The sequence below is a fragment of the Pelecanus crispus genome, chromosome 9 (genome assembly GCF_030463565.1).
Source record: "Pelecanus crispus isolate bPelCri1 chromosome 9, bPelCri1.pri, whole genome shotgun sequence".
NCBI lineage: Eukaryota > Metazoa > Chordata > Aves > Pelecaniformes > Pelecanidae > Pelecanus > Pelecanus crispus.
The window spans coordinates 41,160,907-41,302,404 of NC_134651.1; the positions used below are offsets into that span (position 1 = coordinate 41,160,907).

At 48.9% G+C, this 141,498-nt stretch overlaps 4 protein-coding genes across 11 annotated transcripts; 3 read left to right on the top strand and 1 right to left on the bottom strand.

Moving 5' to 3' along the window:
* The first annotated feature begins 1,449 nt into the window (after positions 1-1,449).
* Positions 1,450-21,378, top strand: SNAPC4 (small nuclear RNA activating complex polypeptide 4). 3 transcript variants are annotated; one of them, XM_075716982.1, is made up of 23 exons: positions 1,450-1,608; positions 3,275-3,315; positions 4,375-4,533; positions 5,136-5,261; positions 6,080-6,158; positions 6,702-6,783; positions 7,654-7,758; positions 8,354-8,426; positions 8,735-8,899; positions 9,104-9,251; positions 10,007-10,113; positions 10,400-10,494; positions 11,227-11,321; positions 11,951-12,036; positions 12,753-13,145; positions 14,185-14,274; positions 14,519-14,762; positions 14,868-14,938; positions 15,267-15,365; positions 15,605-15,632; positions 16,288-18,398; positions 19,766-19,899; positions 20,868-20,901. In XM_075716982.1, exons 2-22 carry the CDS (start codon positions 3,313-3,315, stop codon positions 19,886-19,888), a joined length of 4,482 nt encoding a protein of 1,493 aa, XP_075573097.1. In that variant the 5' UTR covers positions 1,450-1,608; positions 3,275-3,312; the 3' UTR covers positions 19,889-19,899; positions 20,868-20,901. The 3 variants fall into 3 exon arrangements, with proteins under 3 accessions (XP_075573097.1, XP_075573098.1, XP_075573096.1); XM_075716983.1 differs by lacking the exon at positions 20,868-20,901 and adding an exon at positions 18,930-19,024 and having other exon boundaries at positions 19,766-19,801; XM_075716981.1 differs by lacking the exon at positions 1,450-1,608 and adding an exon at positions 2,103-2,298 and having other exon boundaries at positions 19,766-19,884; positions 20,871-21,378.
* A 3,601-nt stretch (positions 21,379-24,979) lies between these two features.
* On the top strand, positions 24,980-35,067 carry CARD9 (caspase recruitment domain family member 9). 6 transcript variants are annotated; one of them, XM_075716984.1, is made up of 13 exons: positions 24,980-25,050; positions 25,253-25,479; positions 26,623-26,760; positions 27,208-27,533; positions 27,955-28,134; positions 28,288-28,440; positions 28,925-29,050; positions 29,172-29,363; positions 30,504-30,545; positions 31,169-31,214; positions 32,637-32,704; positions 33,860-33,942; positions 34,831-35,067. In XM_075716984.1, the coding sequence occupies exons 2-13, from the start codon at positions 25,296-25,298 to the stop codon at positions 34,919-34,921; spliced, it is 1,629 nt and encodes a 542-aa protein (XP_075573099.1). In that variant the 5' UTR covers positions 24,980-25,050; positions 25,253-25,295; the 3' UTR covers positions 34,922-35,067. The 6 variants fall into 6 exon arrangements, with proteins under 6 accessions (XP_075573099.1, XP_075573100.1, XP_075573102.1 ...); XM_075716985.1 differs by having other exon boundaries at positions 28,291-28,440; XM_075716987.1 differs by lacking the exon at positions 26,623-26,760.
* A 324-nt stretch (positions 35,068-35,391) lies between these two features.
* DNLZ (DNL-type zinc finger) lies at positions 35,392-37,010 on the top strand. Its single transcript, XM_075716991.1, is given in 4 exon segments — positions 35,392-35,448; positions 35,451-35,630; positions 35,939-36,078; positions 36,729-37,010. Coding segments are annotated over 4 exon segments (549 nt in total). The 3' UTR covers positions 36,901-37,010.
* Positions 37,011-44,309: 7,299 nt separating this feature from the next.
* GPSM1 (G protein signaling modulator 1) lies at positions 44,310-99,475 on the bottom strand. The gene is made up of 13 exons (XM_075716549.1): positions 99,255-99,475; positions 98,573-98,708; positions 98,133-98,275; positions 96,447-96,570; positions 95,114-95,229; positions 94,679-94,834; positions 92,813-92,921; positions 89,650-89,776; positions 74,406-74,476; positions 70,609-70,788; positions 48,352-48,511; positions 44,945-45,153; positions 44,310-44,498 (listed from the first exon to the last, which is right to left on the bottom strand). The coding sequence occupies exons 1-13, from the start codon at positions 99,473-99,475 to the stop codon at positions 44,310-44,312; spliced, it is 1,941 nt and encodes a 646-aa protein (XP_075572664.1).
* Between the last annotated feature and the right edge of the window lie 42,023 nt (positions 99,476-141,498).

Genomic DNA, 141,498 nt, shown 5'->3' on the forward strand with positions numbered 1-141,498 from the left:
AACAGTGCTGCAAAACTGAAACAGGAAAATGTGTTACTTCAGGTACGAAGCAGTATTCTTAAGGCCTTGCTGAATGTAGTGGGGCTGAAAACATACAGCCTGAAATTGAGCCTATAAAAAGGATATCGAAAATTTTTAACTACGCCTCACTTTTCCTAGCAAACGCTACAGAAGACATTCTAGAGTAGAACACTTCAGCTCTACGCAGCCTGTTAACTTCGTCTCTGCAACGTGTGGTACTTCACTTACAATTATGCTGAAGTTCCACAGGATGTTCAAATGCTGTTTGGTATTTGGGACCTATGAATGCCGTAATGCGACAGGGCAAAAGGGAAGGTGCCTGACAGAGAAGGGAAAGAACCTCGAGAGATATTACAGATTGCTCAGCAGAGCCCGGTCGTAGTAGATGGTAACATCGGTGTCAGGTAGCAGCTTCCACCCCGCCGTCGGAGTTGGAATGCAACCGCTCTGTAACACTGCATTGGTTCAGTGAAACAAGCAGACTTGAGGGCTGCTGGCTGGCAGGCTGTCATGAAAATGCTGTGCATATTTTCAGTTTTAATTAAGGCTCCTACGTTGTAGTTTTCTGTCAGAGACTGCCCTCCAGAGCTGGGAGGACATTCTCTGTAGGCAGTCTAGTTATAGGGTCTGTTCATTAGTTGTTGTACCTAATGAACTGCTGTATGAATGTATTTACTAGTTGCTTTATACTGGAGTTTTGTGGTTATTTTCATAGAAAGTTTCTGTTCATTTCCTCCCTAGGTTCAGCTGAAGAATTACAAGACAGAGAACGAAGCCTTGAGGTTGGGCCAGTCGGCGAGTCTGGCCGTGGTGAAACAAAACGCGGACATTGCCTTACAAAACCTTCTCACAGTCATAACAAACTCCCGGTCTTCAATAAAGTGAGTTTGCTTTAGGAAGACTCTCCTAGCACTGTCCCAGATGCTTGTGTAAATCCTGAGGTCACAACTAAATGTCCTCAGTGTTTTGGGTTGGTTTTTTTAGGATTGAAACTCAGGTTCTTGTATTCTGTATGCCAGATCAGCTAGTCTATGTTCTTACTTACCTGCCATGTACTTTTTTCCAAGTTTAGGTCATAAAAATAACTAGGATGTGTAAGTCTTACTTTTTTACTTAATGTAAAACCGTTTGACTCTTTTAAGTCTCTCATCCTTCACTTCTCTAAGACTCTTTACTTCAAGAAGTGAAGTCTTCAGATAAACTGCTTCTTGAAAAATCACATTGCATGGGTAAACACCACCAAAACGCTGCCTGGCCTGGCTGCTCTCTCCTCTCCTCCTCCTCCTCGGTCTAACGCTGTCTCTCTCCCACGTTCCAGGCAGCTGGTCTCTGGAGCGGAATCACTGCAGCTCGTTGCCGATCTCCTCAAATCAATAGACAGAATTTCTGAAATGTCAGAAGATGGACACTAAAACTGCAAAACGGACTCAAACGGAGAACTTTGCTTTCCTGCAGAAATCATTACTTAAAAGTTAATTTCTGATACCCAGCCTCGTTACGACGTGCAAAGCCATTAGTGCTCCTGCAGACCCGGCTTTTCCATCTGCAGCCGCGGCCGCCGGGTCGCTCAAACCCGACTGGACAAGAGTACGTCCCTTTTCCTGCTAGGCTGGGACCACGGGGCCCCTCCTGCCCTCGCACTCCCCCCGCGAGCACCCCGGGATTTGGCCGGGGCCCCCCGAGCACCCCAGGTTTTGGCCGGGACCCCCATTGCCTTTTGCTCCCTGTCAGGGTGTTCCTTGCCGCGGAGGGAAAGGGGCTTGTGGGGATTCGCGCAGCGCGGCGAGTCCCCGCGGCTGCGGCAGGGCTCGGCCTGCGGAGGGGGTTTGTAACCCTCGCCCCGGCCGCCGTGTAACCGGTTTTGCGGCGCGATTTAGGGCGGCGGAGGTGGCGGGGAGCAGGGACCCGGGGGCGCCCTCGGGCCGGCCACGTGCGCTAGCCCCGCCCCCGATTGGCTGTGCAGCGTCACGTGTAGGGGAGCTCAGCTGACCGAGGCGGCCAGCAGTGATTGGGCGCAGGGCGAGGGGGCGGGCCCCGCGGCGAGGCGCTGCGGCCCAGGCCCGGGAGCCTGCGGCGCCGCCATGTCCCGCTGGCCGGGCCCGGCCGGGGCCCGCCGCCCCCCCGGCGCTGAGGCCGCGCTGTCCTCCGCGGCCCTCGACCTGAACGCGGAGCGGGAGAAGATCCGGCGGGAGATCGAGGAGTTGGAGCGGAGCCTGGAGCCCGGCGGGGCCGGCATTGAGGTGGCCGTGTCCGACTCCAGCCTCAGCTCTGGCACGGGTACGGCGGGAGGCGGGCTCGCCCCTCTCCAGCCTCCGCCGGTGCTTCTGCTCCTACATTAAGTTACTGCTCTGGCTCTTGAGATGCGCGGCTGACGTGACGGGAGAGAGGCTCGCGTTGTTTTTGTGTTAACCCCACCATTTCTGCCGGGGACGCGTTCTGGAGGACTTGAGGCGAGGCGTCTCCTCAAGGCCATCCTTAGCAAGCGTCCTTGCGGGAGAAGCCTCTCGCACACCGGTTTTTCGCGTATTTTCCCATGGCAAGCTGGCGGGGAAGGTTTAGAGAGCCATCACGCCTCCTGATGGAGGTTTCTAGTCAGGGCAGGTGGTAACGAGCTGACTCATGAAACGCAACAGCCCGCCAAATACTGTCAGTAGTTAAATCGCAGCCGTTTCCACGCCGTCTGAATGGACAACAGAAACTCTATTGTGTGAGCCACTCCATTTCGCAGCCTGCTTGTGCCTCCTAAAATTAATTTTTCAAAGAAAATTGGGGGTGGTAATAGTTCAGGTATCTGTACCTCTGGTAGCTGTCACAGTCGCTTCATCCACCTGTGTTTTGATTGTGCAAGCCTGAATAACCTATGTCAGAAGTCTGTAGTCACACTGAATGCAAAAACAAATATTGCTGAAGAGTGTGGAAGGGCTGTTAGGTGCTTTCAAAGTTTATGGGTGCTGTTGGGTTGGAATGTTTGCTTGGCTGCACGCTCTGGAGCCTGTATTTGCCATGATGTGTAGGACCAAGATGCAGCTTGATTGTTGCTGGAGTTATCAGGAGCTGCGCTTTTTTCCTACTCTAGAACAGAATATTATTTTTACTTGACAATATTGGCAGTTTCCAAAAACTCTAGTGGTGGTGTCTGAGATACTATGTGGTGCTTTATTCTGTATGCTTTAATTGAAAAGTCTTTGTTGTTGAAGCTTTTCTTTTTTAATCCCACTGTAGTTAGCATTTTTGTATTTTTGTTGTCTAACAGATGATGGTGAAGATGATGACTCAGATTCTCATGCTGAAATGGTAAACATTTTCTCTTTAAACATATCTTTCCATCTGTCTATTGAAGGGAGCAGGAGGAAGGGGAATTTCACTCTGTTCTGGGGAAATCTAGGCAGCTGGCTTGACTCCGTAGCTTGGGAAGATTAATAATAGCCCTGGAGGTTTAGTTACTGCTTCCCAGGACTTTGTTACTCATGTGTAATAGAGGGACTTCTTCATGTGGAAACAAATGAGAGGGATCAGAGACCTCACTGCTCTAGTGCTTGCTGATTTCTGTCACTGGAAACACACCAGCTTCTGGGGAGGTCGCAGAGCAGTTGCATATGAGATCATCAGCTTGTGATCAAGAAATCCTTTACTACTTTGTACCTGAAGAATACTGGGTTTGTACATGAGGGGAAAATTACTTCTAAGACTTTTTACAAATCTGTTTACCTTTGGTGATGTTCTAAACATAGTATTTTCTCAGACTTCATATAAAAACATTTAGCAGAGAAATATCTTAAAACCTGTACAGCACAGGAAAGGAGAAGCTAGTTTGTGAAGACAAAGCTGCTGGTACAGATTGGACCCAGGTGCAGAGCGCTATCATGAAACAGTCAGCCCTGCTTTGTGTCCAAAGCTTGTGGTAATAAGTCATGTAAGGGAGGAGTTGCTTCAGTAGAAGCACAAATGAGGTGGAAATTTGAAGGGGTGGTTCTGAAGTACAGATTTAGCAGGTAAGAGAGCTCCAGTGTAAGGTACTACTATTTTGCGGTTTACTCGCAGTTTTGCAGTTGATGGTGCAAGATCAGGTGTTGGCAAGGTTTGGAGTCAGGCACTGGTTCGAATAGCAGCAGGCTCAACCAATGAACAGAGTGAAGGGGAGCTAGGCGAGGCTGGTAACTGCCTCTGGGAGCATTCAAAACAACTGCCAGGGAGAGAAAAACAGTTATGTGCCTCCAATTCTTTGGAAAATCAGTTTTGTAAGCTAATAGAAGTATTGAGTTACAAAAATAATTACGTTACATGCCTGCTTTGAAAGCAAGCATTTTTCTTCCTATTCCTCTTCCTCCCCCCATATCTTTTATTTGTTTCAAGGAAATGGAAAGAGAAGATGACAGTAGTGATGATGATATTGAAAGTAGTCTGCCACAGGATCCAGAAACGTGTCTGCAGATGAACCATGTGTACCAGGAAGTTATCCAGGAAAAGATGGAGGAAGTCGAGCTTCTCATTGCACAAAACAGAGAACAGCAGGTGAGCAAAACAGGAGTAAAATGTTCATTCCTGTGCTTTTCTGGGATGCCATTTGCCATCTTCCCCTGCCCATCAAGCCCAGTAAAACTTTCCAGGACATTCCTAATCCATCTTCCCCTGCCCATCAAGCCCAGTAAAACTTTCCAGGACATTCCTAATCCATCACAGGTACCAGTGGAATCAGCTGCAGCAGTCATAGTCCCTTATGCATATACTGGTGCAGTGCTCAGCTTGCTTGGCCAGGAACCAGGTTCTTCTTTTCTTCATGGCAGTTCAAACCAATGTCACTTGACTGGCCTTTCGAATGGCATATTTGACTGATGTTTCTGATGCTTTCTTATCACAAAAATGCTATCATTAGGGTATTTTATATCTTATATTTTAGCTTGTTGTAGCAAGTTAGTATTTTTTTTAATCATCTGCAGTGTACTGTACAAACTTAGGAAGTTCCAGATACTGTCTTTAACACGTACACTGATTTACGGTCTGGTGCTGCCAATGTGAACCCTGCCTGGGATGTTTGTGATGGCTCAGCCAGTGCTCTCTGAAATTAGGAATTTGAAGGAGATACTGATACTGTTTAATTCATTCTTGTTTTGCAGAAGGAAATCATGTCCGAGCTTGGTGGTCCAAAAATAGCAAAGGCAGGAGATGGTAGAAATCTACCAGCAAATATATTTTTGGGTCATTTTATGAAGCCATACTTTAAGGATAAAACAACAGGAGTTGTAAGTAAATATAACTAGGTTATATACTGATATGTCTTTCAATGATAGATTTAAATTGTAACTGTGTTACGTTTCAGCTGTGTAACTGTGAATGCCACTCTTCAGCTCGAAACCTTTTTCCCCTCACTTGTTGCTTACCTTCTTTTGGAAATGTTTGTTCAACCCATGTCTGGCTGTGATGTCTGAAAGTGAGTTGAGGAGTAGCATTCCAGCCATGGGGCACTTGAATGTTCTTGTTTTCAACTTAACTTTGATTGTCTTCATCTACGCGATCCAATTCCATGCTGTTATTTAAAGTACTTGTTGAAATCTGTTTGTCTTTGAAACTGAGTTTTCTGAAGCAAATGTCACTACTTTTTTCATGTGTTTTTAAAGGGTCGCTAGCAAAAGGCGATTTTGACTTTTTGTTGCAGCTAAGATGTCAACTAATATAATATTCGAGCAATGACTGGTGATTTTTCTATTAAATCCTACCGAAGCTGGGAGTGCATCTTAATTAGGTACAAACATGTGTAATACGTGTCCCCCAACTGTCAGTTAATGCGAGCAGGCCTGGCTCTGAGCTGAGAATGTGCTGCATAACCATGGACAAACTTACTTGCTTCAAGTATCCGTTTGTATTTGTTTTCTTATGTCTTCTGATGTATCTGGGAGCTAGTGCTAATAAAGGTAACTTAGCAGCCTGAATGTGCCAGTTTGCACAAGTTTGAGTTACCAGTCTTTTTTGTGGCATTTTGTGCTAGAGCTCTAAGAAGAAAGGGCAATTTTTCTGTGTGTCTGACTCTTCCAATTTATCTAACCCTTCTAATCTTCATTAGGGCCCTCCTTCCAATGAAGATGCCAAGGAAAAGGCAGCTCAGGGCATAAAATCCTTTGAACAACTGCTTTCAACAAAATGTAAGTAACTCTATGTGCTGTTCAGTGTTCTATAAGAGCTATAACAAATGTATATATTCATATGGTTAATCCTCCCCGCCAATTTGCAGTTAAACGTCAACACTTCTGATATTTCATACTTGACTCCACAAAAGAAGTAGTTAAAAGTAAATGGGATGCTCTATAAATCGTTTCGGTGAGTGACTAATGACTCCCCTCTTTAATTTGCATTTTTTTTGATGCGTCAACTCCTGTGAGCACTCCAAAACCAAATGAGATCGTGCAAGGGTAGTGCTCAGATGAGAGAAGTTCAAGGGATACTTACAGCTCTAGATGGTTACAGACACGTGGGCGATGATCTTTACTGAGGTCTCTTTGGAACTAAAACTGAGCAAGAGGCTGCGACTTGCCCAAGTCAGACATGACATTAGTGATTTAGGTGGGGAACTTTTACTGAAGACCTGGGGGATACTTTAAAAGGGGTATTGAAATCAGTGGATCTCTCTTTTTCTTGGCAGTGGTTTTGCACTAAGTCTGAATGCTCGATTACCTTGTTTCATTTAGGGAAAAGCAGAGAGAAGACTTTATTGCAGAAATCCATAGTAAGTGACCGCTTGCAGCGCCTGCTTCAGCCAAAGTTACTGAAGTAAGTACTGTGCAAAAATCTTCTTTCTCCTGATGAGAACATTATATAGGAAGGAAGGAGAGGATATATGTGGAGATTCCGCCTTCCTTCAGCAAGTTCTCGTGTTAACTGTTTGCCATTCGTTAAGGTTACAAAACACAGCAGAGATACTTTCACTATCACTGTTGGGCCTGGGAGAGCCGCTCTGTGAATTACAGCAGTGATTCTCAAACTTCCCTGTCCTGTGGGCACCAGTGCAGAGGATGACACTGTTGTAGGTAGCGGCATTTTTTGTTCTTCGTTGACATCCATATTATCTGTGTGTGCACGTGGTACCGAAGGGTCTTGGACTGCAATGTTCTGACCATAAGCAAGAGGTTACAGCATTTGGGTTGGGTTGTAAATGCTTCATGATTTTTTTGTAGGTATCTGGCAGGTGGAGAGGTTTTGTTTTGTATAGTGGCATTTTATAGCCATCTATTTCTTCCCATTGACACAGTGATATAACTTAAAATAGTCTACAGGGCTTGAAGCTGAAATTGTGTGATGTAGTGAGTCATAATGCTGTGTCCAGCGAGAGATTTCTGTGCCTGGAGCTGGTACGGTCTTTCTTTGTTGCTGTTGCAGCAATCATTTGTTCTCTCTGTAAATACCAATATGATTAATCTGAGACCTGTTCTGGGTCAATGACGTGCATTGAAGGGGCAAAAGTAGGACAATGAGCGTGCCGTGTGGGGAAAACCTAGAACAACAGTTTTGTGTACTGTGGAAATAAACTTGAAGGAAAGAATGATACTGCTGGGGAAACCATCTTTGCCATACATCTTCTGATGCTGTTGACCTCATTCCCGTCTAGTCATATTAAGTAATGATAAAAATGTCTTTGAACAGGATGAGTTATTGGAATCAGAAACTGGAGAAAGTCAAGACTGAAACAGAGAAACAGATCTTGGAAAAGCAAATCAAAGAAGTGGAGCGAGAAATAGAGGCAATTAAGTAAGAAGCCTTCTTTTTATGTTCTTGATGAAAATGAAAGCCTGTTCTTGGAGTTTACCTCTTAAAGTTCCCTCCTTCCTTGAGCACTTCTAGATACAACATTTGGAGAAATCTTTATTTGTGTTGGCTTGCAAAAAATTAAGTGCTGTTCAAACTCTGCAGCGCTCTCATCTCCACAGTTCTTATACTAAGAATCGTGTTTTGGGTCTTGATACACAAATGTCATATCTATACCCGGTATGGAGGTGCTCTTTTAAATAGTTCTTGATTTAGCAACAAGGAAGCAGACAGCTTAGTAGTTCTGAGCTTTTGCTCACTAACACATCTGGAGCAATGTATTTTGATGTTGCATTTAATCATTTCTCCTGCTAAACCAACATCAACTTGTAGGGGACTGTTTTTCAAGAAGAAACATTGTTTTGGGCAAAGTTACTATGTTAAAGAGCTTGATGCTTTGAGGTAGTAAGTGTTCAGCTCTTGTGGAAGTCAATAACAGGTGGGAGGAATAAAACGAAGCAAGATGAGGAAGACAAAGCGACTGTTTCATTAACCATTTAATGTGGTTGGTTCTTTCTCTTTGTACCTTCTGCTTTAGCCAACTCCCAGAAAGTGACTTGTTAGGAAACAGATTCGATGAGCATGACTGGGAGAAAATTTCAAACATCCACGTAAGTTGGGAGACCAGCTGTTTTATTACTTCTGATATCTGTGTCCCTTCTTTTGAGAATCACCTGACCTGGTCTAGTTTGCATCCACTGTTCCCATTGTGCATTTCTAGAAGTTGACTGTTATGTGATCTCAACTTGGCAAGCACAGAAGCACTGAAAATTTCATGTTATTGGTTAAATTTGATGATTTAATTCTGGAAAACTTAGCAATAAGCATATCTTAAATACAAAATATATCGGTGTTCCTGTCTGTACAGTTGTTTCAGTCCCAGCTACAAGACCAAACATATTTTTGCTCTTTCTTTTAGTTTGATGGACAACGTAGTGCAGAAGAACTGAGGAAGTTTTGGCAAAATTGGGAGCATCCAAGCATCAACAAAAAGGAATGGACTGAGGACGAAATAGAGAGGCTAAAGAAGATAGCTGCTAAACACGGTTATCTGGACTGGCAGACTATAGCCCAGGAGCTGGGGGTAAGGTCTTCTGAGCTCAGAAATAAAGTGACAAGCCACTTAGTTCTGACTTAACTGCCCCTCATGTCAGTTTTCAGAAAATGTTTTTTCTGACAAGTGTTCAAGAACAGTACCAAAAAAGTTTGGTGCTTTAGCCTTTCCTTCTTGTTTTTTATCCTCATAAATATCCAGTTATCTGAGTAGCTCTGTTCTCATTGTATTAAGACAAACAGGACGCCTTTCCAGTGCTTGCAGAAGTATCAAGTCTATAACAAAGATTTGAAAAGGAAAGAATGGACCAAAAGTGAGGATCAGATGCTTTTAGAGCTTGTTCAAGAGATGAGAGTAGGAAGTCATATCCCGTACAAGAAAAGTAAGTGACCTGCAAGTGAAAATGTCTTCCCTTCACCCATAATGGTTGGGGTTTTGTCATTCTCCCAGGCTTATGTCTGTTAATGTTTCTGCATACTGAAGCACCCAGCCTGCTCTGATTCAAGGAATTAATGAAGTTTTATTTCCTATTAATGTTTCTATTTCCAAGATACTCACAGTTCTATGTTTTCACCTTACTTTTCTAGCCTGTGATCTAGACAAGGCACAACAGTGCTGTGGCTCATCTGAAACTACAGATGTACTGATTTCTAAACCCCGCCGTTGGTGAGCTGAATGAAAGAGGATGGTTGTGTTTTCCCTCTCTCTTTTTGTCCTGGTGGGAGCAGTGATATATGTTTTTCCTGTTCCTACCTGGAAGTTACATCGTATCAGCAAGAACTTAGTATCTCTTGGAACCTTTATCCATCTTTGAAATTTGGTTGAAACTGGCTGAGGGTTGTTAACGAGTCCTGATGGTTGGGTGAGCTTTGTTTTTTTTTTTGTAGCAAAATCATCAGAGTTCGTCCCTAGAAGGCCAGTATTTATTCATGGCCAGCTGTTTTGGCAGTTTTCAGTGTTGTGCTCAGAAGCCTTTTCTAGGGGGTCAGTACTGCTGCATCTGTTGTTTAAGTATTTAAGCTGAGGTTTAAATAAGCTTCTTATGGCGATCCACTGTTTGAAAATATCGCAGTTACAATGTAAGTAAAGGAAGAAACACAGTTTGCAACAGACTTTAAAACACCTTTGCATTTCTAGTTGCTTATTACATGGAAGGAAGAGATTCTGCTCAGCTGATTTACCGATGGACAAAGAGCGTGGACCCCAGTTTGAAGAAAGGTCCCTGGACACCAGAGGAAGATGCTGTAAGCTCCATTCTCTGATGCCTAGAATTGCAGGGTGCAAAAAGTGGGAAGGCTAGACTGTTGAGATGCTGCATGGCTAGACGCATCTGAGCTTTAATAGTGACACAAAGGAATGTAAAATGGACCAAGATGGGCAGTTTACAAGTCAAGAGTGCTTAGATGCTCCTGAGCACTTCTGTTCAGAGATTTACAATACACTGGAAACAAATACAACTGCTTCTGTGCTGGGCCTATTAGGATTGTTACTGATGAGAATTTCAACTCTTGCTTTGTCTGATTAACATAGATGCTGTTGGCTGCGGTTAAGAAGTATGGAGAACGCGACTGGTATAAAATTCGGACAGAAGTGCCAGGGAGGAGCGATGCTCAGTGCAGAGATCGGTAAGTATGCTAAATGTAGCAACTGTGCTTTCTAGTTTATTACACAGAGCCAAGATGCAACTTATTTTACAAATATTTTGTAAATATTTGCTTAAACCAGTGTCACCCTACCGACTGTTTTGTAAAAAGCAGTTACGGTCTAAATATAGTCTCTAACATTGTCTCCACATAACCATGCATTTGTAGTTATACGAAAGTCAAAAAGTTGAAATTGAGTTTAGCAGAGAGAACAGTGCATTGTTGCCCTCTGGTGTGCTATTCCCTCAGTATAGTTGCCTGTGGGTTAGCAGAAGTTGGGAAGGGCATTGTTCAAAATAAAGCAAAGGGGTCATTAAACTTGAATGAGTGCTTGTAGGGAGGGAATCCATGTTTTGTCTGTGTATCTGTGAAAATGATCTAGTCAGTGACTCCCTGTAACTGAAGACCAGTAATGAGGTGCTGAGCAATTTTCAGCCTTGGACCCAACTTCAGGAGACCCAGAGTACAGTATGTCCTAATTTCAGTGACCTGTTTTACATCTGCTTGTTGTAATTCTTAATCATGTGGCCTGATATTTTTGAGAACAAAGAGGCTGTAGCTGTGCTGTATTAAGGGAGTAGGGATGGGACCCCTTAGAAAAAGGAAAGATCTGGTAAGGAGTGCTGGTTTTATTCAGCCCCAGACTAAGCAGTGATGATCAGAACTGTACAAGCAGGATTGAAGGTGCCTTACTTTAATGTTTTCATTTTGAAGGTATTTAAAAGCATTGCACTGTGATGTAAAGAAAGGCAAGTGGAGTTTAGAGGAAGAGGAGCAGCTAATTGAACTGGTTCAAAAGCATGGCCTGGGTAAGTGTTTCTGTGGCTTAATCTTTAGAAGTTTAGAGAAGTAAGTATTATTAAGGAATTTATTCAAGTTTTCTCCTCTTTTATTTTAAGCCCTGCAGCTGATACTAGGAGGCTCTGCTTTGTAGTGATGACCGCAACCTTACTTATATTGTGTAGTCTGTTCCTGGAAATTCAGTTACTGAGAGATTGTGTAGTAAAGAGTTCTATACCTGTGTTAGCAAGGTTTCAGAGCTATGACAGTTTAGAGGGGTGAGTTTCCCTCTAAACAGCCCGTGAAAGAGTTCTCTTATTTTCCTCTAAGACAACTTTCCTTAACAAATAGAAGCTTTTCAGCATTCAGTTTAAGCTTTCTTCTAAGCGCTGTCTTACTGCTGCAAGGGAGTGTGTAGTTCTGCTACGGTTTTCATTAGTGGTTCATTTTCTAGTAGTTTCTAACTTCAGCTGAGTGTATAATCATGCAAAGTCTGATCGAAGAACACAAATGGGTATTCAGGTTTTGAGATCCATTCATATAGTAACTGTCTTTTATACAAGGAAATGTGTACTACGTGTGTAACGTTCCGCGCTGAAGAGGCCTGTCGCTCAGTTTGTTGCATTAATAGGTGTGCTCTGCTCTGCATCCTTTTTAGGTCACTGGAGTAAAATAGCTTCCGAATTGCCACACCGGACTGGCTCCCAATGTCTAAGCAAGTGGAAACTCATGATTGGGTCTAAGGTATTGTACAAAATTCTGCTATATCAGAGTCCCATCTCTTTAATTAAGATTGTCTAAGCTAAAAGTGAAATCCTGCAAAATCAATACAAAAATAGACATTGATTTCACATAATCAAGATTTTTGTCATGGATGTTCATGGTCTGATTTTTTTGATGTGTTAAAGCAGCCTTTGTTCTGAAGGTCTGAAGTCAATTTGCTATAAATTGTACATTATCCAGAATTCCTTTACTGCCTTGAAGTGCCTGTAAGGATGGGATGTACCTAGGTTTTCATGTATGTACCTCATGAGTTGCTAGTTTTGGTACCGGGCACTCCAGAAATTCTGGTTGCTTAAGACCATATTAAAGATAGTCTTGTTTCCATTGGCAAAGCACCTGTCCTAGGGAAGGGTTCATGGAAACCCAAATGTGTCGAGGTGGGGCACTTAGTTTGTACTTCCACGTGCACCAGTCCTTAACACAAACTTGTCTCTATCTGTAGCTTTTTCTTTGCATACAAGAATCTAAACCAATAAAAATCTGTGTCCAAAGGCAATTGTCAGTTGTACTGGATTTAGTTAATCTTAGCAGGAGTAAAGCAGAACTGTCCATTTGGAAGTCACACCTTACTGATAGGATACTGCCCCATAAAACTTTTTAACTTACTGATTTGAGAGATTTGCAAGTCAAGGGTGAACGCTGGCTAAAACTTGTCTGTGCTTTTTTTGACTGAGAAGAAAAGATCTAGGGCAACAAAACGCCGACATGTGCAAGAGAGTTCCAGCTCTTCAGAGAGCAGCAGTGAAGACATAGAACTGGACTTAGCAGACAGTTCAGAGGAGGAGACAACAAGCAAGGAGGAGTGTGTATTTCCCAGCATTGATTTGTGGATACCAACACGGACAAATACACAGGAGTCAAACAAAGGAAGATACCAAACTCCATCCCTTTTCTCTCCTGCGAGTGCTGATGCAAAGACCAGTAGTGGTGAAGTCCCAAGTGCAACGTGTGATGGAAATGAGGACAGAGCTGCCAATACATCGTCAGAGTTGAACACCCTCCTGAGGGGCATTGCACGTCCACATTCAACGGATGTCATTGTGAAGAATCCAGTAGAAGTAATGAACAAGGTGAATCCTGGGATTCTCAGTCTGTTCTTGGTGGGATTGGAGCTTAGATCAGAAACGACCAGGAAGTGCAGTTGCTGCAGTAGAGAGGGTATGTGATGAGTAGATGGCAAAATCTTTTTTGCGCCTCTGTTGGCTGCTTTCTCACTATGCCATCGGGGGGTGCTGTTGAAAACTGAGCTGTGGGATTAAACACATTTCCAGCACTACCTCCCCATGCATTATCGAGAAGATAGCTGTGTTCTTTCCTACCCGTAGTGTCACAGAAACAAAACTTCTTTTATATCTTCATAAAGCAGAATTGTGCAGTGAATCGTGGTGTCTCTCTGCCCTGGTGACTAGGGCATATAGGCTTAAAGTTTGGAAGAATTAAGTTACTTATACATCTGTATCTGATTCTGAGTTGGATTTTCACATCTAATCAGGCACTGAAGCAGTACAAACCCTCCTAGCAGATTTTTGCAGAAAGATACTCCTTAGCAAAATACTAAATGTAAAAATTGCTATTTAAGTTCATGTAAGCAAAAATGTTCTGACTTTGTTAAGAATTGCATGTGTGCCCTAGGCTGTGGGGCCAATTGCACTGATGACAAGTTTGTTTGTTAGAGAAGTGGTGCGTTCTGGGGCTTATGGTATGCAAGGGTTGCAAGTGGTTTAATTTTGGTTACAGGTACAGCATTATTTTACTAGTAGATGTCTAGGGAAGGGTCGGTGGCTTTTCCAAACCTCTTCCTGTTCCTTGTCTTGTACTATTAAGCCAAAAAATGCAAAGAGAATCATCCAATAATTTTGACCCTCAGTGCGGGTTTTTGTAGATACTTCACACAAAGGCTTTTACAAAGTAGATATTTGGTATTGTGATAATGCACAAGGACTATAAAGGTAAGGTAAGCATCTGCACTTCAGGGCTGATTTCATTTAAGAAGATACTTCTAACAGCAGGAATGTTGAAAACTTTTGTACCTTCTGTGTATAGTCAGTGCAAGTCATTTTCTGCGAGATACTTACCCTTTTATCTTTTCTTGTACACTTTTGTTTTAAGGCTTCCAGATGTGGAAAGCAAGTGCTACGGGTTACCCTGGAGAACGTGAGAAGAGTATTAAGAAATAACACATGCTTTCAGAGGAAACTTGTAAGTGCCTCTTCTGTCATGTGCTTGTGATGTGAGCACTGCCAGGCTGTACTTAGTGGGAAATGTTTTTTGATAGAATCAGAAATCTTCTTGCACTGTAGTCTCAAGAGGAAAAGCTCTTTTTTTCTTTTTTTCTTTTTTTTTTTTTTCTCTCCATAACTGCCCCATGAATAGTTTGTCCTGGGACTAATTGTGGTAGAACCTTCCTAATCAGAACTCTAATTAAGTATTTGTTCATGCACAGCAATCAAAGCTACTAAAACCTTCTGCCACCGTTCTATCAAAAATACCTGGAGTTAATACTTCTGTTGGCCAGAAGGTTCAGGGGCTGCAGAACATCACGGAGAAAACTTACCGTCAAGAGAGAGAGCGTTTGAGAAGAATGAACCTTGACCGAAAGCTTCTAATGGCAGTGACACCTTGGGTGGGCAATGTGCTCCTGCCTTGCACCTTGCAAACTGGGAAGATGGCTTTTCGTCAGACAAAAGGTAGTGGTGACCCAACAGGGAAAGTACTCTCCTACTTTTTGTCCCTACTTTCTGACATCTTGTAAGAGACTGCCCAGCTGATTTTGATGTTGGACTTTTTTCTAGCTGATTTTATTCAAGAGAAGATTAAGTCAGTCAGTCTCGTGAGCACTCCTCTATTCACGCTTTTCATTCAGGTAGGTTTTACTGTCTTAGTAGCATTATCTGCTTTCAAGCAGTGGTAATCTTTATTTCTGTATTTGATGCTTAAATAAATGGTTTGTCTTTTGTTCCTTAAACTAATAATCTAATTACTGGATTAATCTGACCTCACGGCTTACATATGATGTTTCTTAAATAAATCCTGCATCCAGAATTGTATACTGTGAGGATTTCTTTCTGTAAATGTAAAAATGTCCCCAGAATCTTGCATGCAAAGCCTCTCCCATCCATCTTGTATTGTCACTGGCTCTGCCAGAACGTTTTTGTTCTCAATCAAATTTTAATGAAATTCTCATCTTGCAGCTCTTTCAGATCGATACCAAGGGCTGCATGAAGATTATTCGTGAGAGAAGGCTAAAGCAGTCAGAGCTTCTTAGGGCTAATGCAAGAGGGCCTCAGCAGGTATTGCACGTGTTCTGTTTCTAAGCTTTTCCCACTGAAGTCTTGACTAAAGTAGAGATTTTTTTCTTTGTGCGTGGCCAGTGGTGCTGTTTGTGCGTGTGTGTTACCAGTTTGCTTTGGTTCAGAAGCATAATAAAATGTATAGGATGTTGGCAGATGTGGGTTTGATTCACATCTGTGCTTTTTTAATGATCTTTAGATATCTCAGAAGTATAATTTAATATAATTTTTTTTGGCAGGCTTCCCAAAATATGGAGACTTCTTCAGGTACCTACCAGAACATTTATTTTTATGATGTGCAAGAACTTTCACTTAATTCATCACGGTTACATTAATGACCAATTTAACTGAAGGAGAACTTCTGGAACAAAACTACATTGTCATGCTCATTTTTGCTAGCTCTTGGATTTTCAGTTATTGGCTAAATATGTTACCCTTTGGTAAGGACTTGAAAAAATACTGAAGGGCTGGGGGACCGGTGGCACTGGGCCACCAGTTCTGTAGACTATCGCTGTTACGCTTTTCTCCAGCAAGGTGCTGGCTGCAGGCTGTAGTGAACATGCTGGGACTGACCAAAACCCCAGTTTGTTGTTGTCATCCTGGCTGCTACGAAGTGCTGGTGTGGTGCTGACTGGTACAATTCCTCGTGTGCAGTGTTAAGGTGCATTCCTAGCCCATCTGTGATTTCTGGGCAAAATTACATCATTACTGAACAAGTGGTAAGCTTGCTGCATCACTTATCTGAAGGCTGTCAGGATGGGGCTTGATTAAATCAAGACTATAATGTTGTAGGAACTCTCACAAACAGGAATTTTGCTACTTCCTGTGCAGGGTACTTGATGCTAAGGAATGGCTTTTGAAAATACTGTTCAATCTTTTTAATTTTTATTTATTTATTTATTTGATTTCCCCTCCTCTATAGGCAATTCATCACAGTCTTGTACCCAGAGGAACTCCCGAAAGGGCATACCAAGGAATGCTGTCAGGAGACCTGTTGCCTTAAAAGCAAGGGAGACTTCTGCCGCTGTCTTTGAGAGCAGCGCTCCTGCCATGCAGGGAGCTCTTCCAGCCCAAGTGCAAAGGCAGAAGCCTAAAACTGTCTCAGAATTACTGAGAGAGAAGCGGCTAAGAGAATCCCGGGCTAAGAAAGCTATGCAGAGGACAGTATTTGTTGCCCCACAGATGCTGGTTTCGGGGCCCCTGATAATCCAGCACCCACCGCAGCAAATCATTCCTTCTGCACAAGCAGGGAGCAAACCTGCAGCAGCTGGTTGTACAAATAGCCAAGTACAGAGTGCACCAGCTCCTTTGCCAGTGTTTACTTCTGTTGCAGGTTCAACTTCTACTGCTGTGGTGCTTGAACACCATTCCTCATCGGTGTCAGAAACTGGGGAAAGCCCTGGTTCCTCACAAGGGGCAGAATTACAATCCAATAAGGAATTAAAAGAGCAAGGTTTGGAAAGTAGCTCTGAAGGAGGAGTTTTTCCAGGCGTGAATCCAGCTGCAGCAGAGAAGGCCCCACATCAGGGAGGGTGCAATGGTCAGGTCCTAGCTGGTAGCTCAGCTTCAGTAGTGTTGCAAAACCAAGCTTTTCTGCCACATCAGATTACAGTGGTGCCAGTTGGCATTGAGTCTGGCACCAACAAATTGTCTCTTTCCACACCAGTTACCTGTGAGCTGAATAGTAACGGGCCACAACAGAGGCCAGTCAGTCTATTGTCTGCTCTTGTAACTCCACAAACTGGTTCGCATTTGATTCCCAACAGCATACTGCCTTTCACGTGGGTCGTAACACCACAGGCTTTGCTCCGCCCCACTGTACAAACTGTGGTGGGTGTTCCCCAAGGACTGCCAGCTGCTGCTGTGAGAAGTCAATGTCAGACAACTGTGACTTCCAATGCCAATGTCTCTGGCTTAGGAGTGCCTCCTGTACCAGCTGGAGCAAATACACCTCACCCCAGCAGTGCAGAGACAAAAGCACCAAGTGCCCAGTTAGCAGAAGGAGTACCTTTGGGAAAGACAGCTAACCATTCCGCAATTCTCTTACCCGTGACCTCAGCGAGTCCTGGATGCACCTCATCCAGCATTTCTTCTGCAACGCCTCCATGTTCAGATGGCTTCTCCAAGGATTTCGGCTCCTCTGCAGCTCAGACTGCTCCTCCACCTGATGCACCCGCCCTGCATGCTGTGCTGCTGCCCCAAACGCAGCTGCCTGCAAGCACTCAAGGGTCTGATTCCCCATGTGTGTCGAGTCTCGCTAGCTTGGGAAAGAGCCATGACTCCATTACAACAAACAGATCATCTTCCAATCCGAGCATCAGCACAAAAGGGATTGTGCTCCAGCCAGGAGATCCAGTTCCCCATAACAACGTCCCGAGGAACTCTGCTTGCTTTGCTGCACAAGCATTGAGAAATAGACCTATTGCCTCCAAACCTCCGACTGTGCAGCCTGCTGACAGTCCACCCCAGCCAACCACTTCCAGTGCAGAAAAGAATCTACTTGACTTCAGCCTGATTTCCCTTGAAGATGAGGGGCTAGTAAAGGAGTGGCTGAATGGTAAACAAGGTGTCCAGGTACCATCACTGCAAACCAGGTTGCCTTATTTGCCACCTTTTCTGTGCAACTTAAAAACCCTCTCGGAGCTACTTCTGCAGAAAGCAGCTCTAGAAGAGCAAGCGGCATGTCTTCTGCCTTCTGATGCCAGTCAGAATGAGGGCACTGGGGCTGATTTGCACGCTATCAGAGAACTGGTGCAGCAGAAACTCGGCAATAACCCTGCTTACCTCCTACTGAAAGCCAGATTCCTAGCAGCCTTTACGCTCCCAGCTGTACTAGCAACTCTGCCTCCTCCAAAAGTGACAACAACTCTGTCAGCCAGCAGGAAGCAATATGAAGAGAGTGACGAAGAGGAGTGGCAGAGTGAGAAGGAAGTGTCTGAGGAAGAGAGTTGTGGGAATGAATTAACAGGTGTACGGCTGGATTGGGCAGTTGGTGATGAGCCTGGAGACAAAGATGCTGATTTACTAAATGAGGTAAAACACAGGTGCCAGGGACTAAAAACAGAAAGTCACTGCCAGCTAAATATTGCACTGGAATCCAGGGTGAAACCCCCGCTGTTCTTAAGTGTAGCAGAAATTTGATCCTTTTGAATAAGCATAGTTCTGCAGCTGATAAAAGGAAAAGCTCTCTAGCTCACCTGGGAGCCCCAAGTCCTCACAAGGGTAAAAGTCCATGGTTTATGTAGCATGTTAAACCTGACACAATAGTTCCCAAAAGTGGATGTCAAAGCTCCCTTCCTCTTACAGTTTATAATCCGCTGCACTGACTCTTGTATTTTTGAAATCAGGCCCTTGTTTTTCATTGTATGTGTCCTTTAAACCCCAATAATATTAGGGGAATTGTATGTGTTTGCCCCTATTGCCATTTCAGGTCTTTGTCCCAAATTGTTTTATATGACTAGAGACTATTAGAGTATATGGATCGATGTAAGGCATAATGTCAACCAAAAATCTGTCTCTGATTTTTAAGCTAAACCCATTACTGCCCAGCACTGTTTCTTACAGAACACACCAGGAAGTTGTGCAGCTCAAACTTGCATTTCAATTCATTGTGGCTCCAAAATAAACAAACAAAACACTAATGAAGATGGATAAACAAGGTCAATGGCTGCTTCTACAGAAAGATGGCAAAGCTGCCTGAAAATCAGAGCTTTCCCATAGTACAAGTCAGCAGTTACCTTTCTATTCTGGCTCTGACTTTCAGGTCTGGGCCAAGTTCAGTGTAGTTGGAACTGTGAGCAGTTAGTCCAAAAGTCACCAGCAATTCTTCACTGCCTGATAGCCTTACTGCCAACTTCTGTCCTGTGTCATCCTCCACCAGGCTCCCTCCCACTCCTTTTATTAACGCTACGGCCAGGTTGTTTTCCTTGGTGCTTTTCAATAAAAAGTTTGTGGTAGGGGTATGTTTTATGAGGAATCAAAAATTTGTGTTGACCTGCGTTGCCTGGGGCACTGTCTGGCTCCAGCAGTGAAAGCTAAAGCATCGTTTGTGGCAGGCGCGCGACCTCTCTAATGAGCGGTTGTGCCCGCAACCTCTGTAACGAACAGTTATGCCCAGACAGAAACTACAGCGGGAATTGCTCTAGTTTGGTAGTGATAGCAGGAGCAGGAAGAAACGCCAGTCTTGGCTGAAGGTTTTGCTCTCAAAACTTGGGGATGTTTTGCGCTTGCTGTGACGTTGGTAATAGAATGTTGTCATCCCATGCCTAATTTTGAAGGTAAATGGAAGATTGTTTTGGAAATCTTGCTGAGTTCCCTAAAATAAAAAGATGGCTGAAGAGGTTCTTTTGCAATTATGCTAGCTCTCATGGTGTTGATAGTCTCTTCTGCTTATGTTGCAGGGCATGGGAGCTGAAGACAATGCTGCACAATCTGTCTTGGACTCCTGCACTGATGTGGCTGATGCCAGTGCTCCTCAAATCAGGAGAAGTGCCCGCTTCAGAAAAAGGAGGAGGATGATGTGAGAAGGAAATGCGTTAGTAGCTACTTGGTGAATCTTGCATTTCTTGCCTGAGAAGAGAACTTGAAACGCATTTGTCTGTGGTACAGCTTAGACAATGACAACGTCTGTGGTACAGCTTAGACAATGATTCATTAATCATGACCCTAGGAAAGGACTGAAATTATCTTGACTTTTGTTCCCCATAGGACACAGAGTTCTACAGTCACCCATTAATCATAGACTAAGGCTAATACTTTGACTTTCAGGGGGAGGGAAAGTTGATGTCTGCCTGATAAAATTATATACAAAAGTCATGAAGTTCAAACATTTGGCAGCCTTTTAGTCCATGCTACTGCCTGCTAATATTATACCTAGGTGGTAGCACTCTACAGGCTTGGCTGCTAAAATGAGGCTAGCAGAGGGTCATAATTGGTGGGACAGGAAAGCCTGGGCAGCTAGTGCTGAAGAGAGGGTTTGTGTGTGTGAATGCTAAACACTTGCAGCAGAAGCCAAAGTAAATCCTTGCTGCAGGTTCCAGCAAGCTGGTGGTAAGATGTCCTTGCTCGGGGCTGTCAAGGCAATCCTCTAGGTCCTGGGCAGGTAGCAGCAGCTCTTCGGGTAGTTTGCCCTCTCTAGCCTGGCTCGTGAGTCTTGAAGTAAAGAACAGTATTGGAAGCTGGGGCTTAAGACCAGTGGGTACATCACTGGAGTTTGTCTGTCACACTTCATCTCTGAACAACTTTGTGGGTCCCCTGCCCCAGATGGCTTCATTTCTCTACATGTATAACAGGACAGCTTCTATAGGGTATAAGTGTGAGATGTCTTGATATCTGTTGAGGCTTTTGGGGAAATAGACCGAATGAACATGAGTGGCATTTGATTCGCGTGGTTGTCAGATGAGACTTGGGGTTTTTTCTTTTAAAAATGTTTTTAGAAACCAAAAGTGTAGCTTCCCTATAAAAATGCTGTGACTAATAGGAGTTGTTTGTGCTTTGTTACAGGAGTCACTTGAACGAGGTCTGCCTTCCTACATGGCAGTAGGGGATGCTCTTTGCACTATTCACTTTTAACACTTCCAACAAACTGACTAGATGGATCTGGGGAAGAGAGGAAAATGGCTGGACTGGTTTTCCCATCGCCTAACAAAGTCTGCATCTTCAGACAAGTTGCGAAAAATCAAACTAAATGGCTGGAGGAAAGTCTTTCAGGCATAGACCAATGCTGTTCTCTTTCAAACTAGCACCTGCCATAGATGCTGGGGGGAGGATTGCTGGAGATCTAGGAAAATGAGCAATGATGGTTATTTATTTCCTTTTTGTGTTAGCCCCTATTTATGTGAATGATTATCCATGTTCAGAATTTGTTGTTCATTGGGTGGTTTTTTTTAGTGCTGTGACAGTGGTTTTGCTTCATAGCTAACTGACTGAATACTGCTGAATAAGCAGCAGATTAATTTTGTATCAAAATGAGTCTTGAGTATTTGTTGAAATACAGATGTTTTATTTTTCTCACTTAAAAATTACTGATGTATTCTGTGTGGTTTTTTTTCTGGTAAATAGTGCTTTTAATAACGTGTGTATGAGTGTGATTGCTAATGGGAAAAATGAAGTTTGCAAGCTGCATGAAAACCAGGGAGAATATGGAAAATGAATATGCATGTGGCTGAAACTGCAGGATTGAATGAGGCTTGGATTCTTTCTTGATTCTTCCACAGCCTGCCCCATACAGACATAAGCAAATCACTTAAAAACTTGCTTCTTCATTCATAAAACATCAATTTCTGTCTTACAGTGAGGTGCAAAACTAGCTGAGTCAAAGCTGATAAAATCTAGTGGGAAAGTGCTGCAGAAAGCTTCATTCCACTGCGCTGGCTAAGCTTCCCGAGAGAGTAGTGGTGAGTTTAGAGCGCTGTGAGTTGCAACTCTTCTACGAGGGTCCCTTTAGGCAGAGCTGGGGTCAGGGGGACAGTGGGTACCAATGTTGCTGTAACTGGGTGTCAAGACATTATGGAGCAAAAGGAATGATTCTGAAATGGCTTTCCTCTTGCAGTGTACTCTATTTTCTATAAGCCAGTACAGATAACATTTTTCCAAGAAATTCAGATGTGGTAGAAGCTCTGCCATACAGTTCTGTGTGATATTCACCACAGGGTTGTTACTGTGAGGCACTGGTAGTAAATGTGATCTGTGCTCTAAATGACTGCTGTCCTTCGCAAATGCTGCTCAAGAGATGCCCTTGTAATCTTACTGCTTGTGGAAAAACTTCGTATAACTATAAGAGGAAGCTGTCTTTGTTCTTTTTCATGATTAAACTGATCTGTTACTATAGAACAAAAACTCCCGAGGCTCAATTGGTCAATTAGCAGACATTCTGATTACCTTCAGCAAGGGTACAGCTAATAGAGGTACTGTATCTTTTTTTAGTGTAAGGCTAATTTAATGCCTAACAAGAAGCACAAGCTTAAAGAATCTCTGAGCATCTCTGCCCCACTCCTAATGATAACATGGAGAAACTCTCCAAAAACGTAGAAAGCAGAACAAAGAGTAGAGTGGGAAGCTAATGGGAAAATGTGTCATGCTGCCATGGTATCAGAGCGTGTATGTTCTCAAGACTTTTTTAAAAGAGACCGTTAGTGAGTTCTTGTTGCAGCTACAGTTCTAGGACTGTGGGAAGGCAGGGAGGCAGTCAAAGGTATGATGTTGATGCTTAACATCATCACAATGCTGCTTGCTGTGCTGCTCCTTTAATTACTGTTAGAGTCACAGCCTGTAATTTGGGAATCGTGGGTTATCTCCCTTGCTTTGCCAAGACTTGACTCCCTTTCCCTCAAAATACTGAGTTGTCATAATTGTGCTTGAAGCTTAAGGACATCCAAAATTAGAGGCATCATTATAGAAATCATCCTTTTTAGCTGAACTCTAAACCAAGAGAGAGTTCTTGCTGCCACCTGCTTTCCTGTATAAAGATGTTAACAGCTGAAAGGCCATTTGAAGAGCTGCTTTCTTCTAACTCTGTGGCTTGTTTTGTCCCCTGAAATCACCTGGACAGACCTATGCCTGTGACCTTCACTCTTCTTAGTCTTACTGACCACTACACAAAGAAACTTTCCGGACCCTAGCTGGTACTTTAGTGGTACAGATTGGAAAATAAAGCCAGAATGAGTCTAAAATCACTGCATATGTAATGCTGCTGACTTGCGATGCGACTAGCGTTTTTATTATGCCCCATCACCCATTCTGGCTTCCCCCTTTTTTTTTTTTTTAATATCTTTTTTTGTTGTTTTTTCTTGTCCTTCCCCTTCCTGTCTCAGAGTACAGCTGAGTAGTTTCCCCTTTTCTCTTTTCTGAAACCAGTTTTGCTCCTGGAATGATCTTTGCTCTAGCCAGAATATAAAGAAAAGCTGCATCCAAGGCAAGTTTTCCCAGAGACAGGACACAGATGAGTGTTGCTAGATCAGGAGAGGAAACGAGGCTTTTGACTGCACAGACTCAGGTTGGTCCATGTAATGCAGAATGGTTTATATTAACAGGGAAAAATCTTTTCTTTTACAGCTCTGAGGTAAGGATGTGGTGTTTATCAACAAGGAAATGCATTTTTTGTAATCTTCTGGGGCTGGTTTGATGTCAGGCAGAGCGCGGAGTGTTTTCTCCATGATAAGTAATGACTAGTTAGTTCTATGTCAGTCCAGCTCATTAAAGTTAACTGACAATGTGATGTGTAACAAGTATGTGCTGAAGATGTTTGGAGTCTTTCTCTGTGCTGGAGCAGAAAAACAATGAAGGTTTGAGATGACCTTGGAGAGAGATGCAGTAAGATGTGTGTGAAATCCCAGCCCCTGTATAGCTGCTCATGGTCAGAACTCTGTTCCCACCCTCCCTGCTCCCTAACAAGATGACTAAAAATGTGAATACTGAGGTTTCTCACAGCCTTCCTGAGCCACTGGAAATGACAATAGCTACTGCAGTCAACTCATACATGTGATATTAACGTAGTAATTAAAGACTGGGATTTCAGAAGGTACTCATTATGGAACAGTCTGACTACAAAGGGGCAAAGAAATAAAAATAAGGCCAGTTCCTTATTTGAAAGGCAAAGCAGCCTGGGGGTAGAAGTGTTGGGGTTTCTGCATCTGTTTACCTGCACACTTCCAGACTGAGAAGTAGTTTTTCTGACCCTGTGGTTAATAGCAGGCTCTTGTCAGGAAGCAGGTAACTAGTAACCTCAGAGTACAGCTGCTGCAGGGGAGCACTGCAGCAAGCTCCCACTAAACACACACAGAGAAGCGCTCTTCATCAACATGAATGCTTCCGTGGCCTCTCGGTGTGTCTGTGTGTTAGTCACACAGGTGGTGTTTGTGAGCATAAATTGCTGAAGCAGCACAGGTGGAATCTGTGAGGTGGGTGTGAGAGGCAGCTGATCTCATGGTTTCCCTGGTGCATGATTTGCACCTCTGTGCTTACAGGGAAAATCGTATACAGCTGTGTGTTCCCCTTTGCACATGGATAACGCACAGCATGCAGAAACAACAGCTTTTGTATGATTACAGCTGAACGCAGTTAAGGCTATTGCCATTGGGGGTTTTCACAGAGGCTTTTGTTGGTGTTGGATTTAGTGACTGTGTGGTGAGACAGCATACAGGGATCTCTTGAATGCTGGGAGACTGAGAAGGAAGAGTGTGAACTGTTCATAAAGCAGAGGCAGCAGCTAATTAGGAGAGCTTTAAAGATGTTTTCACTTCTTCATCTGATGCTTACTTTCAAATTGGAAAGTTGCTGTTTGCCATCAGCTTATCCTGTGTTGTGTCCCACCCTTTTTGTATTGCTTATGGGGATTAATTAATACTAAGGATAGCTGAGCATCTGGAGAACCCCTGGTGAAGTCAGTGAGATTTGACAGCACTTTCTTGGGGTACGCTGTTGGGACTCTAGAGTTAGCTGGATTTTCCTCTATTCATGGGGCTCTCAATGATTTGCCTATTGCCAGTGGACCTGTTGCTAAATAGTTTCACTTTCCTCTTGCAGTGAGATCTGGGAGATGTTCAGCTGGTTGGAGGGAGATCATCAAGCTTTGGTGACTTCCATTTTCTTAGAATTTCACGCTAGAATTTCACGTATGTGCCAGCAGCATTGGTGCTAGCCTCGTGGCTGCTGATATCTCCAGTCTGGTACTGCACTGTTCTTTCAGGTATGACTGTAGTGCATCACCGTGTTCTGCAGGTGATTTTCAGGCGCTGAGTTAAAGACCACGTGGGAAAGGCGTTCCTGTATCTAAAAGACACTTTTCCTTTCTCAGTCTGTTAACATACCTGGTTTCACCACCACCACCCCGCAACTACTCTAGGAGGCTTACAGTCTGCTTGTTTGTTTTCTGTTTTTGTTTTTTCAAGACACGACAACACTGCTTACTAATACTTCTCACTCATCACCAACATGCTGGAAGAAGATAGCGATGAGACGTGTTGGAATAATCTGGAGAACTTCCGTGTGAAGCTGATCTCTGTGATAGATCCTTCCCGTATAACACCCTATCTTCGCCAGTGCAAAGTGATCAGCCATGATGATGAGGAACAAGTTCTTAATGACCCCAGCCTGGTCATGCGCAAACGGAAGGCAGGTGGGTGAAGTGCAGCCTTTGGCTCCGTGGATGCTCCCGTGCTCTGTCGACTCTTGGGAGCAGATTGGAACAGAGTGCTAACGGACTGGGCCTGCAGGAACGCATTGCTTCTAGGTCACTACCTGCCTGTGCTTAGACGCAAACATTGCAGGCACTGCTAAGCAGCCCCTTTCCCCTCCCCTTCTCCAGCACATCATTGTGGGGAGAGGAGGAATGGACATGGCTCTATCAATGCATTCCCGAGCTGTTGTAAGGGTAACGGGAACACAGAGGGTGTGCGGCCTTTCGGTGTTCTGGGTCTCTAGATTAGCATAAGGGAGGGAGTTGCTTTGGTTTGACCCACAAGGGTATTCTTGTGTAACAATTTTGCAGGGGGAGATTTCCAACATTAATGCAGCATGTATTGTCTCTCGTTCCTATCTTCCGGTGTTTGAGGGAACACTGGCAGCACATTAAATAAATTCTTTGTGACTGTTCTATACAGTCCTGGTCTTGTTCCAACCAGAGAGAATGACAGAATTCATTATGCTATTAGTACATCCTTTGGATTGGATTAACTCTTATTGATAAATTACTGAGGGTCATTGAAAAAAAATTATTTTCCCTGTTTTCCAGATTGGAAAACTGCAAAACACAGAAAAGAAGCCCCCTGGGCTGGATTTCATAGAGTATTTCTAGACAAAGCAGGGAACTGAGCTCAAAGTCTTTTTGGTCCAGGCCGTCTTGGGCTTGTCCCTGCTACCTCTCTAGTTACGCACAGCATTCTTACACTAGTGGCCATTTTTTCCATTATTTGCCTCTGGTATTTGGAAGTGGAGCTCTGAGCTGCAGAAACTGTTGTGGTGCTTTGTTTTAACTTAGCTTTTCTGTAATTATCAGCAGAATAACATAAAGGGCTCTTCTGAGATCTGCTTTTTGCACCCACTGTAGTAGGAGCTAGGTACAAGGGCTAAGTTTTAACTGTTCCTTCACAGTTAAAATCCTTCTGTGTAGTTACTGGGCAATTGGTTTAGGATTGGCTGGGGGATTTGATCCCAGGGACTTCAATCTGCATGTGGAGAAAGTGGAGCAATTTTTTTGTTACATTAGAAATAGGTAAAGAGATAAATAAACGAATAGAACATCCTGTTGCTATTATTTCAGGTGTTCTTCTTGATATTCTTCAGCGAACAGGACACAAGGGCTTTGAGGCGTTTATGGAGAGTCTTGAGCTTTATTACCCACAACTATATAAGAAAATAACTGGCAAGGAGCCCAGCAGGGTTTTCTCTATGATTATAGGTAAGGTTTGTGTTCTGAACAAACAGTTCTTCATTTGGTATTGCTGTGCAAGTGAAGGGAGGAATCACCTCTGCTTTTGCCTCTCCCCAGCTTCGGTGAGCAGAGTCGGGAGTGTTCCATGGCTTGCTCCCTGTGTGCTTCGGAAGGGTCCTGGCAAGAATGGCCCTGCTGTCTGGCGACACAGGCTGGACCTGGGAGGGTGGAGGAGGAAGCAGAAGGGTCAATTCTTCCTTCTGCCTGTTCTGTCAGTGACACTGTGGTGTAGAAAGGCACAGAGCAGGGGGGAAACAGCGGGGATAATTTGATCACACGTGTCTTCAGGGTTTGCATGCTTGTGCTGGCATGTGATGATCCTGAGCTGCAGTGATATGTGGGTAGGAACCTGTGCTGTATGTGTGTCCGGGGAGCAGACAGGACAGTGGTGGCTGATGCCTGTCCACCAAACAGACACCGCTGGGGAATCCGGCCTGAGCCAGCTCCTGATGAATGAGATCATGAAGCTGCAGAGCACCGTGCAGGAGGAGCGGCGGAAGGCCCAGGAGCTCACCATGTGGCTGCACACCAAAGAGGACACGATCAGAGAGATGTGGGTGAGAGACAGCCTGCTCCGCAAGCACCAAGAGCGGGCGCAGAAGATGAAGGAGGAGAGGGACAGCCTGAGCAAGGAGCTGCGGAAGTGCAAGGACGAGAACTACAACCTGGCAATGAGCTATGCCAAACAGAGCGAGGAGAAGAGCACTGCCCTCATGAAGAACCGGGACCTGATCCTAGAGGTCAGTCACCCTTTTCTAAAGCTTCCCCCTTCTTACCTGATCCCTGGAAGGCTGTGCTGTGCACCAGGATTGTTTTTGCCCAAGATAGTCTGGACCAGTCCAGCATGAGATTCTGTGCATCTTCTCTAGCAGGTGGCATGTCTTGGTTGTCCCTAGCTCAGCCCTGTAGGTCCATGTATTACAAGTTATGCTGTGAAGAACTAACAGTCTTCCCCTCATTCAAGACTGGGCCCTCTCACAAGAGCAACGTGGATCCATTTAGCACACAAGCAGGTCTCTGGTCCCCAGAGCACCAAGCGTCCTGAGGAAAACAAAGCTGGGGAGAAACTTGCCCCATGTTTGTCTGGAGAATGGAGTGAGAACTGTTTTTTCAGGCCAGAGTTTTCTCTTCGTAACTGATGAGCTCTGAATCTTCTTGTAGATCGATCACTTGAAGCACAGCCTCATGAAGGCTGAGGATGACTGCAAACTGGAGCGTAAGCACACGATGAAACTGAAGCACGCCATAGAGCAGCGTCCAAGCCATGAGGTGATGTGGGAGATCCAGCAGGAGAAGGAGTTGCTCTTGGCCAAGAATCAGGAGCTGGAGAACACTCTCCAGGTTGGTGGGGGTGGTTGGATACGGACTCCTGAGAAGTAATTATTTGCAGCAGCCAGGGCAGCGATGGGGCTGCACTGAAGATTGTGTGGGTCGGCGGTGGCCTTGTTCTCCCAAGTCAATAGGTGGTTGCTGTATCTCACTTTTTTTGTCCAGCAGGTTGCCAGGGAACAGAATTTGGAGAAGAGCCTCTCCAATGAGACGCTGGAGAATGATTGTAGCCAGATACTAGAAGAACGCCGGGAGCTGATGAACACCATTTACAGCCTTCGCAAGGAGCTGCGGCAAGCTGAGGTGCTCCAAGACAAAGTACGTGATGCATTGCAAATTCCTGCTGAGGGTCAGCGGCTAAGACAGGCAGATGAAGCACCTGCAATATCTTGCCTGTGGGGCAGAGGAGCTGCTCAGCAGCAATCTTTGCTGCTTCTACTCTAGTGTCTGTGTTATAGTTTGCTGAAAAAAGGCATGCTAATATTTTAGCATTCTGTGTCTCCGGCATTAACTGTTGCCTGTTAATGTCTGTGTTAATTAACAGTCCCTGCTTCAGCCTGGCAGGTAATGGGAGCTTTTGTCATGATTGACAGCTCAGGTACATGTAAGTCCATCATGTTAGCAGTCCTCCTAGTCATGCTGACCAACCTTCTGGTTGGCCTTGTTCCAACTAGACAGTCTGGCTGAACTTTGACGTTGCGTGGAGGTCTGGCCATAGCAATCTGTGGCACAGAGCAGAAGCGGTGAGAGTCTAGCTCAGGCTCTTCCCACAAGCAGGGTGCTTTTGACCTTGTCTCAACAGTACGCAGAGGAAAAAGAGATGCTTGAACTACAGTGCACGTCTCTGAGGAAGGACTCACAGATGTATAAAAAACGGATTGAAGCTGTCTTGCAGCAGATGGAGGAAGTGGCTTCAGAAAGAGACCAGGTGATAAAACATTCCTCTTGGACCTGCTACTAATCCCTGCTTCGCTGCTTGAAGTGGGCAGATACCGTAACTCTGAATGTACTGCTGTGTGACATGCCATGCGTGTTGTCCCTTATACCAGGCACTCCTGACGCGAGAACAGTTCTATATGCAGTACTCCAAGAACCTGGTTGAGAGGGATGCTTACCGCAAGCAGATTCGGGAACTGGGGGAGCGATGTGACGAAATGCAACTGCAGCTCTTCCAAAAGGAGAGTCAGTTACTGGCTACTGAAGCCAAGATGAAAAGGTTGCAACTGGAGCTACCCACACCGGTATGGCTGCAGGGTTGTCATCTGTGTGATGGGTTGGGAAGCTGAGTATAGGGCCAGAGTGTGGCTGTTCCAAGGCCTTCGCACCTAACCAGTTCGAATTCAGCAGGCAGTGGCCAGCTGCGTGGGTAACCATTTCCATGCACATGCTGAGTTTAGAAAAATGAAAGATGTGATGTTTCCTGTTACCTCACCCTGGTTCCAGGCATGGATAAGCTGGACTGATTCAAGCTGAGGCCTTCTGTGTTTGTGTTTGAAGCATGTCCAGAGATGACGAGGGGATCCTCAACTACCAAAGAGTGAACTCTATTTAGAGACCATGTGTGAGCCATTTGGATGAAATGGGAACAGCGTGTAAGGGCACTAAAGTTTCTGGAATTAAATTAGATATACAAGGGCTTTTAATTAATGTGGCATCTTGTGTACTTTCTCCAAGTGGTCAGACAGGAGTGTAGGAGGGAGGAAGTCCACACTTCCCTGTTTTCTGGAGCTTTCAGTCTCCAGACTTACGTAAGTACTTCACTTACGACCACTTCCTCACTTATAAGGTGTCGTGGTTTAGCCCCAGCCAGCAACTAAGCACCACGCAGCCGCTCGCTCACTCCCCATGCCCCGGTGGAATAGGGGAGAGAATCGGAGGAGTAAGAGTGAGAAACACTCCTGGGTTGAGATAAGAACAGTTTAATAGTTGAAATAAAGTAAAATAGTAATGATAATAATAACACTATAATAATAATAATATACAAAGCAAGTGATGCACAATGCAATTGCTCACCACCCGCTGACCGATACCCAGCCAGTTCCCGAGCAGCGATCGCCGCTCCCTGGCCACCCCCCCCCCCAGTTTCTATACTGAGCATGACGTCACATGGTATGGAATAGCCCTTTGGCCAGTTTGGATCAACTATTCTGGCTGTGCCCCCTCCCAGTTTCTTGTGCCCCTGGCAGAGCATGGGAAGCTGAAAAGTCCTTGACTAGCATAAGCAGTACTGAGCAACAACTAAAACATCAGTGTGTTATCAACATTCTTCTCCTACTAAATCCAAAACACAGCACTATGCCTGCTACTAGGAAGAAAACTAACTCTATTCCAGCTGAAACCAGGACATAAGGAATGATTAATTTATACTGGTTTTATTTCAGACCTCTGACCTGGACGATACCTCCTCCAGAGATTCCCAGGAAGTGAGTAGGGTGCCTTGTTTACCTTTTACTTTATCCTGGGATGGTTTCAAATTCCTCACTTGTGCTCAGTTCCCTAAGTAAAAGCAGTTTTCAGTCCATGGCTCAGGCTCATTTCAGTGATATCAAAAAGTACAGAGGCGGCAAAACAGACCAGTGACAGAATCTCCCTGTGTCCTGAGATTTCTAAGTGTAGGACACAGTTATGGCGTTAGTCAGGAAGATTTGTTGAGTCTAAGCACGTCAGGGGAATTGAATTATTTTGAGTTGCTTCTAATTGTGTCTCTTGTGGGAGAACAAGCAAAAATAAGTCTTACCCTGGGGACACCTGTAGTACAGAATTTTCACTTAGTTCATAACTTCAGTGTGGAAGTGACTGGCACATTGTCTGGAAGCTAGAGGTATAAATGAAGCCAAAGGAACCGGATCTATCTTTGGAGGATAAATCCATGAGTAGATCTGTAATTTCTGGCTCAGTCTCCCTGTTTTGCTGACAGCAAGATGCACTAAGGAAAGGTCGGTTCTATGCATGTCCTGTTTCTTACATACCTCCATCTCTTCCTAGCTACTGTGTGAGATAGAGTAAGGGGCAGTTCTCATGTTCTTGCTTTGTTTCTGTCCCATAGCTTACTCTTCACGGTCACCTAGATGAAGATACACAGCCGACTAAAAGTAAGGCTTTTCTTGGAAAAACGTGGAATAGAATTCTTGAGAGGATGGCCCAGTGTTTCAAAGGGACAGGAAAAGACATTCCTGGATTTTATTTTTAGTGAAGAACAGGTAGTCTGACTGGCGACTGTGAGAGATGCTTCTCTGTGGGGTGTGCTTGGCACTCTGAGTAAGACCTCCTTGACATGACTCAGAATAGGTACCCATAAATCAAGGCATTCTGCCATGCCACCATCTTTCTCACCTATAAAAAGGAGAACATGCCCACATGCTGGGAACAGTGAATGCTTGTAAAGGTTTTTCAAGAGAAAAAGCTCCACAGGCTGTCTCTGAAAGTGCCTTTCATATAGCTGAATGAGCTGGGAAAAGTGGTATCATTAGACCATCCTAGGACCTCGAGTCTTATTTTTTGAGGTAATCTGTCTACTGAATTTGTCCAGGAAAAATCACCTGGTGCCTTTGGGAAATAGCTCCTGGGTGCCTCCCCCGCCCCACTCCTCTTGCATTTGTGGCAGAGCTGAGAATGGAACATTCTTCTACTTCAGCTGGACCATGTGGCTTTCTCCAGGGATTTTTCCCTCCCCTCTTCCCTTTTATGTTGCAGGCTATTGTCACAAAAACAGAACCACGTAGTTAATGCTGTCACTGGTTCTCTTTCTGTGGCATCCCCAGTGGAAATGATTTAGCAGCATGGAAAGGAATTAACAGGCTCCTCTAAGAACCTGAAATTCTCTTTCAAAACATGTTGAGAAAGGACGGAAACTAGCACAGTAGAAGAAATGTTCTCGTTTGATCTCCTGGAAGGTCTAAATGAGCTTTTCATTCATTGAAATGAGCTTTTCATTCATTTCATTCATTGAGATGAATGAAATTTTTCACAAAAGCTAAACAACACTGATCCAAAAAGCCTTTTATTATTTTACCTCGCTCAGTTCAAAAACATGTATCACATTACCTGATCACTACATAAGGCATTTCACTAAAATATGCTCTGATATTAAGTGCCTTGATGGGCACAACTTAATTGTTGGGGACCAGGGACAAATTATGGTTAAAGCAACGATTAACATGATTTCTCATGGTGACCTCTAACATGATTTTTTTTTTTAATGATGCTAAGCAGGTTTGGTTTGCTCCTGCATAAGCAGAAACTAGAAAGCTGCTGTCTCTTTCTGAGCCTGATGGGGAACTCCATCATGCTAAGCAAGATTCAGGGGTCAAGTAAAATGAGAAGTGACTTGTATATTGATCACAGGACTGAATCCTGAACATTTTGAGGCTTGTTTTCAGTTCTGCTGTTGACTCTGTGTAGTGCTGGGCAGCTGTTCCTTTACAGCTATTGCTGTTTGATGAACTGGTGGAGGGAGAAGTTAACTTTGCAATGGCAACTATGACTAAAGCTGTGATTTCTCCTTCTCTTGGAAGATTGCCCCGAAGGACAAAATGAGCAATTTAGCACTCGAGAGAGCAGTCTGCCTCCAAAGTCACCCAGTGTAAGAGAATCTTTGTGGGCTCTTCTATACTATGACTGGGGTTTGTGATCTTTTAATATTCTTGTTAATGATGGATTTACCAGGTTTGAGAAGCATGTAAGCAGCTACTGCTTTTCCAAAATCTGAGCACTTTGTGCACATCACCCTCCAAAAAGGGTGAGCTCCAAACAGCAGAACACGTACGGTGGTTATTTCTCCATCTGTGCCTAGAAGCTTCTAATTACTTTCTGGCCTTCATCTCTGGGTATGGATGTTTTCCAGTTTAATTGTCTGCAGTATCACTATCGGTACAGGAAACAGAATCCCAAATTTACAAATGGGAGAGAATGAAGATGGTAAAATTATGTGAAACAGATGGATTACCATCCTGCACAGACAATAGTGGACAGCCCAGAAAGGAACATGAGGTACTTCATTCTGCCGGCCCAAGCAGATGCAGGAAGCTAGCTGTACACTGTAGACTGCTTTCCTGGATGAGGGTTTTGGCCTCAAGCTGCATCAGGGGAGGTTTAGATTGGATATTAGGAGAAATTTCTTCATGGAAAGAGTGGTCAAGCATTGGAACAGGCTGCCCAGAGAGGTGGTGGAGTCACCACCCTGGAGGTGTTCAAAAAACGGGCAGACATGGCACTCTGGGACATGGTTTAGTGGGCATGGCAGTGTTGGGTTGATGGTTGGACTGATGATCTTAGAGGTCCTTTCCAACCTTAATGATTCCTAGTTTTACTTTCATTAAAAAATAATCCAGCCACCAAGCCAGGAAACATGAAATTAATTATTACTCTACCTTTAATTGTTTTAGTGGTGGACATGGTGTAGTGTTAGGTTAACGATTGGAGTGGATGATCTTAAAGGCCTTTTCCAACCTAAACGATTCTATGATAGTGAACAGCTGTTTCTGGTCATCTAAAGGCATAGGTTCCCAGTTTTTTCTCCTTCATTTAAATGTAAAATGATTCATTGCACAAATAAGCCGGAGAGGAGAAATGACCAAGCTTCTTTGGGTGGTCTGCAGCCTTTCACCCTGCAGAGCCAGATGCAGTACATCGGCCTCAAAACCGGCCACCTTTGCAGAGCAGGTTTGCACTACCTGGTGCTAACATTGATCTGATCTTTGGAGGAACCCAGTTCGTATCTGTTTGTATTTTTTTGCAGTTCAAGGAGTGTGGCTTAGCCAACGAGGAACTGGCAGAAAAGGAGCGGAGGAGGATGAAGGACTGCTTTGAGCGTTACCGAAGGTTGGGACTTTCGTAAGCAGGACTAATTTAGACGTACCCATGTGACTTAACTGATTAGCTTGTTGTATGTATTTCCTCTTTTCTGGCCATCCCCTGTGCCCAAGCTTGATTCATGGAGAGGATATATTCATTACAGAACTTCAGAGGCGCATGCTTCTAGCTGAACTGGTTGAAACTCTTGTTTTAGTACCAGAGGCAGCCAAGATAGCAATGATTGCATTCGCTCTGGACCACGCAGCTGGTTCCACAGCAGGGTAGTGGGGGTGGCTCCAAAGAATTGCTAGTTCAATAAATTTGATAGATTTCTCCTGTGCGAGTGAAATCTGACATTCACTGTCCATCTGACATACTGATGACATTCAGGACCAAGCTCCTATGACCGCGAATGGGAGCAGATTTCCACCCTCTGTCCTCTTCGGATGCTCTTGTTCGAAGGCCTGTTCCCCAAATGCTTGCTGTCTTCACTGATCACTGCCTTTATGGAGCATGAGACCAATGAAAACCTTGTAAAACAGGGACCTTAGTTATAGCGTTAGATAGAAGTGCTCCTAATGGCACTGTAAACGACTCTTCTGACTGTTGACAATACTATTTTTATTGAAGGACTTTGGGTAGGATTTCTTGGCTTCTTCAACCGGGCATCAACAATACACCACACTTCAAGAAATCTAAGAATGTCTTCAACAATTTAGACCAATTCTCTTTACCCTATGCTTGCTACCAGTCACAGCTTTATGTTGGGTGTGCGAGCAAACCGTCACTTTTAAACAAACACTAAAGTGGATTGATACATACTGAACCTCCCCAGTAAACTCCCCAAAGCATTCAAATGCTGTTTGTTTGCAGAAAACCCCTTCTAAAAATGAAAACATCTAGTCTTGTTTTCAGAAAAAGAGCAATGCGAAGGGTACCGAAGAACCGACAGCACGAGGCTGACTGGGAGAACACCACTGGCAGCGACGACACCGAAGGCTCCTGAGAGTGGGAGCCAGCCTGCGAGGGAAACGCCGGCCTGGTCTGGGGGCTGCCGTGCCCTCTGTATTTCTCTCTCAGCGCCCTACTTAAAGCCATCTAAACAAACATTTATCAGAAGTTAATGTTTGTAATGGGACTGTATTTCTTAGCTCCGACGTCCCCTCATCCCCCTCTCTTAGAAACGCAGCAGTGCGAGAGGCGTGCGGTGCACAAACAGGGGTTCAGAGCTGAGGGCCCAAAGCCCCGAGGCTGCGTGTGCGGTGCTCGCTCCGCGCCTGACAACGCCCGGGCTGAGCTGCTCTTTAATTAAAAAGGCGCGACGCCCCAGGGAGCTGGAGCAGCCTCGGCCTGTGCAGGGAGGAGGCTGCCGGTTCTACCGACCGAAGGAGCCGAGGGTGCTGCTCGGTTCCCCGGTGGGGCGGCCTGGGCCGGCGGCTGTGCCCGCCCCCAACATGGCCGCCTCCCGCACCCGACATGGCCGCCGCCCGCACCCGACATGGCCGCCGCCGCCTCAGCGCCCTCCCCTTCCGTGCGCCTGCGCCAGCGCCATGCAGCGCGCGGCGCGGGCGTTGGCGGGGGCCCTGCTCCGCGCCCCGCCGCCATGGCGGCCCCGCCGCCCCCCGCCCGCCCCGCCGCTCCGCCGCCCGGCCTGCAGCTCCGCCGCCCCGGGGCAACCGCGGGCCACGCACTACCGCCTGGTGTACACCTGCAAGGTGGGCCGGGGCGGCGTGTGAGGGGCCGGGGCGGCGCCGGGCGCCGCGGGCTGAGGTAAACGGCGCTGCCCGGAGAGAAGTCCCCTGAGCGGGGGGGCGGCGGGTGGGCCTCCGCCGGGAGCCGGGCCCCGGAGCGCGTTAGTGCGAAGCTGCGCGGCATCGTAACGCGGTCAGGCCGGCTTGCGGTAGTTAGAGCTGAGGGAGGGGGGAGGAAGCCTTTCAGTCAGGTAAATAAAAAGTTTTTTCTCTTAAAAAGCCCGGAAGCTGCGGTTACCGTGGTCATAAAATCCATTTTGTTTGCTTTGTAGGTCTGCCAGACCCGATCAGCAAAAACAATTTCCAAGTTAGCCTACCATAACGGGGTGGTGATAGTGAAGTGTCCCGGCTGCGGGAATCACCACGTCATCGCGGATAACCTGGGATGGTTTTCGGATCTGGAAGGAAAGAGGTAGGTGTGCCAGCCACGCTCTTGTTTCGGAAGGGAAGAGACTGCCGAGCTGTAACTGCGTCCTCCTGAGCCTGATGCGTTATTTCTTTGATGCTTTTAAAATGCAGTTCAAAGAAAACCAGAGTTTTTGCTGGGTGTAATTCTGTTTCATCTGGTCTCTTAAAGCACACAAACCGAGTTTTATCATCTTCTGTAATTTGACCGTCGCTACCTAGGATCCAAATAAACGGTGTAAAGCTGCAGCAGGGGCTGTGTGGCTGGTGCCAGCGGGTGAAATACTACATGTGGGGCTCTGTTCTCCCTCAGGCTTTATCAAATGACTGCTAAGTTTCCCTGGCTAAGCGTTTCAAACGCGTAGGCCCATCTGCTGCTGAACTTCAATGAATTCTAACTCCCTGAGATACCTTTAACAATTTCTGTTTAGCCGTAATTGCTAAATTATGATCCTAATGGATGAAAATAGTCCCAGAAGGTTTGCATGCTTTTATCTGCTTATTTCTCTTTACGGAGAAATACCACGGTAATGCTCATGTGTGATTCACTGCGTGGTGTTAATCCTGAGAGCGAAGCGTGAGAGCGTGAGCCTGCGCTTGACTCTTAGGTCCGGCCTTTGCTGTGGTGTCACTGTTGGTTTTCAAATCGCTGTTAAGGAATATCGAGGAAATCCTGGCAGCTAAAGGGGAGAAGGTGAGACGTGTGGCTGGTGAGGGAGCCTTGGAACTGCTTCTGGAAAGCTCGGCAGATACCGGGTCTCAAGGTCAGCCCACGGAGGGAGAAAGCGGGGAAGCCCCCCCGGAGACGGGCGGCAAGGGACAGACCTGACGAACAGGATTTGTGTCATTCTGCTGATGGCGAGAGAGACTCTTAACGTTTATTCCCTGATTTCAGCGGGAAATTTCTGTGTTTAAAATAAACTCGGGCATTGGTCTTTCTCTATTGTGTGTCTTTATCTTGCGTGGCTTTGCCTTCGATCAAGCTAACGTTTTTAGAGATGGCACGTGGCTGTTTTGCCTGATACTTGTTTTGCTGACTTTTAGGCAAGTCTTGGTACTTCAGCAGTGTCAGGAGCCCTGCTTTGTTCTCTCCTGAGAAGGGAGCCAGTAATTCTTTGTCAGTGTGCTTTGGCCTAGGGAGGTGCAGCTGGGGCTGGAGGCTTTAGCGATGTCTCCTGGCCCGGCCCAGGTGTTGCACGGCAGCAGCTGAGCAGAAGAGGCAGCTGGTACCACCTGAGGAGGATGTGGCCTGACCCTCTGTGAGTTTGCAAAGCCAAAACGACCCTGCAGGAGGGTCGGATCGCTACCTCTTACTGCAGTCATGTGCTGCTTTTGTTCTTTCCCTTGCCGTCTTGCAGAGTTTCGCTTCTGCGCCCCTCGCATCAGGGCTGAAAGTCTGCTGTATTTGTGGGTTCCAGCCCCCGCGCTCAGGAATCCCGCTCGGGGCGATGAGTCGGCGAGCGGCTCCCCAGCGTTGGGGTTATGCAACTTCCTTGTTGGTGAAGGGGAGGATGGGCGTGAAGGCAAAATTAATATTTGTGAAGCATGTTGGAGATAAGCGGAGCACCTAGAAAGTTGTCTTAGAGTTACTTGACAGATATTGAGGTGTTTATTAACGCTACTGCTGTATGTTAAGATCAGTTAGAAGAAAAAATAATAATTAATAAATGAAAAATGTAGGTGTTTACCAGCATGTAACACTCAGGTAGCGATGAATCAGGCGGTGAGGTGATCGTATTGCACTTTGTTAGGGCTTACTTCCTCCGTCTGTGTGAAAGTTTAACTTCCCTTGAGCTGCATTAGCCTGAAGTACAGCGAAGCTTTCTTACGGTTTTACACTGGCAATCAAAGAATAATTCAGGTTGGAAGAGACCTCAGGAGGTTTCTAGTCCAAGCCCCTTGTTCAGAGGAGGATGCTCGGGGTCTTGTCTTGAATACCTCTGAGGATGGAGATCCCACAACCTCTTTGGACCCCTGTTCTGGTATTTGACCGATCCCACAGTGAAAAAAAGACCCAATACCTAACTGAAATTCCCCATGTTTCAGCTTGCGCTTATTACCTTCTTTCCAAACACCGTGCGCTTCTGCAGAGAGCCCGGCTCTCTGTTCTCGACGCCCTCACGGCCACGAGGTACAGAGAGCAGTAAAATCCCCCTCAGCCTTTGTGTCTGCGGGCTGAACAGACCCAGTTCTTTCAGCCGAGCATGTCCAGGCACTCGTGGTCCTTAATCAGCCAAGTATTCAGTGAGGGCATTGCGTGTATTAATGAGTTTACCTCATTTGAATTAAATTTTAGTGATTTTATACATGTTGCGTTATAAGCATGGATCGGAGCGACAGGAAAGTAGTCCTGTTTTGCTGTTGTAAGTTCAGGGTGATGAAACAGCGTTGAGGGGCAGGAAGTCCATCCGTCAGCCGGCTCGTGCGTGTTCAGATCCTGGTGAAATACAGCGTGCCCTGAGCCGACTAGATGCTGGAGTGATCCACGTATTAATTAAGACAGAGGAGTCTTGCATCTTGGAACGTTGCTGCGTGCTCACCCTGTTGTGAGTTGCTGGCGTGTATTAGCACGCTGCCGAAGAGCGGTTATTTTATTGCCTTTTACCTGAAAAATCCACATTCTGCTTCCATCGCACTAATGCCCTTGGGGTGGAACAGAGCAGCTGTTGCGGGATCCGCGTTGCCTCGGAAACAGTTCATTTACAACCTGACGGTTTTATACTGTTTTCCTTACCTTTCTTACCTGTGACTGTGCCCTGGCTACAGAAAGGTGGTGCTAGTTTTTGCTGCGTTACAGTAAAAACCATAGCAAAGTCTGTCCGTGTTGGCTCTTACTAGATTTTAGTGTTTCCTTGGCCCGGCGTCCTCTGGCACTGGGTGCTCGGGAGGCAGGACAGCACGCCCAGCTCTGCAGCACCCAGCTCTGAGGGTGGTGTGGGTTTGCTGCTGCTCCGAAGGTTCAGGCCAAGATCGTGGCCAGAACAGGAGGCAGCAGGTTACAGGGAGTGGGCAAATCTTCAGGGTGAGGCGCTGGCGTGGGGCGCAGAGAGCTCGCTGCTCGCCATTGCCTGTGAAAGGTCCGCAGCAGGCAAGGTGCGTGCGGCGTGCAGCTTTCTGCTGGGAGAGGGTCGCGGTTACGAGAGGGAATTTGCACATAATACAGAAGGTTTTGCTGCTAATGGCTTGCAGGTCAAAAAGGAGTTTTGTGCTCTCTTTTGAAGCGGGTTTTTCTGTAAAATGTTGTCTCACAGGGAAGCGGGGCTGCTCTTGAAAGAGGACAGAGGTGAGCACGCTTCGCCTAGGAGGGGCCCAGCAGACCTTGCGTTAGCCAGACGAGGGAGCGGGGAGAAGCAGCCTTTCCTCTGAGCTGGAGGTGTGTCAGGGTGGGAAAAGAGTGCCGTGAGGGCCTGGTGTGGCAGAGCAGAGAGCGACTGAAGGTGCAGCCGACCAGGGTGAGTCTTTGCGGCACAGAGGAGGCGATTTCAAGGGGGGGCAAAGCAGCATTCACAGGATGGGCAGCAAACACAAAGCTGTTTGCACATTCCTTGAAGCATTTCACTGTGGCTGTTAAGGGACGGATTCTTTTCCTGAATCCTGTCCCGTGAGAGCTTTTCGGCAAAATGACAAATACTTCGCTGCTTGTTTTCTGCCTCTTTGAGCAAAGCCTCCTTTTGTAGTGCAGTCAAATTCCAGAGTCAATCTGGCCAGTGTGGGACTCTGGACGGGTCGGGTCCGTTAGCTGCGGGGGTTCCTGGTGTCCTGGCCCACGCCCAGCAGAAGGGCAGTGGTGTTTGGTAAAGGTGGTTGCGACGGGGGCCCTGCGGGGCTGGGAGGCCAGGGGTGACGGGGCGTGCTGCGGGAGGGCCTTTGCGCAGGCCCAAACAGGAGGGAGCCTGGGGGTGCAGAGGCTCATTAGTTGGGGTGGGGGGGCTACCTGACATAACCCTCTGCTGCTTTTTGCTACCATCGTGCATAGATGCGTTGTGCGTGCTGCGCGGGACCGTGCCTCCCACTGCCTCCCGCCAAGATGGCAGAGCCAAATCCCGCTGCCACGCTTGGCCGTGCTGCGGAGGGCTCGGCTGTACCGAGGAGCCTCTCCGGCGGATTTGCCTGCCTTGCCGAAGCAGCGACCGGGCAGGTATGTTTCTTTTCCTGTAGCGTCAGTGCAGGCAGTGAGGACAGGCACTGGGGGCTGTGAAACGAATCGCCGCTTTGTGCTGCTTGCATAGGGTTTAACATCGGTGGGTTCTGGGCCTCCAGGTCCTGCTGTAGCGTAGGCGGAGGCACGCGGCGAGGGTAAGCGAGCCCTCCGCTCAAAACCCTGTGTGCGGGTGTCTACGCTGTGTCCCTGGGCTGGGATATTCAGTGTAGGGATGGCCCTGCTGTACCGCAAAGCCGTGCAGGAGTTAACAGCCCACAGCTGTGTCCTGGCCTAGCGGGGTCCCAGGAGATCCCTATGGAGAGCTGCCGAAAGCTGTCCGACTCCAGACTGAAATTTACAGTGCCTGGGTGCGCCGGGCCAGCGCATCCCTTCCTGCAGGCTGAGAGCCTTTCCAGCCAGATGAAGATTGATGCCGGCTGGAGCAGTAACAGCGTGAGGCGCTGGGGACGGGTTGAGGTAAGTGCGGACACTCAGCCCTGACGTGACTTGGCCGATGAGCAATACAAAAATCCCCACAGGCCTGACATTAGCCCTGTCTGGCAAGTGGCTCTCAGGGCATGTGTACAGCTGAGGAGGAGAGATCAGTATCTTGTGTTTCTGCTGGTTTTTGGTTTGTGTGTTTTTTTTTTTTTAAACTTCCTCTTCACCTCCAGACCTGCACCAGGGACAGCACCCTGCACTGTAGCAACTAACTCATGCTTTACAGCTGCTGCAGCAGTGCTCCGCAGTCCAAAGCCAAACAGCGTGTCGGTCCACCTGCACAGGCCCCAGCAATCCTGTGGCTATCCGGCGGGTGTCAGCATCGGAGAGCTCTTCCCTACGTGGGACAAAGCTCTGCTGGCCTGGGTGGCTTGGCAGCGTGGGAGAGGGCAGGGCTGGCACTGGACACTGGTGCGCTCTGCTGTGGCAGGGTACAGCAGGTTACCAAGCAGCGCTGCTCTGGCAGTTCAGTGACAGCCATTGCCTCCTGCTCACAGGGGCTCAATTTCTCTTTGGTAGGTGCTCTGAGAGAGAGAATATTTACTGGAGAGCAAGTGCTCCCTTCCCCAGTGGCCAAGGACAGAGAGAGAAACCGCAGGTGAGGCCCTGTTACTCACTCTCAGGGAGTTCACCTGTTCCTGGGAATCTAAGCCTCTGTCCTTTGCATATCTGGGGGCAGGGTTCTGTCCCCAAGTCACACACAGAGACTTCTAGCACAGAGCTTCTTATGTCCGGGCACTGAGAGGCATGAGAATGCCTGCTGAGAACGAGCTGGTGGCTCTTCATTAATCTTTGATCAGGACTGGCAGCGGCCAGCACAAGTTAGCCAGGCGTGGGAAGCCCAGCTGTGACTTGGCTTTATCCTCACAGGGCTCAGGATCCAAAATCTGCTGCTCTCAGGCCCGCTTTCTAGCGAAGTCTAATGGCCTGCTCGCGCCTGCTGCGTTGGAATGAGCTAGCACTGCTGCCCGCTGCTTTGTGAGTACCTTCACTAAGGGTTGATGCCAGGGCTTCGCGCAGCGCTCGCTGCCCTTTCCCTCTGGTAGCTGCTGCCGGGGAAACAAGACACGGCGTTCGGGCCAGGCGCCGACAAGGCACCGAGACAGGGCTGAGCCGGAGCCCCCAGGCAGGGCCTGAAAGGAAAGGCTCGGCCACGTCCCTAGAGGAGGGCTCAAGCTGCCTGAGAAAAGCCGGTCTTTTCTGGGCCACTGCAGGGCTGTTTGTCTGCCCTGGCGTCCTGGTAACTGCTGGGCTTGGGCCGTTGCTCCGGGCAGGGAATGCCGCTCCAGGCAGGGAACGCTGCAGGCTTTGTGTCTCCCTCTGCAGCCACGCAGTCAGATAGATGCTGTGCGTTTAAGGCAGGCAGACCCGGGGATGGGGGCTGCTGCGAGACCTGCGTGCTCTTCATGTACAGGGAGGCGTAGGTGGGCGCGTACGCCCTTTTCTCAACACTTACACGTGGTGGTGGCTGCCGCGAGAGACCACCACCCACTCCCAACCCCGTTCCAAAGGGCCAGGATTAGCGCTGCTGTCGGCAAAGCAAGCAGGCTGGCCAAGAAATAATGGAAATGAACTTTCGTCACTGAAGCTTAGACACAAATATTTATTAAGCACAACCCCCACCCCCTGCCCCCTCCCCCCCACCCCTTCCCCTTGAGCTGTAGTCATTTCTAATATATTAATTCATTTGGCAGATTATTTTTTTTAGAAAAAAAAGTACCTGTGGGTTGGAAATTCCCCATTAAAATGACATTAGCAAATGCACATGTAAAAAATAAATAAGCTCATACATTCAAGTATATGGCAAATAATTAACACCTCTGAAAGCTTAACGGTCAGGTTCCAGTTCACCACCTGGCTGAGAGCTGCACAAGCCCGAGCCTGCAGCTGGTCAAGTCATCATCAATTTTCCTCCTCTGTAGAAATGCAAGCTGGGGCCGTAGGTAGGTGGCTGGGCGGGCCCTCCTTGCCCTTCTCCAGAGCTCTGAGCAGCCCCGGGAAGGCGGCCGAGCCGCGGCCAAGCAGTCCGTGCAGCAGCGTAGCAGGTGAGTGCTCCCTGGTAGCAGGTAAAAATGCGGCTACCCCTCCACGTGGTCAGTGCAGGCAGGTGAGATGCCTGATGAGCAGCATCACTGGTCTAACTGCTGGTTGGAAATGTTTCCATCAAATGCATTTCAAAATAGAAAGTGCTGATTTGTTCTCTACAGGAACGTATCTGTTTTGGCAGAACTCATTATTGGAGTTTCCGAAGTCCCAAGATTGCCTATCTGGTCAAGGAAAGGAAAAAATACTCCACCTCCTGAAGTTAAGATCCCTGCTCCCTTCCTCCCTGGGCTTGCTCTGCCAATGGTTCCAAAAGGGGAAGGAACGAAAGTCAGTGTAGACCCCCGCGCTTGCGTTGGGGGTGGAAGTGACTTCCCAGCCAGCACCCCAGTCTGGAGCTCTCGTGAGGCTCCATTTCTTGGAGACAGAGTGGGAAAAACAGGAATTGCCTTGCCAAGAACAGCTCTGCTGGGGACAGGGAGAAGCTCAGCACTGGTTTGGGGAGAAACAAGGGGAGGGGAGGGCTATTAGCCCCAACTGCCATTGGACACAAAAGGGAGGAGGCGACGGTTCTGCTTGCTCTCCTGAGAAGCCGTGGCCAGAATGCTTTGCTGGCTCTTGAAGCAGGTCATGGCCGAATGCAGGCTTCTGCCTGGGGCATGCTCACCTGTGGCCAGGACAGTCCCGCACGAGACTTCTGCCTCAGCGGCACCCGAAGCAATGAGTTACCAGAGTTCGCCTTGCGCTGGGCAGATGGGCAGAGAGAACTTCCCTCCTCCCTCCCCAGGCACGGGCCCCTGTCTCGGGCCCACAGTTGGGGCTGCACAGCTCTTCCCCAGAGGTAACCAAACCCCACTAAAGCTCAGGGCGAGCAAGGCTTCGCCCCTGCTCAGGAGGTCCCGGTACAGCTCTGCGCAGGCCTGCGGCTGGGGAAGCAGAGGGGGTGTCGCAGGGCTCCCTGCAGAGTCCTCAGCAAACCTAAAATAAACTTGGAGGGGTGTGGGGGACCATGGTTGCAGCTGGGGCAGGGGTGAGGTTTAAAAGGACCGGTGCGGCCTCTGACTTGGGCTCATTTCCTCCTATAGAAAGAACAAAGCTGAGCAAGATGATCCAGGGAAGGATCCAGAGCAATTGGTGTCACCTCGTGATGCAGGCAAGACAGGAGGACTTCAAAATAGAAAAGGTGCTCTTCCCTTCCCCCATTAAATTAAGTGTTGTGGAAATAAAACATCAAGGCTGGAGTTAACTACCCACTCTGGGCTCCTCCTTTGGCTGACAGCACAAGTTCCTGGATTTTTAGGTGATAAGCAAAGGGGCTGCCAAAGTCGTCTTCCCTCAGGCTGTGCCCGGTGTTACAGTGGCCGTGCATCCTAAAAAAACCCCGTGTTTAAAAACCGTCCCCCGTCAGAGCAGCCAGGTGCAACGCAACGGAGGTGCAGCTCCCGGGAGAAGTCTGTGGTAGCGCAGGAGTGCTCAGGTTTGAAACCACCTACACTTTCTTTTTCAAAAACAAAATTAAACCAAAACAACCCCCCCAAGGCAAACCCCAGTTTTTAGCTGGAACTGGGCCTCTGCTGCTCCTCTCCTGCCTCCTCCTGGGCTGAGGCCAAATCTACCCGCTGCTCATCCATGCGCTTGGCCTGGACGCGCTGGATGAGGCTGAAGAAGTCTTCGTCCGGCATGGTGGGGCCGCGGGGGATGGAGTCTGGCGGTGCACAGCGCTGGTCGTCTATCCGGGAGGACTGTACGGGGAGGAGAACAGCCTTCAGGAGCGAGTACTGACAAGACAGTCCTGCTGTGGAAGTACAGGGGTGGGAGCAGCGCCCGAGAGGTGCCCAGAGCACGCGCTCCCCGTCCGGGGCGCGGGGCAGCGGGACCAGCAGCGCTGCACCCCGCTGCGTGGCAGGAGCAGCGAGGCAGCGCAGGGCTGCAGGCGCTGCGTGGAAGGTGGGTTCTCCAGCCACCCCCTCGCTTGCAGAGCGGTGACAAAGCACGGGCCTTAGTACAGGGTAAAAAGGACCTGGAGGCAAAGACAAGCGCCCGCCTGGGTGCCCAGGGCTGTGGGTGGGCAACTGCTGGCCACGGCCCCTCCCAGAGGGCAGGTGGGATCAGGGGATGGCGTTTGGGTGGGAGAAACCAGCATGTCCCCCGCCCCAGCTCGGCAGCGCACTCAGCCCCACACCGGTACCTGACACTTCATGAGCATGTTGAAGAACTCGTCGCCGGGCTCCTGGGCATCCCCCTCCACGCGCAGGTGCCCCAGGTTGTTGTGCGTTATCCGGAGGCCAGGCAGGTTGCCCACGTTGGCACGCTGGTCATCCAGCCGTCGGCTCTGGGAGCTGGCGATGAGATCGAAGAATTCTTCCGTCTGCGGAGACGCCATTAAGGAGGACTGGGCTGGGAGTGGGGAAGAGGAGCACACACCAGGGTCACGACTCTGCCTGCTCGTGCCTGAGCTGCAGCTCTGCTGGCTGCAGAAAGCCCAAATCCTTCTCATCACCAAAGTGCTGTTCAACCAGCCGAGCTGCAGCCCAGCCTTACACGCTCCCCCCCCCCGAGGGATGGGGGCTTGCTGGCTTCTTGTGTGACCATCAGCATCTCCTTCCACCCTGCGTGGGGGAGCAGGAACAATCCCAGTGCCGGCAACACAAGTGAGCAAAAACCCACCACCAACGCAGCGAGTGTTACAGGGACCAAAACCCACTGCGCCGTCTCTGCAACCGCTTGCTCCCTTTTCTGAAGGGCGATAGCACAGCCCTCGGCACTCGCCTCCCAGAAAAGGCCTCGGGCTGCATCCTCGCAGTTGCCCTGCCCAAAGGGCGAGCAGGACAAGGACCCTGCACGCAGCTCCCGGCCCAGCAGCCAGCCTTTAGCGGGACCCTCTGCCCTGCCTTCCCTATGGGAAGCAGAAACGCTCGGGTTCAGCAGAGCTGCAGTTCCCATTTCCAGCTGGAGCGCAGCTCCCCCAAGGGCTGTGCACGCCGCCTCCAGCGCACTCCCCAGCCAACAAACTTCTTAAACGAATGCATCCAATTTATGGGGCTGGGCTGTGAAAACAGTCCAGTACGCTCCAGAGTGCACCTCCCGCACACAAACCCATCAGGCAGCACGGGGGGGAAAGTCAGTGCCTTGGCAGGGGAGAGAGCAGAACCTCACGTACGCATCTCCCCTGGACCTCCCGCGAGGGGCTCCCAGCTCCTGGAGGACACCAGAGGTGCCACCTCAGCCCAGAAGAGCCAGTGCCCAGACATTAACCGCTGCCTGTGAGCCACCACTGTTGTTTCCAGCACAACTACAGGCAGCTTCCTCTGCTGCTTCCGCTCGGGTTTCCACCTCGAGCCAAGAAGCATCGCTGCGCCAGGGCCAACCCGCACCTCGCTCGGGGCACGGGGCTGGGCAGGCGCCAGCAGTTGCAGGTGAGCACGGAGCTCCTGAGCGCGTGCGCGGCTCGGTAACGGGCACCCTGCACGGTCCCGAGGGCCGGGTGTAATGACAGGCAGGTAATTGGCAAAGCCCAGGCCTGGCTCAGCCGCTCACCCGGCGGCACATCCTTCCCGGCCCCCCAGGAGCCCGGCTTTTTTGGGCCAGCTCAAGCAGAGGCGCTGCCGAGGTGAGCCCTGCAGATGCTCCGGCTGTCAGGAGCTGCAGGACCTGCGTCACAGCACGCGTGAGGAAACCACTCGTGGGGTCTGCTTCTTCTCAGTACGCGGAGCGGAGCGGAGCCAGCCTGGGCTCGGTCTGCTGGGAGGGGGCTGGCACGAGCTGGTGGCGGGGGGTCCTAGTCCAGAACCTATACAATCTATACGCTAAGCCCTTACAGGGACTATCCCAGCCAGACACCCAACACGCCTGGTGCTTTCTAGCCACAGCCATGGAGCGCTGGAGAAGCCGGCAGCCCCACGCTAGCACTGACCCCAGCCTTGGCACGCCTGCTCCAGGCGGCATCCATCGCGTTGGCACCACTGAGGGGCTCGCGCGGGGAAGAGCAAGACCGGGACAAAGGGAGGATTTTCAAACACAGCAGAGGAGCGATGCCGGGACCTCGGCAAAGTGAGCGAGTCAGCCCCCAGCCCTGGAAACGCCTCTCGGGCAGCGCTCAATGGGAAGAGCCCATTGGCAGCTGCTGGGCAGTGAAACGCTCCCGACCAACAGACACTGTGCTCGGGACGGGGACAAGCAAACAAAAATGGTAAGAAACCCGGCCCGACTGGTGTTACTGTCCCAGTGAGGACAAAGCACCTCAGGGTGCCCCGAGCCTCCCAACACAACGTGCTCTTTTTAGAGCCCCAGCTCGTGGAATTGCAGAAACGCATAAAAATCTTTGCATCAGCACTGAGATGAGTTTCTTCCCCTTCAGCTCACAAAGAAACCTTGAAAATAGCATGTCCAAAAGGCTCAGAGACCAAGCGAGAGCTGAATAGAACGTGTGCCTACTTGTACATTCTTTATAAAGCTTCGTATTTTAAACTCGGTCTCCTAAATTACACAGCTGTTACAGCCAAATGCACTTCTGTATCAGAAATGTGCATCTTGAAAAAGCGATGCTCGTTTCCACCCTATTTTTAGAAGATAAAAACCTGCCCACCTCACAGCCAACCTGCCTTTCTGCCGCAGCCTGACCTTCTCCGCGCTGCTCTGCTCTCGCTGCCGCTCCAGGCCCTGGCTCCTGGTACCTACTTCTCTGAGCAGCCTTGCGCTGTGGCACGTGCCGCACTCGGAAGGATGTCGGGGGTCTCCTCCTCTCCTGTTTGTACTTCACGTTCATTTGGAAACCGATAAACAAATCCATCAGCTCAAATGAAGTGTTTTGAGCCCTTCGTGACGGTGCTTAAGCGCGCAAGTGCAACCTGCACATTTTAGTGCTCTCCAGCTTGGTTTAAACAAAGGACCTCAACACCGTACGATAAAAAAAGACACGAAACCGAAGTGCAAACACAGAGCTGACCCGCCTTTCCTGTCCCATCTATTTGTCAGACAGCTTCCTCAATTTATCCCTGTTCTTCCTACGGGTGAGCTAGCTGTCTGCCTGCTGGAGCTTCCTACTGTTTATCCATCCTTCTGGCTTCTCTGTTCTTACACAGCGCCTATCACCACAGCATCCAAGAACTGTACAAAATCCAGAAGTTTTTCCTCCATGGCAACGCTATGAGAAAAACTGGCAATACTTTAACCTGCCTGTGACAGCCCGCCCCAGCCCTCTGCGTGCCCCGGCTCTCCAGGCTCTTACAAGGCTTCCTCAGTAATCACCATCAGCATCTTCCTCCCGGAGCTGCTGGCAGAGGCAGAAGCCCTCGTGCCAACCTCACTGTTCAGAAGGCCAGACCTTCAAAAGATCCGTACTGAAAAAATCCCAGTATATTTTGCATTTCTCTTGCTGGTTTAGTCTCCAAGCCTTAGTTCATATTCTCCAGCCTTTCCCTCAGCAACCATTAACATGAGAATGTTGCTTTCTTCCTGAAATAGTGACAGAGATTGCCAAAGAACTGCTAAGTTCAGAGAGCTGAGGCTTGGGGAAAACATCACAAGATTCACAGTAAAACCACGACAGCATCACCTCCTATAGCAATAGTGACTTATAAACGCATCTGTGCTTACATATCCGTTCTTCCAGGGCAGGGACCGGCGTGGCAGCTGCCTCCGCAGCCTCCGATGGGCATTCTTCCAACGGGCAGCGCTGATCATCCATCCGGTTGCTCTGGAACTTGCTCAGCAGGTCAAAGAAGCATTCCTCATCCGAAGGGGTCCGGTTGATTTTCTGGAAAGACGGTAAAATACAGAAGAGTGTCAGACCGCCCCCAACAACTGCCCGTGTCCGGTCGCTCCATTTGCCGCGGCCTCGGCCATGCGTTGCGCCCTCCCCTGCTCTGGTCAGAGGCCGGCTCCTGGCTCTGCCCCCGGCTTGCCAAGCGCCGCAGCCGGGAGCCTGCCGGGAGTCACTGCTCCTTGGTCCCTCTGTCCTCCTGGCTCTGAAATAACCTCTCCCTTTTTCTCCTGCCACCCTTCCGTGTGGACAATCTAACACCATCCTCCTAGAGGTCCCCTCTCCCGCAGGGACCCCCGAGCGGGACGGGGGCGAAGAGCTCTGCGACTCGTGCTCCGCGAGAGGGGCGTCCGTGGAGAGCTGCGGCCCCTCCAACAGGCCACTCGCGCTGTGGCCAGCCCCAGAGGCTCCGGGCACTTCTGCAGCCCAAACCGGAGCCGGGCTCTGACCAGCGAGCAGCTGAGCCTCGCACAGAGCAGCCTCCGCTGCTGCAGAGCATCCTGAGCGCTCAGACTGGAGGCTGAAAGAGGGGAGGAAAGGGGACAGCGTTCATCGTCGGGGAAGAGGAGCTTCTGGGCTAGCAAAGGGGTGGGTTCAGAGAGGGACCACGGTCGGGAGCGCGAGGAACGAGGGGGGACCATGCAGACGCCCTGGCTGAAGCGCTTTTGTGCGCCCAGCTGAGGCTCAGCTGGAGCTCAGGCACGCCAGCACTCAGCCCTCCTTTCTAACCAGCTAAATTTAACCTTTGCAGGCCGCTGCCCCCCGCACTCCCAGTGCTTCTTTTCGGTGCTCCTGTGTCGTCAGCGCACCACTTTTACTAGTCACTGAGCTGCAAATGACACAAAATTACAGTTTTTCAGGAAAACAGTTCTTGCACAAGAGCCCCAAATAAGCACCTTGCACTAGACGGTGATATATTTAAGTCGCGCTGCAGAAGGGTTCGTGCTCGAGGCGGCCTTTCAAAAGCGCTGTCTTGTGTCCGGTTCCAGCGCAGAGAGGGGCTGCGCGCCCCATGCTGGGACTGCGAATCCAGAGCCCTGCTCTGGAGTGGCCGGTGCAGTAGGAACAGTGGATCTTTCCGAGGAGCCACTCAGAACGGGATATAAAATTAGACAGTGATAAGAGGGGCATCTGCCAGGCTCAGGAAGAGTCCCTGCGTGCTAAGCTGGTCCCAGCAGACGCTGGAAAAAAAATTACCACAACAGAAACCAACTAAAAACTCCTACAACTGGGCGGTCTGCTTGCACTGAGCTATTTTCCAGCATGGGGTTGGGGAAGGCCAGTCTGGAAAAGGGCACCGGGTCCCTCCCGGGGAGCAGCACACTCCACCGGAGAGAACAGAGGGAGAGCCGGCCTGGAGCGCCAGGCCTTTCAGCAAGGAAAGGGATCTCCTTGGCTGTTCATGAAGCAAAGCTCCTCTCGCAGCTCTGCCGCTGGCCATCCCGGGCGGCCCGGGAGCCCTCCCTCTCCTACCACGTGCGCTGCCATTCCCAGCAGAGCGCTCTTCACCAGGACAGGCACGCGAAGCCCTTCAAGGGAGGTCTGGGCTGGGGAGAGCCTTGTGCTGACAGGGTTAAAGCCGCAAGTTGGATTCAGTAAATGAAGGGAAACAATTTTCCTGTATGCTAAGCGAAGCAGATGAGATGCACTCAGCTTCTATTTAGGGCAGCGTCAAAATTAGCAGCGGGCCAGAGAGGAACATTAGCAATGTAGGAGCTGATCGGGGAGGGGAAAAACCCCTCTCACCTCTTTCCCCATGCCGATCCGCTAATGAAACAGCGGCTCAGACGGACCCTCTGAACCATCAACAGTTGCACCTTGGAAATCAAAGCTTGCTTGGGCTTGAACCAAGGATGGAACTGCATCTCTCACAGCTCTGCTATGTTGGCTTGCGTGACCCAAATTTCAGGCTAGAGGAGGAAGCCGACTCATTCACACCAAACCTCCCTCTAGCTTCCCCGCAAACGCACAGAGTAAATCAGAGCAGTCGCAGGTCCACAGAAGTTCTGCCTTGCAGGGAGCAGCCGGGCAGCACGTTGGTCAGAGTCCCCAGCTCTGGGCTTCAGGCCGGCACAGACCAGATTCCCCCGGGACGCATCCTGCCAGGGACCCTGCAGTTTCCCGTGTCGGGACCTCTGTTCAGAACATCCCCGGGAGAGGAAAGGATGCTCTGAATCAGTGGGAAGAGCAGCCGGTGCATGCAAAGTGTGGGATGGGGCTGGCTGCGTGCCTGGGTACCTCCCGGTACGGTGGCACCCGGAGGGGCAGGAGGCCGGTGCCCGCGGGCCAGCGTTAGCGCTTGCACGTGCTGCACCAGCCCGGGACGTGGGGTGCCGCAGGGCCCGCAGCAGCACCCGCTGACGCCAGGCTTCCTCCAAGCACTGCCCCAGCCAAACCGTGCCCCAGGCCTGCACCTCTCTAATTAAAATGCCCAAATGCGACAAGGCGTGGAGCGCTTGGCTCCCTCCACTCACAGTCTGCTCCCGGCCCCGAGGAACGAGCTGCAAGGGCAGATGGATGTGCAATCACACCCCAGGGCCCACCGTCTGCTACCGAGCTGTGCTTGCCCAGGACTTGGCACATCCAGATGGTCAGGAGGCTTCCCAAGAGCCAGGGCATCCCCTAATGGGGCTGAACAAAAGTCCTGCAATAGCCCAGACACACAACAACCGGTCACCATGGGCCCAAGACCCAGAGCCCGAAATGGTTCCTGGGCAGCAACTTTGGTTTCCAGCCCCGAGATCACTTCTCACCCCGCGGCTGGTGTCCCTGCCTGGCCTCGTCACCCATCCTCCACTCTAGCACCACAACTGCCCAAATTCTGCCAACTTACTTTCCTCCTCTCTGTTCCTGCTCTGCGACCCTGGGCAGGACAGGGACAGCCACCGTCCCAGGCAGGCGGAGGCCCCGTTCCTGGGGGTCAGAGCTTTGCTCCTATTTTCTGCGAGTGGTATTTCCACCTGGATGCTGCCAGCTCATCGGAGAACTGAGCAACCTGGCTCAGGGCAGCCTGGGAGCAGGACTCGCTCACCTGAAACAGGCCTCCCTCACTGGAAGGCACCCAGGCTTTTGCATACATTTATTTGCTGGTGGATGAGCATGCTGTTTAACCTGCCAGGTTGGATCCAGGATGTGTAAAACACAGCTGAGGTGTTGGAAAGGCAGCGAACAGCAGCTGCGGGAAGCGATGGGGAGCCTGCTGCCGCTCCTCTCCCTGCAGCGATGCCGCCCCAGGGAGCCCCTCTGCTCGGCCAGGGCCGGTGGCTCTTCAGGAGGGGTCGGGGGAGCCCGGTGCTGGGGCTGCCCCAAGCCCCTGCCTCTCCCAGGCTGCAGGTCCCTACCCTACGGAGTACAAATGCACCCTCTTCCCTCTCCGATAAGCTCTCACTTATGCTAAATAAAACTTTCACAGTCTCCGGCGGTGAAGGTCCTGGGCTTCCCAGCTCTGCCCCCCAAGCACAGACCCCTTTTCTTTTTTTCTTTTTCCCCATTTTCTCATGGGGAAATCCCTCAGATTGGCTGCTCCCGATGCGCAGGCGAGGCCAAGGCTGAAGCGATCCCAGACAAAGCAAAACAAAGTTAGAATAGACTCCTGTGCCTAAACCCCCTTGGCCATTTTCACTCGGATTCAGGAAAGCTACTGAACAAACGCAGATGGCCTAATTGCAAGAGCTAAACCACTTTCCACCTCCCAACACCCGAAGCCACAACCTACAAGGGTTTCTGCCTTTGGACGCTGCTGCCCACGGGGGTCTCTGCAGAGAAAAGCCTTTCTCTGACGCATCCCTGAGCCCCATCCTGGGATCGGCAGAGGACACGTTAATTATTTCTGTGCTAGTTTCACATGGCGTTCCCATGCCTGAGGTCCCCAAGGGTCCTACGGAGCAGGACATGTCTGTCGCTCCCTGGCAGGCAGATGATGGGGGTCCTTGTGCCCGGCCCCGCACACACATCCCATGCCAGGAGCAGTACGTCCTTGCTCGGAGCAGGGCAATGCCACCAGCACCGTGGCTTGGGCTTTCTGCTCCATGATGCTGCTCCCAGGCAGCAACCTGTCCCCAATCTCGCTTCGGCATCCGAGCAAGCCCATACCCACCTCTGGCCCCGGCCGCGCTTCCCCACCGTGCACCGGCACCTGCTGTTAGAAGGACCCTCAACCGAGCGGCTCTGGCGATGGTGGCTTCTCCCACAGCTTCCTGCTGCCCCCCCAGGGCTTAAAGTCAGCTTGGGCAGAGCTGGAGGGCTCCCCGGGAAGCAGTGGCAGCCAGGGCAGGATACAGCTCTCCCCGCATTCGCTGCTGAGCCCCACCAAAAGCCTGTCCGATCACAGCCGCACGACAACGCACTCCCGGGTCGCTCTGGGATGGGGCTCCAGAGACCCCCAAGGACCACAGCAGATGATTTCTGCACTGGCAGAGCCACAGCCACGTGCTTTTTGCCACGTGCCAAAAGCACCTGCTGTACCATGCTCGGGTGAAATGTCCCCTTCCAAGGGAGCGTTGCCCAGCAGACCAAACTGCAGACACTCTCATGAGCTATCCAAAGGGCCAAACCTCTTTCCTCCATTAGATCAGCTTCTCTTGTCGCAGCCGGTGTCCCCACAGGGTGCTGGCCTGCCTTTGGTCCCCCTCCTCTCCTCCGGGCTCAACTTCATGCAGACCTGCCCTGATGCGGGAAGGACTCATCCATCACAGAATCATTTAGGTTGGAAAAGACCTTTAAGATCATCCAGTCCAACCATTGAAAAAACCCCATCAATCTCGAGGACTGCTCACTCCGGCTTCGCGCTGCCCTGCCTGCGGGCAGGACCCGCTGCCCAGTGGCAGATGGACCTCGGCAGCTCTGGCACAGCAGATCCAGCTCAGGTGAGGACAGATGCAGGTTCAGGGATAACGCAGCAGTTTTCACCGCTACTCCCACAGCAGCCCCTCAGAGAGCACAGCCTCGGCATTTAAACATGTCCACCAACGATTCCTCCTCCTTGCCTTACTTCAGTGAGGAGGCAACCTGGAGGTGATGTGACTTGACCATGTCCCGCAGTGACGTGGTGGCAGAGCTGGGACAGGACCCAGCTATCTGTCCCCAGAGCCAAGCTCTTGACTGCGGACAGTTCTTGGAAAAACTGTGCCCCTTGTTCTAGCAGGCAGTTATCTGCCCAAGGCCTGGCAGACATTCATCCCAACACATCTACGCCCGCGTGCCATGCCTTATCTGTCTCTCCTTCTATAGATGCCTCACAACTGCTTACCTCCTCTCTTTTCAAGGCAGCTGACCTCAAAATCACCAGACAGGAGCAGTGCTGGGGTGGTGGTGGTGACTGCCAGTGCTGGGAGCACTTTATCCTGGGCTGCTGCACTGCCTGCCAGTCCCCTGCACGCAGCTTTGCTTTATCCCCACATCACCCCAACACCTCGCCCCGGAGGAAACCGCTGCGGGGGCCAGCACCGCTGGCACGGTCACAACCCCAAACCCCCTCACCTTGCAGGTGCATCAGGCACTGAACTAACTTCCTCACTTCATCGCTTCACCTGGTGAAAGGCACTAGGGGAGGTTTGGAAAGAGCCTCCCAGAAGGTGAGGGGGGGCTGGAGGAGTGGAAGGAAACCCCCGGGCAAAAGCCTCAGCCTGTTTTACAGAGAGGTGGAACATCTGGAGCATCGTCTCTGGGCTCGGGAGCAGGGCTCTCCCAGTCCCCAGCCACCAACAGCTCGGTGCTGGCTGGAGTCTCCACTCCTTGATGATACCGTCATCAAGGAGGCAGAAAAGCTGTTAAACTTGTCCAGTCTTTGCTGAGGACAGCACTTCCCTTCCAATACCAATCCTTAAGCATTGCTGCCACGCTCCCGCCGAAAGGCAGGGCTGGCCGGCAGACACCCCGTCCTCCCCCCAGGCACAGAGAACCACCAACTGCACTCACCACGCTCTGCTGTAAGGCATCGGCAGACACCCGAGCAGTCTGTGCATTGCTTGCATCTGTTTCCCAGAAAGTTGCAAAAATATTAATAATAAAAAGTTCAAACTGAAGCTACCTGCAAACTTTAAAAAAACAAGCATACATAGGCAATATCCAAGCCCTGGCCTGAGTAAATCTCTCTTCTGTATGTCTGCATCTACCTCCTCCTCCTCTTACTCCCAATCTAGCCTCTCATTTCAGAGGACAGGAGGGAAACACAAACAAAAAACGAGTTTTACTTACTGACCTCAGCAGCCAGCTCTTCCCCAGGCTCCAGCTTTTACATGTCCACTGGTAAGAACGACCTCACCTCGCAGGGCAGAGGCTGGCGATGCGGGGCTGCCTCTTCGCTGCTCTTCAGCTACTGCTAGCAGCCGGAGAGAGCTCGCCCCAGCTCCGCTCCGGCTGCCGGAGCAGAGATTTATGCGGAGCGCGCAGCCTTGCGAAGAACGTCGCCAGCACCAGTGACCCGCGGGGTGCGAGATGCAGCTTAAAGCGACAGCCCTGCTCGCCACGCTCCTCCTGGAGTCACTCCTGTGCCCTTGTACGAGGGGGTGGACTCCAGCGAAGCGTTCCTCTCTCCCTCACCTCGCTGCCACGATCCCAGTGTTATTAGATGATGCTCTTAAACACACAGTGGAGCTATGTGAATATTTAGCTTTCCTTCCACCTCCTCACCTCCTACCCACCACACACACTTTACCTTAAAAATAGATTGGGATCAATTTTCCTAAACTACATCTGCAAACACACTCAGCTCTACAGGCACACGCACCACGACAGTAAATGCACTGTGCACGTACAGACACAATATGATCACCCAGATTTAAAGCACCAAAATATTGAAGGACCATTTTTAGCTCCTGATAGTCCTCCTGTTCCTCGTATTATCAGATACGTGGTTTTTTTTGTCCTACTGCAAGAGCCAAAGATGCTCAGCCATAAGCATCTCAATTTAAATGTACCACTGTTTAACAGAGGGAAATGTCTAATTGCAACAAGGTTTTAAACATGGAAAGATGGAAATGCTACGCAACAGCCAAAGAGCTGTTCTGACTTCTCGTTTGTAAAATGTGAATGTGAAATGTGGATTTCTGACAGTGAAATGGGTCACTGGAAAGAGAAGCAGCTTGCCAAAGGCCACCTGGCAGGGCAGTGGCAAAACAGGGACAGAGCCCCGCTGGCACTCTTGGCTCTCTGTCCACACTGCCGTCTTACACTTCATTCTCATTTTTCATCACAAAAGTAGGAAATTTCTTTATCTTGAACAAATGCAGCTTTTGGGGACTGCCCGTGCCTTTCCATACCAGTAAATTTATTTCCAGGAATCACACAGTAATTAGAAACATGGGAACTGTGTGGGGCCTGGGATCAGGACTCCTGGCTCGGTACCTGGCCCTGCCCGCTGCCAGGCTGCACGCAGGGCATGGGGGGTCTCAGCCCCCAGACCCCTCCTATCCCCAAGAGGGGCTGTGAAGCCTCACCGGGCTCCGCAACGATCCCGGACCCACAGGCAAGGCATCACGGATGCATAAAGCATCTCCAGAAGGCGAGCAGCAGGGCTGGGGCAGCCGCGATCGGGGACTGCGAATCCATCGGTGCCCACGAGGTTGATCTGGCTGACGGGGAGGGGGGTCAGGCTGGGCTCAGTGGCAGGCACAAGCAACAAGTGGTAAAACACCCTGTGCTGAGGAGACATGGGCAGAGCTGCCACGGTGGGGATGCTGCAGATGTGCAAGATGGACCCCCCTGGAGCACCCGTGATGCTGGCCAGGATCTGTCCTGTGGGGCAGCCCCATCTGTCGTGTGCCAGGAGAAAAGGCCAACTCTCCATCCCACAGGACCTTGCAAAATCCCAGTATCAGGACAGAGCGGGCAAAAGGCAATTACTCCGCACCTATTTTGTTCTGGTGCCACAGGCTATGGAAGGCAAGAGACAATTGGGAATCGGCCTCAAACTAAGCTGCTGCCTCGGGAGCTCACACACTAAACTTCAATTTAGTTTGTGATTTAATTTTTAAAAATGCTACAGCAACTGAGGAGGGAAAGAAGGAGCAAGGAAGGGCAAGGGGCAGGGCCCAGCTGACCCGGCTGCTGTCACGCTCTGCACGGGGGCACAAACGCTGCCGCAGCTCGGGTGAGCTGAACGTCTGCACTGCGGCCGCCATTTCCCTGCGGCTGTGCTGCTGGGGGGCTGAGTTGAGGGGATATTTTGGTGGAGAGGGGTAAGAGGGGCACGAACCAGAATTGAGACTCTGCCCCTTAGCTGAAGAGCTGAGTTGACTTGGGACAGCTACAAAAGGGGGTATCTGAAGCTGGTATTGAGGGTGACATGCAGAAGACAAGTATAACAGAGGAGCAGAGCCCACACACACGAGGCCAGCGCTTGGAACAGCAAGAGGAAATGACTTTTTGCATCTGGATTTAGGACGCAGCAAAGGAGAGCGAGTGAAACACCCGTGATCTGCAGAGACACCACCTGCAACTTCACGTTCCAGCTCTCATGCCGGGGAGCTGCGAGTGTGTGCCCGAGCGTGCCCTTGGCACACGCGTGCCCTTCAGCGTGCTTTGCAAACTGCACAGCCACAGCCCCTGGTGCAGACCATACACACACCGCTCAAACGCAGGACGTGCGCACCACGCTTCCCTTGTAGGATGAAATTATCACCCTTACTTGGACTGTTTTCAAAGATTTTTTTTTTTTTCCCTTTAAACAACTCGCCCACTCATCCCTATAAACGCCGGTGCTAAAAGCTGGTTCTGTTGTTAAGATTTCAAATAACTTGGGCTTTATTGTTTCAAACAAAATCAAAATAACTCACCCACGCTCCCTCCTTCCCTAATACAGTTACTGCTGACCTGCTGGGAGCGTGCTGTACTGCCACACGCAGCTTAAATCCATGTCTTTGGATCAATAACAGGTGACAGTATCGTTTTTTATTTTATTTTGAGACGGAGCGTGGCGTGCCTTCGTGGGTGTCTGGCTGAAGTGTTACTGACACCTCTGCTACTTGCAGTGCCGGCTGCCTGAAAGCTAGTGCCACCGTGCTCAGATTTGGCCACTTTGTGCAACAACCTTATTAATACCGGATTTACACTTTTTCCCCAGCAACACAGTAATCTACCCTGAAATCACAGGTCAGGTAGCCAGCCCTCACTGCTGAGACCACTGCATCCATGGCATGGAAGTTACTTCTGGCTTCTCTTTGGGAGGCAACGTATCAGCCAGTGTATTCAAACAGTCCTCAAAGAGCTACAGCAATACTCTGTAGTTAATGTAGCAACTTTTCGACATAGGTTTTGACAGCATTTACCATGCCAGGCTTGGTTTTGCTGTCATCATTTAATAGAAACACACAAGCCTAGATTTAGCACCTGAAGTTTAAATTACTAACCAAGGAGACAAGTTAGAAGCATTAGCATTGCAGGTCAGTCTCTCCAGTCTACGGAAGAAGATGGGCAGCTATAGAGGTCAGTTTGGCCCATCAAAAACCCGAAGGATCCCTTAAATACCAAAACTGGGAGTCAACCTGAACTACTTGCTCAAAACAATTCAGGTTATAGGCAGATGCCAGCAAGCAGTAAGTTGCTGGAGTGTAACCGATGCTCACCCTCACACGGCGCCGCGGTACCCGGCCGTGCACACCGTAACACACCCAAGCAGCAAAGCACAATGTTTGAGCTGAAAGTAGCTGCTCTAGTTGGTTTATTTTGCAGTTGGAGGGGGGTGGAACTAGGACCACGCTCAGCTGGGGAGTCTCAGCTGAGCAGCAGTAATTTGCTAAACCGAAATAACTCCGTTGCTTTAAAGGATATAACCCATATTCTTGATTAATTAGCACAGAAGCCAAGGTTAATATATAGTGCTCAACTCCCAGTCACCTACTCTACCCACTAGACCGCACCACCACCTCCCCACTTCCAGCCCTACTGAGGAGTAGGAGGTGATGGAGGAGACAGGTGCCTATAAGCCCGCTGCCAGTGAAGGACGCGCTCCTCTTCAGCGATGGAAATGATCCAACGCTCCCCCAGCAGCAGATATGCCCTCCTCCCCACAATATACTGCGCTCGGTGCATCTGAAATTGGAACCTACTGACAATTTGCTTTGAAAACGCTTTGCAAAAAAGCCTACTTGTCTCTGGATTGCCAAAATTGTGCTGCTTTCTTGAAACATACTTTTATTTAGACACCTACTTGCTCTTAGCACAGTGCTGTTTTAAAAAAGCAGCTGAACAGATGCAGCACCTTTACCAGGGGTGGTAACGATTGTGTGAAGTTAGTCGGTGGATCCGCACACACCCGTCTACGTTAGCACCCATAACGCACATCTAACCTTCATATAAACACCCTTCACTGCAGCAAACGCCCAAATCTTAATTATTATTTACTCATATTCCAGTAATGCCTGAAGGCCGCGCTCAAGATCAAGGCCTTGTTATGCAAGGCACCCCACAAAACATGAAATCCTGGCCCTGCTGCGGGCAGGGAGGATCCTGGGGCTGGTACCCATGGGTTTACCATTTCAGCCATGGTCAGACACAGCCCTTCTCAGAAGAGCTTGAACAGGTAAGACAAAAAATCACATGCAAACACAGGAACAGCTTCTCCTATCAGCAAAAATCAGCTCTTCCTCTGGTACACGCTGTTCAAAAGGGCAAGATGAAACTACACCCCGTTTGGGGAAGGCAAAGATGGGGAGGCTGATTTGCTCCACCTGACAGTGCCCAGAGAATACTAGGATGCAAATGGCTTTAGAGACAGGCAAAAAATCCTCCAGGGACTTTTCTGCTCATCCCAGGGGAGTTTCACCTCCTGCACCCAAGCATATTCCAGCAGTCTCACTCTTTGCTGGCTCTCAAAAGAGGGCTGCACTGATCTGCAGAAGCTGGTTCCCCCTCTCCTCCAGCACAACGAGCACTGCAGGGAACCACAACTCTCTCTGTGGCACAGATGCCACGATCTAGCATGGAAAAGTTGGATTCGTGGGATCGTTCGGGGCCCTTCTCTAATTGCACATCTCCCCAGGAAGCTTCCCCAGCAGTCCCTGCATGCGAAGCACTTAACTGGGCTCAGCTCTCTGCCAGGTTCAGGCTGCAGTCTTCTGGGGCTGTGTAGGGAATAGGAAGGAGCCAGGGGCTCTGAAAAACCATTATTTAGGCTTTTTTAGATTAATTGCTGTTAATTGCTTTGGGAGGCTCAAAAATAGCACTGCTAATGGGAAACGTGGACGCAGGCTGAAGGTGAGGTGTGAGCAGAGGCTCGTGATTGCCACATTAACCCCGGACGCAGGTTGTGCCCTGCCCAGCGGGCAGCCAGCAGCGGCTGCCGAAAGCAGGGAGACCTTCTCCTGTCCAGCTGGGATTTGCTTGCCTGCACCTCTAACCCTAACATCCCCCTGTGATGGCTGCATTCACACTCAAACGGGGCAGAGGAAGCCTTCCTGCTGCCACGAGAGTTTTTTTATTGTGAGAGCTCCAAGAAACAGCACTTGAACCTTCCTCATTTCAGGCTCCTTTGATTTACGGATTCACATCTATCTCCTTACTCCTGCAACCATGGAGGACCCTCAGCCAGCTCCCAGGGAGCCTCAGTTTCCTGCACCTAGTCCAAGCACAGACACAAGGACAGCCCAGAGAGACCCCAAAACCTCCACTCACCCCAAGGCTATCCTAAATCCAGAAGAGAGGACTGGCGTTGGGTGGGACCATGTCTATCCATAAGCAGTGGGTTAGAGAACAACCTGCTACCAGAGGAGGTTACTGCCCGTCACCTGGGTCTCTGAACTCTCCTGCCTGACTGCGAACGAACGCTGGAGACAGAGCTGTGCTAGTGATGAAGGCAGTGGGTGGCCCTTGGGCAGGACGCCCAAGTGACCACACGGGACAAGCTGCTCCAGGTTGAGATCTGGCCTCCCCAAAGCTGGGCAATAACAGACAAAAGCCAAACTTGCCCCAAGGTTGTGCTGCGTCTGGGTTTTCTGGGAGAGCCTTCAGCGCCATAGCCCTGTCCAGCAGCTGGTAACAGCCACGATCAAAGGTAAGGTACAGACAAAACTGGTCTGATTATACAGACTCCTGCACTGCTACAGGTCTGTCTTTAAATGAAACCCCCAAACCATTAGGGTGCATTTCCCTGCTTTTAAATATAGCTTACATAAAGAGAAACACAAGTTACTAGTACAGAAAAGATTATCTATGTAGACCCACCAACCAATGGAAGAGCACACAGCACGGCTCCAGCAAGCACAGCCAGACCACGCTCCCCTCCCAGCCTCAGTCCACGCACAGAGACCGGCTGGATGCATCAGGTGCTCCCCTACGTGCCAAGATCCCACCAGCCACGGCCGGGAGCTCAGCCCCCGGTGCTGGCACAGAGAGAGGTCACTGCTGGCACCCCAGCAAAACACAGGCACAGCCATGCTACCTCTTCCACTCGCATTTGCCTGAGCAAGAGATATTCATGCAAGAAAGCCCAACAAAATCCCCAGGCACTGGAGGCGCCTGTGTCATCTGGTGTCATCACAGCTCCAATGATTTAAGCAGAGTTATGCTGATTTATGTCCAAAGAGAACCTGGACTATGATTTTTTTTTTAAGCACTTCTGGCATGTGCAGTTTATTAAATACGAGAGGCCGGAACTGTGAACGTACAAAGTGCCCCAGGCACGGCAGAGACCCTAGAAATGAATGAAGAGTTCCAGATTTTGAGGGAAGTCAAACATTTGGAGTTTTATTGCTCTGGGTCTGGCTCCGATTCATCCCTCTTTTTAGTATTGTTCTCTTTAAAGTGACAGTTTCTAGGAAATGGTGAGTGTAACATCTCTTTTACTGTCTCATACCACTTGACGGCTGACAATTTGCCGGGAGAAAAGGCTGTGCAAGGAGGAAAGCAGACCTTAATTATGCCTTCAAAGTGCCAATAACTGAAAACTCAGTTACAATGAGTCAGGGGAAGAAGAATGTATTTTGGTAGCTTGGTTAGTCAGCTCCGGCCTGGACCACTGGACTAGCCGGTCTGCAGACCTGTTGTAACGTCCAGCAAAGGTCTGTTGGTGGACCTTGGACAACTGGTTCAGTTTTTACCTCCTTCCTAGAGCAGGTTCCTCTGGTAAGAGGCTCTTTCTTACAGTTTTCTAGCTCCAAAACCGGCCTCCACACTTAGCCAGTTATGGATGGAATACGGGGTCTCAGAAATGCTTTCATACATTCCCCTGATCCTCAGCCCAAGGGATCTGAGAAGCATCCAGACCTTGGGTCCTTGGTGTAACTTCTGCACAGGTGAGGGCTTGGACAGCCGTCCTGCACATGGGGCGGCCAGTACGTTCTTTTTTCTGCGTGTGGTTGATGCACAAGCATAGGCTTGTGTTAAATCCTGCCTCCTATCTCCTTTCGACAGCACAGCTTTGATTCACAACCTGACCTCAGTCCAAGACAAGGAAAAACAAGGTGGGGAAAAAGCAGAAAGAGGGTGTCCCAGCAACAAGAATATCTCGAAGATGGGAATATAAGGAATTCAGCTTTATCTCTGGGACCTTAAGCACTTGAAGCATCTCACCAAGGACAAGGCCTAGGGGCTGACACACAGGCACAGAGGCAGTGATACCCCTGCCTTGCTTCTGTTCAGAGCAAAGCGTGGGCAGGACACTGCAAGGGCAGCTCTGGGACCAGCCCTGAGCAAGCAGTCCTCAACCCGTTGCCACCCCAGATAAAGAATACTCATCACGCTGTGGCCCATGCAGATACCATCTGCCCTGCCAACATCACTCCCATCCCACAGAGCGCGTGGGAGTTATCTGCCCCTTTTGAATCGCGACAGGTTCTCTCTTCTACTTAGCTTTTGTCCTCCATATTGTCTGCAGGACAAAGGGGAGGGAATAGTTAACACTTGTCCTGTGCTGCCCAGTGCACCTTGTAGGGGTCATTTCTCCTGCTTCAGCACCCAAAAGGGTCAAATATTCGCAGGTCACTCAGAGGTCACAGTCTGGCCTTTTCCTGGCTTAAATTAAAAAATGTCAAAACCATTCCCTGCACCTTCAGGGGCTCCATAGCAGAGCACTCACTTTCCCAAAACGAAAACAGCATCAACTGAAAGTCTCCTCAGTGCTGCAAAGCCTATTGCTCTGAGCAGAGACACCCCTGGGACCTGGCTGCAAAGGGTGGTTAAAGCAGCCAGTGCCCGTAACCTTCTCACAAGCAAAAGCTGTGGGTAGAAGAGATGATCGCTGCTTCTCAAATCAAGCCAGGATGTCGTCTACGCTGTGCCCAAGGCATGTAAGACAGAGTCTCTAGGCTCCCATTTTTGGACTCCGCAGGGATGATTTTAAGGAAGCCTCCTCTGGCCACCCAGATAAGCAAGGCACAGGACGCACAGGAAAAGCCTTGGGCTGGCACTACACGGACTGTTACTCAGCAGCAGAGCTCAGGCAACCATGCACAGCTCTTTGAAGGCAGCTGGTCTCTCACAAAAACCAAACCTCAAGTCACAGAATTGTCCGATATGGAGGTGCCATCCCCAGTGAGGAGGGGGTTGCCCAAAGAGATGCAAGGGCAGCATTTGGCCCCAGCGCTCCAAAGAATCAGGACGGCTCCTGCCTCACCTCTCCCTGCCAGGGACGCTGCTCCCTCCCCATGTGCTCTCCCAACCACACCTCACCAGGATCAGCTTCTCCTCCGTGGGATGCCGAGGAGCCTGGCAGGTAATTCTGGCTTTTACTCCAACTGTGTATGCTAGCCTACCTCCCAAACCCGCTCCTCTGCATGAGAAAAAGTGAAGGAGCGTAAAACCATAAGCCTCACGTAACCGCTTGCGCAGCCCCAGCGCCGCACACCGGAGCTGCCCGTTGGGAAGGGTCGTGCCCGGGTTCGGTCCCCCAGGCACGACACTTGCCTGCAGCAGAGCCTGCAAGGCCCAGCTCTGCCATGCCTCCCTCACTCACACACTCTCATTGGATAATTACAGAGAAAACCAAGGCAAATCCCAATTTTAGTGCCATTATAAAACAGAGAGGGGGAATTCATTACCTGGCAGCTGTTAATATTTAAGGAAGAAACTGGTAATTTACCTCTGAGGCAATGAACGCAGCAGAGGCAGCGCAAGCCAGAAAATGCTATTGCCTCCCCCCACCATCTCTGCGCAGTTACTTTGCAGAAGTATTTGCAGAAGAATTTTCTATCTACCCGTTTATTTCCCTGCCCCCCATGCCAGCGCCGAAGTCCCAGCAAGGAACAGCGTGTGTCAGGGCTCTGCACTGCAAAACTCATGAGAGTCTTGGCTCTGGCTCTGCCGTCTCTGCTGCACCTCTAGATTTGGGAGAGAGTTTTTTAAATCTCTTCTGGCTCATGCAGCATGTGTGCAACCAGCCCACCTGAGTCAGACGAGAGGAGCTAAAGAAAAGAAGGGCCCTAGAGCTTAACGAAAAGACTCATACAGACATATGGAAAGAAAGGTCAGACAATTTCAGATCACTCTGGGGAGGCAACCAGATCACTGGCTGCTTCTCCGAACAGCCCAAATCCCTGGAAGAGTCTCCCGACACCTGTCAGGCTTGAGCCCTCCAGAAAGTTTTCCGGCGCATCCTGCCTCCAGCTAGGAAATATCTCAGCGTAGCCTCTCTCCCAGGTCTGCGTCTGCCTGAAGCACTACAGAAGGTCCCACAAACTGAACAGGAAGATAAAGCATTACAAGAACGAGCTGTGGCTCAGTGTTTACCTGCTCAGTTCCAGCAGGACTGACACCAGCACAGCAGCCTCCAGGTGTCATAGGAACAGTCTTAAATTTAGCAGCAGCCGCCTTTTCTCTCTCTGACTCTGGCTTCTCTCTTCCTCTCCATCCCCCTTGCTCTCGGATTCTCGGAGCACATTTACACCCGAAAGTCTGACCAACGATAATGGCATAATTATACCCGTGCAGTTAAACAAAACATAAAGGCTGTGGGATAAAGGAGGGCGTGCATTTGCACTGCCCTTGCATTGCGGTAGTTTACACATCAATGAGACAAAGAGGCTACCTCATCTTAAAAGAGAGGGAAGATGCACAGCCAGCCTCCACAGAGCAGCAGAGGCTGCCTGGTGCAACCCGCCATGTTCAAGCTCCTGAGGGACTGCAAGGAAGTATCCATTTAATCTTCTCTCAAACAGTACAAGACAACCAGGGGAAAGATGCTCTGGGGCCAGAGCGCAAGGGTCCGGGAGGGAGCCGCCGAGGCTGTATTTATCCTTGCACCCCAGCACCCATCTGGCCAATTTTGTGGTCCACAGTGAAGGCACAGGGGAGGGCTGGGGGCCCCTGACATCCTAGCGCTGCCTGGACAACGCACGATTCAGCAGCGACAGGCAGGACCTCCCTGCCCGGCTCTGCCACGCTGCCCTCCAGCTCTGCTCCCTGCCCAGCGACACCAGGAGCTGAACGCTCGTACTTGCAGGCCAGGCAGAGGGTCAACCACGAGCATCTGCTCTGTGCATCACTCCTGCAACCTGACAACGCCCTAGTAAATCATGAGAGAGAAAACCATCAAAAGAGCTCTGGCAACCTGCCTTTGGGGCAGGGGGGCATGGTCTACAAAATTTCCCCTTCTTTTATGGTTGCTTCTCACTGCAATCATAAAAAAGGTGCTATAAAAACATTTGTCCTAGGGAACGTTTGGCGACGCAGCATGCTTGCAAATTGTTCAGTGTCTAAATACAACAGCAACCCATCTCTGCAAGTCATCACTGCAATCAAACACGGCTCCTCTTTCTCTTGACTATAAATGGTCTTTGCCGAGGACAGGGTGGAGGACAAGTTCAGGTTTGGAAGCAAGGAAGCACTCCCTCAAGCTGAGGGACTCCCCTGGGAAGAGGAGAGTCCAGATGAACAGGACCATTTCTAGAGCACAGAGCCCCAAGGAGGGGAGAGGACTGGGTTTGATCCTTACCTCTCTCCATGGTTTTTGCTCCAGCTGTTGGACCTTGACCCAATAAAGTGCTTTCGCCCTTGAACTCTGGCACATGCACAGTCCTGTTGACCTCAGAGACTTTAGCTTGGTGCTGACCTTAAACACAAGGCCCAGAATTGGGGCAGGTCCCCAGCCCCTCCCCAGGCAGTCTTTTCAGGAATACACAGCCCCTTCCTTCCATGGACCCTCTCCTTTTTCCACAGTGGTTGCTCTCTCAGAGAGGGGAGTGAGGGACACACAACCTCTGATATTTTTGAACTGTTAGAAAAATCCCATCCTTCTAGTAACCCTCTAAAGTACAGCTGTTACCAAGTCAGTCAAGAGCTGGAACATTATGACCTTCTCCACAGCGGAGCAGAGGGGTTAAATTTATCAGCAATCCTTTGATGTCTGCAAGCTTCATGTGGAACAAAACCTTCTGCTTTGATGTTACTTTTAAAAGAGAGGAAACTCAGAAGGTGTGCGGTGCACGAGTCTCAGAGAGCGCTCGGATCTGGCCGCCCACAACTGCAGGCACAGGGAGCAAGCTCTAACGCGGCTACTTTTGCTCAGGGCTCTGCTGCAACAGAGAGAAAATGTGACCAAACACATCTCACCCTCACCAGCTTCTCCCAGACCAAACCCACCTTCGCTCTGCCTGTGGAGAACCAGGCACTTGCAGCCCTGAGTACTCCCACAGGAGCTCCAGACCTGACCTCAAAGGTGAAGAGGACCCTGCCCTCGTCTGTCCCCCAGACCCAGGCAGTGCCGGTCCCTCTCCTCCCAGCGCCCACCAGCCATGGCTGGGAAAGTCCCCAACTTCACGGGGCCACAGGAGGGGTAAGGAAGCCCGTCTCTCTGCCCCACCAGCGACATGACCCTCCTGCACGAGCTCCCCATCATGTGTAACACCAGCATCTTGCACAGCAACCGCAGGAAGGTCTAAGCCGCACAGAGGGACCTGCCACGAGCCCTGGCACGCTCTCCTACCTTACGCAGCACCTGGGCCATGGCTTCTCCTATCCATCCCAGCATCCCCACGGCTTTGCCAACAGGCTGAGCCCTTCTCCCAGGGCCTGACAGAGCTGCCAGCAAGGACAGGCTCTTCTCCATCCCCGAGCTCACTTCTCCTCCCTTCACTTTTCCCTGCCTCCCCTCCCCTCTCCCGCCTCCTCCCATGGGGAGTTTCCCAGCAGGTCGGTAATTAGCATCATCATCGCCAATGCTAATAACACCACCACAGCTCCTGCCATCCAAAGCTCAAAGAACTTTACAGCCATCATCACGCCTCTGTAACCTCCCCAGGGTAGGCAGGGAAGCAGCATTACCCCATCACACAGATGGGGAAGAGGGAGGTAAACAAGAGGCAGCCGGTGGCAGAGATGGGCAGCGAACCCGGGAGCTCTGACTCAGGCACCGCACCCACGGGACCTCCCTGTCCCAGGGAGCTGCCCGCTGCAGTAAGGCCCCTTTGGAAGGAGGTCAGTGGCTGTGTGGACAGCAGGACTTATCCAGAGATTATATCACTTGGCTTGGGGCCTGGGAGTCCTGGGATGAGTTTTTTTTTTTTCCTGGGCATCCCTGTGCAGAGCCTCGGTTCCTCTCTGCAAAACGACCGCAGGAGAGCAGCACACAGGACTGCATGCACAGTCTGAGTTCACGCCTTCTGACAGGACAGCGGGTGCTGTGGCATCCCATAAAAGCACCTTAAATCAACCATTAGAGCTCGCCTCTAATTAAGGACTTGATGTTTACTGATGGATTGGAGAAGATTTTTGCTTTGAGCATTCAGAAAATGAGGAATCTGGAGGGATTCTTGTCTGAACAGCCTTAGCAAGGAAAGCTGCTCTCCCATCTTGGGTGGGGTTTGCTACATTTGATTTAAAAAGTCTCACATGGATGGGAATTACAGTTTTTGAAAAAAGCCCACCCACGCTCCCACACAACAGACCGACGTGGCCCTGGCAGCCCTCTGACAGACAGGGACAAACACAGAACACAAGGCAATGGGTTGCTTTGCTTTTGGCAAGTACCTGCAAGACGACATTGACTTTAAACCTTCTGAGGTCTGGCCTATGCTACAGAGTCAGGCTGGCCTGTCAGCTGGGAGCACCAACACAACCCAAAATTCACCTGAAATGACCCAGCCTCGTCCACCAGAACATACTGCAGAGACGTTCTCCTGGCAAAAGAGCCCTTTCTGGAGGGTATTTCATGTGTGCCGGGGCACCGTCTGAAGGCAACCAGCCATGTGCTGGCAGGGCTCTGCTGCCTGCAACAGGGGGCATGGACCATTTACTCCTACACCTGGACAAACGGCATGCACACAGAACTGCAGGGATCAGGGCAGTATTTCAAACTCCTCCTGAGCCTCTCCAGCTCTGGCTTCTGGGGAGCTGCTGGATTTCTGAGGGTGTTTCAGAAAATTTTAAGGAAGGGGATATAAATACACCTGCCTTCAGTTTGTGGGTGCACAGGCAGGGGCAAAACCTAGTTGGGGGCTCTGGCCTCCTTGGCAGGGCAGGATGGCAGGGTGCCCACTGAGAGCAATGCTGGGAGGCTTTGCTGTCCCACCTGCGTTTCGCCAAGCAAACTTCCCTCTGTCAGTCAGAGCATCTGCCTACAAAGACCGCAACCCCAATCATGCTACGTAACTGTATATCTACTGGCCTGAAGAAAAACCCAGTAAAACACTTGTCACTGTCGTTTTTATGGGATATGGACTATGGTCCATTAGATACCAAATAAGGGGCATTCTTAAAACATAAGACAGGCAGCCACCCTTCTCCAGCCAAGGGCACTGTTGAGCTTTGATCTATTCTCTCTTGGGATAAAACAGGACATGTTTAGTGTCTGCAAGGAGGAAGATGTTATTTTTTTCCACACGCTGCTGCTCTGCATATCCTGTTGAATTCACTCTACGCTGTTTCACTATACCATGTGCACCAGGCATCCCTGGGAACTGAGCTAAAAATGGACTCTCAGGGCTCAGCTCCCAACTCCAGAGCAAGTGGGGAGCTAACGCACACACACTGCAAAGTCAGGGCACACGGGGAAGAGGCCTTGGGAGAACAGCTGGTGAAAGAATCAGACTGCAGCAGTCAGCTGGAGCCTGAGCCACCCCTCTTGCAAGAGCAAACCCTGGGCTTTGCATCCCTGCTGCGTGGTCCCCCATCCCCAGAAGGGTGGGAGGCGCAGCGTGTCCCTCGCCTGCTCACACACTTCCATCGGAGTCAGGAGCCAGCATGTACCCCAGGTGTCCGAAAGGCATCTCCTGTGACTGGAGCATGTATGTCTACACTTGCTCTTTCATGGACATCCACCAAAACCCCACGTGTACTGTCACGAGGTCACTGGTGGCTGGCCATGTCCCCTGGGGCCTTTTCTTAGACACAGCCTATGTACTCACAGCTATGCTCCTGAATAACACTTTTTGCCTTGCTCTTGGATGGAGCATGACTTTTGTTTGGTTTCTGGCTGAACGTCTGAGTTAAAAATACAAGGCTATTTCTGGCAGAAAGTGGTTTTTTTTTCTGCCTTTGTATTGCCTTGGATGCCCCCATGCTGCTGTCTCCTTTCTGGCTCAGATGAGCTTTGTTTTCCTTCTCGATGATCATGTTTGCACCGGTGAGCAGTAGGAAATGCTTTTCGTATTAGAACATTTCCACGAGCACTGTTGGGAATGAAGAATGAGCTCAGAGAAGTCTAAAAAAAACCCAGTTGGTGTAAAGATCCTGTCTCCAGTGGTCAGAGAACTGAAAATTAGGAATGTCTGTGGTCAAAAAGGGATGTGTGCATACGCACATGCACACAGGTACAGCAGGACATGTTCTCCCCGTGACCCACAGACCAGGAACAAAGGATGCTGTGCTAGAAACACTTTCAAGCATCCCCACTCTACAGACAGGCTTCATCCCAAGCTCTGCAGCTCAGACCCTTTCTTGTCCAGCATGAAAATATTTTATTTTGTTTTTCTTAAATGCCAAGAAAAAATAGGCCTATCTTTCCTGGCTTGGATTTATTCCATCTGGAATCACTGCATGATCACAGGACTGTGAAAGTGTGTTACAGCCTCAGTATAAAGCAAGAGCCCAAATACTTTCAAGAACCCATGCGATCATTAAATCTTTGCTGTTACATTCCACCTCCTGGCAACAACAAGCTGAGGACTTGGGGCTTCTCACCTGAGATCACCGAGTTCAAATATCTCCAAGCCCCTTCCCACGATCCAGAAACATGCCATCGTTTGTGGGTGTGATTCCTGTCTCCAGGACTGAGAACAAAACCAACACAGCTGCAGGAAACCTCCCCAGTGCATGGTATTTGCCACTTGCCATGTGTCACAACAAACATCAACACAACTGGAAGATAACAGCTTAACAAACAGCTCGATTGTTCAAGCTAAAGACATCAAAAAGGCACATGGAGAGCTTTCCAGGACACAAATCTCCACCACCTTTCTGGGAGCCAAGCACAGACCAGGTCAGCTCTTCAACACCCAACACAGGACTTACTGCATGCCGGTAACCCAGAATCACCAACATCAGGGCCAGCTCCTCTTTAGGAAGCATGCTCCACCTAACTTGCTTCCAAAGAGAAGCTCCTAGACAATGATTTTCTATCATCTCTGCCTAATGATTGATGAATTCAAAGAGACCACTCTGCACATTGCCACTCTGGAGACCATCGGTGCGATCAGGAGATGAGAGGGAACAACACCTAAGGTTCCAGATTTGGCAAAGGCAACCAGCATTTTTGGTTGCTCATCAGAAACCTGAAAAGGGCTCTGTTTCTTGAAGGCAACAAGCCCGCTCCTCATGAACCCCAGGAGGCTGATCAAGTCAGACTCCACACAGCAAAGGCTCCACATTGCTGTGTTCTGGAATTCAAGGCATCACATCCTGACAGTCCCAAACTCAGGGAAGTTCAGGTCTAAACTCTCATCCCTTAAGAGAAGGTTACCAATACCACCACTAAATACCAAGCTCTCATAAAACAGTTTGTAACGGAGGTTGGTACCACTGTTCTGCTTAATGGACAGTGAAGCTGAGGCTCAAAAAGACAGAATGATTTGCCTGCAGCTGCCCAAACAGTCAACATATGCAGGCTCTGTTTTCCAGCCAGCAGGCCACACTGCCACCCCCATACCAGATTAGAAAGTAGGTAAGAATGAACATGCTATAAGAAACTCCCATATGAGTAATGGAGAAAAAAAAGGTCTTCCTACCAACTGTGACACCTGGACTCGGACTTCACTGGTATCCAGTGGCGATGTACTTGACGCCTGGGACTTCCTCTCTGAACTGGATTGGTGCTCCCGGTATTTCTTTGACCTCGCAGGTAATGACAAGAACTCTTTTCCAGAGATCTTCAGGTCTCCCACGTGATGGCTGTCCCCATTCTGGTCCTTGGGAAAGCAAGAAACAGTCATTGCAAAAATTGCCTGCCTCAGGTTTATGTAGAGATCTGTTGGCAAATGTCCACAGAACAGGAGATGCACAGAAGCAAGAAGTTAACACGGAGTTTAGATGGTGTGATTTGCCACTCGTGATGTGCAGGGTTAAATGAGGACATTTTGCCTACCTCCGCAGCGGGTGATTTTAATGAGCAGAGAGGAAGCATCACCCAAACAACACACGGTAGACAACTTCTCCACAGGGAGAAGTCAGAGAGAAGTAAATCCTCTTAAAAAATCCAGGTATGGAGGCAAAGACGTGGCTGGTTTATTTACAGGCATAGGGAACGAGGGATGACAGGTTCAGAAGCAATCACTGCTGCTAGCAATTTCTGGCAACTGCAATCATAAAAACCTCTTCCAACCAGAGTGGCAAGCTCATCTTGCCCAGGATACCAAACTCTTGGCCCAAGTCCCTCCACTTGTATCTTCACTTCTTCCCAGCGCCCAGCTGTGCTGCAGCCCACACCAACCCATCGATAACCTGACCATGCCCCAGGGAATGTGGCCATGCTAGGTGCTCCACAGCATTTCCCACCTCTAGGATTTGGCTCCCGGCACACACGGAACATTGCCTGCCTCCGTGTCTCCCACTGGCTTCAGCAAGAAGACGGGCCCTTACCCAACGGTTTCCTAAAAGGCAGATTAACATGAATGGAGGGAGTCCCATTCAGCTCTTTTGCCAGCCCTCATGCTACCAGAGGCACGTGCGGACCGCAGGGTAACACGACTAACTAGAGCCGATGGTTACAAGCAGTCCCCCGTTCTCTCACTGCTATCCTCCTTTGCTCTCTTAAATGCTTCTGCATTAGACATATAAAATATAGAATTATCACCCCCATGTAACACATGGGGAAACTGAGGTCACAGAGATTACACATCTCTTGAATTCTAGTTTTGTCCCTTCTCACTGCAGCTCCTCACTTCGTTTTTCCAGGCCCTGCCCCGTGCCTGGCTCCTCCATTCTCACCCCCTTCCCGTAAGACACACACAACTCTATTCCTTCTCTGTCAAAAGACTCAGGTTAATGGCCCTGCCTGTATTATCATAACAGCCTCATTACTGCTGTCACGCAGATGAGGCCCTCGTACAGAAGCACCGGCAGGAGTACTCAGCGTTTAGCTCCGAAGACACGTACTAAAGGCACCAGGCATTTTACGTGTAACCAGTGGGAACCGAGTGCCTAAACCTGCTTCACGCTTTGGGCTTCGGTGTTTGCAGGCTGCAAACCACCTCTTTATCATACATAAAGTACTGAGAGGACTCCCCAGGGTGTCCTCACTGCAGCAACTACATGCAGGTGAAAGAAGCTTGTGCACAGCTCAGGACATGACCCAAGGGCCCACGAGGTTGGGATTTAAGGGCACGTACACCAAAAAGCCAAGGATACTGAACAGGATCTGAAGTCACAGCACACCAGCAGCACAGTGGGATGTTGTAGCCAAAGAGACTTTTCCATTCCTTCCAATACAAACAGGAATAGTGAGAACGAGTAAGGAGAGATTCATTTCCCTAGATGCTATTGATGGGACCAGCTGCAGCCAGGCAGGTGTCCACAGTTTGAAAAGCAGCCCCAAAAGTGGATTTCAGAATTGGAAAGAAACTACCTTACAATGCCTTACTGCCTTAGTTAGAGCCCTCAAACTGTTTAGTTCATGACAAAAAGAATAGATGACTCAATTACGGCATGTAAGCACCTTCAGGGTAAAAACCGGCATGTGATAAAGAGATTTTTCGTCTGGTAGAGAGAGAGGAATAAACAAGAAACAATGGCTGGGAGCTAAAACCAGAGAAGCTCAAAACAAGGAATGAGGCACGGAGTTGGAGAGAGCAGGATGATGAGGGAAGCGGCGTTCCCGCTATCTGCTGGGGCATTCAGAGCTGACGTGGGTGCGTCCTGGCAGATATGCTCTGCCCAGACACGCGACTCCATGCAGAGGCGTTGGACAAGAGTTCCTGGCCTGTGCAGTAAGAGCAGTCCCTGCTGACCTGAAGGCTATCTCTGGCAGAGATGAAGGGCAGAGAGAGTGAGACAATAATGAGAGGGTGCTAGAGAGATCACAGTTCACTCCACTGATTTATTCTTTACAATCTTATTACCCTCGCCATAGCAAGCTTGAAGCAAACAACCCTCTGCCATGACTGTAATCACCTCTCCCTAGGAGCTAAAGCAGGGAAATTGCATCCAAAACACTCTCGCAAGGAGAAGTGAACTTGTACATGCTCCACAGGAGCACTGCAGGGGGAACGGGACAACTCATGTCTGACTCCACGGTTACGGACTACCCACAGCTCCTGTTTACTCCATCCTCCCTGTGAAATCCCTGAAATCCCATAACCCTGCCTGAACTATTGAATGAGGCTCAGCTTTTACAGCAAAGAGTAGGAAACCAACAGCATTAACAGCGTTAGCAGCAAATCACACAGCAGCAAAACTCTCCCTGCCAGTCCTCTGGGCCGTGCTGCTCTGATGAGGGTACACAATCGAATGTCTCCCTGACATCGGGCATCGCTGTCCCTGCTATCAACACCCCAGAGATGGAGTCGCACTGGTTAAAGCAGATAGGAGCCAAAATGGCCAGTGGGTAGTTGGGAGAATTAATAAAAATACATAAGTGCATTTGGCATTTAACTCCCAAAGAGAGTTAATTCAGGAAGGACCTTTTGTCTGGCCCTCCCAGTGCTTACTGGGATGCTTAGGCACTCAAATGGTTTTGCCAGCCTGAGGTTGTTTCCCATCAGCTGTCTGCACCTACCTGCAACTTGGGCAAGTTTTCTCTCTCTGCAACACTTCTGTAAAAGGGGAAATGCTCCCTGGGACACCTAGGAGAGCTGGGCCTGGAAAGCGCTAGAGGATTGTAAATTATTTGTGCCAAAGACTTTCCAAAAAGGCAGAGCATGGCTGCGTGCATGGCCACCTCCTCTGGGAACAGGCATGACTGAGCCCCACGGCAGCACCAGTGCCTGCTGCTGGGCAGGCCCAGCGATCCTGCGCAGGATTTTCTGAGAAATTTAAATGGTCCCTGTAGGTGGAAAGGCTCAGTGTCTCCCAGCTGACTGTAGAAACAGCCTTTGCCCTGAGGAGACTGAGGAAATGCTGATCTGCTTGGATCTGATGTTTCCAGCGGCGAACCAGAGCAGAGGCAATCCTTAAGAGTCCCTTGGAACAAAACCCTCTGCATCCTGCAACGCACCATCTCCTGCTTCTGACCTCTCCTTCCCTACTTGTGCTGAATGCAGCACTCTGCTGGGCTAATAAGGCATTGAGGTTTGCTACCAGCTACTAAAGGGGCTAAAATGCTAACGATTATCTTCTCTCTATCCCTTTATTAAGGGCTGTTTTTTCAAAAAAGCATAGAAGTGGCTTTTTCAGCTTTCAGTTGTTAAGTGCCTTTTTAGTTAGACCAGCTGTTCCTCTCCTCCAAGCTCTCTAGAAACCCTCTTTGGTTAATCCCATTGACTCCAATGATATCTGCTAATTGCATGCTTCCCTGCAAACGAAGCCAGTCAACAAGCCATTACAGATTCCAACTGATACTTAATCTTTGTGGCCAGACATCTTTGCTTACCTTTTCAGAAGGGAACTTCAGGAGGTCTAAGCTGTCCATGCTGTTCCTTTGGAGTCTCTTTGGCCTGGCTCCTGCAAAACAACGCACTCTCGCATCAGGAGGGTGTCACTCACCGACAGCACTAATATCACACAGATAAAATTCAAACCAGGGCAGACCCTCTGCTCCTGTTAACTACAAAGCCAAAAGGACGAGGTGCTGCAGCTGCGCTGTCCTTGAGATTCAAATGTGGTTTTTTCCTCTATTGTTTTGGGTCTTTCTCAACACACTATCGCAGCACAGTCAGCAACAGCTAGGATTGCGTGAAGCTTTTGCTATCGAACCAGTGGCTGGGTCACGCTACGACCCTGATCTCAAATGTGGTCTCTGGAATTCAGGAGTTAAAACCCCACTCTAAACAACAGAAGTCAGGGGACTGATATTGAGAAAAATCATAACAAAAATATTGTTTAATAAATGTGTGGATTTGTTGCTTTATCTTCGTGTTTTTAACTTAAAGAATGTATCTGGGATGCAGCTTTGAGCTTTTCTCTGCAGTCACGAGGGCTGGAAAACTAAGTGAAGGAGCAAATATTTTCTAACTATCATAGGCCCAGCCTTAAGGGGAGCAAAACCTTGCCCAGAAGCTGACAGAGAAATCAGAAAATTTGGCAGCATTCATTATATTTATTTGAGATTTCATAAAATTCATTTTAATGTAGTATTCTAGCAATAACAGAGTGGGTGAAACACAGTTCAGCTCTGACTCCTGCTTTCCAAACTCTCTTTACCTCCGTGTCTCCCTCTAACCTGCTTCCAGCTTTTATTGCGTTGCTTGCTAACGCAGCCAGGATTTGCAAAATGGCCCTGGGATGCCTTCACCACATCTGGGAAAACTTCTGCCCTTTCACCCTCCTGCTCCCCTTCCCTGATCTTTCCTGAAGGTTCAGCCTAGCCGAGCACCACATGACGTCCCACACCAGCAACACCAAACAGGGCAGAAATGAAAGCTTTGGACTTAAAATCCCATGACAAATTCCAAGCTTCAGGGGAAATCCTGGGGGAGGGTGAACGAATGCATGTGAGTTGAAACCCATCCCCATGCTGAGCCCTGAGAACGGAAACCACTGAGCTTTGTGTGGTTCCTGCAACAGCAAACTCACCAAACCTAAAGATTCCCCAGTTTTCCCCCACCACCTACCAGCACCGTTGCTTATGTTACAGCAGCCCCCACGGACCCTGTTCAAACCCAGGGTGCTGCTGAGCTGCTCACTGGACAAACTTAACAAGAGAGAGAAGGCACAAAATTAATAAACCAATTCAAGACCGACTGTAGGCAGAACAGGGGGATTAAATGGAAAAAGCCACCAGGTAGCAGGGATTCCTGCACTAACACACATCCAGCTCAGCCACAGCTCCAGATGTGACCACATTTGGATCTGAACTACAGCAACTCCAAAGACACTGCTGCTTTGAGAAGTTCAGCCTTGCTCAGTGTCATGAGATACAAAGAGATGCTTAGATCAGCTGGGACTTTGCTAAGGATCACGCATCTATATCACGTAACCCTAATTATAAATGACCTCAAGTTAATTTCACTGCCCCTCGCTACTTCTTCGCTACCCTGAAGTGATTTACTTCTTGCAGCCATGAAGACTCAAATCAGCAAAATGTTTCTGCACATTTCTGTCTCTCTACTCCAAAAAGCACATTAGCACCAGCTTCATTCTAAGGTGACTTCATTCCTAGGCTTTGAGTTCAGAAGGGACTGGTGAATAGGTGCAGAATGGATATTGATGTGAACATACCGTAAGGCCAGAGAGCGAAGAAAACGTGTAATGATACGCAGTCGCCATTCCTACCCAACTCTACCCACTTCCACACTGCAAAGCCAGTTGCTGACTTGGCAGCAGCTCAGTAACAACAGGATCTGATCCCGGAAGGTCAGCGACTGCTGCTGACACTGGCAGGGGTTCAGACACGGGGCTGCCCTTCCTTTGGAGCAGGCAGGAGAAAAGGACTTTGCTGCCCTCAACGAAGCAGGCAGGACTCTTGATTTTATAATTTTTATTCCAGTCTTCACTTACGTTTACTTATCTAAGGTATCTTATGTTCACTAACGCGTCTTAAGCACCTCCCATGAGCAGGATGGGAAAGGCTCACGCTGTTGGATACCAACAAAACGATACGGTTATTTGGTAGCCAAACACATCTATTATCACAGGCTGGATGTGCATTCAGCCATGAAGACAGCTGAAACAATCAAGCCTATGCCCTCTCCCACCATAAAATGGAGACAGCTGTACCACTCTTGGTGGGCAGGCACAGCCCTGCCAGAGACACCGGTTCACTCTATACAGGACTCCCCTTCCATGTGCTAAATGCTGCCCCAGCTTACACTGCTCAGGGGCATCAGTGATACCAGTTTTCAGCTGGGAGGACCCAGAGCTCTTAAACAAAGCTGAGGTCCTGTACCAACTCAGTAGAAGACACAAGATACTCCACCACCCAGCTCCCATCGCTCCACCGCGCTCCCACCAGCAACCTGTGGGCATCAGCAGGGAGGAGGTGGCTGTGCAGCAGCAGGGCGGTTCCCACCGGCCCCGAGTGTCCTCCCACGCTGCCAAACGAGCGAAGGGCTTTTGGCTGCTGCCACGTCAGTCAGGCAGGAGCTCAGTGAGCGGAAGGCAGTGGTGCATTGCGCCTGGTGGCTCCCGGTTATGAACAATGACGTTCTGGACATTGCTATAGCTGCCCATGGCTCTCAGTTTCCCCAGAATAACCCCAGAATAAGACTGTAGTCTTATGTGAGGAGCAACGAGGCGGATCTGGAATAAAAGACACCTACAAACACTTAATCAGATGGTACGTTTGGGTTTCAAAGCAATGCCCAAGAGGTGAGGCCAGCATCTGGAAGCAAGCGTGCGTCACAGTGGCTTTTAACGGCCACTTCCAGGAAAGCAAGAAAGAGGCAAAGTGTGCCTGATTAGACAAACACACATCATTTCCAACAGTCTAAAGAGTTGTTAATTACACACCTCCGTCCTCAGGTGCTTTTGTGCATTTGCAATAGCATTAAACTGCTGGCCAGAAACCATTAATCTCTGATCTGAGAAAACCTGCCTTCCCCTTTGTTAATTTAATATACATAGTCAGCTGAGACTAGCTCAGCAATTAGGGCATACAGAACCATTTGTCTTTTTCAGTTGTTTTGATGCTGCTCCTCTGTTACCATGTGGATTTCACATTCAGTTGAGCTAAGAGAAGAAGTAGTTAGAAGATACAAACTCAACTTCAGAGCCATCCAACTCAGCTATATTCTTCCAGCCAAAAACACAACCAGCGCCGGGGCCAAAGACTGGTATCGCAAAAGCCCACGGTTCTGCCATCCCCACTCACCACGAGTTGTCCCGCAGGTGGAGCAAGCAGCACCATTAAAACAAGCAGCTAAAAGAACTAAGAGGCTACCTATCAGTCAGGGCTACCATAAACCAGATCGACGCAGGCAGCAATTCCCACCACACTTGCAGGAGCTTCTCCCCTTTACTCCACAGCAGACAGGCTCAGCAGCCTGCACGTACTCATCTTCCAGGAGAGCAGAGAGACTTCCATACTCACAAGCACCCCAACGACAGGAGTCCCATTAACTTTCTGTCTCCGACCAGGACATCCCCTCAGGTGGTTCCAGACGTAACTTTCAGCCTCCTCCAAGTTATTTTTCCCAGAAATACCTGCAGCACCGCCTAACAGTCAGCAAAAGTTCAACTCTGCCTCCTTCTCCCCAGTGCCGATCAACAGCAGCAGCAGTAGCCGTGGATGCAGAAGATTGAGCAGCTGAAAACCTGGGTCTGTTCCTCTAGAAGGTTTTTTCCTCTCTCTCTCTCTCTCCAGTATTTATTGGCATGTTTACCAAGCCTACTGCAGAGTAACGGAAAACCTCAGGGGCATTTCTAAATGCTCTCTCTGTCTTTAAGTTTTACTGAGGTCTCTAATAGAGCAAGTTGAAACCTTCTTGTGAACATCAGCTGAGCAATGCTACTGACTGGCTGTATTCATGCCTTGTTTTCCTAGAGCTCCTTGGATGTTGTTCTTTTCAGTGCTCAGACTCAGGGTTGTTGTTTCTTTTTAAAATATTTTTTTCTGAAAATCTCCCCCTGCCCCCCGTGATCTCAACACCACCAGGAACCAAAGAACCAAAGGGTCAGGTTTTGGGGTTTTTTTTTTCCCATTTTGCTTTTGCAATTTGGTTCCTGAGGCAAGTTTAACGGTTTTCACATTCCTGTATTTTAAAACTCAGTCAAGCAGTCACCTCCCCACCCTGGAAGGAAGCAATCAGTGCCAGGGAGGGGGAAGTTTACTGCAACAGAGCAGATGGGGATGCTTGTGTGCTTGCTTGTATGCATGAGACGTCTTTGCTTCCTCCAGCTCCTTCATATCCCCCCCATCTTACAAATACTCCCTCTTCTTCTGTCTTTGGGACACTAACCAAACATACCGACATCAGATACCCATCTTTATTCTGTGTGTCACATCCCCACCCTGCAGAGATGGTGATGGCCCCTCTGCACATCCTTGTGCTACCTGTGATGACATGGATACAGGAAACTTTATCTACAATCTCTTCTTCGCAGCCAGAAGTTTGGTAGTACATGCTCCCTACTTTCCTTGGGCTTTTTAAGCTGATCAGTGTAGAGCAACGCTGGGCCCTGCATGCCTGATGGAGAGGCTAAACCAGAGAGCTGGCATGGTGCATGCAGCAAGCATGGCATCTTCCCCCCCATTCTTCTCCTGTCCCCTCGGTATCCGTCGCCAGCTCCATGCTGCCTGGAAGGGCAGGATCGCTATGGTCTCCAGAGGAAGGACTCTCTTCCTGTGCCACAAGCAGGCCCTCCGACAGGCAAGGAGTCAGTTTTCAGGGTGCAATTAGATGAGAAATGCTCATGCAGCAAAAATTCTCTAGCAGTACCTTGCTACAAAGTGAGATGCAGCCACAGAAAACACATGGAAGTGTTTTATCATAGGATGGTGATGGGATCATCCCATATAAATTAGGGCAAAGCTGGGTAGACAGCGTGGGCAGAGTTTTGTTCCTCTATGGACAGTCTCCATATCCAGCTGACACTCCTGAGATTTCAGAGTTGACAAGATCGAGCGGAACACGTGTAACAGCGACTCAGGGAGCCCTGCCAGGAGCTCTCATCAAGTTGACATGTGCTTTGATAACTCCTAGGCTCTCCCCCATCTCCAGCAGCTTGGAGAGCTGCCTACTCCATCCCTGTTTGAGACGAAGCAAACCCCCCGACGCAGATCGAGCGACAGTTCTATTTGTGGGCCAGGAACAGGCTGTATCCCTCTGGGGTGGCTGTACCAGACGAAGCAGAATTAAACCTGACAGTGGACTTCATAGAAGACCAACAGGGAAAGGTTGTATGGGCAACATCATTCCCCTCTGCCTCCAGCCCTCCCGGCTGAGCAGCACGCACAGCTCGGCAGCGACGGTTACCCCACGGAGCACAAGCTTTGCGCCACAAAGAACACGACAAATCTTGGCATTGGCACTTGCTGTATTTCCAGGAAAAGGTCATTTCTCTCTGTACCTGAATGAACCGAGATACTGACTTGTCTTCTGGGGGAGTTCTTCCAGCGCAGGACAGTGCCTCCCCACATTGTACAGACCCCAGCATTTCAGAACCTCGATTTTGGCAGACAACTCTAAATATTGTTCAATGTGATTACATCAGACCAGCCAGCCAGTTGTTTGGGGTGGAAGAGGGGTCTGTAAACCCTACTAAGCTCAGAAGTGACAGCGGAGACACGGTCCAGCAATCCAACTGCACACAGAGCATCTCAAATCATATGCTGCTGACATCTAACCAGGAAAGCTCTGTCGAGCTAGTGCTCCATTATTAGGGCAAGCTCTTCAAAGAGGAAAACGCGGGGGGGGAAGCACAGCAGCAAGAAAAGAAAGAGGGGAAAAGAAGGAAAAGAAAAAAGGCAGCCTCCAGTAGGACAAGCATCTCATTTAAGGCTTTAATTAGTCTTCAAACACATAATGGGTTCTGGCACTATAAATCCAATTGACCTCTATTATTGCCAGCACTTGCATGATAAATGCTGCCATTTGTTTTCCCAGTTGTTACCAAGATAGAACAATACTTTTCTCTAAACAGAGAAAGCAAATAATACCAGTTATTTATGATGAATGTGCCCTAAAATGCTGGCACGGAGCTGTGGCGTGCCAATCCATGGGAAGGACCACCTGCTTACCCCCCCGTCCTTTAGACAGGAAAGGACCAGGGGAATCCCAACAGCTCTGGCCCCTTCTGTGTCTGAGGATATGGCTGGCTGGGCAAACCGACTTTGTTCTCCCTCTCAGTTATCTGACGGCTTTTCTGGCTGCACAGTCCAGACAAAGTCAAGAGCAGGCATGGCTTACAACAGAAAGGATAGTACACATGAAAATAATAAAGTCAAACCATAGCTAAGGGCCAGGGAAAGCTGTGGGGAGGTTGTTTTCAATGTGGTGTCTCATCAGACTTCCTCAGAAATGCTTTGGTCCCATGCAAGGCCCTCCGTCCTCAGCTCTCCATTGTCAGAACTGGGAGCCAAAAGGACAGGAATGAAACCTCTTCTGCTGGGAAGATCAGGCTCCAGCATGTTTGCTCTGATGTGCTGTATTCATTGGCACACAGACAGGACACAGCTGAGCAAATATCAGCCTTCCAGACAGATCCTGAGCACTACAAAAACCTTCTCCAGAATAACAATTTTGCAGGTTTTTTCTCCATGGCAAAACTGTTCCTTTAAAAAAAGTATATAGTATACGCAGTAATAAAGAGAAGTTGCTTTTGAATCAAGATGCTCGTCTGCCTGATTTGGCAGAAGATGCTTTGCGTGTCATCCAAGTTTCGCATCCTCCAGAATCCAGTCTGACAGCTGAACAACTGGCTGAAAATAACAGCAAAATTGCACATCTACATGGCACCCAGGAGCCCCTTGACATTTGGCTGACTGCATTCAGGGCGAGCAGCTAGCAAAGAGGCTTCTCAGATGGGGAGAGGGAATAAGGAGACACACTGGACCACATGCCAGAGGAGCCTTCACGTTCATGTGGAAGAGGTAAGATTTGGAGCAAAAGTCCTCCTTGGAGACAGATGGCACAAGGCAGTTACTTTCCCCCAGTGAGGGCAAAACCAGTGTAGCTCAGGAAAGCTGCAATCTTTGAGTACAAGGTGATCTTACATCTTGTAGCCTTACAACTATTACTAATTGCCATGATGTTGAACACATCTTTGATTCCAGTTTTCCCCCCACATGTGCAATGGGCATTAGCTTTTCTCTAACTGAGCAAGGCTGGAATAAGGCTTATTTGGAAAAACAAACAAACAAACAAACAAACAAACAAAAAAAACCCCACCAAACCAAAAAACTTGGCAATTCAAGTCAAAGAATGAAGTATTTTGGTATGTATTTCCAGGATCTAGAATATGCAGAGCACCCAATCATGCAACACCTAACAGATAGTCAAATACAAGCCTTGGAGCTTGTGGCAAGCTTGGAGCCGTGTTAAAGGCAGCCTCCTATAATGATAGCGTCCCCCAGGCAATGGTCTGCTTAACAGATTAACAGTTGTGGGGACAGGAGGATTTTCTGGGAGATAAACTCAACTGGGTGGAGCAGGCTGGGAGGAGGCATGTAACCTTGGGGCTAAATTGAGGAACAGCGTGAAAGGCTTGGCAGGAACGTCTGGGTTTCTTCTAAGAGCAGGATCTTCTCTGCCAATATATAGCAGAGTCTCATGACCTCCAATCTTCCATTATCAGCTTGTGTTGAACAAGCAGAGATCAAAAAGAAACAGAGTTTGAGCTAGAAAGCGACACACAGTAATTAACACAGGCAACATCTCCAGCAGCTAGACAAACCCAATTACGGCAGCTGTGTCCTACAGACTGACTCAGGGAGGGCAAGACAAAGAGCAACACACGTCAGAGCTTTGCAGTGATCAAACACTCACAGTAAAATCCTCTAAAAAGAGGGGCAATGTACTTGATCCCTCCTCCTGGATGCTGCTGTGAATCAGTCACCAGCTTGCAGCACCCAGGTGCTTTCCAGCTACTGGAACATGGCTGGCCACACTGGACTTAGCATTCATCAGCTCTGCCTCTACAAGCTGCCAGGTCTCTTTGCTAAGCAAAGGTCTGTTGTCTGAGTGCTTGTCCCCGCCAGGCTAGGGGCCAGCCTTGCTGCTGAGTGAAGGAGTGTGGTTCCTGAGGTCAGTCAAGAGATAATGGGGACTCGTGCTGAGGGTCTGGCCTTGCCTTGCTCAGTGAAGTGCCAAAGCAGACCATGGTCATCCATACAAAAACCTTAAGAGATAAAAAGTAATTCTAGCTGGGTGAGAAAGAGAATTTTGTCCTTCTTGGTCCCTTTCTTGCTCTGTGCTGCAAGAAAATACAGTAAGCAGAGGCATCTTGTTCCTAATAGTAATACTGTACTGTTAGACAGAAGATCATCATAACCATAGGCATTTCCTACATGTTGGCTACTAAAGGAAACTGTCTGTGGAAAGCACATTCCAGACCCAGACAGCACACACCAGAGCTGGGATGGCTGCAGGAGCCTGGAACAGCAGCCAAAGGGAACTTCAGGCTTCCCAGCTCGGAGCAGGAGTTTGTGTAAGGAGCTGACAATTTCCAGAAAGTCAGCTCTCCCCACAACAAGAGGTTCCTTGATTTAATGGGTGGCTTTGCCCAAAGCCACGTTGTACCTTCTCTGCCACAGGCTTCAAGAACTGGCCTCTTCCTCCTTTCCAGCACTTGCGGTCTCCCCTGGCATCAAGATAAAACAAGCACCTGAGTTTCATTAGCACAGGATCTTCTTCTCCAGTCCTGGAGCATTTCCTCTGCTGTGAGATGAGAAGTCTTGCTGTGCTTTACACTGATGCTGCGAAGGAGGCTCGCGTACAGAGCAAGATGAAAGAAGAACATTAAATACTTCTTAATGCTTTGAGAACAATATTTTAAAACTTCATAAAGCCAATACTGGGGCAATCTGAACTGAGTGCTAAATTACTCGGTTTAAATCCAAATGACTCAGAGGTTCATTCCCTCATCAGTGCTGCCGGAATGATTTAACAGCTGTAACAGCAGAGGTTACTCAGATTTAGAAAAGACTCATTACAACGATAATGAAGAGGCATCCTTTAGAAGTCCTAAATCTTCACCCAAGAAGCCCCCCATGCAAGGAGCACTCCTGTCCTTCCTGCCTTGCTCCCTTAAGCATCACAGCAAGGACCACCACAGACTCAGGGCTTTTTGGACACCTTCCTGCAGGTGCCTTGCTGGGAGGCACGTGGGAACATTTGCAGTAGCACTCCTCTGAGCTCAGAAGCTAAGGCTCCACTGAGTATCTGTTAGAGCACAATAAAACAACCAGCCCACCTCGCATTCTGCCTTCCACTTGGCCAAAAGCTACTCTGCTTCAGTCAACAACCTCATCCATCAAAACCCTGCATAAGCAGGGTACAATTAAGCAGCATGGCCTCAGGCTTTCATTTTCAGAATGAAAAAAGGCTGAGCTGCAGCCCATCAGCTCTTGGGAAATATCAAATGTAGCTGAAGATACTTAATATTAAGCAATTTCAATTGCTACGCTTACTCAGTCTGATCGGTAAGAACAGGGCAGGTTCCACGCTGAAGCCGTTAGCGATGTGACCCCTGCACTCATCTGCTGAGAAGGCAAATGCTACCCAGACACTGAAATCGTAGGCTCGCTGAGCAGGGCTGTCCCACTGTCAGAAGGACGTTGGTCTCAGTGGACCACATCTCTCTGCTGTCACCCAGCACAGTCCTTCGCAGAAGGGTTGAGCAAACCACAGAGAAGGAAAATCCCTGTCCCTGGGCAGCATCCGAGCCCGAGGCACAGGCTGGCATGGGTTAGCAGCACTGCCTCCTTCCTGCTTTGCGTCAATAGAATGCTGTGGCCAGCAGGAGCAGGGAGGTGATTGTGCCCCTGTACTCGGCGCTGGTGAGGCCGCACCTGGAATACTGTGTCCAGTTTTGGGCCCCTCACTACAAGAAAGACATTGAGGTGCTGGAGCATGTCCAGAGGCGGGCAACGAAGCTGGTGAAGGGTCTGGAGCACAGGCCTTATGAGGAGCGGCTGAGGGAACTGGGGTTGTTTAGCCTGGAAAAGAGGAGGCTGAGGGGAGACCTTGTCGCTCTCTACAACTACCTGAAAGGAGGTTGTAGTGAGGTGGGTGTTGGTCTCTTCTCCCAAGTAGCTAGCGATAGGACAAGAGGAAATGGGCTTAAGCTGCGCCAGGGGAGGTTTAGACTGGAAATTAGGAAAAATTTCTTTACGGAAAGGGTGGTCAGGCATTGGAACAGGCTGCCCAGAGAGGTGGTGGAGTCACCATCCCTGGAGGCGTTTAAAAAACGGGTAGATGTGGCACTTCGGGATATGGTTTAGTCTGGTCTACCCTTGATTAGTCTAGAGTGGGCTTGGTAGTGTAGGTTAATGGTTGGACTGGATGATCTTAAAGGTCTTTTCCAACCTAGATGATTCTATGATTCTATGATTCTATGATAATAGCGGGCTGGTCAATCCAGTGTATTCCAGCAGCCCTAAACACTTCTCAGATACTTCAAAGATATTTAAAGCAAGCAAGCAAACAAAAACAAACAGGCTATGAAACATAAAAGAAGGTTTCTTTTATCCCTAATTGATCCAAGGGTTCAAAGATTCCTGTGAAGAAGGCAAGCTCAAAACTGCATTGAGGATGCAAAGACCCACAATCAAAGCCTCACAGAGCTGATTACTGCTCAGGGAGAGGAGGGGTTTCATGCCCACCCAGGCTCAGCTGCCCACTTCACCACCTGAGAATACAACCTGGAGCACGGCTGCCTCTCACGCAGGGATGAGCAGCACCCAGCACGGAGGCTCCTGAACACCAAACAAGCAGACTCGCCTTGTGCCTACCCTTTTTCAGCAGAAGCTGTGTGAGAGCGGGGGAAGCCAGACTTATGCCAGAGTCCTTTCCTGCCCTCAGAGCTTGTTGAGCACAGCTGGGCAGCAGCGTCTGCATACTGCAAACAGCGCAGAAACCATGCCAGGAAACAGCTCACAATGCTCTGAGAGCATCCTCATGCCAACGCCTTCTGGAACACCCGCATCCCTCCCCACCTACACCCAGCTGCCAGGAGAGGTGTTGCTCAGTGTCTCCTAACACTACCACTGCCATCAGAGATGACAACTGAGGCTGACGTGCTGCCAAGAACAAACGAAAAGCAGCCCAGAGTCAGCTTTCACTTTGGAGAAGCACTGAGGCTTGGCCAGGACTGCTCTCTGCCTTGTGTCCGGCACCTCCACCCCTTTGGTGGTGGGTGAGCCCCTTCTTTGTGCTCCCCTCCCAGCTGGCGGGCTGCCCTGGCTGGCGCCAGCCTCCAGAGAGGGGAGCTGACAAGAAGGAACTGAAGAGGGGAATACTGCAAAGCAGCTCGCCGTTTAGTGTACGCTGGAGACCTGAGTTACCCACCCAGGGAGAGCCCAGGCAGGCACTGCCACCAGGCTCAGCCTAGGAATGGCTCAGCTCCATGCTCCTGATTCCCTGCTACCCGCAGAGTGCCAGGCACAGCCGACTCCTTGCTGCGCAGATGCTGAAACCTCAGCCCAAAGCAATTGATCTAGAAAAGGGCAGCCAGCGAGGGTGGTCCAGGCAGCCAGCACTCCTGCCCCACGGCCAGCAGCGGTGCCGAGGGCAGAGCTGGCTGGCTGCACCGTGGGACATCTCCCAGCACCAAGCAGCACTTCTTGTTCGTGGTTGCCTTCACCCCTACAAAACAACTCCCTTTTAGGCACAGCAAGTTCCCTTCCTTCTCTCCAAAGGCAAAAGGCTACCAGAACTCAATGCTTAACTTGCGGTGTATGAAAGAAGGCAAGACCAGTTTTCAGGGCCACATTTCTGGGTGTTTGGAGAAACAGACACAACCTCTGTTTATTTGCTTCATGTTTTAGCTACTCTTGAGCTTCTTTTGGTTTGTTGCTTTAAGCTCTCTGTGTTTGCGTTTCTGGACAAGGTCATTGCTTTCACAAGACTTTTGCAGCACTGCCCCACTTCCCTGGCCTCCAGTTTTGTCTTCTGACATCCAATTGCTCTCAGAATATTAATTAAAATCACAAAGGGCTCAGGAAGAGGAGCCAAAACAGCAAAGGACAACATCAGACACTCCTTCCTCCCCCAGGCCCCCGGCAGAGGGCAATGCCCAAGACTTAGAAGCAAAAGTAACCTGTGAAGGACATCATAGTCTGATGGTCCAGCTCAGGGTTTCTCAGCCAATGGTACAGATTTTCCCAGAACTCAAGTTTGCTATGAAACTTTATTCTACCTGCTTGATGAAATTAATGTGTTTTATAACATGCCTGCCCTTTCAGATGATTTTAGCATCCTTATGAATATGCAGACATTTTATAACCTTAAGCAGGGAAAATAATCTGAAGGGAAAAAGATTTGAAAGCTCTCCTCACCACAAGATTTGTTGACATCAAAAGGCACAGTCAGTTCAGAAGTTAACTTGAATCTCAACTCTCTCACCTGCTTCCTCTTACAGAAACAGATGTTCCTCTTGCTGTAAATTGCTGCTATTAATAATATAAATAATTATGCTTTTCTAATCATTTAATAGGCACACAGGAGGGTACCAAAGTTCCTGGCAGCCATTAAATATATCTCCCTTCTTCTGAAGGGCTCAGAGACATGTTGGTGGCCTCTATTCTCCTCCACTGAAGTTCAGAATAAGAGAGCTGAAGCCAGAATAAAAGCTAAGGAGAAATCAAGGGAGCCAGGCTCCTCTCCACAGGCTGCCCTGCAGACCCATCCTCTCTCCAGATCTCTAAGTGACAGGGACAGCACCTTTCCCACTCGAGACGCATGCGTCGGAGCCTGCACGTGGCTAAGCACTGCAACACTCACGCTCCCTTCCTCGCCCAAGATGCTGCTGCATGGCCCCAGCTGATTTTTACCTCCCCAGCAGGTTCCCAGGACCCAGCGAGGGGCAGCATCACCCACGTCCGGCTGACTGGGGAAGCCCTACTCTGCAAGGGAACCTGCCCCAGGCCCTGCCGTCCCTCCCTCCCCGCACTGCAAGCCTCAGTCATTTGCTGTTTTTCTGCCAGAGAACACTTTGTCCTTCTGTTGACAACAGCCCCAGCCTTGGGAATGTGAGCAATGACACCACAGATTGAGGAGGTCACTGCAACCTCCAGTGAACACTGCCCATGACCATGGCTGCTCAGCCCCTCTTCCCACCCTCCAGCGATCACGCACAGAGACTGGCATGGCTCTGGCTCTGTCACATGAGAGAAAAATCACTCCTGGCTCCAGATGTTACCACCGCACAGGCACATCTGGATCACTGGAGGGCAGTGAGCAGCCCGCGGCCCACATGCTGGCTCTGCCTTGCCCTGCCTCACCTTCAGAGTGAAGCCCAGTGACGGACCAGGCTTGCCACGTGCCTTAAGCAAAACTCCTAATGAGTCTCATGATGCAAGATGCGGCCGGTGGGGCTGTGTCACCGCCCCTGTGGGGGACATTGCCACACACCAGGCTCAGCTCTCCCCAAGAAGGGCTCTGCTCAGACCAAGGCCCTCCCTGACCCCCGAGGCATGCTGTCCTGCCTGCACTGGGACACCAGACCAGTCCATAGCAGGTTGCATTCAAGCTCAGATTCAATGGGGAGTGTTACGAGAGCAGAGACTCCTTTATTTTCCTTTGAATTATTTCCAGCTAAGAAAAGGCTGTGCACTCCTGGTTATACAATACAGTCAGAGCTGCAGAGCCCCTCTCCCAGAGAAATCTGGCCCGACTCCTTCCCGCTGCAGCTCTTCCACACAACATGTTCGTGCATCCAGTCAAATGTGTCTTGGCATGTGGTGCTCTCATGCCCTCCTGCACCCCTCCATTCCCCAGCCCAAAGGACCTGGCACCCCATCAGCTCATTTCCTCCACACTTCACTCTGTCCCAGGAGCAGCAGCAACATCAAGGTTAATTTCCTCTTCCCCTTTCAGTGCAAAATAATTTGCCAAAAGGAAGCCCCTCATGAGGTGCCAGGAATGAACAGAAAGCCCTAGCCAATGAGTTTCCCAGCAGTTATAAAGATGGACCTGACATGCAAAAGGAGACTGAGGCAGCCATCGTGGCCCACACAGCCTTTGAGGAAACAGCGCAGCTCCTGATGGGGCACAGCAGGGCATGCTGGCTCCCTCGCCCACAGCTCAACTTCTCGGGTAAAGATTTAGCACTGACGTAACAGGCTACACTTTCAAGATCAATACAGAGAGCAAACACACGCAGCCAGCCTTTCTCCCTCCCTCAGCCCGAGCATCATCTTCTCTACGCCAGTTCTACCAACAGGAAAGAGAACACGCCACTTGAGGAAACATGTTTGCACTAACAAGGTCATATTTAATCAGCCAGCACCTCCTGGGATGCAGTTTCATCTGTGTGAATTAATAAGTCTGTCCACAGCGACAGGGCAACCAGCTGGAAGTGCCCCATGCCAGGCACCCACAAATGCCTGCAGTGGGCAGTTCCAGGACAGGCAGACGGTCCCCGAGCCGGGGACACGTCAAGCTGGCAGGCTGACAGTGCACTGTGGCGAGGACGCGGCTGCGCTCTCCTGCTCCCTGGGGAGCAGAGGCAGAACAACCCAGGGCCCAATGCAGCGAGTAAAGCCATTTTATCTGCTGCGATGACATCTTGCCACATCTTTGTTTCCAAGTTGGGCATCACTGCAGGTGTTCCAGGGGTGAGACAGCACCCAGCGTGCTGATGCTCACAACCTGCCTTCAGCCCGTGCTGTTCCTTGGGTGCTCATCAGAACGAGAGCAGCCGAAAATCCCTGCCAGTCACCTTTTGAAAGCTTGCTTCATCAGTCAAATCAGTTAAAAGGGCCCTGCAGAGCTTTAAGAGAGACAAAAGCTGATTTGCTGCTTGGCACGTGGAATTTCATTCCCAATGCAGATTAATTCCATTAACTCATTCTGTGCCCTTTTTGGGGCAGATCCTTCCCTGCCCTTGCAGCTTATGGAAAGCACAGAGCAAACACACTGCAGTCTCCTTTCTGGTAAAGGCACTCGATAGCCTCATCTTGCTCCAGCATTTGTATTTCCTCCCACGTTGCCCACTTGCAAACACCTCCCCTCCCCACGCACCGTACCACATCTTTCATGAGACCTTTCAACGCCAGCAAAAGCCCAGAAACTCACCTTGTGCTTCGTAGCCAGAATAGTGATGAGCTGTACCCATGTCCTCATCCCTGGGGCCCAAGCCAAGGGCCGACTTGAGCTGGGCCATGTTCACCTGTGCTGTCAGCTCACCATTCCGGTCCCCGATCTACAGGGTGAAAACCAACAGGGCAGCTGGTTAAAAGACAACATGCTCGAAGGAAACAGCCCCTAGCAAAGGGTTTGCCAGTCCCATATCAAAGCAGACAAACAGCCAGCCAGAAAAGAGCTTGGAGACACCCTGAGAGACCATACAGATCAGCTTTTAACACCAAAGCAATTCTCCAAACTATTCCTCAGTGGTATTTGGGAGAGGGTCCATGCATGCTGTGCTGCATGCGTACTGGCTGCGCCTCAAAATGCATTTTTGCGGAGTTTGGTACAAAGAACTGATGGGGCACAGCTCGCCCACTGCTACAGAACTGGGACAGAGGTAAATGTGCACATGTGGTCTGTCCTGTAGCCACATACAGCTTGGCAGTGAGCCCTGAAACTCTCAACCCCCTTCCTCAAGTATTTCCATAGTTACTGAGCACCAGACAGCCACACTACTATCAGCCACGTGGGCAGTGTCACGCTCGGGGCTTGGATGCTCTGAAAGCCCTTCTCTCCTGGCTCAGGTCCATACAGCTTTGAGTTGTTCCTAGTGATCTACCCACACAAGACTCCAAAATCTTTCCGAGTCCAAATTTTTTTCAAATTCCCATCTCTCACTGGCCTGAGGACGAGGAAGATGATGTTACATGTTCAGGAAGAAATCTTTCCAGTGGCTCCTGCTACTTAAAATGGGGAGTTATAAGATGTGCTGCTGGGCCCTCCTCAAAGTTTAACCAAACAAGAAAATTACTGTGCTGCATATCACCAGCGAACAGAGAGGTCACTCAGAAACAGCCTCTAATCTTTAGAGGAACAGCAGCCTCTGTTACAGAGGAAGACCTTGGCTGTTCCCTTGGAGAGGCCTGAATCCCTATTAAATGCCTTGCAACAGCTCTTTTGTGGTCCTTCGAGATAGACTGCAGCGTGAGCCATCCTAGAACAAAATCATAAATCCCCACATTATTTATGACAAAGCCCCAAGCACTAGTAAAGGGAGACAGATCAAACAGCTCATCATCAGGCATAAATCCCCCGCTAATTACAAGAGATTTGCTGTTGACATCATCTCCAGAGAAATTACTAGGTCCTGAGTTAGGTCTCGCAGTCCTTGATGCTCTGTTCAATGCTTCCCTGACTTCCACTCACTCCAGATCCTCTCCAAGGCCCTATTAACATCAGAGGAACACACTGGCAGGACAATCCTAGGCAGGACCTACCACACACACCACAGCAGAGCTCTATTTTCTGCCCTCAGCTCGTATGTCTCAGTTTCCCAGGAACCCCCTGCCACACGCAGAGATGGGAAAGGTACTCCGGAGCAGCGTCTGAGAGCTGGGACAGCTTGCAAGGTTTTTAGGTACGCATCCTTCACTCCAGCTGTTTCAGAAGAAATTTTCCAGTAACCTCTGATGAGCCTGCAGCAGCTTCCAATGTGCTTACCCTGAGCAGATTTCATTTGGATTCAAATGTCGCCATCAGATTTATGTCAGGGTAGAAGGGGGAGAGGGTGATGGGAAGCGAGCTAAACACATTAGTGTGCAAACGTTTCATTTCACTAGGTTCTTCCTGAGCAAAACGCTGGTGCTTGCCACAACAGCACAAGTGGCTCCCTTGGTTCCCAAGGCTAAAATAAACCATCAGCTTTTCAACAGAATTACTAGCTGCTAGAAACTAATGCAGGCTCTCCTCACAGAGAGTCTCTGCGCTGCTCCATAATTAATGATGTGGGGGAGTTTATTAGCCACCTGCCATGAGTAACCTACTCCTGACATGCCCTGTAATCACAGCCATCACCCCAGAACGATAACACCACTATGAACCCCCACCCCATCGGGTTTCCCCTCCACCCCCAGAAGTCACCAGGACCACCGCTGCTCCCATCCTCCCATCGCCCCTCATCCACACCGCACGCTGCCGAGCTGCCATCGGGTTCTGCGCAACCAGCCCCGCGCTGCAACAGTCCTAGCCCACTCGAGCTGGAAAAGTTCATTTGTCCTAAAATGCACAAGGCCAAAGAACAGTATTTCTTCTGCGTGTCTGGTAAGTATAATTAAATACATAATTAGGCTGGTATGTCAGCCCTACCCCAAGATTTAGCCAACCTAACAGACAGGCAGGAGAACACACAAAGCACTTACATACGGTGATTTCAATTAGTGCTTCAATTGGGCAATTTATTCATCTGGGGAAGACTAAAGAGGCCACGGATTATTTCCTCCTAACACACTGGAAAGAGCAAACAATGGAATTCTTGCCTTCTGTACTTCTGAGCCACCTAAAAACACCGTTATGTTCTTGCACCAGGAAAGCTGCAGCTAGCTGGGCAAGCACATCTGTGACACCCAGAGTAGCTGCACGCATAAAACCCCAAACGCTGCGGCAGCGGTACAGGGCTAGCTGCAGGCTGCGCTCGTCCAGCGTCAGCGATCGATTGTATTAGGACAATGCTAGAGCTTATCACCTCACAGCTGGGACCCCCCCAGCTCCACTGAGAGGACAGAACTTGTCACACGGACACTATGTTGCAGCACAAAATACAGCAGGTTTAGAGCACCCAGCCACTGGGTAGAAGCTGGCCTTGTTTTCTCTGGTATTTAAATTGCCAGCAAATTGGGTCAGACCACAACTAGAATCACAAGGTCCATCTCAGTCAGGATCTTGTGCTCAGGAAAGGGGGGGAGTCTTACTAACAGGCTGGACACCAAGGGGTATCCGAGTTCCTTCACACCAGCTGGGTGCACGCCACCTTGGCCAGCAGACCAGACAACTAGTCCCCAGGTCCTTTCTCACCAAGGAGTATCGGTTAAGAGCAATGTACAGCAAATGTATTAGCTGTAATTAAGGGGAAGGCTGGGAGCCTCCCATAAAAAGAATATTTTCCAGCCAAGCTCTGCAGTTCCTAAAGACACCATTGAAACAGCACATAGACAAGGGCTTTCCAGAGCAGTCATAGCAAGAGAAGAACTACATTAATATAATGTATTGGCATAAAATAAAGTCTCTCAACAGGGAGGACTGATTCCCTCTGATCTGAACCAGCTTCTCTTACCTCTTGGGAGATTTCAAGATGTTTCCTTGCAAAGTGCAAAGCTTGTTCATGGCTCCCCAGGGAGACATAGGCATTTCCGAGACTCCAGCAGGCTCTTCCTTCTCCCACCCTGCAAAACAGGAAACTGTCAACCACAGAAATGCAGGGCAGAACCCAGCAGCACAGCAGCCCTTTCAGGGCCTCCTTCTCGAGGGCACTGACAGCTAGTCCTCCTAGCTATGCTTTCACCTACAGAAAGGTTCTGCAAAGGAAACGCACTGTACATCTTAAACTCTTCTTATGCTGAGGGTGAGTAAGACCAGGGGATGAGCAATAGCCTCAGAAATGGGCCTGCACCCACAGTGTAACAAGGGCCCAGAATGGTGCGGCTTCATTTGTGAGCACCAGCCTGAGAGCAGAAGCCAGAGCTCCTGTCCAGCTTCCACCTCGCACAGCAAGGCTTCCTCTCCAGAGGTGCACAATGCATCAAGAGGGCACGTAACATCCAGCCCTTTTGTTCAACAACAGCCCAGAGCCAGGTTAACAAGAACGTGGCAAGGAGGAAATACTGCAGGCATGCAACGTTCTCCTGCTACATACCAGCACCGTGTCGCCCGGGATGCATGCACAAAGTGAAACTGCATGCAACAGCCAAGCAAATATTGACCTATTTCCACAAGGCCTCCAGGGTGCTGCTTGTTTTTAGAAGCCAGAGAAAGCAGGTGAATGTGAAACCTGCCCCAGGCAGCCCTTACCCCCAGCCCCCAAGTGCAGCCAGCCCGTGCCAGACAGCGAGGTGTCTCTGGAGCCGGTTTCAGCACCTTTTTGCACAAGCAGGCAGAGACCTACTGCTCATCAGAGCCTGCTCAGCTCTGCAAACGAGCAGATGTGGGGGGTGATGGGATAAAAAAAGCACATGGGGGCGCAGGGGGAGGTTCAGCGTGACTGCAACTCCCTTTTCAGAGGTTTGGGCGGGTTGATCAGCATTTAAACATTTTTCTTGTCACCCTGTTCAATACCTTCTGCTCATAGGGTGTGTTCCCAGAAACGCAGGAGCCCACAGGCCTGCACCCCCACAGCATGATTCACCCTTGGGTGGGATTATACCTTCTCTGAGCAGATACTGCCCAGATAGTGCCACAGATCTCCCATTTTAATGTCTCTGCTCCATCTAGTGGAGGACACCCAGCTTCCCAAGAGCCATCAGCAGTAACACTGAACGAGGCAGCTGCAAAGTCACTCAAGCTGCAAGAAGGCTCCAGGATCATCAGAGAGAGTATCCAGGAGAAAGGAACCACCCTCTCTTAAAAAAATATATTTAAAAAAAAAAAAAGAGGCCAAGCCAAGCCTCCTAAAGAAGAAAGAATGAGGCCAAGAAGCAAAAGAGATCATCTCCACATGCTCTATACTGTAACATCATTTGTTTCTATGTGGAAGTTTCCAGCATCACCTCAGAGCAACAGGACAAAGCGGCATGTACGTATGTATGCCCTAACCACACAGTTTCTAAAGAAGATACAATTTTTGTGAACCTGAAGGAGTTTTAGAGGGGCCATTCTGGGATAAAACAGCAGTAGCCTCGTGGCAAAGCACCGAATACAATGCATTTTCTTGAAGTACCTCTTATTAGAAATCTCACTCAGCCCACACAGACGTAGCTTTAAGGGCACAATCTCTGGGTTTGAATGATAAAGGTGTCAATCATGTTACAATTTTTTTGACAGATGACTGGACTAAAGCCTGGATTCTGAGAGATTTCTAAAGACTTTCAAGAATACATGGTGCTGCTCTTTAGCCCCAGCAGTAGAGAACAGTAAGTAGAGAGGGAAGGGCCAGTGCCCCAAGCCCATCAGAGTACAAGCGTCATCTCCTGAGGCAGTCCCTTACCTGTCTCCCAGCTCCTGCGCTATCACCAGATGTTTTAGATGGTACTCGATTGCTCTTTCATAGTCTTGAAGCAGCGTGTATGTGTTTCCAAGACTGTAGCAAGCCTGGGCTTCTACTGCTTGGTCTTTGAGTTGTCTGGAGACTTGCAGTGTTTTCCTGCAGGGAACAGGTGGAAATGAAGAGACCTGGTCACTGTGCAGGGCACCTCTGCAAGGCGACAGGGAAGTCACTGCTTTAGCACACGCTGCGTTGAAGCTGATGCCTGTAACACACTGCAGGCTGTCAGGTGGCTGCATTACTCGCCACTGCTGAGCACCACACATGCAATTGGCCTCCAGGTCTCTGGTCACATCCCCCTGAACCTATGCATTCACTGCAATAGGTCAAGATTCCAGGGAACATGTGCCCTGATCTGCCTTAGCCCCTGGCACTTACTTGTAGTACTCAGCAGAGATGTCAAACCTCCCAAGGAAGATGTGTGCGTTGCCCAGGTTGCTGTACGCTCTCCGCTCGGCTGCCTTGTCCCCAAATTCCTTAGCAATAGCAAGGCGCTGCAGCAGACACAGATTAGTGAGTACAGGCTGGCCATTGCCAGGCTTCTGTTACACAGCAACTTTTCTGGGAGATGAACTTCTTGGTTTGCAAAGCTCCCACCCAGCAAGATAGTGGTGCACATGCCTATCAGGACTGGATGCAGCGGGAAATCTCTCCCTCTTTTGCAATTCAGGATCAGGAAGGGCCTTTGGAAAAGCAGGAGTAATGTTGCATCCTCCTCTAACTCCTACGCCAGCCTGGTCAGTACACATCTCTTCAGCTGAAGTGCAAAAGGAGTTATGCACATACTTCAACAGCTGAATAAAGAGGTGAACGGAGAGCTGTAGGTCAGGCTGTGAAGGGATGTGGTTGATCAGCAGACTAATGTGCAGGAACAAGGCTGTCACTTTGCACGGTGCTGTGGCACAGAGTGAACACGCACATGTGCACGCTCCATCTCACCATCTGCGCTGCAGCTGCTCCCCAGGCCTCTGCCCTTACCTGCACCTCAGTCCTGCCTCTCCTCTCACGTCCCCCTGCTTCCCACGCTTCCCCACCTCTCACCCTCCCCTTTGCAGTTCCTGCTACTGGTTCCAAACACTGCACAGAGTTTTCCTGCTCCTTTTCAAGCCCCCTCTCCCAAAGCACTTGCTGGCTGCTGTCCTCCAGCGTTTAAAAATCAGAAGAGCTGTGGCAGGGCTGACTTTCCAAGGCACTGAGCACCTTCCACTGCAAGGAAACTGATTATACTCTGAACTAGGAGCTGAATTGCATCTGAAATGGGGCAGGGACTGTGTCACCTCACCCCTCTGTAAAGCTCTACAGAAAGTTATTACGTTCTACAAGCAACATTTATTCCTGATCAACAGCTCTTTCAACAGCTTAATTAAATTCATGGCTTGCATTTATTAAAATCTAGACCAATACAAATTAAGAGCAGAAAAGCCTTGCTAGGCCCAGCTGCAATTTGCCCTTAGATATCTCCTTCAGTTTCCAAGCCAACAGCACCTTTCCTTCAAACCTCTTGTTAGGTGCTGATGGGGACCGGAGTATGATGTTACTCAGCATGAGTTAGTACAACAGGGCCAGACCCTGAGGTACACACAGGAGGGAGAAAACCAGCTGAGGGCAAACACCTCCCTGTAACTTTCTGGGCTGTGGTGAGAAGAAAGGCTGCTCCCAAACAGCCGGTCTCGGCCCCTGACCCCAGGAAGGCGGCGCAGCAGTTTCCTACCTCCTTGTGGAAGGCTATAGCTTCACTGAAGTTGCCAAGTAAGTACTGGGTGTTGCCAAGGTTGCCGTAAGCACGGCCCTGTGCAGCTCTGTCCCCCAGTTCCTTCACCAGGGACAGGTTCCTCCTGAAAGAAGTCAGAACAGTATGTCTGGTAAGACACAGCCAATGCTCTCTGCAGGAGACACAGCAAAGAGACCTGCACCATAAAGAAAGGAGAGCCAACCCTGGAGAAGGCATTTCCCCTCCCCAGCCGCCTGTCCCGTGCATCCCTGGGCAGGTGAAAGGCTGGTGAGCTATGCTAGCTGCAGCTCTGGGAGCACGTGCAGATCCAGTGGTGTAAGTCCCTGCTGTTCTCTTGAGCTCAGACAACCTGCAGCTCTGTACAGGAACTGCTCACACACCCATGGTCTGATAGGATCCCACATTAAATAAAAAAACAGCCACCTCACTGTACAGGGGAGAACCATGAGCACAGAAGAAAGGAGGTATTACCTACAGGACAGGGACAAACCTGGGGAGAGGGGCAAGATCCACAGTCCCATGCCAGGGCTCTGCTCATGGAGCTTCCCAGTATTTCCTTACCCTGGTTTTTTTCCCCCTTTACACATACAGCACACACAGGGAAGCGTAGAGCTCCCAGCTGGCACAAATCTACCCACTGGCTATGCTATATGCACCATTCTTTGGAAAAAGGATGGTGAGTTATACATAGGCACTACCACATCCTCAGATATGAGAAGACGGACGTAAGATCTTGTCACTCTCTTCATTTAAAAAGTCTACTTAAAAAACCCCCTGCATTATTGAAGCAAAACTATGAAGTATGAGGAGAAAAACATTAGCCCAAAAGTCTGGCGACAACTTTCCTGTGTGGGACTTCAGAGTGATCTTTGAAACTACTCAGGAAAGGGAAGGATGTTGCAAGCAAGATAAACTACAGATCCATGAGAAGGACAACCAGGGCTTCAAGTGAAAGCCTCTTCCCTTGGGTGAAGGCAAGTCTCTGTTCATGGCCCCAGCGATGGCAACACACAGGGATCCTTCTCATCAAGGCCAGCAGAGAGCAGCAGGGGCTACAAAAGCTAATAGTTTAGCTTCCAAATACAGCTTGAAGAAGGAGCAGACTATTGAACTTAATTGCACAACCGTAGTTCAAACTACACTGAGTTTTACCAAGGCAATGCCAAGATGAATTTTAGCTCTAATTTCATAAAATCTTGCAGTCCCTCTCTCACCTTCCTTGAGATTAATTTGCCATCATAATTTGGCATCTCAGGGGAATATTCCTCATTCATTACAACATGCAAAATCCCATTCAATGGCCTGATTTTCAACAACACTGAGCTCACAGTCTCATTCTTTGCAACAAACATCCTCCAGATCTCCCACACCCCAGTGGCCCAGGAGATCAATCCCCACTATGAGAAATGCTTCCAGCAGGACTCAGTAAGTAAAAATTGTCACCTTGCACCCCATACAGCTATCATTAGCCTAACGGTTATCAGAGCTCAACTAACCTGCAGACCCTGAAAGCTGTCAGCAGAACAGGAACACTACAAACACAGATTATGATCCGAGCAGGATGAGCTCAGGAAAGGTCTATCTGTCTGCATTTTGGCAATCACTGATGCCTGACCAGCCCTGTTCCCCTGCAGGAGGAGGGGCTGGCCAAGCTTCAATACTTACTCGTAATATTCTGAAGCTTTCTGCAGCGTCTCCTTGACTTCTTGAGGCAGGTAGCCTGGGTCTTGGGCCATGTTCCAAGATAAGTGCTTTCCCTTTGCATGGTAAACATTTCCTATATTATAGAGTGCTCTAGCTTCACCTACCTAAAGGGAGGAAGAACAGGAAGCAGCAAGGCATTACACTTCACATCCCAATATGGACCTTTCCATTGCTGGGCAGAGATGGTCAAAGCCAGGAGGCCCACATTTTCCTTTCCCATCTTCACTGTCATGGCAGCTGTTACTGCCAGCAGCATGAGACCTGTGGTGCAGTCACAAGGGAGAGCTTTACACTCCACCTCCTTCCAAAGCCCACCTTTACCATATCACATTTACTGACTTGCAAACAGATTATTTTTAAAGCTAGGAAATATTTCCTGTTGGATGCCATGAACCAATTACCTTGTCTCCCTGCTCCTGAGAAATGTCCAAGTGTCTCTGGCAACAAACGACAGCTTCATCAAACTGCCCAAGTATTTTCAACGTATTCCCGAGGTTGCCGCTTGCCTTGGCTTCTCCAATGCGGTCCCCGATGGTTCTACAAGATGACCGGAGGAAAGACGAGAGGTGTTAAGGAGCTCACAGACCTCTATCCACCAACTGTTGGAGGCAAAATTCAAGCCGCAGTGAGCCAAGCTGCAGCAAGCACTGCACGGTACGTACACCACATCCAGCAGTTCCCAGCACACACGCCTGACTGGAATGCTTCATACAAGCTCTCTCAATTTTGAAGACAGATTCTTGGTTTTTGCAGTCTCAGGTGAGCTGCTCTAATGACTTCAGGTGTACTTACAATGAGTACCTGGGGACAGGAGAACTGGACACTGCCCTGCTCTTGCTCCAAGTGCCTTCCTCACATCCATATCCCTTTCTCCACCTCCCTGCTCTGAAGGTGGCTGGCCCATTCTTGTTGCCTCCTGAGTTCTCCACAGGACAGCCACCCCACGCCTCAGGGCTAGTTTTGGATGCTTATGTCTGGGGCAGATTCCCTCAGGCTGCTGAATTCAGACCCCACAGAACTTGCCTCTGCTCAAACCCTGACAGGTTGTGTCTAATTAGGACGAAGCACTGCTGATATGCTTACCTAGCCAGGGTAAGGTCATGTTTATGGTACTCCAGGGCCTTGGAGTACTCCTTCAGGTAGAAATAGGCATTGCCCAGCTGACTGTAGATGGCACTGAGAGTCTTCAAGTCCTCTGTTCCCACCTGCACTGCTGCTTCGAAGAAGGCTGCCCCAGCTTTGAAGTCCCCAGCCTTGCACAAGCGCTCTCCTTCCAGGGCCAGTTCCAGACAGGATGCCTCCATTCTGCCAAAAGCAAGACCGTCATTTCTATGCAGTGGTTAAAAAGTTTACTTCATTGTACACCTCACTGCACAAGAAAAAAAACTACAAAAAAAACCCTGGAAAGAGCCACCCTGAAGCAGCCCCCTCTGCATTCAGCCCCAAGCACTAAGGCACCAACCCTGGGTCAAACACTGTTCAGGTGATAATAACCTGGGAACACGCAGCTGGCACACCTCAGCGGCGTGGACACTAGCTTTCAGTGGACATGGTGGGCACGCAGCCCCTCTAAGAAACCAACCTCCTAGGCATGAGACACAGGAGCATCCAGATTTACAGACCGCACGGGCAAGTGGCCAAAGGCAGCCCCTGGGTTCCTGGTAGGAATCCGGACGAGAAACTCGGGGCTCCTGGCTCTCAAGACACACATTCTCATCACAAGAGTAATGTGGCATCTGTTTTTCTTCCAGGTGGTGCATAGCACAGAAGCCACGTACCCAGGCTATTCACGCCTGCACCACCTTCCCCGGGGTAAGACAGAGGGTAGCCAAATTATAACACATTTTTACTGGATACCAGAGAAAACCCTGGACTGTGCAGAATTTCTTGGCTGAGCAGCTTCCAGCACTCGGTGTCTGCTTTTCATTAACTCCCCTGCTGTCGCTTTTTCCACAGGCACTCCGCACATTAGCCTCCAGCCTAGCTTTCCTCCCTTGTGTTTCTCTACACCTTTGGCAATGGTGCATGCTGTGCTGTCAGCGAGTGCTCTGCAAGCCAGTGGAGAGGAGCGAGACCAGTGATGCTGCTTTAAGAGAAAGGAAACGTGCTCCTTTGAGTGCTCGACCAAGTCCTCTGTAAGTTACAGCTGTCCCTAACAGACCACGTGTATCCTCCAGTTCTCAGAAGGGACAGAGCACATGTTTGAAAGCTTACATTTGGAAGTGTCTTGCCTGCTGCAAAGCCAGCCCCTTCATGAGGCAGATGGACACAGCATGTTCTTGCTCTGCTATTCAGACACTTCTCTTTGCTCTTTTTGGCTTTTTCATTTCTGCTCAATGTATTTTTAAAAGTCAGAACTATCTGGGTCAAAGGTGGACATCTGCTCAGAAGAAACATAGCCCGTTTGTCCAGAGTCAGAAAAGCAAGGGTCAGACAAAAGATAGTAAATGTCCAAAGGCAGTTTCTATTCTCTTCTCAGTCAAAGACTGCTTGTAGGAAGGTTGACTGTAGGTACCCAGACTAAGAGAACAACTTGCTCATCATCACTGCAATAGCAGCAGCCCAGCTGACATCTCCTGCAGCAGTCTCCTGCTGAGCCCTAGAAGATGCTTCCCCCAAAGCCACCCTTGTGATGAGCCAAGGCCCAGCCCCGGGGCAGGGGTCTCTGCAGACCAAGGCTGAGGCATGCTGGCCAAGCCGGGGCATTCTGCGCTGCTGTGGCTTCTCTCCCTAAGGAGACCACCGGCCACCGTGCACCCACATGCCGCCTGTCCACCCTGACTTCAGGGCAGAGTTCCTCCTGTTCCAGGTCTGCGCTCCAGCATCTTCTGTCCAAGACTGCACCCAGCACTTGCCTCCCCCTGCTGCAAAGGGGCACGGTACAAAATACTAATCCTGAAACATTTTTCCTACAAATGGCCAGAATGGCATTTTCTCAGCTGCCAGGAAACAAAGCCAGTTCCTCCGTGAGCAGTGCATAAACTGTCTAAAACCCAACCCTATTTGCCTGGCAATCTCCCTGCTGAGCTGGCTCCGTATGGCTCCAAACACCCAACGCTTGGCAGCCCGATGGCATCATCCAAAGCAGGACAACCCACAAGGACTGTCCAAACAAACAAAAAAAAATGGCGAAAGAGCTGGTTTCAGACTCTCCCTCCAAACACACTTGTGACCTCTCCTGTCTCACTATTCATTTGTCCCCAAAACCACCGAGTAACAAGAGGGTGAACGGGACTGTGAAGCAGCTCATTTGAGCTCCCACCTCAAACTCCCACACAAATATTTGATTTCAAGCTCACTGCAAAGCTCACATTTGAGTGGCTATTTTACTTGCGCACGGCAGCCGCTTGCAGTGCCAGTGCAGCATCAGTCCCTGCCTTAACTTCCATTTGATAGGGGAAATAAAAATATTAAGACTGTTAATACCAAAAATGTTTAACTTCTCTCTACTGATCCTCTTGCTAGACCACATGAAAATTAAGAAGAATGAGCTTCTGCTACAGCATGTTGAATTAAAGGGACCCATTTGGGGATCATACCGAGCTTCCATCAGTCCCAAGGCACATTCATGGTTTGTAGATCACTAGAGTGGTGATCCAGTGTCATCATCAGGTTTGACAGGTCTCTGCCAATACATCCCAAACAGCTGAAAGAAGGCTTGGGACTGAAGAAAGACAAGGAACACCTTATACTCAAATCAGCAAGATTAAATTCAGCTTAGCAGAGGTGAATCTTGAGAGGACTTGAAACACAGGAATGAGCCACTACCACAGGAATTAATGTTGGATTCCAGTTAGAAGATGGCAGAGACAGCAGCAAATTTCAAAATAATTTCAGTTCAAATTTCAACACAAACAAAACTCTTCCCAATATCCAGATTCTCTTTAAGAAACTGAGTTCACCACCTGTAAACAGTCTAAAAACTGAGCTGGAGACCAATTTCCCTAGTTCATGGCATTACAGTCTAGCTCAGATCCAACTTGCATGATCTGAATAGCTCAAAGTGAGGGTTCCCATCCCCACAACACAGAAACCCCTACAGCAACAAAACCCAACTACACAATCCAAGGGTGACATCTCACGCAGACCATATTTGCCAGCAGAAACATAATGAGAAGTGAAATTTGGGCCTCGAGGCCTGCATTCCGACACACTCACACACACACTTGCACACACTCACGCTCTCTGGGTGCTTTCCTGGTGTTCCCATAGTAACTGTTCAGGCACGATGCAGCGACATGACCTTCCAGTACACACAGCCTTTAATTAAAATCTGTTTGTCCTTGAACAGGCTGCTTTGCAGAGTATCTGACTTATCTAATTAACATCACTGCTCCGTTTGGGACCTAAGCAAACAAGGGGAAGGGAGAGAAGGCTTTTTCTCTGCATCGTACTCTGCCAAGCCTTAACGGCCATCGAAAGGGATAAGAGTCAAGGATAGCAATTATTAATAGAAACACAACCCACTTCTAAAACCCACCTGCCCTTCTGCACATCCTCAGGGCCCCAGAGCCAGAGCTAGTTCTGGGAAGCAACTCTGCATGCAGTTCAGTCACCGCAGGCTTAAAAGCACTCAGAAACACGATGCCAAGGGCAGAGGAACCAACTAAAGGTCAACGAACAAACTCAAGCACACTAAAACACTACATGTACAACAGCTTCCAAAGGCCATAGCTCAACTGTCCATGAGAAAAGACCAGAAGGGAGATTTAGGCAGAAGACAGAAATCTGCTGCTCAGGTGAGCCAACCTGAACCACCCTGACAGACTGGCAAAGGAAAGTGAATAAAGACAGACTCCAGTTACAGCCCCAGTTCCTCCCACAGCACATGCCTCAGCCCACCCCTACCTCTTCTTCTGCAGGTTATGCATTTTCTGAACATAAACCCAGAGCTCTAAGCCCACTGGCAGAAGGAAGCATCGGGGCTGAGGTCTACGTGGAACAATTTTGCAGACAGAGGTCTCTTAAGTTCACAGGTAGGATCCGGGGTTTTGAAGATGCCGATGGCACCTTCATGTCCATACAACATGCACGGCTCTCCAGTTTTCACTCCATCTGCTTGGGCAATGTTACCAGTAAGTTGTTGAAATCTGGAACTTTGTTCATCTGGGACACTTCTTTTTCTCTCTGTGTGCTGCCCTTGAAAGGAAAAGGGAAAAGAACATTGCTTTTGTTTCCACAGACCTAGAGAAAGCAATGTCCTGTTTCCTCTAAGAAATATAATATCCTTTCTCCACTGTTGGTTTCAGGTACCAGACAGGTGAGTTCACAGCTGAAATCCAGAAACAAGAGAGTCTCCTGGTTCATTCACATATTTTCAGCGCTGCACAAAAAAGAAAAAGGGCCCTAGAATAGTCCATGAGATGGCCAGAATTGAAGGCAAGCAGCTCCCTCCTTTATGAATTGGTCTCTTCCCAAAGCACTTTGCCTCTGTAGTCGCATCAGATCATAAATGAGCTGAGCATCTCTCAGACTGGGGAAAAGTGGGAGAAGGCAGATCCCACAGAGTACAGCCCTGCCCATTTAAATGGGCTCCAAAACATCCCCATCTGAGAAGACACAGCCCTCTACCCCACCCCCAGGCATTAAGTTTCTCCTCTGCTGACACACAAGCAACACACCTGGGCCTGTACTACCTCAGCAAGCACCTACTATTCATGTCTTAATACCAGAAAAGAAGATTCAGTCCCTCCTGAGCCAGCAAGTTACTGCTAACAAGCTGAAGGTTCTGGGCTTGGCCATATGGTGTGGTTCAGAAGAGAGATGCTGCAGAACATGAGCTGCTTTTCTTACTTCCACAGCTAAGATGCTAGAGCTTGTTAATGCAACTCCCCCACCGCTCAACCTTTTAGCTAACAGCATGGTATGTCCCTGCCTGTGGGTTTGAACAAAGACACAGGGAGGGGGAGTGCTCACTCGGAGCTGCCCCTGTTCACAAGCTGTGCCCTAAATCAATGCAAACCACTGATACAGACTTGTGCGTTCCTCCAGACAGGCAGGATTTCCAAGCATTGGCAGAAGTCATATCCCAGACTCCAGGCCCACCACAAGCAGCCAGGAAGGTCCGACAACCTTCCCAGGTGATCAAGTCCCAGGCCAAACCAAGACTACACCACATACAGCAAAATGTTTTCTTCTGAATGCATGGAGATGACTGGAGATGGCAGACCATGTTAAGTCTGGCCAGCTAAGAATAACGTTTTGAAGACACCAGTTGTACTCTAGAAATCAGAACAGTGCTGGTGTGTACAGCAGAGAGTCCCAGCATCAGTTCCCACCTGGAGCTCTAAGCAAGTCCCACAGCTCCTCCGCACCTTGGGTCATGTACACATCTGTAAACAGCAATGAAGGTGGCTCCCAGAGCACTTCGAGATCCTTTTGCAAACAGTACTTCAAAAAGGGCAATATATGTGTTTAAGAAACAACAACAAAAAGAACAAATTTTTTAAAAGCAGTAAGAGGCCGAATACAAACCCAATGTTTGGCCACAAATGAGTTAGGCAATCTGCACAGCATTCTGCCACAGGAACGAGCGAGTGGCATAACGCTGGCAGATCACTCGGCCCCCACCAATGCGACAGCTGCGAATTTCAAACCTAGGAACAGATGCTGCTTCTGACACTCATATGAGGCAGAAAAGGGTGACCTTCCACCACGTGCTGACAGGGATGAGGAAGTCTCTTCCTAATCCAACACAGGGCAGGGCCACCCTCCCTCCTCCTTAACCTCTTCTTTAAAGGATAACTGATCTGAAGGCAGAAATAGCCAAGAAGAACAGGAAGAGCAGATACTGCCTTTACCAACAAGATTTCCCAGGGTCACCCATCACTGTCAAATAGCAGCTAATGATGATCTGTATCACAGATTGCCTTCTGGCTGCCTTAAGAGCAAAAATGTTCCTTTACAAAAGACACACAGGGAAAACGCAAGGACTCTCGTGCATAGAATGTTTTCAGGCAACACAGCAATACAGGGAAGGCAGCGAGGGTCCCAGGAGTGCTGGGGATGCCAAGAACACTGCCAAGTAAGAAACAAAGCAAACAGCACAAAGCATTATCAGTGCCGTTAACAATGATCACCATGACTGCTGTCAAAACAGCACTATAATTAGGACTTGGGTGATAATACAGGTCCCCAGAGTGGGAACGCTACTCATAATGTGTGTTCAGAAGCTTGGAGCTACCTACAGTCAGACCTCCCAACACCCCGCTCTCCCCCAAATCTTTGCACCTCCCTTGCCAAATATTCCAAGAAAATAACACTACGTGGACAGCATCACGCTTGTCCTCCCCCTGCTAGCCTGGAAAATAACAGTGCAGACTGCCTTTAGCCAAGAGCTATTCTGCAGCATCACGGGCTACGCACTGACCTGAAGCTCAGGGCTGCTGCAGCTCCTGCAGCCCAGGAGATATGGCCACAGAAGCCCAAGTAGGACACGGGGACATCCCACCTCTCAGGTCTGCACCTCAGCCCTGCGTCCGCTCCAGGCAGGCAGAAAAAGAGGAGACCATACAGTGTCCAGCAATTAAACTCATCTTACTCCAACCCTCCCCTTCGCCCACTCAGGGCTGCCTGTTCGGACTGCCTTGCTCACACCACTTACCCTGCTGACAATAAATCCATCAAGCTACACAGAAAATAATCATGTCACAAGACAGAGCTAGGAGACAGTTGTCTACCACCGTAAATACTCTAAGTCTCACAGGGCAAGAGAACCTCTTCCTGCCTGCAAGGTGAAACTGCCTTTAAAAGAAAAAAAGAAGAAAATATATTTATAGGTATTTGATTCATATGAGTGGGGGCGATTGCAAAACTCATTCCCAATCAGAGCTGCTGTAGTTCTGAAGTGAGGAATAAAAACAAAGCTTTTAGACAAGAGGTAAGACAGAAAAAAACCCCACCAAAAACAGCAGCAGTAGTAAAAAAACCCCTTAGTATATCTATTGATATGAATTAATGAAGCAAGAGATTTTAGCATCTTACAATCTGATTGAATTTTATACAAAAATAAATGTAATTTCAGAGCACTGATGACAGGGGCAATTAAACATTTTTTCCCAACCAAAAAGGGATCAAGTTTATCAGGTGCTCAGTGCAAGTGTATATTCACTGGCCTAACTAACTAAATACGCATTTAAATAATTAACTGGCACCACATTCTTAAAGAAAGTAATCAAGCTGGGAATTATTCCCCTTCAGTAATTTCCTCTCCCAGCCTTCGCACAGCTGCTGTACGTGAAAAGCAACCAATGACTCTGAACCACCAGCTACCACAGCCAGGTAGGAGCTGCTCCAAGTCCCCAGGGACGGCTCCCCCTCGCTGCAAGGGGACACGACACAGGGAGCGCACATCCCACACGGACCAGCTCACGCTTCTCCTGTACCAAAGCCCATGCTGCACTTGATGAAGGGTCTGACTATTTTCATGGGCTACCCTCCATGCAGAAAGCTATCCCAGATCCTCCTGATGTGCAGCCTGAATTTATTGGTGGTGAATTTATACCTGTTTAGCCTTGGGCCAGCGCTGCAAGCCGGACTAGACTGCTCTTCTCTGCCCGGGGCACCCTCACAAAGCGTTTTGGGCAGTTCCTCTCTGGCTACTCTGCCCCAGGCAGGGTCCTCGCTCCTCATGAAGCAATGCCTTCCTCACAGCAGGCTGGGGGCTCCCGTCGTCGTGTCACCAGCACAGTCACTGCTGCCTGCCTCTCTCACTTGCTCCCAAATGATGAGCTCCCAGCTCCGAGAAGAAAATCTTATTACTACCTCCTAAGTACACACGCTTGCAACTTCATACCATTAAATATCATCACATTGCCATGACACCAGACCTATCAATCATTCAGTTCCTCCTATTCAATACTCGTCCTCCCCTGCACCGCTCATAGCTCCGTATCATCAACACACCCATTAGCAACCTGCTCTGTTTTGCAGGGAGGGCACTGACGAAAACACTCAATGAGCTCACTCCCAAGACCAGTTCTTGCTCAACGCGGCCAGCAACGCCTCCCCACCCTGCCGACGGCTCTCCTTGCAGCATGGCCCCTCGCTTCCCACCCCCGTCACAACCCCAGCGCTAATCCCCTCCTGACAAGCAGTTTCCCCACAAGGCACCATATCAAACGCAGGCTGGCAGGGAAGGGTGACAAACAAATCAAGATATATGTGAAATTAGCCTGACGCAAACTACTTTCGGTACCTTGAAACCGGCACACGGAAGCTGGTTTCCCTCCAGTCAGCGGAGGGCAGAACCTCTGGGGCCCTCTGACCTACATGTCACCTTATTAGTGAGGGGAAGAAAACAAACCCTCTTGTTTTGTTTGGAGAGGAAAGGTCAAAGCTGAAACAATGAATGCTGCACCCAGTCCTTCTCTGCTTCTGAATTAGTTCCAAGCGTCTGGGCCAGTTTTCTTCACATCTCCTGAACCACATGAGGTGCTGCAGAGGCAGTTCTGTGCCACCAGCACATCTGGAGGGGAGAAGGTTTCCGCTCCATGCACTTTCACTGGTAGTAGTATTGCAGCAAGTCCTTTCAATGACCCCTGAACTGAAAATAATACAATAATATATATACATACACAGGCTTACTGCTGCTTACAAAGTGCTTGCTCAAGCTGGAGCTCCAGAGAGTACCAAGATGAAGCAGTTTTCACTGCAGTCTTCTGGTAAGTGCATGAAACAGAGAATCCAGAGGGGAAAACTACAGGGAGTTCTGGAAGCCACTGGGTCTCTGCACTGGCTCCAGATTTCCTCTTCCACTCACTAATGGTAGCATCAGTGCTCAACAGTAGTCATTTCAGTTAATTGCTGTCTACCATTAGCTGCAGAGTACTTGCAAGGGATTCAATTCCACTGCATATTTGCTAATAAATACCAAATGACAGCGAGGAAGACAGCTGTATTTAGTTGCATTTACCCTCTTATTAGCAGAGCTGAATAAGACCCCATTTCAATTCGTAATGGCTCCAACAAGCTGCGTCATTGTCAGAAATTCAAATTCAAACTCCCCATTGCCTGCTTGAAAGCAAAAGTCATCCCACACTCCCCTGGAGCTGCACACAACTGTCCATTTGACCAAGGGCCATGCAGAATGACTACCTCAGTGGCTTGGATCCATGGGGATGGTGAGAACTGAGGGCTGACAGGAGTTATTTGCTGGTTTAGTAGCATTTTGCGAAGCAACTTATGATGCTGAACTGGTACGCGTAGAGACTTTTCAACCTAAGGACCGCAAAATATTTTGCGAAGGTGCAAAGGTAGCTATTACCCCATTTTGCAAGAAGGAAGCTAAGATACAGCAAGACATAACTCGCCCACAGTGAGTCAACTGTAGAGCATGGAAAGGAACCCAGGAGCCTTGGCTCCCAGCGCCGCTGCTAGGTCCTCCCTTGCAGGCACCAAGTGAACCGCTCAAACTGGAGCCTCTGTTAGGGATGAGGCGCAACATTTCCTACCCAGGCAAGGACGCTCTCACAGCTCGTGCCGCTGGCTCAACATGATGCCAAACGATCACTGAAGATCTAACCTTGCCCAAAGGGATGCCCTCAACGCCAGGAGCTTAAGATACTCATGACCTCTAGAAACCCACTCTACACCTGGGAGGATTAGGCTCCCAATAAATTATACACTGGTAATAATTATCTTGAATCGATGTACCAAATCCTTCCCACAAATACAGCTTAATCCATAGCAAGAACAGAGAACACAATGAAATTTTTCTGTGTCATCTCAGGAGTGAAACCTGTAAAAGGCAATGAGTACAAATTTAAGCCTTTGTGCTCCAAAATTACTCAGCTATCAAAGGATGATGATGGGATGTAATTAACTGGCAGCATTTGAGATAGCTCAGATGGGATTAAGGTGCAAATGTGAATTTCATCTCGTCCTGGTTAACAGTTTCACTTGATGCCCAGTTTCAAAGCACTTAAATTATAAGATGCAAATACTTCCCAGGGTCTAAGGAAATAAGGAGATACCAATTTGAAGATGAATTCATTAAAACATTTTCTGACACACACACACACCCCCCCAAAAAAAAATCCACCAAACATATGAACTGGTCAAGATGCCTCAGAAGAGGGACTGTGCAGGAAAACTCTCAAGAAGAGTGAGAGTGAAACCTTCCGAAGAGCCTGGATCGTAATCTCTTCACATGGCTCATCAGCAGGGTATAAATCCAACCACCACCACCACCTGCCATTTGAGCTAAAGGAAAATAAGCGTAGAGGCCAGCAGCACTAGCTTGCCAAATGCTAGTGGACTATGACGTTCATGTCTGAGGATGCTCTCTCCCCAGGAGGCACAAAGGAGGATGCTCAATCTGTGCTGCCAGTAGTTTCTCTCACCCCTGTACCTGCAAAGGTAACAGCTCTAACATCCGAAATCCGCCATGCAGAGTAGCAAAGCAAAACAGCCCCTGCATTAGGATGAATTTTTAGGCATTCAGATTTTGTCACTGAGGATACTTGAAACGAACTCAGTGATTTCAGCACAATAAGGGAAACTTCCCGAGTTTTCCAAGAGCATTTTGCTTTCTTGTACGATGCTAGTGCCTTCAGTGAAATTAATCCATCACACTGCAATGAAACGACACTCTTGGGATGATTTCACCAGAAGTGAAGTGCTATTTCCTTCAGTCACTTCCAGAAACCAGAGGGCAAGAGAGGACATGCAGTCTGAATGGCTTTTCATTATAACATTACTTTGGCAATTAGGTCAATGCATCCTCTCACTAAAATATATGTTGTGATTTAAATCAGCATACTGCTCCTGCTACAAAATACACCAGGTTAAAATTACGATATACATTAGAAAAACAAATAGGCAGCTCATCAATGGCTGTACAATGAAAACAGCCGATTTATTTATTTGTCACCCATTTTATTTATGCTATTCAATTTCTTTTACCCACCAATATACGCAGGTTCACTCATGCCAACTTTGTTACTGAAAATTGCTGGATTTTGGCTTGGGGGATTATCTTTCCAAATCTGGAAGCACTGTAAATGAGACGAGAGATGTCCAGACTCAGACACGTCTTCTCCACACCTGCCTCCCACAGGCACACAGAGGGGGGCTCAGCAGCCAGCTCCAATGGGGCCAGCCTGGACCCCAGCCCAGCAGCTCTCCCGGGATGAGAGGGGACTGCCTGGCCCCTCCTGGCCTCTTCATCAGGGCCAGGGATGAGTCCTCACGGACCACAGTGGAGCTACACCACAGCGGTGCCAGCTCCGGTTAGACGAAGCGAGCGTGCAGCCCGGGACTCAAGCTATAAGACAGCTTTCACTGCAAAGCATCACAGCCCGCCCCTAATTCCTGCCCCGGGATCCTGCCACCCGCCCCGACCTGCAGGGTCAAGGTCAGCACCACGATCGCCACCCAGCACAATTGTTTCCGTTAATGCTGTGCAATTGCACAGGCTGAGGGGCCTTCTGAGATTTCCTTTCCTGCACGCCCAGACTACTTTTCCAAAGCCAAGTAAAAGCAAATCTTGTTTTCCCAGAAATGCAAAGGCCACAGGCTCAAGTCTTTTCTCAGTTCAAGCTGCCTGGAAACCTCTCCAACTGCAAGCCCCCCCCTTCTCCTTCCTCTCTCAACCACCAGTCACTCCTACCTTGGAGCATGGACTTGCAGCAGGAAAACAACTGCATAAAGATGCTGCCAAGTCCCAGCAACACTGAGGACTATTACAGTTAAGCCTGGCTGAACAAAAGAAGCCACCTCTGCCTGTCCCAGCCCCTTGCCCACGCCCCTCCACATGCACGGCCTCATCCTAAACCTCCCCTGCGCCTGCCCAGCGGCAGCAGTCAGAGAGGCTGCCGGCATTCCCTGCACACCGCCTCTTCCCTACCCACGTACCCAGGCAAACCACGCACGGCAAACCAACTGTCATTGTAGTGCAGCGTAAAAAGCAACGACGACAAAGTTCACGCCACAGTTTTTCCACTGACTCCTCAGCAAACTACAGCCAATTTGGTTCTGTTCCCTTCCTGTCTCATCTGCTTCCCTTCAGGCCCAAGCCAAGTGTTTCAGTCCGAGAAAGAGAGGCCTTTGGGATCTATCTGAAAACACCCACCCCAGATCTCATGCTCCTGGGCCACCCCACATCTCGCGCTCCTGGGCCACCCGGGCTTTGAGCCAGGGAGATGCTGAGCGATCACAGCTCACCAAGAGACTGCTCATGATGCTTTGCACCACCACTCACACTTGAGAGGGTTTTGGATGTGATCTTAGTGACAGAAACAGCATGAACCTGTCCCTCCTTTCCTTTCTGCAGAACTCCTTGAAAAGCAATTAGCACGAACCAAGCAATCAAGTCCAGTAAATGCAAACTAGCAGCAACTCCTTCTCCAAACTGCCACTTGGTAAAGCCAGCGAAGAGGGTGACATCAAGCCAGAGCATGCCAGCAAGAGCCCGTGATAGTTCCTCCCTCGATGATTACAGTCCTCTGTGCCCAAACCAGAGAAAGCCGCAAAGGCAAACAGACATGGCAGCTCTCCCAGGTCGCAAAGAGCAGGCAGGCAGAGCTCGCACCCGGGCTGGAAGCGACGCCAGACACTAGGACAGATTTTCATTGGCAAAGCTGTAGCAGAGCAGATTACACCAATTCTACATTGTTTTTCTGCAGCTGTCTCACACTCTGAGGGCTGTTAAAAGCATTGTCATGCTCTCCCTGAAAATTTCAGGGGTGCTAAAAATCGGAAATCAGCCCAGACGCACGCATGCATTTAAAAAGCTGCCTCGGCAAACAGTGCAAGAGCTCAGGCGCAGGACACTGCTGTTCTCCCTGGCCGTGGCACAGGGCACCCCTCTGGATTTTGTAAAGATAATATTCCACATCTGCCTGAAAAACCAGGAAAGAGGCTCCCCAAGAGCTCAGATATCAGCCAGGGTCCTCCACAGCCCTTGCCAGCATCTCTAGACACAGCTCCTCTGTGCAAACCCAGACTCAGCAGAACAGCAGCAGAAGTGCTTTTGGGTTCTTCATGACATTATGGAAAAATCTATGCATGCCATCAGATTAATCTGCAAGCCCATAAATCAGAGCGTGGCACGATTCCCAGAAGGCCAGGCCATCGCCTCACAGCAACACAGCTCGCATGCAAGGCGAGAATTACGCTCTGCTTTGCTAATCCAAGGAGAACAGACCCACTGTCTAGCACTGTGCGGCACAGTCTGTGGCGGGTGTCTGCTGCCTCTGCAGGGAACCCTGGAGCTCCAGCATCCTGCAAGCTGGTTTCACTTCTTCCAGAGGATCGTGTGGCTTAGTCCTCCACCGCATTTTCCCAAATTTTTAGCACTTCTGTCTTAGTATAGCTCCACGGATAACATCTACCCTAGAAACGCTTGGCACCGCCGCACTGAACGCCTGTATGAATCAGGTGCACGGAGGCAAGTCCCCGCACCTCCCCACACAGCCCCACATCAGGCTTTGCTCCCACGCTGTGGTATTAGTGTAATTCCATCACGTGTGTAAATAACAGGCAAGCATATATCGTTATACGAGTTGGCCACATAGATCAAGGCACGGTACATCTCTGCATCTGTGAAATGGACTCTGGCCCTGTTCTTCCATAGGAGGAATTTGTATAAACACGTTTCTTGGAAAGTCTTCCTGGATACAGCAGAACACTGATACTCTCCCTAATAATTTTCTCATTGCTATCACAAAATCATGAGTTAGTCCACATAATGCTTTTCTTTTGAAGCAAATTGCAAAACTTATTGGGAAAAAAAAGCCCCAAAATTATGTTCTTTTATATGTTCCTTGGAATTGAGCCTTTGGTAAGGGGAATAAAAGGATGAAGCATCGGATTTTTAAGCTCCTCTATGCCAAAAAGCCTCCTGTTTTCCTCACAAAGTAGGGTAAAGGCCTGCAGCACATTCAACTCCAGCAAAATATTCTCAACTCCCTCCAAACCTTGGCGCTTCTCCCTCCAATCTGACACCATGGCTACCGTTACACCACAGCAGACACTCTCCCAACCCTAGGACGCCCGGTGAGGCTTCTGGTCCAGCCGAGAGCAGGAGCAGATCCTCAGCTTACCAGGACGTTCTGCCTTGGCTGTACGGAGCGGCAACCAGCCACGCAGCTGTACCACACCCATAGCCATGCCTGCCGGGTTAGCGGCAGAACCCAATATTCTTTGCAAAGCAAACACCCTTTCCAAATCAAGCTTCCTAAGGCTATGTCCTTCACAGCTTTAACTTCCGATTCCTTCTTTTTTTTCCTCCAGCACCCCTCATATTTCTTTCTCACCCTCACCTTCCCTGCTGTGCAGTCCCCCTTGGCACAGCAAGGATTTGTTACTGTGCACGTAGAAAGGACAAAGCCAAAAGTTTGTTATATCATGTATTACCTGCCTGACGGAAACACACAATTAAGGAGACATAACGAGCGGGAATGGATAGCGGAGATCTCTCCACAGACCTATTCTAGGTTTAGGTTAGATCCTTGTTGCAACCTCAGAGGTATCGCAACGGCTTTACGCAGAACACAGCCTGCTCCGTAGCACCAAAAGAATTCACTGCTCCCCTCCTCCTTTACACTGGTGAAAGAAGGGAGGATATAGCATCAGGGTTACACACACACCCAAATCAAGGGATTTCATTTATCCCGACTACTGAATAATGTATGCCTTCAGAAAAAAAATCTCCATTCCTGCATAGAGACATCATCCTCTAGGAGTGAAAGAAAGACATGGCACAACAGCAGGCTGCACGGAGAAACGCACTTCACAACGCAAGCAGCAGCGACAGAGAGGACAAGACAGGTGACAAGACAGCTCCTTACCTTAACCCGTAAGCGTGGCAGGCTGCGGAACCTGCTGACACGCAGGAACAACACTGCTTCCACACGGATTTTGTGTGCTGGAGAAGCCTGCCTGTTTTATCCAGGGCATTATGGAGCGGCTGCATTTGTGCTGTACAAACAGCCTCTACGAGCCTTTCAGGAGCAGTTACATCCTCCAACACACATGGCTTTAATTGGGAAGTCTTTTTTTTAATTTTAATTCCAGTCACATGTTTTGAGCTGTTACTTTTCTCTCCTCTGTGTGTGTATATAGATATATTTTTACATCTCCTGCCTGTGTGCCATGTTAGCCTCAGGCAACCAGCTCAGAGAGAGCCATCAGCCTTGACAAATGACTCTGTTCTCATTTGGAGCCAGGTCTGTACAGCATCTTCTTCCTTCCCTTCCTACGGCTGCTGTTAGCACAGCCACCCAGGCCCTGGGCAGGTGAGCTCTGCCCTCTGCACATGGGCTTGGAGCTTCACCAAGCACAGCTGGAATCTGACCCTGCTTCAGCAAACCTGAAAGGACTCCCCAAAATCATACTGATCAGACCCTCACCCACGGTCCTTCAGAAAGAGACATTTCCACCACAGGAGAACGTAATTTTGTTCCGCGGGGGGGAACCAAGGGCAGGTCACACAACAGCTTTCTCAGCTCATTCCTCATCCTTGTGTCACCGCGTATTTGGCTTTAAAGCAGGGACGGAGAGAGTCCTGGACGCTGGGGCCAGGACCGGTCCGGTCCCAGAGAGCACAGAAGCACGTAACGGAGGATGCCTGCTCGCTGGCGAGCCGACGTGCTCATCAGCCACGCGGCAGGACAGAGCCACAGCACGTGGCCCTGGCGCTCCTTCCTGCAGCCATATGGCGCGGCAGGACGCCTCTGTTGCAGGCCAGTGTCTCGGACACCCATGCAGCTTTCACAGGCTTTCTTTTTCCGCTGCTGATCTCTCAGCACAACTCTGCAAAATGCTCGCTCAATGGCATGACTGATGACAACTTTCTGCCAAACACACTGATGCCAAAGAATGGCTTTATTGAAGGAAATGTACATTTTGCAGAGCGAGCTTTCGTTTTCTTCCAGAACAGCACAGGAAAAAAGTGGGTCTCTTCAACCATCTCGTTTTTAACTCCTTCGACACCTGAACACCTTGTCAAAGCTCCCTGTCAAACACAATCTCCTCACAGAGCCTGTGGTATTTGCTGGCACGCTTTTGCTGTTTGTACTCCCAGCAGTGCACATGAAAGGGATGAATGCAGATAATAACATGACAGCCTCCCTTTCTCCAGTGGCTTTACCCAGGAAAGCACCAAACCACAGACTTCAATCAACCAACTAGTTCATGCTTGCAGTTTCCTGGATTACAGCCCTGATGGAAGCAATTGATACAAGAGCTGGCCAAGGGCTGCAGTCTTAAAATTCTGGGCGTGTCGCAGCGAGCTTGTATGTTTTATTAGAGACCCATGCAGGAGCTCAGAGGCTCGGCTAAACTCAGAGGCCAGGAAATGCCTCGAGGCACACGTGAAGTCTCACGATTCCAGGACATTCATCTGCGTTTACGTATTTAAGTCCCTGTTCACTCACCATGAGATGTTGGCCCATGGGTTTCCCAAGCAAGCTACTCCTCGCTTAAATCAGAAGGGCTTATTTGTCAGAAATGAAAGAGAAACACACATTGCTTATGCTGCTAGATATTTTCATTTGTTTAGTCACTAGTGGTTTATATTCCTGCCTTCATGCTACAGAAAGCTTGGCCAGTAAACAAGTCAGATCTGATGACCTCCGTGTTTTGCAGCAAGATACAATCCCCAATGCCATTTTCTCAATACAAATCTCTGCAGACAGTTGTTAAAAAGGGGCTATTTTCTGATGCAGCATCAGCTGTGATACGATAACTTTACAAGAGCATAGCTGGAGCACAGTAACGACAGGACCCACCTCAAAGCACTGGCAGCCACTGCCCATACCAAAAGCTTCCTGCCTGACTGTAAGAACAGATGTGTGGTTTTCTCTCTCCATCTTTCACCATACCCCAAAGACAACCACCCCTCAAGGCAGGGCACCCAGGGACTCCACTCAGTTCTTATGCGATTTAACCTGCAGGTGATTTTCTGGCAGGGAACATTTTTTGTCTGTGTCCCTGTCTCCCTTTTTAAATTTAAAGACTGCTCTCCTCTCAAAGCCTGAGAGACAGATAAGAGTAGAGTCACAAGTGTCTGAGCACTCTAACAACTCAGGACCATTCTCCTCCTTTCTTCAAGCCAATACCTGGAGTTGGGCTCTTCATGGTGACCAGACCCCATGGCCACCCAGGTTGCTCCTTTTCCTCTCCCAGGACCTGTGGTTTGCAGTGTTCTCACCACATTTGCAAGGCACACCTTGTAAATGGGTAGAGCCTGGTATTTAATTCACCAGCTGGTAACTTCCTTCTAAACAACCTTCTACTCCCTCCCATATGAAGCAGAACAGCAGAACCATTGTAATAATCGTGCAATGCAAGCACTGCACTGCCTTGCACGGTTCAGTAAAAGACAAAGCCAAGGTCTCCTCTTGAATTCACAATTAACCTCACTGTGACGTGGGTAAGGAAACGCTGAAGGGAAGAAGTAGGAGTCAGAACATTCAGCTCCCAGCTTTGCCACCTATATCCTCTTTCACCCTGAAGACTATACAATTTCTCTCCCTTGAAAACAGGAACAATATTTCCCAGAAAGGCTGCAATAAAATACTGATGTTTACCAAGCACTCTGAAACCCTGGAACGGATATAACCCTTCCAGGATCCACTCAGTCTGGCGCAGCAGCCTGGGACACCAGGCAGTACCGTAATACAAACCATGAATAACAGTAATTAACAAATAGCCCCAGAGAGATGAATATTAATTGGCACTTTCCAGCTCTCCTTGGGCATGAACGGTTACTCCGCAGATGGAGCGCACAAAGAACAACCTCAACTCTGCAGCGTGGATCACAGGAGAAGCTTGCCCCACAGCTCATTTGCACTCAAGCTGCTCCAAGCCAGAGCACGGGAAATCGTAGTAGTTTACACCAAAGTGCCCGGTGAAGTACCACCAGCCAAGCCCCAGTGTGCTGTACAGGGCAAACGTTCAGAACAGGCACCTGCTGCAATACCCACCAAAGAGCAACTATAGCCCGGTGGTCTGCAAAATTGCCGGAGCATCAAGAAAGTCATGGAAACATAACCTGGCAAAGCCATTTGGTACAGCAACCCCCTCCATTCTACCTGTAAATATGCACAGCTGTGCAGCTTTTTTAATCAAGGCATGGAGAAACTCCACCGCACGCACATGGATACCACTTGCCTGTCCCAGCAATGTACTGACGCTTCCCCTCGGGAACTCAACGCAACTATTACTTATTTGTGTTGCCACAACACTGGGACACCCCACGGTAAAGCTGGTCTCACTGTGCTGAGCCTGCTGCAATCCTGTAGCAGAAGTCATTCCTCCACAGGCTAGACGGGGCAGGCAAGCATGAGCAAGGCTGCAAATCAAGCAACTTGCCCCAGGTCTTATCATGGATCAGCAGCCGGACCCATGTCCACAGCAAGCTCTGCACAGCATCCAGGGAAGGGGCTCAGAGGGGCAGCGCTTCGCTTTTGCATGAGCCATCTCGCTCTGCTCCCTGGCAGCCAGAGCATGGGAGGGAAATGGAGCTGGATCCCCAGGGCAGGAAAGGAGCCCCATCGCACGGCGTGTGTTCAAAGCCTCTTCCCAGGAACATAACGCAGCCATCATTTTCTGGAGCTCAGAGAGCAAACTGCGTATAGCAACTGATGGCACTAAGTTTTATCCATACATTTTTAAAAGCAGCTTCCAAGACAAACATCTGCTCTCAGCTGGAGCCAGGGCTCAACATGAAATGGCTTCTACACTGAGTTATGTTATTAGTATAACATAGGTGTTTTCCCCATTTTAAATCCATTTTCGTAATCTTTCTCCTGCAGCATGTGGAGGAGAGATGCATTAGCCCCCACCTCTGGATGCTCCAGAGGGTGTAAATGCAAAGGGTAAGAGAAAACACGAGGGGAGACAAGACAATCCAATACTCTTAATTAAAAATTCCTTCAGGTTTAGCAGCTGTGCAGAGCTACTGACTCACAGCAAAAGATGAAGCTTCTGTAGATACATCATTTCTAATCTCAGAGTCAGAAAGGAAAGGCCTGTGGTTCCAGTGCCTGTCATCCTTGGGCAAAATCCTCTTGCTGAAAGAAAACTGGGAATAGCAGAAGACTTCTAAGCTATTTATTTCTACCCTGAAGGTAGTGATCAGATAGTAGCACTGCCTTCCAAGTAATTCATTCAAGGTTTGTGTTGCTGCTCCAATGTCTAGGGCCTTGCAGAGGAGTCTTTTTATTGCTTCCACCAAAATAAGTTAGAGCAATCAGGCATCAATGAGATGCTTCAGTACGTGCGTGCTCCCCCTTTCCCAGGCTTCCAAGGGCCAGGGATCAGTCAGGCACTTGCAGGATCAGGCCGTGACTCTGGTTTAGGGTTTGGCTGCCCACTCCAAGGGCTCTCAGCCCCATGCCTCAGATTCAGTTCTAAAAAGAGCCTGCGTTTGCTCCACTCCTGGTGGGAGCAGAAGCCACGACTATTGCCCTTACCAGCCCTGTCATTTTATCCCAGGAGAAGTTAGTTAAGTCAGTAAGTACAGGGTTGTGCTGCAAATTGCTCATTTAATATTGCCCTTGAAACTGCATTGTAATGATAAATTTTCACTTCCTTCCCTAGGCAGTTGCATAACATTGCTGGGCATTGTTTAGAGAGCTGCTGCGCTCCAAGCCACAGGCAGCTGGTGTCTCTTTCCCCTTCTCCTTCTCACCAAGCGCTGGCCAAACTGCTATCTTTCTGGTTGTGGGTTTGTTTGGTTTTGTTGGATTTTTTTTTTGTTAACACTCTATCAGCTTACTACATTAAACAACAGATAGTCCTGACTTTGAATGCAAGTAGCCTTCCAACAAGACTAGTCCTACTTTCTTCAGCTTTCAGTGGGGGGAAAAAAAAAAATAGCCCATTTACACCAGTTAAATCTAAGCCAATTAGAAAGTCAGATCTGTCAAATAACATTTAATTGAAAGTATCTTTAGGGAGGGAGCAGCTCAGTCAATGGAAAGCTTTCCCACTGGCAATATAAATAGCCCAGGCCCAGAATTCAACAGCCTCACTTTGTGGTCAGGCTACGCAGCCTGCGTGCCCAGACGCAGGATGAATTTTTGTTTCATGGCTTTTGTTGGCATGGTTTTTTTGTAACAGGGAAGCAGCTTTGAATTCTGGAAGCTGGGCTGGCTGATCAAAGCAATACACAGAGTAGGACTGGGAGGGAGGGGGAAATTAGGTACACTTGAGCAGCAATTTGAAGAGAAAATTGCTCTTAAAGGAGAACAGCATCAAGAGTTAAATAAGATGCATCCCGCCACTTCAGGAAAGTTGCTGCTGGTGGCTTCTTGCAGCGTATGACCTGACAGAATTCAAACCTGTTCCTCAAGCAAGGCTGAATGCAAGTTTGGACATCACCTGAAATACAAAAATACAAGACAGCAAAAAAGCAACTGCACCAGCACAAAAAAAATGCAGTTTATATTCTCTAGTGACATAAGGCCTGACCTGTTGGAGACGAGATGAGGCAGCCCAGAGTAGAAAGCAGGGCTGGAACCCGCCAGTACAGGGAGATGAGGCTTGTGACCTAGGGAGAGCACAAACTGCATGGGGTTATGGTGCAGTAAGAAAGTTGTGCCGTGGGGACACTTTAAAACAGCAGGGATACAAGAAGCCATAGGACAAGCTAGGGAGTCACTGGTTGTGCAGGGGACCCGGGACACAAGTCAGGGTCACCCCAGATCCACCTTGGGGCAGGATGAGGAGGGCTGGGCAGGTGGCAGCAGCGTGGTCCTGCAGAGCAGCAAGGGAAGGTCTACCCTGCTCCAGGACTGCCATCTCCCCGCTGCCCCTCCTCTGTCCTCATCACTCAAGCTTCAGACGCACCTCCAGCTGAAAGCACCAGCAACGTCTCAAGCACAGAGGCCAGCTTGGTGCAGGGAACCAGGAGTGGGCATGTCACCCCTCAGGACAGGCAGCCTACAGGGCTGGAGACCTCTTGCTCTAATGGGAACATACACACACTCCCACTCTGGTTTGAATCCAGGCAGGATCTTCCATCCTGATGAGCTTTGTTTAAAAAACAAAGTCATTCAATTATACCCAGTCCATAAAAAAAATCCCTTCCTATCTGCACAGTGTACTGCAGATGTTTCCCTCCAAGCCTGCAGGCCTCGATCACTGGGGAAAGAAACCGATTCTCCAGCCTTTTACCAACATATCCAATTTTAAGCCTTCCTGCTGCTGGCTGTGGTTTTGCTCATCCTCAAGGCACACACCAAGGAAAGGCTTTCCCCTGTGGTTTATGTAATGTACTGGGAATAAATCCAGTGTCTGGGACACTCTCATCACTGACCTGGGGGAGGGGAATGCCAACCGAGCTATGCAGCCTGCTTCCGTCTCCTTCACCCAGGTATTTCTAGTCCCCCATCACCTCACAAGTCTCTGCTATCATCACCACGGTGGTCATGGTGCAGCTGCATTTGCTGAAGAGAGGAATGGCCACAGAGGAATTTTAAAGTCACTCTTTTGTAACAAATCAATTTCTCAGCCTTCATAAAGAGTTTTCATCCTTTGGTGTAAGAGGCACTGCTCCCCTAACTTACTTTGAAAATAAAAGATCCCTGATTAGTTACATCCACCAGGAAAACAGAAATTAATTACACACAAGATTTTCATGCGGCATAAGCAAGCCATGCTGCAGACACCCGCCAAAGCTCTGACAAGACCTGGATCCAGCAGGAGCCAGAATGGGACCCACCTCCCATGGAGGCAATTAAATTGCACCACCTGGTCACCAGGATCCAACCACGATCCAGTGGTCCCTGTTACCACTCTGAGCCCCAAGGACTTTCTTAAGACTGCCCCAGCCAGGCCCCCACCAATCTCCTGGTTATAGGAACCCTTTCCAGACAGCATCTCCCTTGTTGCCATGAGCTCTTTCAGATACCTTCCCAGGAGGGACGCATCCGGTGACTAACACAACAGCTAGCAAAAGGCACCTCAGCAGCAAGCCATGGAGCACCAGGTAGCACAGCTCACTCGTGCTTCACAGACCGCATCCCAGCCTGGAAGGGTCAAAGGCTGCCTCCCTTCCAGAGCCGGCTCTTCATTCAGTTATGCCCTGGGGTGACCAAACAGAGTGTTAATGTTCACCTCACAGAGAGCTGGCTTCAAAGGGTGCCCACAGGACACACACGTATGAGTCTCATAAGCTTATTTGACTTCAGCTGACACAGTAGCAAACACCCTATAACCCATGAAGGTGTGGACAATGCACAAAGTTCTCTTCCTAGTCCGCTTGCCACAAATGCCTCGTACAACGCAAAGGATTTCAGGATAAAGAACCCAGAGGGACAACGCTCGCCCCAGAAGCACGAGGCACAACAAGCAGATCTGGCATAACTTGAGTCAGTGAAGTGCAAGTCAGCACTTGGAGGGGGGAAAAAAAAAAGTGTATAATCTCAACTTGATCTACATGTGCACATACAAGTCAAATTAACGCCCAGAAGACAACAATTGTTTGTATTGCAGCAGCACCTAGAGGTCAGAAGTAAGATGAAGATCACACTGTGCTAGGCACTGTACAGGTACAAGGCACATCCTCTCCCCATTTCACATCAGAGACCAAAGGCAGCAGGAAAAGAGAGCTTCTCTCCTTGCATCCCACAAGGTGAAACACAGAAGAATCAAAAAGGATGCCCAAGGTCTTGGGGAAACCTGCCAAAAAGGCAGACACCGATTCCCAGTCCAAGGCCCAACCAGCAAGGGTCCCCTCTCCCTGCTGCGGCGCAGACTGAGTGTTCGCTTGGCTCCGCTTTGGGATGACCACATTACTCACAAATGCTGAAACTACGAGTTGTTCAAAATGTCCCAAAACAGATGTCAACAAAACCAATACTGCATGCTAAGCTATCATATAATTTTTGCTCAGGCCACCTATTATGCAGCACAGCTATTTTAGAAATGTTTGTCCCGTTTTTCACATCATTCTGCCTAATGGAGACTGACTGCGTAGGCCTACAAAAGAAAAAATGTAATCTTTTAAAAACCTCTAGAACAGCATTCTCAAGTGTCTCAAATTCTCAATAAGCAATTTCAAGTTTGATCCACGAAGCAGAGAAGCAAAAAAGGGCCATTTCCAGCTTTCTAGTGGTGCAAAATACCACGTTTTCACTGTGATGCCAACTAGCCCCCACTTGGCAAACCTGCCTATCCAGGACAGACCACCTTCAGTCACAGCACTCTTAACACTGTCGTTTTCAGCAGGAAAATCCTTACCTGGAGACAAGATGACAGCTGAGGCTATTTGGAACATCAGAATAGGGAGACAGGGGAAATCTGCCAGGAAGTCAGACACAAACAGCAGGTAAAATAGCCTGCAAGCACAACCAGGTTAAAATCACATAAACATTCTATTTTCTATGTAGGTCCTGCTTGCATAACAGATTTCATCTGCACCAAGTATTTTGATAAGGCAAAAGATGCACAAGTAGTTACCTCCCATCCATCCATCAAGAGCTACCCTAGGCATCGGCACCCACGCCGGTCCTGCCAGCCCCTCGCTCGCACTGCCGCCGGCTCAGCCTGGCTGCTCAGCGCATGGAAGCGCTGCTCGCTCGGATGCACGCGCAGCCCGACCAGCTCAGAGCAGCCTCGGGTGAGGTGTGCTTCCTCTCCTGAACTCTGCCACCACTTCAGCCATTTCCAGGGGCTGCAATAGCTGCTACTGCAGTAGTTTCAGAGGTATCTTTAGCAAGTTTAAAGGGATCCCTTCACCCGAGCCTCCTCCCAGTCCCACAGAACAAGCTATCTGCCATCCTCCTGTGAGCCAACAACTCTCCCACCCTCAGGCTCAGAGGATTTGTAGCAGGGCACAAAGCTCTTTGTCACCACACTGCTGCTCAAATCCAGCCCAAGTTAATACAGAGCCAGCAGTCATCACCAGAAGGCTTATTCACTTGAGTATTTGGTAAAATTCCTAATGAACACCAAAACTAGCACTGCTGGTGGTGCTAATTTTCATCTCTGAGGCAGACAAAATACTTATCTTCTTCCTAAGAGGTAGTATTTAATTGTATCTTAAAAGAAAGCAATATGTAACTTTTTTCCTTTTGAATGAACAAAAGACAACCCTGCTTTTAGCATTATATAAAGTCCAGTCTTACAAGGCTTTGAAAGTTTACTGTACAAGTGTTAGCACCTGAAAAATATCAGAATATTTCATGGTGTTGTGATCTCTTGGATACGTACAAAATGAACAAGAACCATTCCAAAGGGAGGTCCACCCCGATGGTGGATTTTCTGCCCAATTTACTTTGCAAACACCCGTTTATTCTGCCTTAACCCCCCCTGAGCTGAGTTATGCCCTCTCTCACTGCCTTCCATGTCAGAAAGCCAACAATTCTTCCATCTCAGTTTTCCCATCAGAACAGGAAAAAGTTGCCTTCTCTAGAAAAATCTGTGGTACTCAGAGAGCGCTCTAATTGCCCAATGTGCATTCAGGTCAGGTACCCACTGTAGTGACATTAATGAGCGAGATGGAGACTGTTTATGACACAATCAAGAGAAGTTAGTAAACATTACAAAAGCCAACAGCTCTATTGAACGTACGGAGCACTGCAAGAGAACACAGAGCAGGGGAAGGGAAAGGGAGGCCCAGGAGGGAGGAACAAGGCGTTCTTTTATCTGAGTTTTGATGCCAGATTTAGACATTTCTGGTCTGATTGCAGCATTATCTAATGTTCTTTCTGTGTGGGATCAATAATGTCTCTGTGATGCCACTGCAGTACAGTGATGGTTTCCCCAGAACATGTCTATGCCTCACTCCCAGACTGAAAGCTCCAGAGTGGTCTTCTAAAAGCAAAGGGCCAAATCCAGCAGAGCTCTCTGGACACTGGCAGGCTTGTCCCCAGCATGAGCTTGACACATGCTCAGGAACCACGGTCCAGGGGAATCATCATCAGGGCTTGGTGCTTCCTGTGCGTTCAAGGTCAGCCAGCCAGCGCAAAAAGACAAGCGAGATTCTATCTGCAGCAGCGGAGAAGAGAAGGGCACCTGCTGCAAGCAGGTATTTCAGCCTGGATTCTGTCCCACAAAAGTGCTCAGAGGTTACACGCAGCTGAATCAGATGCACTCAAATTAGTACCAGATCAAAACCGCACAGAAGGTAAAGCATTAGCTCAGGCTCATGTAATACTTGCTCAGCTCAAGTTTGCAGAGCAAATGGAGCTCCATGTTTCCAACACGCCCTGGCCAGAGATCCTCCATTCAACACCAGGAGCTGGCCAGCGCGGACACACCAACCCCGCAGGGAGTCACGACTGCTCAGTTGCTTCCAAAGCCCTCTACTTCCAACAAGTCTCCCTCGAGACGAACAGTTCTGCTGTAGCAACAGCAATGAAATAAATGGCATCAGAAAGGTTAGCAAGAGCTGACGTAAAGAGCTGCACAGGACCTCTTTTCCAAAAATGCATAAGGTGTATTATTGCTGTAGCAGAGATGCTCCTACCTCTGGTCTCTCTAAACAGAAGAGTTTGGCCCAGTCTGTGTGCTGTCTGCTGCAAGCACAACAAAGAACAGATGCCTTTGTTTAGGATGGGCTGAATTTAGGGAAATACCAAAGGATGTAGTAAAATGAACAAACACTTTCATTTCTTTGTGGCACGCTTCCTTCCACCCCATCCCTCTTCCTAGAAGGAATTTTACCTCCCCCAGCACCCCCAGATAAGGGGTCTGGCACTCCCTGCCTGCACAGGCGCCTTCTGCAGTTCTTACACCCAAGTTACTGCTCCCAAGCAAAAAAATCACACAGAGGAAGACTTTGATACCAGTCATTATGGCTTTACCCCCCAAACAGTCACCTGAGGTCCCACCTATCACCCTAGATATGCCCACTGGATGGAGTTTAGAGTCATTTACTTCAAGCCAGAAGTTTCTACACTGTGATACAAGTGAAGTTAAGGAAGAAACTCTAAGTTACAACTCCAGTTAACAGTGTGGTAAAGACAGAGAGGCTCCATCCACATGTACCCTCAAGGCCTGCAGAGCACTGCAGGGAATTTTAACACCACACGCCCTGCCAGAGCCACCCAGACTAAGCCACAGGAGAGGTGCTTCCCATTGCTCTTCTATTTTCTCCTCACTAAACAGCTGGTAGCAGTGTTTGCCGTGCTGGACAGGCACACGTTAGCGGTACGCAGCCCCCCACTAGGGTTTCCTTCACAAAAATGACCAAAGTCTATTCCCCAAAAAGTTTTCAAGAAAAACAAAAGAGAATAAAAGAAAAAGATCCAGTCGGATTAAAAGCCAGTGTGTTTCTCTGCAGCTCTAGCTCCACCACAGCAGGCAGACCAATGGTTTTAACTCTGCATTCTCTTTTCATTTTCCCAGGAGTTGCTATACAATACAACGAAAACAAGAAACACCTGCTGTCCTAATGCACCAAGACTTATTAAAATAGACAACCCACTAGCTGCTGTGCTAATTATTGCAAAGCACGCAACGAGAATTGATGAAAAGCTACTATATTGCATATAGTTCAAGCATTCTTTTTTTTTTTTTGCCCTCTAGTCCAGATACGGCATTACCTCCACTTCTGACTGCTAGAGGAGAAATAAAACACAATTAGGATGAACAGCATAAACAACGCTCCAAGCAATGCCGTAAGGCCTCAAATTGACTCCAGTTCAGACTTTTTTATTTTTGATCTCAGCGAAAAGAACGGGCAAGCTACGGTATTTTCATGAACGCCAGAGAGCCCGAAGCTATTTTTTTTTCCAGCCTTGTGTGAATTTCTGTACCGCCCAATTTTAAAGCTGAGACTTAAAGTCTCTGCAGTGCGATCAAGAGCCTCCCATGCAAATGCCCAGCACAGAGCAGGTTTCAGCATCAGCCTCCTCACCAGAAGGAGCTGATCGCTCCGGGCTAGTGCCAGGGAAAACCCAGTTTCCCTCTCGGCCCCCACCATCCTACAGACGAGGCAAGAGCTGCCCCACGGAGGAAACACCCCGTCCCCCCCCATCCCTCTTCCCTCACTCTACTCCCGCTGGCTCCCCAGGCGTGCAACAGCTTCTCACTTCCCATGGATGAGCGCTCCCTCCCCGCCCCGGAAAACCCCGCGGCCGCCGCCCCGCTCCCCCCGGCCGCCGCGGGGCCCCGGGGCTCGGCGGGGCGCGGTGCCCGCAGCTCCGGGGCCAGGCGGGAGGGGCCGGGGCCGGGCTCCCCCGGCGCCGCTCACCTGGAGTAGAGCCGGCGGGCGGCGGAGCCCGGGCTGTCCCCGCCGGGCAGGCACGCCATGGGCGCCGGCCCCGCCGAGCCGAGCCGAGCCGAGCCGAGCCGCCCGCCGCGGCGGAGGCAGGCGCGGCTGCAGCCCGGCACCGGGCAGCGGAGTATGGCAGCGGCGGGAAGTGATGCACCGAGCAAAGAAACTCGCGGGCAGGCCCCTCCTCCGGCTGATGTCAGCCCCGCGGCGGGCAGCGGCCCTTCCTCCTCCGCCCGGCCCGCCGCTGCCGCCGCCCCGGGGGCCGCCGCTCCCGCCCGCCCCGGGACGGGGAAGGGAGGGGACGGGCAGCGGGACCGAGCGGGGCACCCCGCGGCTGCCGCCACCCCGAGACCCGAGACCCGGCGTGGCGGGCCACGCGTGTGCCCCCGTAGCGAGCACCACATGGCAGCGCCTCCGCGCTTCCCTTCAGAGCCACCGCGGGCCCAGGCACACGCAGCGAGGTGCAGGCACCTGCACCCTTCCCGCGAAAGCCGGGTTGCGTGGCGTTACTGATTTCCACCCTACATAGCCATTTGCTTCCATGAGAGGCTAAGCAAAACCAGAGGCTTCTTAAGCCCTTTTGTCCCAGAAAGTAAATGCCCACACCTGGAGGCAGGTGGGACGAGCAGCAGAGAGCAGGAGCTGGTGCAGCTGCGTCTACCTTACACGAGTCAGGAGGGGTGCACCACAGAGGCCCCTGCCCTCCCAGTAAGGCTGCACAAGCAGGCTTAGCCACAAAGCAAGGTCTGGCCGCTACCTTTGGCGGTGAGGAATTCGCCAGGAAAAGGGATGTTTCCCTCCGGCGCACGGCTTTGCTTTCTGCGGTAACTGTGTCCTGTTGAACCTTGCGGCCTCTACTATTTCTTGTCAACCAAAAGTCTCGAGGTGGATGCAGGTCATCTTCAAACACTGCATCCAGCTCCCTCTGTTTTCCAAGGCTTGAGATGCTTCTGTAAAAATTAGTGAGCTGGTCACTCAGCAGAGGCACGGCTGTAAATCAGTGCCACTTCTCCAGCAACACCAAATTAAACATCATTATCGTCACAGACATCCCAAAGAAGCACGGGTATAAATTGTGGCTTTCGGGGAGTTCTAGCAGCTTGCTCTGCAGACACAAACACCCTGTGGTCAGAGGGAATCCAGAGCCATGCCCTACTTACTGGACTGTTTCCCCCAGGGGACCTGCACAAAAGCCCCTCTCAAGAGCAAGCAGAGATCCTGCTCAGGAAAAAACATCATCAATAACACCCCACTAGCAAACCACAGAAGCCTCTTTCCCCAGAGCTAATTGATTGGGCGTTTAAATCCAAAACAAAACCCCATAAACAAACCTGTATCTGTGTCTTAGCTTAGGAATAGTCTCAATTCTGTAGATAAACCACAGCAGAGAAAGCTGAAACCATCCTGCTGAGAGCTGCCTCCTTGCCATGGGAGGTGCACTGATATCCCGACTACATGCCATACCACCCAAAAAAAAAAGGAACCGCTCTGCACCCCCAAGCAACCAGCTACAGAAGCCCCTCTGGAGGGACTGCAGGCGAACCCCCGGGCCAGGCTGGGACACTGTGCTTTCCAGCAGCCAGTTTTTACCCAGGTTTGTGGTTTCACCGAGAGCAACAAACATCCTGGCACAAGCAGCTGTTGACAAGCGCATGGAAACAAGCAACTCTTCAGCCCTAAGAGATTTTAGTATTTCCCCGGGGGGTGTGTTTGCCCATGCCTCCCCCCCAACCCCTCTTCAAGTCAAGAATACTAGCACAAAAGATAAAAACCAGCTGCTCTTGCCGCTGGCTACAGCCCTTCCTCAACCGCAGGAGACAGAGGGAGCTTTGCTGCGCTAGGCCCACAGCGCTGGGTCGACATTTAATGAATGTGGGCAGATAGAGTAATTGCCCTTTGGAGAAACAATGCTGGAAAGGGGAGCAAAAGAAAGGAGGGTGGAGGCCAGCTTCCAGTTTGGGCTCCAGCCAGATATATGGTATTCCACAGAGCTCCGGGCAAATGTGTCACCCACACGTTAATGACACAGGGATCGCTGGGTCAAATTCCACGGCCTGGGTTATGCAGGAGGTCAGACCAAGATGAGCATAATGGTCCCCTTTAGCCTTAAAATTCATGAATTTGCAACGGATAATTTATCATCTGACAAACTCAGCTTCTTTTTCTTCTTGTAGAAGCGGCAAACAGGTCACAAAAGATTTGAATTCATTAGATGAAATAATTCGATTACTTTGCTGTGGGTTGGGTTTGGTTAACCCTACATATTCATGCCAAGAAGCTCCCTGCAAGTACTTGGACCTAAGCCACAACTCAGATCCATTGCTCAGCTGCAAAGAAACAGGCAAATTACAAGAGTACAAAGAGAAAGAAACCCCAATACGTTAAAAATGCCATGAATTCATCTGGTGAATTGTGTCCATATTGTGTCATGGGTTGGGAAGGAGACAGAGCAATTAGAAAGACTCAAGATGAATGTGAGAAGTGTGACCTATGAGAAAAAGGTAAAAGAAACTGATTTGTTCAGTTCAGGTAAGATCAAGAAGTAGTAGAGTAGTAATCTTGAAACATGAAAAGGGCTGCCATAAAGAGCAGCAAAAAGAAGGAACAGATCATGAAAAAGAGCGTGGGATACAAAATAGCCAGGCTAGAATCGGTCACAGGAGATGTAGCGTTCATTTTAGTCAGTCAGACATTACGCACCTCTGTGCTTCCAACAGCTTTTTGTTTCTGCAATCTTAAGGCACATCATCTTGTTCCTCCTAGTTACTGAATGTCTATACATCTTCACTTACAGACACAATCACAACACTAAGCAATAGCATTGCAGGATCCTTAAAATTTCTTGAGCAGTTTTTTAATATTTCTTTTAATAATTGAAAGCCGAAGCTACCACAAGACAATATGAACAAGCTCTAACTATTGTCCCATTTCCCACTGCTTGGAAGAGACAACCATGAAAGCAACAAGGCACAGAAAGCTAAAGAGAAGACAACAAGACAGTAATACAAAGCTATGATACAGTAGTCAACCAGCAAATTTTGCCAATCATTTAAGGATTGCTAGGACACAGGAGCATTCCTCCACTGCCTTAATGTCTTCATCATCCAGACACACTAAAGAGTCAGGCACTCCCTCCAAAACATGAAGATCTCTCTTAATTAGCATGGAAGCTTTCCTGCAGCCTCTGAAATGGATTGCTGGTGGCCTCTGCTGGGGTTTATGTGCAAAAAGAGCACTGCAATTCAGATTCCCGAAGCTGACAGAGCCCAGCTGAAATCACTGCTGAACTGGCACTGTAATTGTCAGCTCTTACTGGCAGCAGGTGTAATTAAACACCATCACCTTGCACTGTCTTTTTTTCCAAACTGGCAGGTTCTGAAAGCACCTTGCTATTGTCCAGCATACTGGAAAAAGTTTGCCATTTTCTAAATTCTTTTAAAGGTAGCCTGCAAGGAAAAGCAGGCTATGGTTTCTGTTTCTGTGGATGTAGAACCTAATATTTTTTCTTCCGCTCTTTTTGGTGTGACTTCCTGTGAAGGAAGGCACAGGTGATCCTAATCTATGGGCAGGTGCATCCAATTTCTGCCTCTTCCCCACTAACAGTCATTTAACTCCTCTCTTTCAACAAGTTTGGCAGAAAGAGAATGGTGAAGATGAGGAGTTCTTGTGAGGTTCTTGAAAATATTAGGATAATAAGACCTATTATTGCCCCAGCCAAGAGAACGGGGCAATGATAACTCCAGTGTTGTTATGTGGCCGAAAACATTAGTATATGGGGAGCACAACAGGGCTTGTTATAGAGTTCACACTTAACTAAGAGTCCACTCACAAGAGACAAGTCCACAGGAAAGCAGGCTTCCAGCAGTACTTGCAAAAAGATCATAAAACTCCTAGCAAGGCTGGAAGTTGGCCACTCTCAGACTGGAGAAGGATAGACACTATAAATGATCTGCTGTCAGTCAAAGTAGACAAACCAGAATGGTGTGGGGATGGTAATAATTTCCTTACCCCCTTCCTTCACATTTTAGGCAGCTTAATGATCTTAGTCTGGAGAGAGAATAGTACTAGTTTAAACCAGCCTCAAAAGAATCACACAGCAAAACTGGGGAAACTTTGTCTTGGCTTATGTCAGATGGGCTTACAGCTGTGAATTTACATGGAGATAAACATATCTTTGAGGAAGTTTGCACCGTTTTAATATCAAAGTAACCCGGTGGATGTAACTTCCTTTTGTGTGCACGCTCCTAAATGTTAGCTCAAGTTGCAGGAACTGTAGAGAGGGGGGATAGATGCAAATTTATAATTAGCAGAATTCCTTTAAGAACAGCAATAGTAGTTTACAGTGAGTAGAGGTGAATAAGCAAGCAAGCAACAATGGCTGTCAAAAGCAGTTCTGTGGTAAAGGTGAAAACTGAAGAGACAGAAACTTGTAGAGACAGCATAAATCAGGCCAGTGCAGGTGCTTTTTCTTTCCAGACAAACTCTAATACGCATGTGTTGTGGTGTTGTTTATATTTTAACTTTTAATATAGAGAAAAAAATCCACAGATGTCAAAAGACCTTGACATAACAAACAAGCGTGTTTTCTTGTCACTGAGCAAGGCTGTGTCCCCAGACAGGTCATTTAACCTTTCAAACTTTGTTTAGATCATTAAACAGCTAACCCAGGAAAGCTCCCTGTTTCTCCTAGCCCTGGTTCCTCAGCACTGGTCCAGCACAAGCGTTCATGCAGCCACACGCTGAACTGAATCAGAGAACTGATCCAAGTGAAAAGTAACCCAGCAAATGCTCCGCATATGCATACACAGTGGGTATTTTTCAGCTAGATCCATTCCTTCCCCAGTTTGCTGGGTAAGTGTCTGCGCAGATGCAGGCACCAGAAGAAGAACGCAGGGCTGGAAAGGAGGGGATGATGGGCAGCATAGCCTTGGCCAGGACTGCTTTCTTGTGAAACATCACTGTTGGTGCTGCCACATGCTAGTTTGTGAAGTGGAGATAACAAAATATCTTCTACCTATCCCTCCTGGGGAAGGAATAAGAATTAATGTCTGAATATCTTAAATGTATTACTGAGCTGCGAGCAAAGTAGTTCGAACAAGCCTGAAACCCACGTGAAGATGGGTAAGAGAGGAGTTAGCCTTGTTAAAGAAAAAGAGAATAATAGAAATGCCCCTGGAGGGTGCGAAGGCTGATGTGCAAATTGGGGCCACACACAGCCTGTCTGAACCAGAAGCATTTGCTTTGGCTTTGGGATTTTAATAAAACATAATTACATGAGTTGTTGCAACAACAGTCTCGTCAGAACAGCCCAGAGCCATGCAGGAAACTCGTGAGGGGACAGGGACGGGTTTCAGCAGGAGCACTTAGCCATTCCTGTTATTTAAAACAACATATTAAGAACAAGGTTCAATATCTTTCTTTGGGGAACAGAACCTTGCACGCATCTGGAAGATTGAACAGGTCTAAATAAAACTGCTGTGCTGCACAGTGTTTTTTCAGGACCTGGAAAGGAATTACGGTTTTCAAGGGCTTTTGCAATCCTTCTTTCCACTGAATCTAGTCCTAAGGCAACAAAACTCCTCTGTTCAGAGGGTGGGACTGAGTGAGGAACCACTATTTCCTCTCCAAAGTAGAAGAACAAAAGGTTATTACAATCTGCAGATAACATGTAATAGAGACTCACAGCCAGGAATATTACTCATACCTGAAATAAGGAGGATCATCTGAGTGAAGAGTTGCTTTGCTAACTGTGGTTGTCCCTTTTAAAACCACTTGGAGCACAGAGACCCAGGAAAAGCTCTGAGTAACGAGCTTCTCTGAGTAATTTAGCTGTGTGCATGCATGCCTGAAACAACCACAACTGCTGAGCAAAGAGACCCTCTCTGGGGCTCACATTCACACCCGGAGCCACGCTGCCCAGGCTAGCCAGTGGTGTGGCGGGTGAGATGCCTGTTGGGCAGTAAAGCTGGATGCAAAACCCTTCCCAGAACCTGGGTAGTAATGCAGCAAGTGTGCTCTTAACTTCTCCCGCCCCAGGGTAAGGCCCTCATGCCCACCCCTCTCTTCTCCTGGTACAGCATGAAAACACACATCAAGACCTTAACAGTTTTCACAAGTTACATTCCTTTATGTTTGGGTGCACACAGCAGTTGAGGATTTGGCCATTCCAGCTTTGTGCATATTTATACATCCCATGTCTCTGATGTCCCTGAATTTCCTTTTCATTAATTACTCCTCTCAGCCTCGGAAGCAACAAACAAAGAGGCAGAACTCATCCGCTTCCTTTAGTTTTCAAGCTTGACTGAAAATGTTTCATTAAATAGCAAGAGAAGCTTAAAATTCCCTTGCCCTCAACCTTGTAGCTTGTTTGTTGAAATGAAACCCTATGGCCTGGCATTGGCCTGCTTGGTAGATTTTTTAGGCAGGGCCAGAGGGGACTGTCCTGACTTCTTTGTGCTAATGTCATGTATGTCTTGTATCCAAAAAAGCTAGCACCTCCTTTTCAGCCAAAATCTTACTTTTTACCTCAGAGCAGAATGACTGTTTGTACAGGGTGCCTGGGAAGGCTTTTGAACTCAGCAAGTTTCAAGCGCAGGCAACCGATGCCTGTTGTAACAGCGTTCTCCCTCATGCCAACCTCCTCCTCTGCCCTGGCACCACTGGCTCTGCATGCAGCTTGCTCAGGGCAGATGGGGCCAGCCTGCCATGGCACTGCAGCCCCAGTGCTGCTCCGATCCCAGCGCAGGGTGCTCAGGGTCTCTGCAGACACACTCACCTTCCTCCTTGCTTGGAATCAAAACTGGCTACTGGTGTGGTCTGTGTTTCAGCTTGGCTTTGCCATGCCCATGAATTACCTGAGACCCAGTCTGACTAACGGGCCTAGAGGGAAAGCTGGAGCTGACTGCAGTATCCAAGATGGATAATATTTGATAACCGGCTGGGGGGGGGTGGGGGGGGGATGTGAACAGCTTTGGCATTATTATTTGCCTCTCACACATGCCCCCAGGCATCTCAGTGGTGTTTGCAGCAAGCTGGACATGCTCGAGCAACACATGGATTTCTGCTTCCTTTTCAGCTCTTGGTAAATTCCCATTGCTTCTCGCTGCTTGAGGGCACGTGCTCTGTAGAGCATGGTCCCTGCCCGCTCACTGTTCCTGCAGGAGAATGCAACAGCCTGCAAGGTGCCTACTTCAAGAGGTCTTCTTAGGACTTCAACCAAAACCCCAAGAGGGTGATGGGAGTCTCTCTTGTGGTTCATCAGAAACATACTGCCTTTTTATGTGGGCTTGGAAGACTCGAATGGCAGTATCTTGGAAGCACTTTATCAAAGCTTTATTGCTCAGGCAAATACCCCAGAGCTCCTAGTCATGATCAGCTCATATTTACAATGATGGCAATGGGTTTGTTTAACCAACTTCAATTTCCAGTAGTCAACAGACAAAAACCCAATTTCTCCTGCTGGAAGTCTGGGAAAACCTCCTGTTAGCATTAACTGAAATAAGAAGTAATCTTTTGTTATACTTGAAAGCCCAGGGGAAAAATACAGATTTTCACCTTTGAAGGGGGCTTTATTTCCTTTTTAAATTGTAACTGTTAGTAATGACGTTAATTACAAGCAAGTAGTTTGGGTTTGTTTTTAAAACGGATTGCCAGTAGTTACACTTTAATTGCGTTGTTTAGTCAAGCTTTTGCAAGTGCTTTCCAAACACTGACGGCCTAACTGACAGGGTTTATTTCTATTTAACTAACCAACGGCTCAGAGAATCAGAGACAGCAGGAGCAGAAGGAGCGGGTGAAGCGACTCTGTCACCAACCACACCGCAAGGTCACAGGAGCTGCTGCAGTAGCACCAGACTCTGTTGCCCCTCGCAGTCCCCAAGCCAGCTCTTTATGACAGGAAGCACGTTCTGGTTATAACCAAAGCTGCAGCCTAACCACACAGGCTCAGGTCGAAACCCATCGATTTCTTAATCAGCAATGAAAGCCAATGCAAAAATATCACCATTTACAGCTCAACTCTGCTAAGTGTTTACGGCAGGATATACAATTTTTTTTTTCTACGTTTCTTCCACTTGAAGATAAGGCAGTTCTTCATTCTAATAGAATATTAGGACAATATTCTAGCAACTTTAAGTAGCATTTTCTAAACATAGTAATTCTCATCTTAGGACTGATAACTGGCACATGGCACACTCTCCGCAGCATTAATGCTGATTTTTGCGCAAATAACAAAACACAAGGAAAGTTTCAAAGGCCTGAAAAGAGACTAATAGTGAAATGAAATATCTTAGAACAGTAACTGGGATGACCCAAGTAACTTTAGCCTTCTTAGTCCAATACTGATGCCGTGCTAATATGGGACACAGTCAAAAGGGCCATGGAATGTCAATCCATTGCTCCGGAAAACTGCTCATCAAGCAAGCAATCTTTCTTTTGAGGAGATTATAAATTCAGTTAATAAAGGTAATTCTGCTGACATAATAGACTTAGACTTCTGCAAAGCAGTTGAGTTAATCTTGCGTGACATTCTGTTAAAAATAGTACTCAACAAAATCAATGTAGCTTATATTAAATGGATGGAAAATTTGGTAACATGCATCTAAAAGTAATTATCCAATGGAGGAATTTCTAGTGTGTCCAAAAGGATTTACTCTTGGTACAATGTTATTCAACATTTTTATCAATGATCTGTCATTACTGGCAAAGTTTATGTAAAAAAATGCAATTTAGAAGAACAGTAACAATTTATGAGAGAGGTGTGATTGGTTTGCTTGGTAGGGTGGGACATTTCAGAGCATGCATTCCAGCACAGCCAGACATCACTGCATTTACAGTTCTGATGACAAGAACAAGATGAAAATGTACACACTGAAATGAAGGGACTGTGAAAAGGCTATCAGGGTACCGGGAGCTAACAAATCAGGTGTGAGAACACAAAGCAATGCTTTGTGTAGCAAAAAATCATATAATAGAATAAATATAATAAATAAATATCAGCTACAGGAGTGATGCAAAATTAGCACGTCAATTGATTTAGCTTGCTTAAGTGAATTTTAAGGTGTGGCTTAATTTTAGGTGACAGTTGACTTTATAGACAAGGAAATTTCTGGGAATAGAAAGCTTTTTAGTCCAGTAGAAAATGGCACATCCAGAACTTGCAGATAGGCAAATTCAGACAGGAAATAAGATGTGATGTTTAAATGTAGGCAACCAAACAGCAGAACAACTAACTTCTTAGGAACCGAGTGCAACCTCCATTAGTTGGTATCCGGAAAAATGGTGTTTAAATATGCTGCAGTTCAAACACAAGTTCTGGGTCTGATGCAGCATTCGCTGAGTGAGAGTGTTTACTCTGCATTATGTCAGAACTCTAATTAGACAATCTGCTCTGTTATCTGTAGAACCACTCTTCTTGGTTTACCTATTGATCAGTTTTATCTACTGATATTTGATATTTTTCCCAGGCTGGCAAATCTCAGCATTATGGTTGACACGACAGTTGTGTTTTTAGTGTAACATGTACTGCACTATCGATCACACTACGTGATTAACAGCCTGTGTTGCCTAAGGGACGAAATGAATATTAACGTTTCCTCAAGTTGTCTATTGAGATCAAATATTTGTGTCCTTTGTTGATTGCAGCCTGAAGGCTGCATTGGCCTCTCAGAAAAGAAGAGTCCCGATTCTGAATGAAAGGTTTGGGAGTGGCAAAGCACAGTGTTAGTCTACATTTACAATGCCATCCCCTCACTTTTCCTTGGAAAAACAAAGGGAGTGAAGGCAGTGGCTGGGCTCCTCAGAACAGTGTGTCTACCTCCTGGCTGCTGCTTTTGACTTTCACTAGAGAGCTGCTAAATGATGTTGTCATAGAAACATAAAAGGGGCATCTGGGAACCTTTCCAGTCCAGGCTACGCACAGGACAGCACATTTCACTCGTATTTATCTAGGTCTCTACAAACTTCCTACCTTTCTATCAGACAGCACAATTAAGCAAGACCAGGTTTTCTTACCAAATTCTTGCTTAGTGGTGGCACTCCTTGCTCACAGTGGCTCAGCCCCTAAATAACCATCATTTCCAGGTGTCCAAGATCTGTTCTTTCTCTCAGTGAGGTAACACGCCCACCAACTTTGCTGCAAGCAAACAGAAATTCCTCAGGGTCAGCTTCTCTACTTACATAAACTGGGATAGCTCTAGTTACTGGCACAGGGCTGTGCCACTTTACATCAGCAGAGAATTTAGCCTTCAAACATATGCTATGTTTATTTTGCACTGGAGATGGGTATGCAGATAGTATTGTCCTTTGCATTTAGCTCCATATGGATTAATTTTGTCAATAACAAGGCAATATCTTTGCTGGTTTACATTATTATCTGAGAGACAGAAAAAAAAAAGCCCAGACAAATAAATTCCAGTCACAGTCATAAATGATCTTGGGTTAAATGACTGTGCTGTCTAGCGTCCCAGGGGACAGCAGCAATGAAACTCTGGCAAATCTGAGGGCAACCTGACTTGACAGAGCATAACAAGGCAAAAGACAGTCTGTTGTGTTAGCTTATCCTGATGCTCTTCCATTGACAATATTTTGGATTGGCACTTAGTGGTAAAACAAATATAATCAAGGGGAAATCGGGTGAATTTATGAGGAGAGGGTCAATGGCCCCAGGGACTGTTCTTAGTAAGTGGGATATATAAAGCTCTTCTGCTCTCACAAGCTCTTGTAGTCACCTGTACTGGTGTCCCAACTAAACAGAGCTGTTGTGCATCAGAGATGAGCTGTCACGGGGCATCTGTACACACCACAATGTGCTAGCCTGCCCAAGAGTTTCTACCTAGGTAATTAGATAAGCTTCACACTATGTCATCTGCAAAAGATGGAGGTCTGAGATTAACGGCCTGCAAATTGCTGAGTGGAGACAAAGAACTGAAAAGTGGCAGGAGGGATTTTGAAAGCCACTGATGGTCCAAGGAAAGCACTGCAGAGAGGAAAACATGCAAAAGGGAAGTAGAAGCTCTGGCTGGCAGCATCTGCTGTGTGGGCAGGACTCGATGGCAAAGGAACAGGCAGCAGCAGAGGAGGGACAGGAGGACCCAATTCCCAGATTTTGATTGGACTGTTTGGATTTTGACCATAAAAGTCTTCTTGAAGGAAGACGCTGAAATCTTGCCATTCTTGGTAGCTGTTTGATGCTTTGCTGAAAGGTTGAAGTAGAACAAAGTGACATTTGAAGAAAAAGCTGTGGAGCACAGTAAAACACGCTTACAGTGTACAGAGCTTTGAGTCTTTGCTCCCAAGGATGCTGTATGCGCCAGCTCAAAAGGAATTTTCCTTCTTATATTTAACATCACAAATATACCCGGGTGTGTACTAAATTGCATATTTAAACACAGTCTCACTAAGCCCAGGATACACGGTAAGTCAGGAGATTTTGAGCTTTGTTACTAGATATGACACCAAGGCAAGTTACTTAAGCGCATGCGGTTCTGCAGGAACTAATGACCACACTGGCCCCATGGTGGTTCCGTGTAAGTTAGATTTAACCATTACTCTTAGCTGGGAGCGGGATCAGGCAGGTGCGTGTTGTCTGATCCAGGAGAAGATGATGTGGCACTGTCACTCAGGTCTTGGTAATGTATGGTGATGAAGGCGGCGCTGCAAAAATAATGTTGTTGCTGTCTCATACCACTCCATATATCACTGTGCTTGAATGTCAATAAATGGGAGAATCTGAAAACAGTAAATCATTCCCCACTCATCTGATCCCTTGTTACAGAAGCACTGTTTGTGGCTTATAGCACATTTGTCTCACTTACAGGTATAACAAGCTGTTTTGGGAGCCTTTACCAGATGGACTCTTCCCCAGCTCCAAACCAAAAGCACAAACTGGGCAGCATTCCTGAGCTGCAGGGTCTACCAACCTGCTGCAGGGTTGTGCAAACAGGGAATAGACCCTGCTTCTCCTCTCTCTGAGTTTTCAGGCATAGGTAGGGTGCATCCTTGTGCCTACGGCTCCATTTTGGTGCACAGGGAACATAGGCCTGCTCGTTGCATGCCTGGTCCAGCCCCCACCAAAACCCACAAGAATCTTTGCATCAGCTTTTGCGGGTTTTAGGTCAGGCTTTAAGACACCTCATAACTTTGCACTCCTGTAATTCTCCCCACCGACCTACCCTTCCTTTTTCATTTTACAGTGCACGGAGACAATGTGCAAGGAAATGTGCCATTTTACCTGTAGATTGTTGATTTAAATTGCCTAGTCCCAGCCTGGCGCTATAAATCCTCTCCTGCAGCTGGAGAGCCCCCTTTACTATAGTGGGTTTCCATGGCAATCCTGCACTCTCCCACGTTCAGCTGCACAGTGCAGGCAGTCCCCCCCCCTCCGCCACCTTCACTTCAGATTCCATTCACATAGTCTCCTATTGATAGGAAAAAACCCCAAATGGGCCATGGATAGCTATTTCCTATCTTAACACACTTTCCCCCAATAACTGGATGATATATATGTATTTTAGCACATAAAGAGAGCACTTGTCCTTTTCCAGGCATCATTTGGCATGCAGCATAACATCCAGATATTCGGAAGGTCTGGTTCTTTCCTGACACACATTAGTCTTGTTATTTTAGGACATCAATAGGAAAATACAAGCTTAATATTTCCTTGTGTTTCTGGCTGTAATCACTGCAAAGGAAATGTATCTCTCTCTTGCAGCAAATCCCTCCCTAGGCTTGGGGCAGCTTCGTGGTAGCCTCCCACCCGCATTTGAGCTGCTCTCCGTACAGCACTCAGTCCAGCTCAGTAACCGAGTGTATGACACAGACCATGGGAAAACTATCTGCTTATTCCTGACAATGTGGGAAACAGCATGAGCTGCTAGGATTAAAAAAAATAAAGAAATAAGATCAGTTGTACCAGCAAAAATTCTGCAGCCAGGGTCAGATTCCTCCCTCTGTATCTCTGAGTGTTTTACATGAATACTGCTATTTTACAACATTACCTGTGAAGGAAGAAATTTGTGTCTTATCTCAGGAACAAGGCATCATTAACAGGGCAGCCCATTTATCTCAGTCTTATTACGCTGCTGATTTGAGAGACGATAAGCACCCTTAAGAATTACTTCAATATGTAGTGGTCAATCCTAAGCTCTTTGCAGGTTCAAATCAAATCCCAGTTTATTAAGTGTCTTTATCTTTGTGCCTTTCAACTTCAGCTTGTGTTTTGTCACAGATTTCAGTGGGTGCAGGATCGGGCCCTTGGCTGTGAGACTTCAGAGCAGTACACTTTTTTTATCAGCTGCCTCTTCTCACCATATGCTTACTATAAAATTCATGTCACATCCAGCTTGCAATCGAAGTCCAGATTTGTGCTTTGATTGTTTGCTAACTGAGAATTGCTGTGAAAAGTGGTTTACAATGTAAATTGCTTAGTCAGGCACTGCAAAAAAAAAACAACAAACAAGTACCATTTCCTTTCCTTTTAGCTGGACCTATTTCCCAAAAGTGAGGGAACTCCCAAAGCTCACACAAAGCTAGGCACACAGAGCAAACCAGCAAAAGAAAGAAAGGAGTGTGTCTGCCAGAGCTGCGAATTATAGCTTAGAAGATCCTTGGCGTATTATCTGGTGGGTGCAAAAGTATAGCTGCATGATATGCAGCTGTTTCAAAACACAGAGACTTGGGAGGAATTTCTGGTTTTGGTTCATATACATATGCACTTCCTGAATTTTGCTAGGCCTTGTGGGTTATTGGTTTAAATATTTCCTAAACAGTGACAGTGCACAACAGCGGAAACTGAGGCCGCTGGAAGGTGAGCCTGCAGCCTGAATGATGTCAAACCAACCTCCACGCTCCAAACAGACTTGTACAGGGTTCAGCAATTACCAAGCCCGTTTGCCTTTGCCTTGCAAAAACACCAGAAACCCACGCTGAAGCTCAGAGTGCCACAGTGTGGCAGAGCTGGGCACTTCTCATCCCACTTCATCATTGTACGTGTGAGTGTAACGGTAGCAGAAACTGCTGGTTGGGAAAAAGCAGAGACGCATATCTGGACAATGTGCTCTCCGTGGGATAATCCCATGCGATGGGTTAACAGCATCTCTCTCAGCAGATTCTTAGCTGCAAGAAACTTTGCAATATCCTTTCCAGAAAAAGCCTGAAATGGCTTTTGTAAAACCTCCACTGGGTACGCGATAGCCTGTAGTCTAATTTGCTAAAATGAGTAGGTGGTAGTCTGAGTACCTCTGTAGGGAAAATACAGTGTTTGAGGCTGATGCATCATAAATGCCATAGAAGTGAAAACATGGGGCCTAATTCTGCCTTACTTCCATGTGACATTAGCTGTGGAGTCAGCAGGCCAGAACTGTACATGACTGGCTCATTTTGCTCATGCAGATCTGAAATACAAATCCAAATGGATTTGCTCCTATCTGCCTCGGCTCACACTTGGCTCCCTGGCTTGGGAGTTTCACACACTGCAGAAGTGGGATTTGGCCCAATGATAGGTTTCACTTCATCTCTCAGCAGATTTGTGGTCTAACACTCCAAGATGTGCAGCATAACACGCTGGCAATCTCTCACTCTCCTGGCTCCCGTCAGCTCCAACAGCTTGCTGAGAAAAAACAGTGCCAAAATAGATGCCAGTCCGACCTGAGGGACTTCGGAAGCGTCGCCTGCACGCAGCTGAAAGCTCTGCCTGTCACAGCACGTGTATTCCCGCTCCACTTGGCTCCATCAACCCGGCAGGCTGGGACCAGCCCTTGGCTTTCCTGGTTACCGTCGCAGTTTCCCATCTTACAAAGTCTTCACTGAAAGTTGCCCTCCCACTGCTGAGGTTTCACATTACTGTTCTCTCCTCTCTCTTCGGTGGACCAGTTCACTTGGCACAGTGGCTGCCCATGAACCCCGAGACTGCAATTAGGACTCTTATCACTTGCGGACCCTGAATAGCTGTGGCTCCCCTCTTGCACAAGCTCTGCATTCCTAGCACTGAAACCTCTAATCAGGCCAAAACGTTGGCTTGGAACAGCTTGAAATGGGAACTCCATGACTCCACTCTGCAGCTCAGGAATTCCTTGTTTGGTTAGACTTGAAAAGCTGAAATGCTGGGGATATCTGAGCACAGACTGCAGTGACATTTATTAGATTAGTAGTCTGGGT

Excerpts from the sequence above, each read along its gene's own strand:
- SNAPC4 (XM_075716981.1), top strand. The coding sequence starts at position 2,103 with ATGTCCCGCTGGCCGGGCCCGGCCGGGGCCCGCCGCCCCCCCGGCGCT. Across the intron at positions 6,784-7,653 it reads CTTCAGCCAAAGTTACTGAA|GATGAGTTATTGGAATCAGA; the intron begins GTAAGTACTGTG and ends GTCTTTGAACAG. Across the intron at positions 12,037-12,752 it reads AACTCATGATTGGGTCTAAG|AAAAGATCTAGGGCAACAAA; the intron begins GTATTGTACAAA and ends TTGACTGAGAAG.
- CARD9 (XM_075716984.1), top strand. The coding sequence starts at position 25,296 with ATGCTGGAAGAAGATAGCGATGAGACGTGTTGGAATAATCTGGAGAAC. Across the intron at positions 26,761-27,207 it reads GGTTTTCTCTATGATTATAG|ACACCGCTGGGGAATCCGGC; the intron begins GTAAGGTTTGTG and ends TCCACCAAACAG. Across the intron at positions 31,215-32,636 it reads AGATACACAGCCGACTAAAA|ATTGCCCCGAAGGACAAAAT; the intron begins GTAAGGCTTTTC and ends TTCTCTTGGAAG.
- GPSM1 (XM_075716549.1), bottom strand. The coding sequence starts at position 99,475 with ATGGAGGCATCCTGTCTGGAACTGGCCCTGGAAGGAGAGCGCTTGTGC. Across the intron at positions 92,922-94,678 it reads GCGCAGGAGCTGGGAGACAG|GGTGGGAGAAGGAAGAGCCT; the intron begins GTAAGGGACTGC and ends CCTGTTTTGCAG. Across the intron at positions 70,789-74,405 it reads TGAAGTTCCCTTCTGAAAAG|GACCAGAATGGGGACAGCCA; the intron begins GTAAGCAAAGAT and ends TGCTTTCCCAAG.